General features: G+C 39.5%; 1 protein-coding gene across 1 annotated transcript; it reads right to left on the bottom strand.

The window, feature by feature from the left end:
* Window positions 1-49,288: 49,288 nt before the first annotated feature.
* MMP20 (matrix metallopeptidase 20) lies at window positions 49,289-97,528 on the bottom strand. Its single transcript, XM_010379059.2, has 10 exons — window positions 97,396-97,528; window positions 89,055-89,302; window positions 84,057-84,205; window positions 81,891-82,016; window positions 80,924-81,085; window positions 78,531-78,672; window positions 66,855-66,991; window positions 65,666-65,822; window positions 51,456-51,559; window positions 49,289-49,871 (listed from the first exon to the last, which is right to left on the bottom strand). Exons 1-10 carry the CDS (start codon window positions 97,519-97,521, stop codon window positions 49,771-49,773), a joined length of 1,452 nt encoding a protein of 483 aa, XP_010377361.1. The 5' UTR covers window positions 97,522-97,528; the 3' UTR covers window positions 49,289-49,770.
* Window positions 97,529-144,179: the final 46,651 nt, after the last annotated feature.

Below are 144,179 nucleotides of genomic sequence, written 5' to 3' on the forward strand. Positions count from 1 at the left end.
TATAGCTTCTGAGCCTCGAATGTGGAAATAGGTGACTCATTTGAGTGTTTTCTTTCTTTTTAGAGTCTACAGAACTTTGAAAGTATGTGTTATTTTTCATTAACTAAAACGAGGAAGTATTACATCCTTATTGGCAGGAAGCACACAATGTATTTGTCTTTCAAAGGATTTTTTTTCTGTCTGCCGCATAAATTGAATCCATGAGAAACCTCATTTGTTTGCCAAAGGGAAATGACTGCTCACATAGGTCTTTTCAATTTAAAAATGTAGGGAAGCATCATTCAGGACATTATTGTACCATATATTTTTAAAGGATTTTTTAAAAATGGAAAGGCATGGAAAAGTGCACAAAACATATAAATAATGAAATATAATTAAGCAAATACTGTAACAGTCACCAAAGTCAAGAAATAGAACATCACCAACATCCTGTCGGTCTCTATACAGGTGAAAGATGGCAGGAGGCAGATGGAAATGCTGCTGTGTAGGTGGATTAATGGCCACCATAGAACTGTGTTGTGTCCCCTCAGTTTCCAGGTCCCTTGGCAGAGCAGTGATAATTCCCTTCTTTGGGTCTCCTTTTAATCAGTTTATGTCTTTTCTTAGTGGTGAACACTGCCTCTAATTCTTCTTGAATTAAACATGAAAAAATACCAAGCCAACAAAAATCTACAAGCATGGGCTTAACTGTTCATCTGGCTTACTTATTCTGCTTCTCATTTTATAGTAACAGATTCTTCCAAAGCTAGACCTTCAACTTGGAAATCATTGTATCCAATTTTTTTCTTCCAATCACTCTGACTCTGGCTGCTACCCAGCTACAGGTAGGGATGCATTGGTCCTTAGTAGACAAAATGGTTATTCTACGTATAGCAGTAAGAATCCATTACCTACAGATTTAGCCCAATGACTCTATTCTTACCAAAGATGAAACTGAGGCCAAGATGACAATTTAACTTATATACTTCTCTCAGCTCACACAGATAGTAGCTCAGTGCTTTTTCTATCCCACTGCACTGCCTATTCATGTTGTAATAGGTCTGTCTCCTTTATTACATTATACATTACTTGGGAGAGCACCATGGCTTTTGACTCTAATACATCATGGGAAACACTCCAAATATGCTGGAGCTAAAAAATTTAATTAATCACATGTCACTTAAATTACACGGTAATTGAGCACTGTGAGCCAGCAAAGGTAAAATTTTCAGATCAGTTAATTAAATTTGTTCTCTTTACAGAGACGTCTTGATTCTGTATGGTCACAGTTTAACTAGAGTAATTGGTACCCTTAGTCAGAGTTTGACATATGATAAGGTGCATCATAAATATTTGTAGAATAATGAATATTTATGAACTCTACTTGAATCAGCTAAAAATGAAATTATATCAGGTTTTTGGTAATATTTGCATTGAATTAAAATCAAAAGGCATTTCCTCAAGTGAGTGAGCACATAAGCCACAAATTGGATGAAAATAAATGCAAAGACACATCCATGGCCAGGTGCAGTGGCTCACGCCTGTAATTCTAGCACTTTGGAAAGCTGAGGCCAGTGGACTGCCTGAGCTCAGAAGTTTGAGACAGCCTGGGAAACATGGCAAAACCCTGTTTCTAATAAAAATACAAAAATTAGCCAAGCATGGCGATGCATGCCTGTAGTCCTAGCTACTCAGGAGGCTGAGGCACGAGAACTGCTTGAACCTCAGAGGCAGAGGTTGCAGTGAGCTGAGATCACTCCACTACACTCCAGCCTGGGTGACAGAGTGAGACTCTCAAAAAAAAAAAAAAAAAAAAAAAAGAAAAAGAAAACAGAAAAAAGGCATATCCAATAAAGGACTGTTATCCAAAATGTACAAGTAACTTTTAAAATTCAACAATAAGAACACAAACAATCCGATTTCAAAAATGGGCCAAAAACCTTAACAGGCATCTTACCAGAAAAGATATACAGATAGTGGATAAGCATATGAAAAGATTCTTCACATCATATGTTACTGGGGAAATGCAAATCAAGACAGTAATGAGATACCACTACACACCTATTAGAAAGGCCAAAATCCAGAACACTGACAGTGGCAAATGCAGGATGTTTTAGTGGAAATGAAAAATGGTACAGCCACCTTGGAAGACAGTTTGATGGTTTCTTTCAGAATGAAACATACTCTTACCATATGATGCAGCAATGGTGCTCCTTGGTGTTTATCTTAAGGAGATAAAAATTTATGTTTACACAAAAAAATACATATGGATGTTTATAGCAGCTTTATCCATAATTGCCCAAACTTGGAAGCAATCAAGATGTCGCTCAGTAGGTGAATGAATACATGTACTGCGGGACATCCAGGCAATGAAATATTATTCAGTGCTAAAAAGAAATGAGCTGTGAAACCATGAATAGACGTGAAAGAATCTTAAATACATATTATTAACTGAAAGAAGCAATCTGCGGGGCTACTTAGTGTATGATTCCAACTATGTAACATTCTGGAAAAGGCAAAAATAGGTAAAAATATCAGTAGTTGTGTGGGCTGGATGTGGGATTGGGGGATAAATGGGCAAAGCACAGAGAATTTCTGGGGCAGTGCATCTACTCTCTGTAATACTATAATGGTGGATTCATGTCATTTTACATTTGTCCAAACACATAGAATGTACAACACCAACAGTGACCACAAATGCAATGAACTTTGGGTGATTATGATGTGTCGGTGTAGGTTCTTCAATTGTAACAAATGTAGGCCGGGCATGGTGGCCCACGCCTGTAATCCCAGCACTTTGGGAGGCCGAGGCAGGCAGATCACCTGAGGTCAGGAGTTTGAGGCCAGCCTGGCCAACATGGTGAAACCCTGTCTCTACTAAAAGTACAAAAATTAGCCCGGTGTCGTGGCGGGCACCTGTAATCCCAGCTGCTCAGGAGGCTGAGGCAGGAGAATCACCTGAATCCAGGAGGCGGAGGTTGCAGTGAGCCGAGATCACGCCACTGCACTCCAGTCTGGGCAACAGAGTGAGACTCTGTCTCAAACAAAACAAACAAAACAAAACAAAACAAAAAACAAAACACACACACACACGCACACACAGAAACAAATGTCCCCCTCTGGTGGGGGATGTTGATAATGGGGGAGGCTATGCAGGTGTGGGGGCAGGAGGTGCACGGGACATCTCCGTACTTCCCTTTCAATTTTGCTGTGAACTTAAAACTGCTTTAAAAAAATAAAGTCTTAAAAAAGGTATTTTCTAGATTTTGTATTTTACACTTCTGTTTACTTTTAGCAATTCAAAGAGCATTAGAAATTACAAACACTTTAAATGAATTTTAGTAACTCCCTTTAATATTCACTCTTGAATAAGGAGAAAAAAATCTCTTGTTCATCTAAATTGTAATTAGTGAAAAAAGACCCAGTGGAATCAAGTCCCACGTCCAGCCTTTAGAAGCTCGTGCTCTAGGGTGGCAATATCGGGAGGTAAATACTCTTAAAACCAAGTGACACTTGCTTATAGTGTGCCAAGTTACCAAAGAGAAGGGAACAGTTAATCCTTCTTGTGGGAATTGAGGAGTAATCCATACAAGAGGTAGCATTTTAGCTGGATTTTGGAGGGTAACTAGGAGTTCCTTGGAAAAAGGCATTCCAGGAAGAAGACATGGGAAGAGCATGGATATAGTAGAGTGAGCAGTAACGTGGCTGTGGTCAGGGCTGGTGAGTGGCTGGAAAAGCAAGTCGGGGTCAAGTTGTTGAGAGCGAGCCTCGTGTGCCAGGGAGTTTGGACTTTATTCCAAGGGCATCAAGGAATGTTTTAAAGGAAGAAAGCAGCATAATAAGCTTTGTAATGCTGTAAGAAAATGATACTAGTGATTGTAAAGACAGATTAGACAGATTGTGGAAGATGAGATGATGCTCTGTAGAGGGATATTGGAGAGGCAGATAGACCAAGCAAAAAGTTATTACAATAATCCAGGTGAGAGAGGGGGAAGATGAGTCCCTAAAGTAAGATTGTGACCATAGTGATGAGAAAGAGGAAGGAAATCCAAGACGTACGTAGAAAGTAAGATTGATAAAAACAAAACCAAACCAAAACTTGGGAGATGATTGGTTGCAGGAATGAGAAGAAAATCAAGGATGATCTGAGCCTAATAGACTTGGTGAGTGGTCATGCTGTTAATATGGAAACATGGCTTACAGGAAAAGAAACTAGGAGTTGATTTTGTGAGGGAAACAGATGTGGTTGTGGGAAAGCACAGACATCATGGACATCCTGGACACTGGGTTCAAGGCTTCAGCTGGAAATCGGGTCTGGAGCTAATGAGAGTGATCTGGTCCACAGGTTATGAGTGACTTATTTTTAAGGAAGGAAACTATGTTTTCTTAACCGGTAAAATATACATCATATAAAATTTACCACTTTCACCATTTTTAAGTGTCCAATTCCGTGTCATTAAGTACATTTACAACGTTATATAACTATCACCAGTATCCATTTAGAGAGCTATTTTGCCATTCCAAAGAGAAACTCTGTGTCCATTAACGAATAGCTCTCTTCTCCCCCCCCCCCCAACTCCAGACTCTAGTAATCTCTACTCTGCTCTCTGACTCTAGCAATCTGACTATTCCAGGTACATCCAGTGGAATAGTCATACAATCCATTCCAGTGGCTATGCCACTGTAGAATACAATGTACTATACACTCCCACCAGCAATGTACTAGGATTTCAATTTCTCTGTATACTCTGTATTCAAAATAACATTTTTTATTTTTTAATTTTATTTTTAATTCTTAAAATTATCACGGCCATCTAAGTAGGTGTGAAGTGGTATCCCATGGTTGTTTTCATTTGTATTTCCCTAGCGACTAATGGATAACGCTGCACATCTTTTCACATGGTTGCTGTCCATTTGTATATCTTTGGAGATTGTTGTCCATTTGTATATCTTTGGAGATTGTTGTCCATTTGTATATCTTTGGAGAAAGGTCTATTCAAGTCATTTCTTATAGTTTTAACTGGGTTATTTGTCTTTGAGTTGCAGGAGTTCCTTATATATTCTGGATATCAAACCTTTATCAGATATGTGATTTGCAAACATTTTGCAAATTTCTGTGGGTTGTCTTTCACTTTCTTGATAATGTCTTTTGATGCACAAAGGTTTCTAATTTTGATGAAGTCCAGTTTATCTATTTTTTTCCTTGGTTGCTCATGCGTTTGGTGTCACATCTAAGAATCAATTGCCAAATCCAACGTCACGAAGATTTATTTCTACATTTTCTCCTAAGAGTTTTACGGTTTTAGCTATTATATTTAGGTCATTGTTCCAGATGCTTTGATTCTGATAGATTTCCTTTTCATACCTTTGATTTCCCCGTGCTGTAGTGTGATTTTCTGCTTTGGTGATCTGAGCAGACTGACTTAACTTGTAATTATGTTAAAGGAGAGTCATTCAGCCCTGGTTACATTCCTTCTGTGTTACCGTGACCAAATATTTAACCTTTCTGAAATTCAGCTTCCTTATCCGAAAAAAGGAAACAGTACTTTTCCTTAGGGTTGTGGTGAGGATTAAATAAGAGGATTAAATGTTTAAAAGACTTAGTAGTGTTTTTGAAGCATAGTAAAAGCTCAGCAAATGCCAGCTAGTATTGATGTCATTGTTATTACTATGCTGAAAGTTTGTATGTAATATAATATAATTTTTCCCCATCTATGAACGTAGCATGGAGAGCAGACATGTATAAAGGAAAAATACAAGGTTTAAATGATTCTGTTTCAATAATTTTTATTGATACCAATGTTTTCTGAGACACAACGAAGTAACTATCTTAAATATTTCAATGTGATTTGTTATAATAATCAACCAAAGTAATCTCCTTACTATAGAAGCTATTAACTTTTTAAACAACACAAGCACATCGTCTTTATATCAATAAAATCTTTGGGTGTACAATATGAACAACAGAACAAATTCATGGGAAAAATAGTCACAAAAATTGAAATAGGGTAAATCAGATAGGAAAAGTAATAGGATTTTAATTTCAAATGGAAACATTTTATATTCAAAAGCAGGATTTATGCAGAGAAAGGGAAGGTGGTGGAGCACCTTAGTGGATGCACCTGATGTTATGGGTGGCCCTCCCTCTGTTTGAGTGAGGGGCAACTAAACAAGGTGACATCTAAGCCTTTTGCAAGGCAAGTGTGAATTGCTGCAGCAACATTGCCTCTCAGTGCAGTTGCCGTTGCCCTGGTGCTCATGCGTCAGTGGATGGAAAGTTGTAGAACTACAGGAAGAAGGAGCATAAAGAGGAAAGGAAAGTGAGAGGAAAGTGAAGGAGAGGTTGGTCTGAGAGACTACAGCTTTCCTCAGATGCTGTGCTCTCAGAAACTTGCTCTCTCCACACCAAAGGGAGAAAGCAAAATCAGAACCACTTATTCTTCCTTTCTGTCTATTCCTTCCTTTCCCCCCAAACTCTAGCCTGTAAAGAATTTAGATGTTATTTAACTAAGTACCTCTCCCCTGCTTGCAAGAGGAAGGGCAGGGAAACTTTCAAATGGGGCTAGATATTTTTTTCCATCAGTGCCAGTTTTTACAAGTTACACTTCAGAAAGAAAGTGAAGTAATAATCCTTGTCCCAGCCTGACCTCTGAAGTAGGATGTAACTGTATGCTTGACCTCCTCCATACGGACTCACAGAAGTAGCTTTGTATAATAGATTTTACTGGTGAGTAGGGAGTAGGGATAGGCAAGTTTCAGCCCAGGATCATACTGTAGATAACTTAAAAAGTAATATTAAGCTTCCCTGTTCTTAAAAAAAAAACCTTTCACCAAATAGATCTTCTGCTCCTGCCCTGGCTTTTCCTATTCTATTTTCCTTCAGTCCTTCCAATGAACTTTCGTTCATTTTTTAAAATTAGGAGCCCTTTACTAATCTCTAGGCTGTCTCCTTATAATGCAAGCATTCAAGGCCTTCCTTTCCATTGTCAAGCAGTTAGTTAGGTTTGTTGTTGCTGTTGTTTAAACAAAGACAGTTATTTCTCTAGAGAAACTGTGCCTACTGGTGAAACAAGAACTTAGCTGCTCAGCTGCGTCAGATAACATGAACTCCCCTTAGAGTTTGTATAGAGGTAATCGTAGTTATGACTATATTTTATTTTGTGATTTAAAACATAGAAGCAAATAATTTACTTCATATCATGCCTAGAACGGTAATGGCAAAAATTCTCTGAGTAATTAGTTGGACTATCTGAGAGTATTTTTGTCTTTCAATGAGTTACTCTCTAAATATTTGACCTTCCCTGTCCTCTCTTTTCTCATGTTTAGAATAATATTGAAAATTAATTAGACTAATGCTTAGAGCCAAAACATTTATTGGGACTTTTTATTGTATTGTTTATATCCATAGCTTTATGCAGTTTACAAAACTAAAATCAGCAATCATTCTTGAAGAAAGCTAAGCGCCTAGAGCTTGGACTGACTCAGGAGGAGGAGGGATAGAGATACCCACCACATCGAATCAGTTTGCCACTAATTAATCTGTCCAAAGGGCAGCCCCTGGGGTCTGGCTGGACCACACCACCACACTGTCTGATTCTTTTGAGGCCAGATTTGTGGTTCAGCAAGGGTGGTGTCTTCACTCATTTTTCTCATGTGGTTTTGGCTGACGGAATTTGCAAGTTTAAGACTGGTTTCAAGTTGGGCACAGTGGCTCAGGCCTATAATCCCAGCACTTTGGGAGGCTGAGGTGGGAGGATCACTTGAGCCCAGAAGTTCAAGACCAGCCTGGGCAACATAGGGAGACCCCCGTCTCTACACAAATAAAAAAAAAAAAATTAAGCCAGGGACACTGGATGAAGATGGCAGGTAGGAGGCAGGACTAGCTTTCAGCTCCCACTCTGATAGACAGAGCATGTGGAGACTCACATCGTGAATTTTTGCTCCAAGAACTATGGCAGGAACATAGCAGGAGAGCTGAGAGAATCCACAGACCCTTTGAAGGAACTAGATCACCTCTGTAGGCTCCCTGACACGCCAAAAAAACTGTGGGTCGGCTTGCTTTCTCAACAAGGAGGCTCATGATCTGGGGCAAGTTCTCAGCCCTGGTCACTGGCTGCCTGGTGGAAATACTCAGTGCTGTTGAGGGGACATGGTGGGAGTGAAACTGGTCTTTAGGACTGAAGGCTGAGTGGCAGTGGGGTGAAGCCTGTGACTGCTGGCTTTCCCCTGCTTCCCTGGCGACCTGTATGACTAAGCAGAGGTAGCCATAATGCCCCTGAGAATATAAATACATTGAACTGGGAACCACATTCCCATCCTTGACAGTAGCTGCAGCAAGTCCCACCCAAGGAGAGTCTGAGCTCAGACATACCTAATGCTGCCCCCACCTGGTGGTCTTTCTGTACCTGCCCTGGTAGCTGAACACAAAGGCCATAATCTCTTGGGAGCTCTATGGCCCTGCCCACCTCCTGAGAAACGTGAATACTTAACTAGGTGTCCCTAGGGCATGTTTGCATCCTCCCTATGGGACTGCAGCTGATGCACTCTTGAATGCGCCATTTCCTGGCTGAAGGCCAACCAACACAAAACCAGCCCACTAAGCAAAAAACACAACCAAGGACCCTCAGAGTTCACTTCACTCCCCTGCTACTTCCACCAGAGCAGGTGCTGGTATCCATGGCTAAAAGACCTGAAGATGGATCACATCACAGGACTCTCTGCAGACACTCCCCAGTACCAGCCCAGAGCCCAGTAACTACACTGGGTGACTGGACCCAGGAGAGCAATAACAATCACTGAGGTCTGGCTCTCAGGAAGCTCCATTCCTAGGGGAAGGGGGAGAATACCACATCAAGGGAGCACCCCGTGGGACAAAAGAATCTGAACAATAGCCCTTGATTCCCAGATCTTCCCTCTGACATAGTCTACCCAAATGAGAAAGAACCAGAAAAACACTTCTGGTAATATGACAAAACATGGTCCTTTAACATTTCCAAAAGATCATACCAGCTCACCAAAAATGGATCTAAACCAAGGTGAAATCTCTGAATTGCCAGAAAAATAATTCAGAAGGTCAATTATTAAGCTAATCAAGGAGGCACCAGAGAAAGGTAAAGTCTAAATTAAAGAAATCAAAAACATGATACAGGATGTGAAAGGAAAATTCCTCAGTGAAATAGCATAAATAAAAAACAGTCAAAACTGGAAATCAAGGACACACTTAGAAAAATGCATAGAATCAAACAAGCAGAAGAAAGAACTTTAGACCTTGAAGACAAGGCTTTTGAATTAACCCAATCCATCAAAGACAAAGAAAAATAAGAAAAGAATGAACAAAGCCTCCAAGAAGTATGGGACTATGTTAAACATCCAAACCTAAGAATTACTGCTGTTCCCAAGGAAGAAGAGAAATCTAAAAGTGTGGAAAATATATTTGAAGGAATAATTAAGGAAGACTTCCCTGGCCTTGCTAGAGATCCAGACACCAAATACAAGAAGCTCAAAGAACACCTGGGAAGTTCATCACAAAAAGATCATTGCCTAGGCATATAGTCATCAGGTTATCTAAAGTCAAGATAAAGGAAAGAATCTTAAGAGCTGTGAGGAAAAAGCATCAGGTAACCTATAAAGGAAAATCTATCAATTAACAGCACATTTCTCAGCAGGAACTTTATAAACTAGAAGGGATTGGGGTCCTATTTTTAGTCTCCTTAGACAAAACAATTATCAGCCAAGAATTTTGTATCCAGTGAAACTAAGCTTCATAAATGAAAGATACAGTCTTTTCCAGACAAACAGATACTGAGAGAATCCGCCACTGCCAAGCCAGCACTACAAGAACTGCTAAAAGGAGCTCTAAATCCTGAAACAAATCCTGGAAACACACCAAAATAGAACCTCCTTAAAGGATAAATCTAGCAGGACCTATATAGCAATATCACAATGAAAAAAAAAATCAAGATATTCAGGCAACAAATAGCACAATGAATAGAGCAGTACCTCATATCTCAATACCAACATTGACTCTAAATGGCCTAAATGTTCCACTTAAAAGACACAGAAAGCATAAGAATTCACCAACCAAGTTTCTGCTGTTTTCAGAGACTCACCTAACACATAAGGACTCACATAAAGTTAAAGTAAAGGGGTGGAAAAAGATATTCCATGGAAATGGACACCAAAGGCAAGCAGGAGTAATTATTCTTACATCAGACAGAGCAAACTTTAAAGTGACAGCAGTTAAAAAAGACAAAGAGGGACATTATATAATGACAAAAAGACTAGTCCAACAGGAGAATATCACAGTTCTAGATATATATGCACCTAACACTGGAGCTCCCAAATTTATGCAACAATTACTAGTAGACCTAAGAAATGAGATACATGGCAATGCAATAATAGTGGGGACTTTAATACTCCACTGACAGCACTAGACAGGTCATCAAGACAGAAAGACAATAAAGAAACAATAAACTTAAAGTATACCCTACAACAAACAAACTTAACAGATATTTATGGAACATTCTAGCCAACAACTGCAGAATATACATTCTATTCAGCAACATGGAACATTCTCCAAGATAGACCATCTGATAGGTCACAAAACAAGTCTCAGTAAATTTAAGAAAATTGAAATTATATCAAGTACTCTCTCAGACCACAGTGGAATAAAATTGGAAATCAACTCCAAAAGGAGCCCTCAAAACCATGCAAATACCTGGACATTAAATAACCTACCCCTGAATGATCGTTGGGTCAGCAATGAAATCATGATGGAAATTAAAATATTTTTTGAACTGAATGATACTCCTCAGAAGGAAGTCTAACATTATGTCATATCCTAGTCATTCCTTGAAGTTTATTATCCCTACTCTCTTCAATTTCCAAGCTCCCCAAGACTCACTCTCCCTCATCAGCTCTTAGGATCTATATAGGTTATCTATGCCTCAGCGAGATCGTTAGCCTCCATTAACACTCCCACTTACATTTTAATCCTATGTCTATAACTGAGGTTGGTCATCTCCTTTTCAAGAGATTTCAAGCATCAGGAAATACATAAGAGACATTTTGGAGAAAGAGAGCTCTTCCTGACTGTTCCTATCTCCCTACTTTTTTCATTTAGTTACCCTCTACTTTGCCAATGCCTAGTCTGTCTCTCGGCCTTTATTACATGATGAGGGTCTTGTTACTAATTTTTTATTGACTATAATTGTTCTTCTCAAACCTCTCTACTCAGGCGCCCTTGGCTATCCTAAGGGTGTGGCATGAAGTATCTCTCCATAGGTGGGGAAAGTTCTTTGATATCTTATGTTTCATTTTTAATAATTCATGCCAATTTTACATTTTAATTAATAATATCTTTAATTAAAAAGTCTTCCATTACTAAATCTTTAAGCAAAAACACAATAAAAGAGTTAGCAAACAGATACTTCAGGAACTTTGTTTTGAGGCACTGGTCTAATGCTTTATGAGTATTTAATCTTTGCAATCCTAGGAGGTAGCTATTGTTGTTAATCTCAGTTTTACAGATGAGGAAACCAAGGCACAGAGAGGTTTAGCAACTTGTTCAAGGTCTCATGAGCTCCTAAATATTGGAGCTGGGATTTAAAACTCGACAAAATCTGATGCCTGAGTCTAGAAATCTAGACTTTATCACTTCTATGCTCTTAAACACTTTCGGTTAAGGGTCTGAACCACTTTTCTGTGACCCTGCCTACCCACCCTTCTTCTACCTCCCATTCACCCTTGAAGGTATAAGTGACCTAAATTTGTGAAGCTGAAACCTAATAATAAAGACACAATTATTTTAATGTGGCATTAAAGGAGTTTTAGGACCTGATAACCATTTACCTCTCCAGCCTCATTTTCTGTCACTTCTTCCCACTTAATGCTTTAATTACACCAAGCTACATCTGATTTCTTGAACTTGCCACACTGTGCCTTTCCTACTCTCCTTCCTGAGTTCCCTACCCACTGCACCCTAACCAGAAAAATTAACTGTCTGGAGAATCTCATTTGTCTTTTACAACGTGTTAGATGTTGCTCCCTCTTGAATCACTCCCATGTCCCAAGGAAATATTATTCATGTTTCAATGTTTGCATGTCTCTTACTATAGCACAATTTGCACCCTAGTACATCTGTCTAGACTCTGAAATCCTTGAGGCAGGAGCTGTCTCGTATCATCTCTGCCCCATGGGTGTTACATACAGTATTTGTTTCCGGGGTTGATGTAGACAATGGCTGAGAGAAGGTCGCGTTCTCTTTTTTTCTTTTGTTTTTTTCTTTTTTTGAGACAGGGTCTTTCTCTGTTCCAGGCTGGAGTACAGTGGTGTGATCATAACTCACTGCAGTCTCGACCTCCCAGGCCTAAGCAATCCTTTTACGTCAACCTCTTGAATAGCTGGGACTATAGTGCACGCCACCACTCCCAGCTAATTTTTGTATTTTTAGTTGAGACGGGGTTTCACCATGTTGCCCAGCTGATATGCAACTCCTGAGTTCAAGTGACTGCCCCACCTTGGCCTCCGAAAGTGTTGGGATTACAGGCATGAGCCACTGTGCCTGGACAGTCTTGTTCTTTTTCTGCAATGTGAGTTATAAGGACTATACAAACTTGGAACACATACTGGCCATCTTGTTAGCACCTGGAGAAAATCTGTGTGCAAATAAAAGCAAGCAGAGGTCATTAGATTTCCAATAGTAGAATTTGAATCCCTTTTATCAATCAGACCTAATGGAAGTTACACTACGTGGATTTCCCAATTATGCAAGTCAATAAAATTTCCCACAGTTTTAGTTCGTTATTGATTGAGATAGTTTGGGCTGGTTTTCTGACACTTTCAACCAAATAAGTTCTGTGTGATACAGGAGGTTATGATTATATCTATTTAAAGTTACATAGTTAACACATGTAGAGCTTGGGTGTGAATCCAAGCCTGCTTCTCTGTTAAGCTCACATTCCTTTCAATATTCCATGTTACTTCTCATTCAGTAATTCAAACATTTTTCATTCATTCTACAAACATATAGTTAGTATATGTCTCATGCCAGGTGCCAGGAGTATAGAGACACGTGACAGAATGACAGATTTTCTTGTCTTTTTTTTTTTTTTTTTTTTTTTTTTTTTTTTGAGATGCAGTTTTGCTCTTGTTGCCCAGGCTGGAGTGCAGTGGCATGATCTTGGCTCGCTGCAACCTTTACCTCCGGGGTCCAAGTGATTCTCCTGTATCAGCTTCCCTAGTAGCTGAGATTACAGGCGCATGCCACCATGCCCAGCTAATTTTTGCATTGTTAGTAGAGACAGGGTTTCACCGTGTTGGCCACGCTGGTCTTGATCTCCTGACCTCAGGTGATCCACCCACCTTGGCCTCCCAAAGTGCTGGGTTTACAGACATGAGCCATCGCGCCCTGCAGAGATTTCTAACACTAGGTTTTTGCATCATTGTGATAATCATGGCTATTAATAACGAATATACAACAAAATGATTTTGCCAACCAAATTGCTACCTTTCTGATTCTCGCTGTATCCTGAGCCCATTATAGTTATGAAAGACTCCCTCACTCTTGGTGTGGTAACTGTGAGGGGGCATGCCCTCAGAGTCAAAGGACAGAGGATTCTCCAAGCCCACTGCTACTGCCCTACGTACAGCTCTTAGTATTCCTCATTTGGGTGTTTGCATGAGTTTTCTCTTTTTCTTTTCTTATTTCTTCGCTATATCTTTGTCTTCCTTCCTCATTAAGTCCGGAATATTGAAGGAAGGAGGAGGAAGGGGAGGGGGGGAAGTGCGGGCCGTTTCGTCTTCTTTCTTTCTTTCTTTCTTTCTATTCTTCTTTCTTCTTTCTTTCTTTTTTCTTTTTTCTTTTCTTTCTTTTGTCTTTCTTTCTTTCTTTCTTTAGTTCTTTCTTTCTTTTTTTTTCTTCTTTCTTTCTCTTTTTTCTTTCTTTCTTCCTCTCTTCGTTTCATCTATTTCTCTCTTCTCTCTCTTCTCTCTCTCTCTCTTCTTTCTCTTCTTTCTTCTTCTTTCTTTCTTTTTATGCTTTCTTCTCTTTCTTTTTAAGACAGCATCTTACTCTGTCACCAGGATGGAGTGCAGTGCTGCGAGCATGGCTTACTGCAGCCTCAAACTCCTGGGCTCAAGGGATCCTCCCAAGTAGTTGGAAGTACAGGCACATGCCACAAAATTAGCTTTTTTTATTTTTATTTTTTGTTCTGTAGAAACAGTCTTGCTATGTTGCGCAGACTGGTCTTGAACTCTTGACCTCAAATGACCCTCCCACCTTGGCCTCCCAAAATATTGGGATTAAAGGCATTGGCCATTGTGTTCAGCTGCATGCATTTTTTATTCTTTTGTTTACTTACCAAATATCTGTAAAGCTTATGCTATGTGGTCTGGCCCTGTGGTAGGAATGGGGAACTCATGAAGAATAAGACCTGGAATTTACTCTCAAGAAGCTTATGTATGTTGAAACAGACATACAAAACTGGAAGGCAATGTGGTCTGCACAATGATAAAGGTATTTGCTGAGGTAAAGAAATATAGAGAGGATTTAAACATTTAGCAGGGTCTCTGTGACTGATGCACCAAGGGCAATGAAGGCCGACCCATGCCTGTAATCCCTGTCAGTCCTAGTAAGCATGAATTGCTGATTTAATTAACTTGTAACCAAGTGATTGGTTGGTGCCATTGAAGGATGGTACCATATTGAGGGTTTAGATTCAATCCTTAGTGCTGCCAAGTCAGACCTCCAGCAGCAGCAGGTCAACTGTAGCAGGGCTCATGAGATGCTGCCAAGCCTATTACCATGGCCATGCAGTTTGTGGGCTCAGTATTGTTCCTTGGGTAGACAAGGACACAGGCCGGCTGACCCCCACTGGATGCCTCATCCTATCCACACAGGTGTTCAGTGCTTCCTCCTCAGGAGATGTTCTGTTTTGGGCATCGATCTGAGACAAAAAGATCCACACATTTTATGCTTAAAATTCCATAAATTCATTCAGGCGCTACTTTCCCAAACATCTTTGTCTCTGATTTTATAATCTTGGTATCTTGTTTCATCCAGAATGTGACAAACCAGCTCAGCAACTTGTGACTACCGGTTAATCTACATGCACTCTTACCTACGATCACTTCACTTCCTCTGCCATGCTGGGTTGGAGACTGCTTATCATCCTCATCATCAACACCAAATGTACTCAGCACTCTGCTTACTGGAAGCAGTACTCTTTCCCACCACCTTTCACAGTCCCCCTGTGTGAGGCAAAAGCGCAGCAGTAGTCTATTTTCAGTCAGCCAGGTGTGAACTTTTTCTTCCTATTTAGTGAAGTTAGTGAATGAGGGACAGCAGAATATGCCACCCCAAAACATGCCACTTTGGCATAAGGATCATATTGAGCTGAAGGCAATTGAGTAGAAGCAGATACAAGAAAAGCCCTCTGCCTTTTCCCTATTTGCCTAAAAGTGTGACATAAACTTTTAAGCTAGCTCTTATCTTCCATTAGTTAGTTCCCCTGTGCATTTCCCTTCACGTAATTTGCAGCTGTAGAAACTCAAAGTCCTTTTCCTTTGTTTTGTCACTTTTCTACAAATTTGTTGTTCTTCTGTTAAGATGCTATCTAAATCCAAGTTCTTACTACTGTTTTGAGCTACTCATCACTGAATACTGCTTTGTGTAAACACGTGTGAATCAACTATTTGTCTTTTTCCTGTGAATTTGTCTTTGTTGGTCTAATTTTTAGAGCCTCAGCCAGTGAACCTAGGAGGGTAGAGGGAATAATATTTTTTCTACACTACATTAGTCATGGGGAACTCCCACAGGGCTGAAAGTATGGGCTGGGGAAGAGGTATTGGCACGAAAGACATAGGCGACATGAGAATTTTGGCTACTTGGTCATATGAAGAGTCTCCTACCTTTCCTGAAACTCAATAGTTGTTTTTTTTTGTTGTTGATGATTTTTTCTTTTTTCTTTTTTTTTTGAGACAGAGTCTTGTTCTGTCTCCCAGGCTGGAGTACAGTGGTGCAATCTTGGCTCACTGCAAGCTCCGCCCCCTGGGTTCACACCATTCTCCTGCCTCAGTCTCCCAAGTAGCTGGGACTACAGGCGCCTGCCAACACACCCAGCTAATTTTTTGTATTTTTAGTAGAGATGGGGTTTCACCGTGTTAGCCAGGATGGTCTTGATCTCCTGACCTCGTGATCCGCCTGCCTCGGCCTCCCAAAGTGCTGGGATTTTTGTTGATAATTTGCATTTGATTATTTTTGGTCTTTTTCCTCTTAATGTAAATCATGATTAAATTATATAGCATGCCACTACATTTTTTTTTGGTGGCATTTAATAATAGATTCAATACTTTTGCCATCAGGATTTTCTTTTGCCTACTTTCTTGTTTTGAAGAAGTTGTATCCATTTGTAGTGAAGGAAATAATTCTCTAGTGTTTTACGTATTCCTGGGAAGGAAGTCTGACACCACGTTACATACTAGTCATTCCAGTCTGAGAATTTCCTAAGGTGTTTGTACCATTAGAAGCATTCCACTTGGTAAATACAAAACTCCACCAGTTCTTTTTTTTCAGGGCCTGCTTCATTGACTGAACTTCCCCCACCTGCATGTGTAGCCTCATCACAGATTGCCTAAAATGATGTCACATTGCCGTACATTATTAACAGAGTTGTTTTGTATAAGGGACATTTTTTTTTTCCTCAGGGTCCTGCATTTGAAGTATGCTTATGAGCCAGACAGAGAATTGGGGAAGCAGAATTGAAGTTCCTGGTTGGTTATAAATAATGTGGGTGGGTAGCATGATGCTGGAAGTGTTAGTGCAGCACCCACGATGCACTTGACCACATTTATAAGTCCCTTGAGGCAGTGACCGATCCTGACCCCGGCTTGTGTTCACAGAACTGGTTTGTTGTCTGACATGCAGGAGGCAATGTAGGGTGGCAGAAACAACATGGACTTTGAAATAAGGAACCTCTGGATTGAAATCTCAAAATTTAGATATGGGAGGGTATTTAACTTCCTTGAGCCTAATTTCTTGCCTGAAAAATGTGGTTAATATAGAAGATCTGAAACTTTCTTGTTTCTGGCCTCCCAGGTCTTAATGATTTTTTTTCATAGTACCCTTAGGCCAGAAGAAATGACCAACAATCCTGTTTATTAACAGTCCTGTTTATTTAGTTAGGTCTAAATTAACTGATTAAGTATGTTCCAACAACTTGGTAGCTATTAAAAAAAAATAGCCATAAATTGAAAGAAAAAATAAAATTTAATTTTATTCTTAAAAAGTCACAATTCCTTATGGATGGAATTTGCATGCCTTTTGGGTACCATACAATTTCTTGGTTTTTGGAATAAGGTCAATTGACTTTCATTCAGTGTTTGCTTTATTTATTTATTTATTTATTTATTTGTTTTTTTGAGATGGAGTCTTGCACTGTCACCTGGGTTGGAGTGCAGTGGCGCGATCTTGGCTCACTGCAACCTCTGCCTTCCGAGTTCAAGCGATTCTCCTGCCTCAGCCTCCTCAGTAGCTGGGATTACAGGTGTTCGCCACCATGACCAGCTAATTTTTAGTAGAGACGGGGTTTCATTGTGTTGGCCAGGCTGGTCTCGAACTTCTGATCTTGTGATCTGCTCACCTCGGCCTCCCAAAGTGCTGGGATTACAGGCGTGAGCCGCTGCGCCCAGCCATACAGTGTTTGCTTTTTATTACAGCAACAGCAGAAAACCCAGCTTTGCAAAATTCAGTGATATCTAATGGAATATAGTGTGACCTACTATTGAAATTGTGAACCATTTTGAGCAGTGTCACTGTATTTCCATTGAAAATTTGAAGTATTCTGTGAGTTCTTATTTGCAGCTCAGTTTGTCTCAACATGCAGTTTGAGAACTGTGCATAGAATTGAGAAGATGTAAGTGCAGGGATGTTAGCAGAGTGAATGTTATAGTGATTAGGCAGTGCCTGATATATCGTAGATGCCCAATGAAGTGGCTAGGGACATGTGCTTGTTGAAAGAAGGAGAAGGGGAGGGGAGGAGAAATGGAGGGAGCGAGGGATAGAGGACTCAAAAAAATATGGCTCGTAACTTGATCCAGCAAAGATTCCTATGAAAAATAAAATCTTCTCAATGTTCCGAGACCAAGTCTTCTATGTATACCTCTTGCTGTTGCACGGACGTGTGCTATGTGGTGGTACTGTCTCTTTGACACACATACACACGTGCGCGTGTGTGCATGCAATAGGCAGGTAGTGCATTGGAAAGAACCTGGGAATCCTACCTCAGAAGATCTGAGATGGTGGTTTCAGTTTTGCTGGTTGAGTAACCGGGGGAAATTATATGGCCTCCCTGAGCCTCAAGTGAGCACAGAACAAGTTGGGAACACCTTCAACTTGTACAGTAGTTCATGGCAAACCAAGTGTCCAAGTGTCAGCCTTCGGGTCAGGGTGGTGATAAGGGAGAAGTGGTGACTGCAGTCAGCTGGAGAGCTATGGCCATGCTGAGCGGGGCAATTGCTACTCAGCTCTAATTGATCGTGACGGAATTGTCTGATTTTTCAAGAGATGTCAGAAAATGTTAACGCTGCATGAGAACCCTGACTTGTAAGTATCAACCAATTAAAACGAATACATTTTTAAAAGAACACTACTCTGTGGTCAAACACACGCAAAAAAGAGAAAGAAAAAGAAAAAAAACCCAAAAGATACCTTTAGATTAACTTTCACCCAGGGACCACTCCTTTTCAATCCTGGAACCAGTCCAATCCCTTTACTTCTGGTTGGCAGAGGCAACAGCAAACCTAGCATATACAGCCCATGGATTGGACCATCTTTGACAGCCCCCTTTTTTTTGGATTATAGTTTAAGTTCTAGGGTACATGTGCACATCGTGCAGGTTTGTTACATATGTATCCATGTGCCATGTTGGTGTGCTGCACCCATTAACTCATCATTTACATTAGGTATATCTCCTAATGCTATCCCTTCCCCCTGCCCCCAGTCCACAATAGGCCCCGGTGTGTGATGTTCCCCTTCCCGTGTCCAAGTCATCTCATTGTTCAGTTCCCACCTATGAGTGAGAACATGTGGTGTTTTGTTTTCTGTTCTTGCGATAGTTTGCTGAGAATGATGGTTTCCAGCTGCATCCATGTCCCTACAAAGGACACGAACTAATCCTTTTTTATGGCTGCATAGTATTCCATGGTGTATATGTGCCACATTTTCTTAATCCAGTCTGTCATTGATGGACATTTGGATTGGTTACAAATCTTAGCTATTGTGAATAGTGCTGCAATAAACATACATGTGCGTGTGTCTTTATAGCAACATGATTTATAATCCTTTCGGTATATACCCAGTAGTGGGATGGCTGGGTCAAATGGTATTTCTAGTTCTAGATCCTTGAGGAATTGCCACACTGTTTTCCACAAAGGTTGAACTAGTTTACAGTCCCATCAACAGTGTAAAAGTGTTCCTATTTCTCCACATCCTCTCCAGCATCTGTTGTTTCCTGACTTTTTTTTTTTTTTTTTTTTTTTTTTTTTTGAGACGGAGTCTCGCTCTGTCGCCCAGGCTGGAGTACAGTGGCCGGATCTCAGCTCACTGCAAGCTCTGCCTCCCGGGTTTACGCCATTCTCCTGCCTCAGCCTCCCGAGTAGCTGGGACTACAGGCGCCCGCCACCTCGCCCGGCTAATTTTTTGTATTTTTTAGTAGAGACGGGGTTTCACCGTGTTAGCCAGGATGGTCTCGATCTCCTGACCTCGTGATCTGCCCGTCTCGGCCTCCCAAAGTGCTGGGATTACAGGCTTGAGCCACCGCGCCCGGCCTGTTTCCTGACTTTTTAATGATTGCCATTCTAACTGGTGTGAGACGGTGCCTCATTGTGGTTTTGATTTGCATTTCTCTGATGGCAAGTGATGATGAGCATTTTTTCATGTGTCTGTTGGCTGCATAAATGTCTTCTTTTGAGAAATGTCTGTTCATATCCTTTGTCCAATTTTTGATGGGGTTCTTTGTTTTTTTCTTGTAAATTTGTTTGAGTTCTTGGTAAGTTCTGGATATTAGCCCTTTGTCAGATGAGTAGATTGCAAAAATTTTCTCTCATTCTGTAGGTTGCCTGTTCACTCTGATGGTAGTTTCCTTTGCTGTGCAGAAGCTCTTTAGTTTAATTAGATCCTATTTGTCAATTTTGGCTTTTGTTGCCATTGCTTTTTGTGTTTTAGGCATGAAGTCCTTGCCCATGCCTATATCCTGAATGGTATTGCCTAGGTTTTCTTCCAGGGTTTTTATGATTTTAGGTCTAACATTTAAATCTCTAATCCATCTTGAATTAATTTTTCTGTAAGGAGTAAGGAAGGGATCCAGTTTCAGCTTTCTACTTATGGCTAGCCAATTTTCTCAGCACAATTTATTAAATAGGGAATCCTTTCCCCATTTCTTGTTTTTGTCAGGTTGTCAAAGATCAGATGGTTGTAGATGCGTGGTATTATTTCTGAAGGCTCTGTTCTGTTCCATTGGTCTATATCTCTGTTTTGGTACCAGTACCATGCTGTTTGGGTTACTGCAGCCTTGTAATATAGTTTGAAGTCAGGTAGTGTGATGCCTCCAGCTTGGTTCTTTTGACTTAGGATTGTTTTGGCAATGCGGGCTCTTTTTTGGTTCCATATGAACTTTAAAGTGGTTTTCCCCAATTCTGTGAAGAAAGTCATTGGTAGCTTAATGGGGATGCCTTTGAATCTATAAATTACCTTGGGCAGTATGGCCATTTTCATGATATTGAATCTTCCTATCCATGAGCATGGAATATTCTTCCATTTGTTTGTGTCCTCTCTTATTTCACTGAGCAGTGGTTTGTAGTTCTCCTTGAAGAGGTCCTTTACATCCCTTGTAAGTTGGATTCCTAGGTATTTTATTCTCTTTGAAGCAATTGTGAATGGGAGTTCATTCATGATTTGGCTCTCTGTTTGTCTATTATTGGTGTATAAGAATGCTTGTGATTTTTGCACGTTGATTTTGTATCCTGAGACTTTGCTGAAGTTGCTTATCAGCTTAAGGAGATTTTGGCCTGAGACAATGGAGTTTTCTAAATATACAATCATGTCATCTGCAAACAGGGACAATTTGATTTCTTCTTTTCCTAATTGAATACCCTTTATTTCTTTCTCCTGCCTGATTGCCTTGGCCAGAACTTCCAACACTCTGTTGAATAGGAGTGGTAAGAGAGGGCATCCCTGGTTTGTGCCAGTTTTCAAAGGGAATGCTTCCAGTTTTTGCCCATTCAATAAGATATTGGCTGTGGGTTTGTCATAAATAGCTCTTATTATTTTGAGATACGTTCCATCAATACCAAATTTATTGAGTGTTTTTAGCATGAAGGGTTGTTGAATTTTGTCAAAGGCCTTTTCTGCATCTATTGAGATCATCATGTGGTTTTTGTCTTTGGTTCTGTTTATATGCTGAATTACATTTATTGATTTGCATATGTTGAACCAGCCTTGCATCCCAGGGATGAAGCCCACTTGATCATGGTGGATAAGCTTTTTGATGTGCTGCTGAATCCGGTTTGCCGGTATTTTATTGAGGATTTTTGCATCGATGTTCATCAGGGATATTGGTCTAAAATTCTCTTTTTTTCTTGTGTCTCTGCCAGACTTTGGTATCAGGATGATGTTGGCCTCATAAGATGAGTTAGGGAGGATTCCCTCTTTTTCTATTGATTGGAGTAGTTTCAGAAGGAATGGTACCAGTTCCTCCTTGTACCTCTGGTAGAATTCGGCTGTGAATCTGTCTGGCCCTGGACTTTTTTTGGTTGGTAGGCTGTTAATTATTGCCTCAATTTCAGAGCCTGCTATTGGTGTATTCAGAGATTCAACTTCTTCCTGGTTTAGTCTTGGGAGACTGTTTGTGTCCAGGAATTTATCCATTTCTTCTAGGTTTTCTAGTTTATTTGCATAGAGGTGTTTATAGTATTCTCTGATGGTAGTTTCATTCTTTGCTTTGAGAGCAGCCTGGGCAACACAGGGAGACCCTATCTCTACTAAAAATACAAAAAATAGAGCAAGACCCTGTCTCAAACTATATATATATAAACTGAAAAAGAATGCAGAAAGCAAAATTTTCAGTTACTGAACATTTTATAGATAAGCATGCTAGGAAAACAAATAGAAAATAACATAAATATTCAGGTACAAAAGGGAAGATTATATTAATGCTGAAGAAAGGAAAAAATGTATGCTCCCTAGCAATCATCATAGTAATAAATAATGTTACAATTTTTATTTTTGAGCCTGTACTTCATCATAATTGATCTTTACATATTTATGTTAAACAATGTGTTAATCTCTTTAGACTCATGGTTAAGTGAAGAACACACTTTTTATTAATTTTAATTTTGAAAAGTTTCTTCACGTGGAATAAGTAATATACAAGTAATTAAGAAAAGCTAAGATTAAATTTGTCAAAGTCATAGTAAATTACACTCTGCCTCAGTTCCAGAAATCACAATGCTATCATGCAATTTTCATATATCTCTATAATTGAAAAAATTTAAATACAAATAAAAACTCTATGTGTCACAGACGATGACAAAATTGGTGGAAGATCTGTTTTCCCATCTTCATAATCCCATCTTCTATTGTTAAATTTTAATCAACTGTTTAAATGCAGGCATGTGTAGTGCACAGGAATTGGCCGAACAAATTGTGCCAGAGTGAGCAGAAGCCATTATGAACACACATTCAAAGGGTGTGTGTGCAGCTCACTTCTCATTTGTCTGAGGCTAACTGAATAGCTAGAAGTCCTCCAAACTAACTTCCATGTAGGACACAATATCTATTAAGTGATAAATATGAGGTAGTTTGAAGTATGCATATATATTAGTAAAACCCAACAGTCACTTCAGAATTTGTTTAGAACACAGACCTATACGAGATTAGTGGGGAAGGAAGATTTTGTCAATGATGTTTAGAATTTCTGGCACATGGTGATTATAAAATGCAGACTGAGTTTTAGTTGGTCTGAAATGATGCAGCAAGTCATCTAAGAACACAGAGCTCATCAGCAGGAGACCTGGACTAGAACCCAGATTTCTTATTACCTGGCACCAAGTAACAAGATGGATAGCACCAACACATGGGGCAGGTCCTTAGGGATTTAGAAGCAACATAAAAATATAAATTATTCTAATATTATACCAATTATTAAATGATTGCTTTTGATGAACTAGACACTGTGCTAAGATCTTTATCTAGATTATCTCAATTCTCATAACGTTAATTCTATAATTATTATTCCCATTTTGCAGCTGGGAAAACTGAGGCTTAGAGAAGTAAATGATTTGTTCCAAATCACATAGCTCTTACTGGCCTGATTACAGAACCCATAGCTGGGGACATATTAATAAGGTGTGTGTCACCGGAAAGGTAAAGGAGGACAAAGAACAGAACCACATAAGTGCCTAACGTTGTCAGCTCCTGCTGTAGCCATTGCCACCTTCTCCCAGTCTCCGCCCATCTAGCAATTCGCCTTTTTATTTTCGGATTCTGGGAACATATGCTGGGTCTGAGTTCTAGTCTCTATTTGAGAAGCTGTGGGATCATAGACTTGTTATTTAACTTTCGCTGCCCGATGAATGACGCAAGAAGGTGAGACAGATGTCATCAAGGGCCCTTCTGGGAGTGAAGCATGAATCCCTTATAAGAGCGTGTTGACCATAGCAGCTCCAATGGAGTCTAGAGTGCATGTAGGCAGCTCTCTCAAGCTGCAAAATCCTGCTTGTGTCTGGAGTTTTCACAGATAGCCAGGGAGACTTTGAAGCTGCTTTGTTTCAGGCATGTGGTGCTTGGCCACAATGCATTGACAGCTATCTACATCCCCTACACTGATGCTTTCTTCTCACTTCTCGATTGATACTCTTCTCACTCATGGCTATAACAGTTGGGCTAGAAATCCTGCCCTTCCTTCATAGTATTACCCAGGAAAGAGGATAAAACAAGAGCCTTAGCCCCGTGTTTGCCTCCTGGGAGACAGGGAGACTAGAGTGTTAACTGTTCTCCTTCTACCTACAAACTCCTGGGAGGGGAAAGCACAGGTACTTTTATCAAGAAGCTAAGAAACTAGAACTGGAAACTTTGAAGCTGTTAAAAAATAATAATTTCAGAGATCCAGGCTACCACTGAAGCTGGAAGACTAGAGTGAACAGTTTTCTCTTGAGAATATAATTTATGGCATTTTGGGATTATGAAAGTCATGATCCAGGAAATAGGAAATGGAGGCAAAGGAAGAAAATTGATTGATGTAATAAAGCAATAGGCCTTTTCTCTTCTTCTTAGTCGTCCCAAGGAGTATTATAGGGTCACTGAATGTGGAGAATTAGGGAAAGGGAAAAGAGACACAAGAGGAGAGAAAAGAGGCCACAGCAACTGTGAGAGACTAGGGCCCTCGAAGAGAAACAGGAGCAAACAATATTGAGATGAGAACGGCCAGGCAAGGTTACAAGAGTGAGGTCTGATACTCATTTGTAAATTATTTCCTCTCCTCTGCTCTGATCTCCCTCTTAAACCTGCTGCCCTCATCAACATTGTGAAGAGGTGAGATGGAGTTGAGGAGGAGCTGTGTCCACATGGAAGAACTCCATACTCAGGAATGGTAACAAGCACAGACAATCATGACAATGCTCAGGGGTGGAGCTTGGAGAGGAGATGATGTACACAATGTAGAGAATGCAGGCACCCCCCTAACAGAAGGATTCTCAGAAGAATTTGGGTGCTGGTGTTGTTTTGGCAGGAAGGGGATAACTAGAGAACCAGTCAGGATGGGGGATTTCATCATTATATTTGGACGTTAGAGAAATGTGTGGCCTCAAAGGTGGAAATTGGGAGACACTTGAGCTAAAATGTAATGCTTTTTAAGCTGGCTCAGATAAGTGTCCACCAAAAAGAAAGGCCAGGCCCTGTCTTGGATCTCAAAGAGGCAGATTGAGTTTCCCAGGGTTTTCTTCCCTCAAGGGAGCTCCAAGTGTTTTAAGAGGGGAAAACCGATGATCTGTGCACAGAAACACTCCACTTGTGGGTTGTGGAAGGTAGTTAGACAGCCAGAGGCTCAGGGCATCCTTCCAGGAGTTTACCTTAGGTCTGCAAGGCGAGGCTTATCAAAGAGACTGCCGGCATTTTAAGAGGAATTCCCATCAGAGTGGTGACAAGCACCAGCAGAATGAGGAAGAAAGGAAAAAAACCCCTCAGAAACAACAAACAGCAAAAGGAGTTCCAAGGAGCGGTAACTGAGTAGTGTTCTCCCCTGGGAAAGGTGAAATATCTGGAAAAATGACTCCTTCATTTAAGGCCCTGGGGTCTGTATTGTTCTGGGGAGAGCTCCGGAAAAATTAGACAACTCACTGCTAAGAACAACATCTCTGTATGAGGCTGGAAATGCAGAGGGCAGAGTGAGCCAAATGCTTAGAGCTCTTGACCTTGCTTGCATATTCTCTACCTCCCAGCCTGGTCTGGGCCAACCTTTCCCTCCTTTCAAATTGCTTATCTTTCTTCCCTTGCTAACTCCATCTGGAAGCCTCCTCTCCTCATCAGCCCTGTGCAGTGCTGATGGTTGACTTATGCACAAGATGAAATACTGCTCTTTCTTTAGTGAGCTATGATGGGTATTTTTCACATGTGGTTATAATTGCATTGAAATCTGTCTCAGGGGAGGGTTAATGGCTAAGAGCATTGGACATGGTTTCAAATCCTGGCTCACCTCTTTTTAGCAAATGACAGGGGCAGGTTCACTTAATCTGAAAATGGAGAAAACAGTAATACCCACCTCACTTAACTGTCGTGAAGATTAAATGATACAACACATGTAAGGCACTTAGTGGTTGGCATATAATAAAAGCTCAATAACAATGATCATTCAAAACAACTCAATAAAAACTCTCACACAGTGGTGGTGGGAGTATACATGAGAACAACTGCTTTTGAAAACAATTTGGTGGTATATATTAAAGCTGAATGTATGCATAGATTATGGCCAAACAATTCCACTTCCATATACTCTAAGGCCTTTACTTTTCCAAATGCATGCATATTAGTTATCTAATAATAAATCACTCCAAAACATCATAGCCAAAACAACATTTATTATCTCAGATTCTGTGGGTCAGGAGTTCATGTGTGGCTGAGCTGGGTCTTCTGTCTCAGGGTATTTCACAAGGCTGCAATCAAGGTGTCAGCCAGGGTTGTGATCACCTCAAGGCCTGCTTGGGGAAAAATCCACTTCCAAGCTTACCAATGAAGTTGTTGGCAGGATTCAGCTCTTCATGAGTTGTTGGAATGATGACCTCAGGTCCGCACAGAAGTCTGTCCTCAATTCCTTGCCACTGAGCCTCTCCATAGGACAGTTCAAAACAAGGCAGTGGCTTCATCAGAGAAAGCAAGCAAGAAGAGTGAGAGTGAGAATGAGCAAGAGAGAGAGAGAGAGAGAGAGAGATCCCCAGCAAGACCAAGGTCATGGCCTTTAATAATCTAATCTTGGAGACTAACACTGCATCATGTTTGCTATAGTCTGTTTGTTATGAGTCACTACATCCACTTCACACACAAGGGTGGGGATTACATAGGACAAGAATAGCCGAAGGCAGGATCCATTGAGAGCTGTTTTAGAAGCTCTCTACCACATGGAGTTTCACGAATAGATACTCATAAGAATATTCGTAGTTGCACTATTTGCAACTTTAAAGCAGGGAAATGACCCAATGTCCATTAGCAATAGAATGGACAAATCAATTGTAATATATTCATACAATTAAATTCTAAACAACAGTGAGAATGAACAAATTATGCCTACATGCAGCAATATGAATAAGACTTTCAGACATAATGATGAGCAAAAGGAATCAAACAAAAAAGAATGTATATTGTACATGCTTGTTTCATTTCAAGGGTTTTATTCTTATTCAGAAATAAGTATAACATAGATAATGAGTTTGGGAAAACTGCTAATGTTCCCAATCTAACAAAGTAAAATCTTACAAAGCAGTTGCCTTATCTGATTCCCTCCATTTTGTGTTATAACTGGAAGTTACTGGAAACCTTACTGAACTTCTTTTTCCCCTTGGATCTTATTTCTGAGAGACAGAGACACTCTTCAAAACTTCCCCTCTTTCTGGGTAAAGAAGCAGTCCTTTCCAATAAGACTTCCTTTTCAGAACTTTGGTGATACTTTATAATCATTGTCTTTCCTATTACAAAATAGTAATAGTAGACATTACCAAAATATGGATTTAGTAACTCACATTGATCTAGACCACAGTGTACCTTTAAAGAACAGAAAATCTAAATAAAAAATATGAAATATATTGAAAATTTAGTTGTGAGGCCCTTTGGGGTACAGAAAGTGATACCTCAAAATATGGTGCTTTGGCATGTTGAGTGCTTAGAATTAAAGAAAATTGAAGGAGCTTAGAAATAAACCTCAGAAAAAGGTCTTTCTCTGACCTTCCCCTTCCTCCCTGTCTCTCTAATCCTTTTTCTTCATGAAGAAATAAGGGACTCTGTGGAATTTTCTTTTCTGACTAAGAAAGCTTCTTTCAAGAAGAATTGCAATTGTCTTAAAACACCCTTCCTAAGAATCACATGGAATAACCAGAAAAGATTAACCACTAGAGAAGAGGAGATACTGGGAGTCATCTCCACACCTAGACAGACTTTCCTTCTATTCTTCTGAGGGCAACTCCGGGAGATTACCTGGGAAGCTTTAACTGGATAATAAGACTACCTTTGTTCACAGTGAAGTTCTGCCCCTTGCCTTCTCACCACCTCCCTCCAAGCTCAAAGGAACTTTGTTATTTACTCCTTGCTGTATGAAGAAGGCTATATAAGCATCTGGACCTCACTGGATCATTGGGCAATCATTTTCCTTGATTCTCCCATGCTTATGCACATTAAATATATTTGTTATGACTTTTTCTCCTATTAATCTGCCTTTTGTCAGTTCATTTACAGCAAACCTTCAGAAGGCAAAGGTGAAGCTTTCTCTCTTTGCCCTACAGGCCCTTGAGAGATCTTGAAATATATTCTTCATTACATTAAAGCAGTTCTGTGCTGTGAGATAGAACAGCAACTAGTCTCTGTCAATGTATTCAAAAATTATTAGGAGACTGTTATGTTATAGGAAATATTTTCAGTGGCAGAGATAATTTTTCCTTTTCTACAACAAGCTGAAATTGTACTAAGTCACTTAATATTTATTTGTGTAGTCATTTTTGAACTACTACCATGTAACAGGTTTTATGCACATTAGTAATCATTATTTTATTGTATCAGCTGTTGTTATGTAATAAATCACTCCAAACACAGTGGCTTAAAAGAATCATTTTATCGAACTTTTGGGTATCTGTGGTTGGTTGGGATATTTGGGATGTTTGAGGCAGCTAAAATGGCTTAAATGGCAGGTTTGTCTCTGTATAACCTATTCTCTGGAAGACTAGTTGATATTTCTTCACATGGTGGTCTCAGGGTTTCTAACAGCAAGACGACTCAAGCTGCAGTATGCACACATTTTTCAATCCTCTGCTTGTATTACATTTGATAATGCCCTATTCAAGCCCAAATTGAAGTTTAGATTTAAGGAATAAAACAATAAATTCCACTTCATTATAGAAGGAGTGGCAGATTCACATTTAAGTGGGCACATGTACAGGACTGGTAAGAATTACTGTGGCCATTTCTGCAAACAGTTTACCATATTTAGCATCCCCATTTTTCATTCAGGAAAACAGCCTCAAGGAGCAATTTGAGCAAGTTTATAAATTCAGACAGGATTTGAACATAGATGAGTGATCTTCAACTTCATATTCTTCCCATATATCACCCTGCTTCTAGGTGGAGTGAACTTCACAAACCACTTTTCAGAGATTGCCAACTCTGAGAAAAAGGAAAGATGTGACTTTATGACAACCATTTTGCCTGTTGTAGGAAGGCAGTCAATACAAATGCACTCTTTTGTGTCATTATATCAGTGCTCTGGGCAGAGTCAGTGCTCTGGGAAGTCTCCCTGTCAGCCTATTTTCCAGTACAGGGACTAGCTTAGACCTAGGCCATGAAGATTTCATGACAAGAGTTCAGAAAATGTACTGTACTTTTTGCCTTCAGGTACCACTTGATAGACTTTTCTCATATTGGGCTCTGCAGTAGCCATGTAATAAAGAAAGGGTGGGAAATTCCATGTTGGAAATCCTCTTCCTGGGGCTCATCCCTGAAGGCTGCATGACTGCTACCTAGGATGGTAAGGGTATCAGGCAGGTTTACGTGATGTCTGTGACCATGGCAGGATATACAGAGGACAGAGACCATAATAGTGTCATGGAGGGGAATATTCCTAACAAGATTTAGTTTACCAAGTTAATATTGCAGGTATTACTTGAATTGTATTCCCTGCTATATGCAACTATTAAATTATATTTTTTCTTAGGGATGATCCTCTTTATATTTTATTGATAAATATTTAGTGACAATACTTCAGCTATTTCACAGAGTTGTATTTGCTTTCTGACTAGTTGGTTCAAAATGCTATCTCTAGGGTGGGCATGGTGGCTCATGCCTATAATCCTAGCACTTTGGGAGGCCGACACAGGAGGATTGCTTGAGCCCAGGAGTAAGAGACCAGCCTGGGAAACATGTGAGACTCTTGTTTCTACAAAAAAAATATTTAAAAACTAGCCAGGTGTGGGGGCATGTGCCTGTGGTCATAGCTACTCAGGAGACTGTGGTGGGAGCATCACTTGAGCCAAGGAGGCAGAGGTTGCAGTGAGCTATGATTGCACCACTGCACTGCAACCTGAGCAACAGAATGAGACTTGTCTCAAACAAAAACAAAAACAAAAACAAAAATGCCGCCTCTAGTTTTCTGCTTATTTATAATAATGCATATGCATGTTTCTGATATGTTTATGATTGCAGAATGAATAGACTAATCAAAGCTAAAGCACAAATGCATAGATTGGCATTGATGAGAACTGATTCTACTTATGTGACATTCTGGAAAAGACAAAATATAAGAACAGAAAACAGATCAGTAGTTACCACGGACTAGAGAAAGGTGAGGGAATTGACTACAAAGGGACACAAAGGAACTTTTCTGGGTGATGAAAACGTTCTACGTCTTGATAGTGGTGTTGGTTACCTGACCAAAACTCTTTTTTTTTTTTTTTTGAGACAGAGTCTTGCTCTGTCCCCCACGCTGGAGTGCAGTGGTGTGATCTCGACTCACTGCACGCTCCGCCTCCTGGGTCCACGCCATTCTCCTGCCTCAGCCTCCCGAGTAGCTTGGACTACACCTGACCAAAACTCTTAATGGTACACTTAAAATGGGTGAGTTATACCATATGTACCTCAATAAGCTCAACTTAGGAAAACAATAAAAATGATGATGCCCCAACCGTCTTATTTAAATAATCTACATTTTAAAAGATTCTAATTTAGGATAAATTTTAAAAATTTTCAATGAATTTTACTGTTTAGAAATGTATCATTAAGGAAAACGATTCCAAACTTAGAAAACTTAGAGATAGTTGTGTCCTTTCAAATTTATATAAAAGCATTGTCTAACAAGCTGACTTGAGGGACATCTGATGCTTTAGAATGATGTTACTGATAACAGCAGGAGGCAGACATATTCCTAGGCAGATAGGGGCGGGTCCTATCTGACCCTCGAGCCAAAAACAGCCTGAAGCCTGAAAACCTGGCTGTGGGTTCCAGATAGAGTCCATGACCTAAGTGAGAAATATTCCTGTGTACCTGCTCTTTTCTGATTGGTTCTTACTGAAAACTTCCTTTTAATCAATCAAATGTTGCCTTTTCCAAGGGCACATACAGCCCACACCTCCCCTATTCTGAGCCTATAAAAACCCCAGACTCAGCCACATGGAGGGACTGTACAACTTTGGGTAGGGGCTACTCACTTTGGGTCCCCTCTCCACAGAGAACTGTTCTGCCACTCGATAAAACTCTTCTCTGCCTTGCTCACCCTCTGGTTGTCTGCATAACCTCATTCTTCTTGGATGTGGGACAAGAACCTGGGACCTGCTGAATGATGGGTGCAAAAAGACTGTAACATGTTCCTGGTGGGCTCACTGAGCTGTGGGTATTGGCATGCTCCCATTCTCTGGACCATGGGAGAGAAGAGCTGCAATGCTTCTGGAGCCCAGACTTCAGGACTCCCCAAGCTAGAGCTGTAACACCCCCTTTGGGTTCCATGGTTGTGATGTCTCTGAGTTTTTCAGGCACCACTATGTTCTTCTCATCCAGATGCTGGTGCCCAAGGTGGAGGCCACTTGCAATATTCCTGGTCCAGCAGCAGCCTTGTACAGAGCCGGGGCCTGGAGTTGTCCCCCACTGCTGTAGCAGCTGGTGATCCTGGCTCACCCTTGGCGGATGTGAGATCCAGGTCAGCAGCATGAGCACAGCACTGCCTGCTGGGTTGAGTACATGGGGCAAGTCCAGGGACGAGCCCTGAGTGGAGCGAAGTTGGGGCAGGAATGCTGCTGGTCGCAGAAATCCAACTGGAAAGCGGCACCTAAAAATGCTGTCATTTCTTTTGTTAAAATTACTGTTTACCATTCATTAGGACTAGATTCTAGGAATTAACATCTAACATTACAGAGTTGAAAATAATTTTTGTTTGTTAGAGATGAAATTGATTTCTGTGTGACTGTGTAGGGGAGGAAAAATGCTTCCTTCTACCCTTCTGTGTTCTGTGGCTGGTCTAAGAATTAAATGGACACAAAACACATTCGCAGGAGAAAAATAATTTTAATTTATGGACATATGCATGGGAATCCCACTAAAAATGAGACTCAAGGAAGTGGCCAGATAACTGAGACATATGTCAGCCTAAGCTATAGGAAAAAATAGGGCTTTGGAACTTCTGGGGAGTGGTGGAGGCAAATGATGGGAAGGTGAGGGGAGGAAATGTAGGGTGAACATAGTTTACCTTCTTATGTGGATAAGAGTCTCTCAGGCAATAAAAATTGTCTTGGAGTTGTTCTCTTTCTGGTATAGGTACCTTTACTAATAGAAATTTTCTTTGTAAATATAAATTTTCTTTACAGAAGGCGAAGTTTATACATTATTTTAAGCAGGTGAGGGGGAAGTGAAGAGCTTTTTCGGCATTGGCTGGTTCTTAATTTACTTTAGCTTGAAATAAGCAATATGCCAAGTGTCATATTTTGCAGGTAGCATGTTTTGGACCCCTTCAGTAGAAAAGACAATCCAGAGGTTATGATTTTATAGCTCTTTACGACATTAGCCAGTTTTGCTCTGTCGGGAGGAAAACTTTCCTCTAACCCTCTTAGGTTCAGATGGTCTAGGCCTTTGGATTAACTAAGAATAGATTAATAGAAGAAACATTTTTGTGCCTACAGAAGCACCCAGTAATGAGTAACTTGTTTGGTAGCCAGAGGTAAAGGTTTGTATTCCAATTTAGCAAAAATGGAGGGGAGGTTTATGGCATCAATAGGAAGGTATGAAAGGCTCTATTTGGCTTTTTGATGCTAATAGGCAGCTAAATTCATACTTCCTGGTGCTGAGGGCCAGTATTTTCCAAAAGAGGAAACTCCCTGGGTGAGGGGGTGTGGGTAGTGTCAGTGGCAGGTGTATTTTTGGGAGTACCTGCATAAGTGTAGATAGTGTTTTATTTTTATTTTTTGGTGATTGTAGATTAAGATGTTCTCAGTTTAAAATAATTTTTATACCACTTTGGTGAGCTGTTAATCTACCCAGTATCTAATTTAGCAACCTTATTTTAGCATCTTTTCTTTTACTAATGCTATATACCAGTCTTGCATATACTTCTTTAAACTCCCTTTACCATCCCAATGGTTCCCTCATTAATAAGTTTAAATATTTGAAATCTGCTCACTATGTGTTCTCATAAATATATTTTTTAACATTAAAAGATTTATACTTTGGCAATTTTCTCTACTTTTTTATTCCTAGTACACAGTACTTCTCTTACATATGCATGTATTAGCCTTTTGTTAGTTTATAAGATCATCATTATGGGAAAAGTATTCTGAGTTCTGAAGAGCCCATGAAGAAAGTTTTGAAACACACCCGATTTTAACTTGGGGACTGTCTGTACTATATTTTATTAATAGTCTGTGGTTTGGTGTTCTCTGGTACTTGAATTCCTAAGGTTTACTGCCTTGAAGTTCTTGGCACACCATAGGCAGATTAGCCACATGGTCATGTTTTGGAGTTTGGGTTGTGTTGTAAGTTTGGGTTCTGTTAGAAGAATAATTAAATCTTAGGCAGAAATTGGCTGACTTCCTAGATAGGCAATGTTAAGTCTCATGACGCTAGGCTACTAGGCAGGGTTTCTTGGCATGACAGTTATTACATTGAAGTACTTGACAGTTTTCATTGTAAAGAACATTCTTATTTGTAAAGTAGTTCCCTCATATTTGTGGTTTCACTTTCTGCAGTTTCAGTTACTCACGATCAACCGCAGTAGGTTATTTTTATGAACATAAGATATTTTGAAAGACAGTGACAGAGAGGGAGAGAGACTACATTCAAATAACTTTTATTACAGTAAATTGCTATAATTGTTCTATTTTAATATTAATTATTGTTAATCACTTACTGTGTCTAATTTATAAATTAAACTTTATCCTAGGTATGTATATATTGGAAAAAAATAGTATATATAGGATTTGATACTATCTCCCCACTGCAAGAACCTACTGGGGGTCTTGAAATGTATCCCTTTTGAATAAAGGGGGACTGCTGTACCTCATTAATTTCTCATATGGTAAATTTAACCTAGTGTTCTTTCATTCTCTCCTCAGTGGAATTTTGACACTTGGTTGTGATATTTTATGAAAAAGCCCTTATTGAAATAATTTTTGGTGCAGTTAAGAAATTGACAGCCAATTTTATTTTTTCCTCCTTCCTTCTTTTCCTTCTCTGTGGTATTTGAAATATTTCACAAAACTAGTGTATAGAATATCAACACACTTTACAGACGACAACTTTTAGTCACAGCATCCTCAGTTTGGAGACTTGCTGAATAATGTTGTTCATATGATGACAAGTTTGAAATGAAGGCACATTATTTTGAATGGCTGTGCCCTATGGCCCAGGGTTACCGAAAATGTGGTCCATGGGCCAAGGCCTGCCTGCAAACTGTTTACTACCTGTCTGTAATGAGATTTCTACAGAACTTGAAAGCATTTGTAAACTTTTGTAACCAATTTCTCAGAGTAAGTTTATGTCTGTTGAATAAACCTATGATGTTTTCCTAAGAGAAGGGTGTGGTTTGTCACTTGCTGTTTCTTTTCCTCCTTCTTGCTGTCTTCCACTCCTCTTTCTCTTTCTCCTGTTATTGTTACTGCCCCTGCTGCTCACCTTCTCTTTCCTGATTTTATTCTTTGTCTTCTTATTCTTCTTTTTGTCTTCCTTTTCCCCCTCGTCCTGTTCCTTCTGATTCTTCTCCCTTGTCCTCCTCCTCCTCTAGATATGAAAGTGCACTATATTCACCTAAGGTACTTAAGTAATTGTTCCTTTCAGTTACCTTGATGAGAACTTATTAATTTAAAATATTATTTTAAATACCACCTTTATCTTACAGGTCCATTGAAAAAATGCATTTTGTAACCTACATTTTTTTTAATGGAATAAATTCCAGTTCTTCAGCTTGATTTTCAGGATCTTTCCAATGTAAGCCCAATATAACAGTCCTCAATATAACAGTCCTAACTCCTCATAATTCCCTTAAAATTATGATGATTTCCCCTTTATTGTGCATTTATTCCATTTATCTTCCAAGAATGGATTCTCCACTGACTTCTTGTTTGATTCACCCACCTAATGAGTATTTAGCATCAATTAAATGCTGGGCAATGAGTTCCTGTCACTCAGGAGTTTAGCACCTAGAGCATAGTCAAATACTTACCTCTTCTCTGGAGGCGTCTCCATGAGGTGTGTTTAGAAAAAGCACGGCCAGGTGCGGTGACTCATGCCTGTAGTCCCAGCACTTTGGGAAGCTGAGGCAGGCAGATCATTTGAAGTCAGGAGTTTGAGACAAGTCTGACCAATATGGTGAAACCCCGTCTCTACTAAAAATACAAAAAAATTAGCCGGGCGTGGTGGCACATGCCTGTAGTCCCAGCTACTCAGGAGGCTGAGGCAGGAGAATTGCTTGAACCCAGGAGACAGAGGTTGCAGTGAGCTGAGATTGCGCCATTACACTCCAGCCTGGGAGACAGAATGAGACTCCGTCTCAAAAAACAAAAACAAAAACAGAAACAACAACAACAAAAAACAACAAAGAGAGTCACAGGGATTGGGGACTGGGATATAAATCCCAGCTAGTCACGACCCCTAATTCCTTGGGTCTCCTTTGTGCACTCATCTGTAAAGTGGGGATGATGCTGATCTTTCCTTAATAAAGGATTTTTTAAAAAAGATTATATTAAATAACAAGGTGAAAGAACCTGGCATAATGTAGAATTTATTCAATGCTATTTTCTTCTTGTCACCTATGAAAAAAATGTTACCTTCCATTTACTTTAATTCTGACACCAAAGGCTATCTATCCTTTTTCTGTTCTACACCATGCACATTCTAAACTAGTTCCATTTCCTGGTTCTATCTTCCTGTTCCAACTCCCCTTTTTATTTCTGCAATGCCCACTCTTCCTTTTCCATCTGCCCAAACTGTGTACTTCCTTCAGGATGAGATTCAAAACCCCACTCCTCCAAAATCACTCATGGGCCCCTTGACTTATTTGGAATTTTCTTATAGAACTACTTTAGCTCTTGGCTATGTTATCTCTGGTGTTGACCATTTTATTAATTTCATCTTGTCTTCCCAATGAAAATAAGTATTCTCTGATGGTAAGGAATTTGTCTTTTTTCCCTTTCTTTTTTGCTTTCTTTTCTTTTCTTTTTTTTTTTAAATAACAACCTCCTATCCAATTATATGGTATTTGTATTTTTCTGTTCCCTAGAGTGTAGAGCATAGGAAAGATAGTTAAAAATACAGCAGGACCTTGACACTGGTGAGGGATATGGGTAAGCCATGCTATAAAGTGGATGCCCACTGGCCACGGGGATTTACTGCTCACGTACTTCTCCCATCCATACCATCCTCATGATGCAAGTGCACCAAATTTGTGATTTAGCAAAATGGCAAATTCATGTCCTTGTACATCTTGTGCTTGTAAAAAGCTGAAACCTCAACTGTCAAAACCCTGAATGCCAAGAGTTTCTTATGTTTTTGATAAAACTATGCTTATACCCAAAAGTACTTGATGAAAACTTTTTATTTAGCCCATTATTTTGGAATTGTAGTGCCTCAGTACTCATCTCCAATTACTATCAGATGTGGGTTTGAAGGGTGGTTCCGCAGTGAATACAGACAGGGGAATATCTTCTAGTTCTTGTCTGGAGGCTCTGGATCCACCTGCACTTTCCCAGACCTGAAAGGGCAGCAGCTACCAGATGCCAAGCACTGCCTTTAGGTGCTCAGATGAACTTCTGAGCCATATTGCCTGTCCTTAAAAGCCGTGACCCAGGAAGGGTCCCTTCTCTCAGATGTCCCTTCTCTCAGTAGATTCACCCAGTAACCAGTTTTATGAAGAACAGTGTTTTTCAAAATGGGAAGAGAAAGCAGTGCTTTGACTTAGAGGACTCTCTTCTGTTTAATTTTAACTTTCAATATGTTGTTCTTAATTGTAGAAATTACTTCAAAAGGAAATTAAAGAATTGAAACCTCAAGTCCCAGAATAATATTAGGAACTAATATTAGAGCTTACTTTCAAATAATGGCTAACTCTAGTGGAATGCTTATAAGGTACCTGTGTTGGTTTTTCATTGCCCTGACACATACATGAAAGTATGTATCTTCCAGAGAGTATCTGATTCTACAGGGTGTGCACCTATGACTTTCTCTGATGACTGGGCTATTTTATAGCTCTCTAAATAGAAACTAAGTTGTAGAAAACTGATAACAATGCAGATTTTTCTTGTCCACAGTAGTGCAAATGATTCTTTTTTTAATTTTTGTTTTTATTTTTTTTTTTTGAGACGGAGTCTCAGTCTATCTGGAGTGCAGTAGCACGATCTTGGCTCACTGCAAGCTCCACCTCCTGGGTTCACGCCATTCTCCCGCCTCAGCCTCCTGAGTAGCTGGGACTACAGACACCCGCCACCATGCCAGGATATTTTTTTTTTTTGTACATTTAGTAGAGACGAGGTTTCACCGTGTTAGCCAGGATGGTCTCGATCTCCTGATCTCGTGATCCACCCACCTTGGCCTCCCAAAGTGCTAGATTATACTGCGCCCAGCCGCAAATGATTCTTATTCCCAGAAATGCAAAGGCATATTGCATTTAGAGATAAAATTTTATTATGTTTTATAAAACGTTATAGAGATAAAACTTGAAAATGTTTACTGACCTGTGGGATATCAACCAGTTTTGTATTTATTAGCAAAATCATTTTAGCATTCCTAACTGCATGTATACATTCTCTAAATTCTTCTACTAGTCTCCTCATTAATTAATCAACAAATTATTTGACACAGGTTCATTTTACATTTGTTTGAGAGTCTTGATTTTACTTTGTAAAAAATTATAGTTTACTTAGGACACATTACTCCAAAATATAGCACCTTGGCATATTAGATATTTTAAGCTGAAGAAATTTGAGAAGCAGAAAGTTCACTCCACTTTACCCTGTCTTTCTCCCCTGAAGCAGACCATAAAACCTAGGAAGAATTTTCTGATCTTTCCTTGAAGAAAGAGACTGGGTGCCCTCCCAATACGTGGAGGAAAGGAATGTCCTTATCTTTGAAGATAAAATGACACAGAGAAGAATCTGTACAAACAAGATGAAACTGCTTTTGCAAAATTATGACAATAAGAGAAATCTAACATAGTTGACTCCATCTTGTTTCTGACCTCCAGGATACCCTTGGTCATTCCTGGGCATAGGCCAACTTAGCTTTGGGAGAAGATTTTTTTTTTTTTTGTAATGGAGTTTCACTCTTGTCACCCAGGCTGGAATGCAATGGCACGGTCTTGGCTCACAGCAACCTCTGTCTCCCGTGTTCAGGCAATTCTCCTGCCTCAGCCTCCTGGGTAGATGGGATTACAGGTGCCCGCATCACGCCAGGCTAATTTTTTTTTTTTTTTTTGAGACGGAGTCTTGCTCTGTCACCTAGGCTGGAGTGCAGTGGTGCAATCTTGGCTCACTGCAAGCTCTGCCTCCCGGTTCATGCTATTCTCCTGCCTCAGCCTCCCAAGTAGCTAGGACTGCAGGCACCCACCACCATGCCCAGCTAATTTTTGCATTTTTAGTAAAGACAGGGTTTCACCTTGTTGGCCAAGCTGGTCTTGAACTCCTGACCTCAGGTAATCTGCCTGCCTTGGCCTCCCAAAGTGCTAGGATTACAGGCACGAGCCACTGCACCCAACCTGTTTATAATATAACTTGCAAGCAAGGATGAGAATAATCCCTCACTAAAACAAATCCCCTCCTTGTTTAGGGACCAAAGACCATCTTTGTAAGACTAATGAAAGGCCACAAGAATAGGATTATGGGGTGGGGGGCTGAACTCTGATACGACGTAGGCATCTTTCTATAATCCTTTACTGCCCAGGAGTCACGTGGCCAGAGGTCACAAGATCTGTGACTTCCTCAGTTGCTCCTATAGATAACATCACGGTTGTAAAACCTAAGAATTTTTTTTTGAGACATCTTCCAGACAGACCCAACATGGACTCATGACTCAACTGAACCTGTGGCCCCACTCAGATGTGGACTCAGTGCTTGAGGACTGTTTTCCACACCCCTATGATTTCATCCCCCGCCAATCAACAGCACCCATTCCCTAGCCCTCTGCCCACCAAACTCCATAGCAACTCTAAACTCTGAACCTTTGGGGCTACTGATTTGAGTAAAATTATAATTCTGTTTCCTACATGGCAGGGCCAGCCTAGTGTCAATTAAACTCTTTCTTTACTGCATTGCCATGGTCTCCATGTATCAGTTTTGTCTGTGCAGCAGGCAGGAAGAACTCATCAGGAGATTACAAAGATTTGCTGTTTTCCCCATTTTATTACTATTAGATCATACATTTTGTCCAATCATATTTCTCTATGACAGTTCACTTGTCATCAAACCTAACATAAAAATATGCAGATTTTACCATTTTTTTTTCTGGTCTTCATTTTTTTAATGAAAACTTCTGTGTCATGTGAAACTTGTGTTAAATAAATTGTATATTTTTCACTTGAAAATCTGTCTTTTGTTAAGGGGTCTCAGCTGTGAACCTAGGATGAGTACAGAAAAGATGGTTTTCCTACCTTATACTGTGTTGCTGGAGAAGTTTACCAATGGTTGCTTAACCTGGGCACATCTTTTCTTGGTTTCCAGAGTAAATTCCAAGTAATAGTAGAACTTTGGCTTTGCTTACTCACTCTCTGTTTATCTATTTTTATCCCTCCCTCTCTAGTAATTTTGTGTTTAGTTCTCGTTTCTGGTTTGCCCATAGTCAACAACTTATTCTCAATTGGTTGTTGTAATGATTGGGAATTTGGTTTTATAATGTAACCATTTGGTGATCTCTCTACATGATGGAGAAGATCTTTTTTGTTGGGTAAAAAACAACAGAGAATTTGGTAAGTTTTTGTTTGTTTTTCTGTATGTTTATCTATTTGTGAACTCAAATCAATTCAGAATGTGGTGCCCGCCGGAAAGAAGACTAGATTTTTGATATCAAGACTAGTTAGTGTTTGTATTTCTGTGTTTATTCTTGACTCATGGCAGAATTGAAAGACTGAAGCCATAAGCTCTCTACATATCAATGTGTCTATATGTATTAGTATTTGTCATTGGGAAAGATACTGCCCTTTAATTGTAAGAGTTGGAAAAGTTTTTCAGCTTTTGGAAAGTATTAATACTAGAAAGTATTTATAACTTAGATTATAATGTCTCTTAAAGAAGCTCTCATCTTATTTTTATAGAGATAATTACGCCCTTACATAATTCTAATATTTCCCCAATTCACAGAAAATAAGAAAATTGAATTTTTAATATGTTAAATGTACTTGATTTTTAAAAAAATTCTTTTTACAAAGACTGTTAGCTCAAAAAAATGGTAAGACTTTAAGTTTACATAATAATGTGAAATCTTTGGCAGATATGACTGATTTAGTAATTTTTTTTAAATAGCTGAAGTTTTTATTTGATTTATCAATATTAGGTACAATATATGCATTAGTCCATTTTCACACTGCTATAAAGAAATACCTGAGACTGGGTAATTTATAAGGAATGAGGTTTAATTGACTCACGCTTCCTCATGGTTGGGGAGGCCTCGGGAAACTTACAATCATGGTGGAAGGTCAAGGAGATTCAGGTACCTCTTCACAAGACAGCAGGAAAAAATGAGAAAGAGCAAAAGAAGAAGGAAGTGCCAAACACTTACAAAACCGTCAGATCTCCTGATAACTCACTCACTGTCATGAGAACAGCATGGAGGAAATCACCCCCATGATTCAATCACCTCCCACCAGATTCCTCCCTCAACACCTGGGGAACATAATTCAAGATAGATTGGAGTGGGGACTCAAAGCCTAACCATATCATTCTGCCCCTGGACCCTCCCAAATTTCATGTCTTTTCACATTTCAAAACTAATCATGCCTTCCTGACAGTCCCCTAAAATCTTAATTCATTCCAGCATTCACCCAAAAGTCCAAGTCTAAAGTCTCATCTGAGACAAGGCAAGTCCCTTCTATCTATGAGCCTGTAAAGTCAAAAGCAAATGATTTACTTCCAAGATACAGGTATCGGATAGCATGCTCCCAATCCAAATGGGAGAAATTAGCCAAAACAAAGGGGCTACAGGCCGCATGCAAGTCCAAAATCCAGCAGGGTAGCCATTAAATCTTAAAACTCCAAAATGATCTCCTTTGACTCCATGTCTCATATCTAGGGCATGCTGATGCACAGGCTGGGCTCCCAAGACCTTGGACAGTTCTGCCCCTGTGGCTTTGCAGGGAACAGCCTCTGAAGCTGCTTTCATGGGCTGGCATTGAGTGCCTGGAGCTTTTCCAGGTGCATGGTGCAAGCTGTTGGATCTACCTTTCTGGGGTCTGGAGGACAGTGGCCCTGTTCTCACAGCTCCACTAGGCAGTGCCCCATTGAGGACTCTGTGTTGGGGCTCCAACCTCACATTTTCCTCCCACATTGCCATAACAGAGGTTCTCCATGAGGGCTCCACCCCTGCAGAAAACTTCTCTCTGGACATCCAGACATTTCCATACATCCTCTGAAATCTAGGTGAAGGTTCTCAAACCTCAATTCTTGACTTCTGTGCACCTGCAGGCCCAACACCACATGGAAGCCACCAAGGCTTGGGGCTTGCACCCTCTGAAGCAACAACCTGAGCTGTACCTTGGCTCCTCCAGCCATGGCTGGAGCTGAAATGGCTGGGATGCAGGGCACCAAGTCTGGAGGCTGCACAAAGCAGCAGTGAGGGCCCTGGGCCTGGCTTATGAAACCATTTTCGCCTCCTAGGTCTCCAGGCCTGTGATGGGAGGGGCTGCTGTGATGATCTCTGACATGCCCTGGAGACATTTTTCCCATTATCTTGACTGTTAACTTTCAGCTCCTTGTTACTTATGCAAATTTCTGCAGCCAGCTTGTATTTCTTCCCAGAAAATGGGTTTTTCTTTTCTACTGCATGATGAGGCTGCAAATTTTCCAAACTTTTGTGCTCTGCTCCCCCTTTAAATATAAGTTCTAGTTTCAGATAATCTCTCTCAAGTTCAAAGTTCACTGATCTCTAGGGTGGGGACAAAATGCTACCAGTCTTTTTGCTAAAGCATCCCAAGAGTAACCTTTACTCCAACTCCTGATAAGTTCCTCATCTCCATCTGAGACCATCTCAGCCTGGACTTCATTGTCCATATCACTATCAGCATTTTGGTCAAAACCATTCAGCAAGTCTCTAGGAAGTTCTAAACTTTCACACTTCTCCCTTTCTTCTTCTGAGCCCTCCAAACTGTTCCATTCTCTGCTTGTTACCCAGTTCCAAAGTCACTTGCAAATTTTCGGATATCTTTATAGCAGTACCACACTCTACCAGTAACAATTTGCTGTATTAGTCCATTTTTACTCTGCTATAAAGAAATACCAGAGACTGGGTAACTTACAAAGGAAAGAAGTTTAATTGACTGACAGATCCTCATGGCTGGGGAGGCTTCAGGAAACTTACAATTATGGTGGGAGGTGAAGGGGAAGCAGGCACCTCTTTGCAAGGTGGCAGGAAAAAGAGAGAAAGAGCAAAAGAAGGAGGAACTGCCAAACACTTATAAAACCATCAGATCTCATGAGAACTCACTCACTATCATGAGAACAGCATGGAGGTAACCACCCCCATGATTCAATCACCTCCCACCAGGTCCCTCCCTCACCACATGGGGATTACACTTTGAGATGAGATTTGGATGGGAACACAAAGCCACCCAGAAAAGAAAATGGATTTTCTTTCTCATTAAGATGCCATTTTTATACCTTCTTAGTGAGGCCTTTCCTGGCTGATCTACTTAAAATTACAAGCTACCTCCCCAGCTCATGATTCCCAAATGTCTGGGCACTTCCCTACAGTTATTATTTTTTCTATAAACCTTATTTTCTAACATGCTGTATAATTTGATCACTTATTATGTCTACTGCTTATTGTCTGTCTTCTCCTTGTACATTGGAAGTTGTACAAAGGCAAGGGATTTTGTTTTGTTTCCTAATATAACCCAGGGGGTCAAATAGGGATTCAATAAATATTTTTGAATAAATTAATGCAGAATTGATGTTGGATGTCAGCAGAGATGGGATGCCTTTAACAAGGTGTGTAGTCAGCCTCACCAGCTCCTGAGAGATCCCTTCCTTTACTCCTCCCCAGGCTAAAGACTGGGTAACTTATAAAGGAAAGAAGTTTAATTGACCCACAGTTCCTCATGGCTGGGGAGGCCAGTATAGATGTAGTAGCAACCCCCATAAATACTCAAAGCCTAAGACTGAATTTCTGAGGGGTCCCTGAGAGGAGGATTTACTGATAAGGGTGAATGAGAATGACAGGGGTTGAGTCCAGACCTCATTACCAAGAATGCTGCCCAGAGGTGCTTCAATCCCATCCCAACCTCTACACTCATCAAGTAGGGAACAAAAAGGACACAGGCCTTCACACCTCTCCTAGCTGGGGAAACTGATGATCCCATGAAAATGTGAGCTCACAGGGGAAATTAGTGAGACATTTGAGGAGAACAAGCTGTGCAAAAGAAAATTCACTTACTGAAAACCTATATCTGAACACACAGCATTTACAAAAATTTGATCATGTAGTAAGTCAAAAGACAAATTTAGGTAAGTCTCAACAAATGTAAAAAACTTGTATCATTCAGACCACATTCTCAAACTACAATGCAATTAAATTAGAAGTTAATTAAAAATTAATTTAAAAAACTGCCTTATTTGAAAACTTTATTAAGGGACCTTGCTACTCACTTTCTCTGTGAGATGTGGTGAGATGATAAACAGAGTTGCTTTTACTGTAAGAATAAAACAGATGTTTTTGAATCTCAAAAACACTTTTATCCTTCTTAGTAAGTTCCTAGGCTACTTATTAAAGTATAAATAAGTTCTTAGTCTACTTATTACTGTATTAATAAGTAATACTTATTAGCATAGGATCTTGTTAGTTCCTGAAGAACAGTCCTTAAGATTTTCAATAACTTTCATTCAGAACAATCTTTAAGATTTTATATTTTCTTTTCTGATTTCTTCTTTGATTTTAGAAACAAGAAATAGAAAAATGAAGACCAAAAAACAAAAACTTCAAAAAAAGTGTGCAACTTTTGTTGAAAACTAAACTATGTTCTTGAGGTGGGAAAGAATGCACTTACTAACACTGGACGATAATTCAAAAAAACTTGAGATCATTTTTCATCTGCCTTCTTATATTTTAATAATTTATGTTGCCCTAAATTCCACGTAGTATGTGGAGGAAATCAAAAGGAATGTAGATAGCAATTTAAGGCTTAACTCCTAAATTTCTATCTTAGGTCTTAAACTCTTTCTTGAACCCAAGCTTTTTATATCTATCTACCTACTTAAGCTTTTTATATATGGACATTTCCCCTTGGATGTCTAATAGGCATCTCAAACTCCGTGAATTCAAAATTGCACTCTTGATCTCCAGCCCCCATAAACCTGCTCTTCCTTTGGTCTTTCTCATTTTACCACTACTCTTTCACTTGTTTAGGCCAAAAACGCTGGAGTCATTGTGGATCCTTCTCTTTTTATTACATTCTGCATACACTTTGGATACAAATAGTGTTGGCTTTACCTGGAAAATATTCCTCAATCTGACAATCTTAGCATTTTCACTGCTACTTCTTTGGTCAGTGCCACCATCATTTCTACCCTGGAAAATGGCACTGTCTAGTGTCCCTGAATCCACTCATGTGCTTTTATAATCTGTTTGCTACTCAGCAGTCAGATCATGTTATGAACCTGCTGAAAACTCTTCTTATCACAGGGACCCAAAAGTTTTCTATAGCTTGGTTAGCTGCTTCTCTGTTCCCATCTGTTTCTACTTTCCTTCTCCCTCACTGTCTCCAGCCACACTGGCCTTCCTGGTGTGCCTCAAACAGGTGCAAATCCTTCCTACCTACCTCAAGGTCTTGCGCTTATTGCTTCGTCTACCTGAAACCTCTAGAGACTTCAACAGTTTCCTCCCTCCCTTCAGTCATTCTGCATGAATACCCTGGACCCAATATGTCCTTTTCCCAAATAAATTTTTATAAAATGGCACTTCAACATTCTTTATTACTTGCCCTGCTTTACTTATTTTTTCAAAACACTTTCAACTATCTTTCATTATAGATCTCTATTCATTTGAATATTGTGTGTCTTTAATAGAATGTAAGCTCCTTGAGGGCAGAAGTTTATGCAAGAAAGCAGTTGAGCATAGGTTGGTGCCAGCACAAAGTAGGTGCTTAGTAAGTATTTTCCAGTGAATTGAGAGTGAATATTAAGGGTAGAGATGGTGGGGTAGCTAGATCCTTCAAAAAGGCTGAATTGATTGTTTGTAAAGATGAGCTAATTTTAGAGATTAAGCGTTTCAAAAGAAACCACTGATGAAATTACTCACAGAAATTGCTGATTCATATATGGAAATACTTTTAAAATCTGGCAAAGTGACATGCTACAATCATCGAACAGTCTGCAATTCAAGTGGAATGTGCTGTAATGGGACTTTTGACATCCATCCTCTATAGAGGCAGCTGTAAATACATTTAAAACCAAACTAAAAAACTCACATTGTTTATCACTGCATTACAGGCCTGGGACTTTCCAAGAATAAACAAATTGCTAACTATTTATACAGATATTCTTTTTTTCCACTGCAAATGATCTGAGATGGACTTAAGTGTTACATTTCTTAACTGATGTTTTGCAATGTTTTTCTCATTAACTCCCTCTCACGCTTTTCTCTTCTCATCTCTCCTCAAACTCTTGTCAGAACAACATGCTGCATTGTGCAACAAAAGTTTACTTTCATCTCCAAACATGTGGAAGGATACATTAGATTAAAGGAAAGAATGTTAAGACTAATGGAGAAGTCATTAAAATGGAGAGATGTTGCATTAAAAACAAAAAGAGTCCTCTTTTGGATCCCGAAGGCATTCACCAATTTCCCATTGTAATTTATTTACCAGCAAGCTTCACAATTCTGCTTCTGGTTCAATTCCAAGGGTCTGGGTGTTGGGAGCAAAGCCGAAATTATGACATTTTGAGTATAACAGGATGCCTTTTAAACTGGTTGTGTTGACAAGTCACTTAGGGATTGGAATGAGACCAAAGACAGGAGGCTTGGCAGATGACAGATGATCAGAAGATGCTGTTTCTACATTTTACCCAGACCTACTGGGGAGAAATGCTGACGATCTTTTGGCCTGGACTCTTCTCAGCTCCATTATGGTAGTCTAAAACACCAACCTATTGGCCAGCAGTATGCATTTCCTCTCAAATGGCACTTCATTGGGTAATTTTAGCTATGAATATTCACAAAAAGCCTTCAATATCATTGTCTGTAGAAGAAAACTAACAGGAATAAAGAAAAACATCTGGATAACATATAAATCAAAGCTCCCTGAAGACCCTGTGACCATTTAAAAATATTACACGCAGAATTCTGAAAGAAAAACTGTAGTTTGTTTGCCATTTGCTTTGTGAAATGGACATCTAAGATGTTTCCCAATAAACATTTGAAAAGAAACAGAAGACCCAAAAGACAAACTTAGGTCTTTCATTTCGGACTAGGCTAAGTGGAAGAGGACTTGGTTTATACCAGAGAAAATTTAATATGGAGCTGTTAGGAAAGCTCCCCACCGAGGTGAATCCATTCATCCTTAGTAGCCTGTCTAGTGCTTTCAAAGGTCTCTGCCCACAAAGAGTCATCACTGAGGTTAATAGGATAATGCACAGAATTCATCAGGAAGTGAACTCTGTTTTGCTACCTCGTGATCCTCAAGGCAGTACTTCAACCACACTTTGTCCAAAACTGTTATTCAATGAGTCATGTTTGCACTCAGTTACTCGGAAGCCAAATGAGTAGTATACGTTATAAATTATTTCTGCTCAAAGCTCTTGTATCATATGATGATAAGTGCTCTATGTTATGACACAATCACCCCTTCTTGTGCTTTAGAGAGACTGTATCTTTCCAAAATACATAATAATTTTATATCTGAGAGCCAAGAGTTTTCTTTTTGAGACAGGGTCTTGCTCTGTCACCCAGGCAGGTGCGGTGGCACAATCTCAGCTCACTGCAACCTCTGACCCCTGGGCTCAAGTGGTCTTCCCACTTCAGGCTCCCAAGTAGCTGGGACTACTGGCATGTGCCACTGTGCCAAGATAATTGTCTGTGTTTTTAGTAGAGACGGGGTCTCACCATCTTGCTCAGGCTGGTCTCAAACTCCTGAGCTCAAGTGATCCATCCACCTTAGCCTCCCAAAGTATTAGGACTACAGGTGTGAGCCACTATGCCTGGCCTAAGAGCCAAGAGTTCTTTAACTCAACAAAAAATAATGATTTATAAGAATTATTTTTTGGAGACGGGGGATAAACATAGTATTTTTTAATTATTTGATTTAATTTGACATTTGGAAGATAAAAATTTCAGGTCATTGATTATTAATTCTTGTGATATTATAGCTCATCAGATTTTTAGCTATCTCACGAGATATATACACATTCTCCAAAATATCACAAAACAAAATGAACTCTAATGACTTCAAAAACAACAATTATAGAGCCCCTGTAGAGTGCCAGGGACTACTTTGCATATTTTGACTCATATATTTAAGCCTCTAAATATCCTTAGGAGATAAAAACTGCCATTATTCCATTTTTAGAAGGGAAGACATTGAGACAGAGAATGAGGATGAGGGAATTTGGTCAACATCACATAGTTGAAAATGGAAGATCTGGAGTCTGAATCCATGAGCCAGACCTGAGAGCATATGCTTTATTGCTTTCAGTGAATTCGTTGACTAGCGAAGTGTCTTCTATATGCACAGTCCTGGGCTAGTGCTGGACATGAGGAGGACATCTGGCTGGTTCGTGCAGCACTGAATGTCCTCAGGCTGGTGCTTCATTGTCATGTGGTCCCTGACACAGTTGCTAGATGCATGACCTCCATGGATCACCACACTACTTTGATCTTGTTTTTGTTTTTTTTTTAATGTAGCAGCTTTATTGAGATATAGTTAACATAACATATAATTCACTCATGTAAAGTGTACAGTTTAATGGCTTTGAATATATTCACAGAGTTGTACAACCATCATCATCGTCAGTTTTAGAAGATTTTCATTATTCCGAAAAAAAGAACCTCATACCCATTCGTAGTCACTCCTTATAAGCCCCTCTCCCAATTACTGACAAGCACTGGTCTGCTTTTTGTCTCCATAGATTTTTTTTATTATGAACATTTCATACAAATAGAATCATACAATATGTGAACTTTTCTGTCTGGCTTCTTTCATTTAGCATGATGTTTTCAAGCTTCATCCATGTTATAGTACGTGTTAGGACTTCATTTCTGTTTATTGTCAAATAACATTCTATTGTCTGAATTTGCCACATTTTATGTATTCATTCATTACTCAATGGACATTTTTCTACTCTTTGGCTATTATAAATGATGATGCTATGAACATTTATGTGCAAGTTTTTTGTGTAGACATGTTTTAATTTCTCATAGGTATACACTTAGGAGTGAAATTGCTGTTGTGTCATAGGGTAAGTCTATGTTAAACATTTTAAGAAATTGCCAGCCTGTTTTCCTCCTTGCTTATTGACAGTAAGAAGTCCTTCTTAGCAGTTTTTGCAAAAGTGACTTTTCTCCTCTATAGAAGCACCTAGACATTAGAAGGCAAGGATGCCAGACCTTGTCTTCAACAAATATTCAATATCTGGTGGACTGTAAGTGGCCACTTTCAGTAACAGAAACCAAATGGAAAATGTAGAATAATCTTGAGTAACTACCCCAACCCTTCTTAATATTAGGTCTTTTAAGTGACTGTATGAAACAAATTTAATAAATGATGGTAACAATAGTAGCATCTGTTAAACACTGTAGATGTATCAGGAGGTCTATGAAGTATTAGAAGTATTTTATCATTCAATTTTAGAACCACTAAAATATTTTAGAATCTTTACATTCTAGAGAGTAAGATTAAAGCAAAATTATAAGAATGACAGAGCCATAGTTTTAACTATACTGTTCACTAGGTAGCGGAAAAAGGTTTAACTTGAAGTAAGAAAAACTAAAACAAAAAGATGAACTTCCCTGAATGGAAGACTATTCAAAAGACACTCACTTAGCTGGGTCACTGAGGCTGTTTTCAGCAAGCAGGAAGTAGAATGAGTTACTGTTATCTTTTTCTGGGTCTGTGTACTTATGATGCTATCTTATGGTTTAATTTTTCTATAGGTACACAGGATGTGTGGGTGGCCAAATAAAGTATTACAGAAGCTAGTAAATATTAACAGAAAAAAGAAAAGAGGAACTGTTCTATTAAAACATTTTATTAGCTTTTGTTAAAAATTTTTCCAGTTGCAAAGTGCCCATCTCTTGCCTACTACGAAAATTTGTTTGAATAGGTTTATCCACCTAAGCCTACATCAGAGACCAGTGAGTAGACACAAAGTTAAACACACAAGAAACAACTCTTATGCAATATTTTGTTGTGATGTCTTTTAAGTAAAAATTGGGAAATTTATTATAACAAATGATGGCCAAATGATAGCCACAAAAGCCATTGCTTGCAAATAATTATAATTCATATGGTAATGACATTTCCTGTGAAAAGAATTACAATATATGTCATGGGATCCACCACTAGTCTTCCTTCTGGAAATAAAAATCAAACTGATTAATTTGCTTCAGTATATTAGGTAGGAAAAAAATAATGGTGTCTAACTGCAGAGGGCGTTGTGTTGATTTGGATTTTGTATAGAGGTGTCCATATAGAAACTTTTTAATGTGGATTCTGATTATACAACTATGAAAAAATTTGGAGGTATTATTATTCTCAATGAATTCTAATTTGATTTGAAGGCCATGGGAAGAATCCCTATCCTACATTCTGCTTTAGTCCTTAAGATCCAGTTAGAAACTGCTTGCAGTCGTCCTCATTGCTTGGGAAGACTAGGCTTTTCTATTTAGCAACCAATCCAGGAACTAGATTTCACCACACTAACCACATCTTCCTTCTCTGTGTCATACTTGTATGTTTTTGGTCCTGAAAAGAAGTAAATGTAGCCTAAAAGAGACAAAGTTGAAATTGTGATTACTGAAGATGACCAGCACATATATAAATGGAAGGATTTGTCATTGTCACTTTCTTAAGGTGTCACCAAAGAGGAATTGTGAATTTGTCAGATGGCAGTTAGCTTGTCTTCTGTCTTCATGCCCTAGAACCTGACTCCTCAACTTCTCAGTCATTTCTGAGCTTTCTCCTTGTTCCAGCTAGGGTAAGCCCTTCTCGTTGGGGTCATCCAATGTGTTATGCTCAGTTATGTGCTGTGCTTCTGCTCTGGCTGTTCTCCTCCAGGAAGCCCCTCCCCTTCTCTTTGCCTAGTTAAGCCTCTGGCCAATCTTCAAAACCCATCTGAAGTCTCACTATAAAATTTCCAATGACTGCTGCCGATTCTGATCTTTTAATTCTCAGATCAGCTCTTGCAATTATTGTGAGGTCTACTACATGACTCAATACTAAATTATAGATGGTCTGTTTTCCAGTCATTTCATCTGTGTTGGGTGAACCATTCTGTGAGAGCAGAGGCCATGTCTGGAATCGTCTTTGCACTTCTGAACAGTGTCCAGCCCTGTGCTGTTTTTTCAGGAAGAGTGTGCTGACTGATTCAGAAGATTCAATTAAATTTATTTGACAAAGTTCTATTCAACTTTCCTAGCTATGTGTTAAATTGCAGGAATTGGATGATGGAGTGGGAAAAAGCACTGAGAAGCTTGAGAATATATATATATTTTTTGAAACAGGGTATCACTCTGTTGCCCAGGCTAGAGTTCAGCGGTACAATCACAGTTCACTGCAGCCTCAACCTCCTGAGCTCAAGTAATCCTCCCATCTCAGCATCCTGAGTAGCTGGGACTACAGGTGTGTGCCATTATTCCCAGCTAACTTTTTCGTAGAGACAGAGTTTTGCCATATTGCTCAGGCTGGTCTTGAATTCCTGGGCTGAATCGATCCTGCCACCTCACCCTCCCAAAGTGCTGGGATTACAGGTGTGAGCCACTGCCCCCGGCCAGGACTATGTGTACTTTAAAGATAGAAAAGGTAATCTTGACCCAGGTAGACTTTATGATCTAGCTGACGAATCGATTGAAGCTATACTTTAAAAACTTTCCGTTAGGTGGTCAACATGGTGAAACCCCATCTACTAAAAATACAAAAATTAGCTGGAAGTGATGATGTGCACCTGTAGTCCCAGCTACTTGGGAGGTTGAGGCAGAAGAATCGCTTTAACCTGGGAGGCAGAGGTTGCAGTGAGCAGAGACTGCGCCAATGCACTCCAGCCTGGCCACAGAGCGAGACTCTGTCTCAAAACACACACACACACACACACACACACACACACACACACACACACACACACACACACACACACACACACTTTCCATTAGGAAAAAGAGAACTACAATACCAGAACTTTTATAGTTACTCTTTCTAGTGGATAATCTGTTTAGATAAATTTATGAAAGGACCTAAGACCAAATATAAGAATCAATGACTCCCACTTGGAAATCCACTTTCTGTTGTGTTAAAGCAGAGCCCAGACTTCTTATGATAGTTTTCATGAAGAAAGCTTTCAGTGGAAACACTCACCATTTAATTCTACAGCAGCATCGATTTGGCCATTTACTCCTGAAAATTCTTCTTCAATATTCTTTGGATAGTCTTTTTCCATTTTCCTTTTCCGTTCATCGTAGCTAGAAAAAGTATTATTTCATAAATAATATTACTAAGAGGTTTTTACTGGTTGTAAATGACACTATACTGATCAGGCATATGCACACTTATAACTTATTTAGGTTTCTCTCTCTGTCAAATACGCATACACATGCACTTATGTTGTTGTTTATTTATTTTTTCTTTGTTGTGTTTTTGTTTCTTTTGAGATGCGGTCTCACTCTGTTGCCCAGACTGAAGCGCAGTGGTGCCATCATGGCTCACCACTGCCTTGACTTTCCAAGCTCAAGTGATCCTCCTGTCTCAGCCTCCTGAGTAACTGGGAATACAGGCATGTACCACCACACCCTGGATAATTTTTATTTTTTATAGAGACAAGGTCTTGCTATGCTGCCCAGGCGGGTCTCAAACTCCTGGTCTCAAGCAATCCTCCCACGTCAGCCTCCCAAAGTGCTGGGATTACAGGAATAAACCACTGGTCCTGGCCCTTGTTGTTGTTTAAATTGGGCTCTTAAAATACCTAAAAGAGATTATAGACCTTTATCACTATGCTCACATGTCCCTGAGATTCTGGTACCACAAGTTTGGAAGTCACTTGCTTAAAGCAGTCTCCAAAAAATTTCCACATACATTGTTTAGAATTCTTCATTCTACATATTATAGCAACATGTTCTGTTAACTCAAAAAAACCTTGCCATTTGAAAGGAACTCTCTATATTTTTTATTGCCTTATTTATTGTTGTAATTAGTTCTCTATCAATTCCTTGGTTCATCAAACAATTGAAAGCCTTTCATAGGGGCTTTTATTCATGAACTTATGCTATGTATCCATGCAGAAAGGGTTGAACAAATAATGCACATTGAACAAATAAACAAATGTGTGAACAATAAGTAAATAAGAACCAAGTAAATATGTAATAATTGAACTTCTGCCTTTTAAACCAATTTACTTGAATTTCATTGCTTTTGTTTCGTGGAAAGCTTATATGACTGACTGAATAGTAGACCTGATTTCTTTTTCTGGATCAGCAACCAGCATTCAATGATAACTCTGAAGATTGATTAATACATCTCTTTGTGATCTAAATTACTCATTGTTAAAAAAAGACTGTGACCGTGTGAGTCAGCATGACTTGTATGAGAATCAGACTTCATTTAAAGTTTGAGAAAGTCCCTTCCTCATTAGCACAGAGTTCCAAATGGGGACACTCCCAGGTGGACACCCCACTCCTTTCCCACCAAAAGGTCAGACAATTTCTCCCAGTGCCTGGGCTACTGAGAAATTTCCTGTGGCAGCAGATCCCACCCACCGTCTCTTGAAATGTGCCTTTTGTGTGGCTATGACTACACAGGCCAGGGACAACTCTCTAGTGATGTTGAGCCGGAGGCAAACATTGAAAAAGACATACTCAGGCTGAAACTAAGTGCAAGTCTGAGCTGCTCTACAGAATGTCTGGAGCTAGGGGTGGAAGCTAACTGTCCCAGCATATTATCCATATTAACTATAACAATTAATATTTCATGTGGACCTTATGTGTAGACATTATGCAGTGGCCTGCATAACAAACACAAGGTTACCTACTTTTCATTTCACTAAGTGAGAACATTACCATTTAACCTTGATTACCTTGATTACCACCTGTTTTCATAATCCTTTCACAAAGAAAAAGAAACGTTAACACCAAAAAGGCAGAAAGGACATAAACTCAGAATAAAAGATGGTTTTCACCAATAATCTGTTTTTATGGTGACATAGACTGCAGCTCCTTGATTTATAATATTGTGCAGTTCTTATTTAGCTGTGAACTGGTGAGAACTTTGTGATGATCTAGCCCTTTGTTTCTGGACAGATATTTAAGGCTTCCTGTTATAGTCCAAAGAGCTCAACATGTACAGTCTGATGGTACTGGGTTTGAATTTCTGACTCTGTTACCTGCTGACTCCGTGATCAGGAGAACGTACTTTGAGCTCTGAACCCTGGTTTTTCTCATCTGGAAAACAGTGGTCATGAGGGTAAGAGACAATTTACACACACACACACGCACACACACCACACACACACACACGTGGCACGTGTAGCACCAAGAGCAGGCCCAAGCCAGCCGACTTTATTGTTTATTTTGGCCCCAAGAACAATGAACTCTGACTTGTCAATATAAGGTTGAGTGAACTTTGTGGTTTGATCTGGGATCCTAAGTCATTAAGGAGTTTAATCTTTAAACTTACTTTACAAGGTAATATTTGCGGTGGTAGGCAAGGTTGAGAAGGGGTGAAAAAGGAGGGCTAAAAAATGTGGGAGGCAGTCTGGAGAAGCAAGTCAGAGAGGGGATTAAGATGAAGTAGGTCTGCTGGTGTGGTGAGGATTTTGCTGAGAGAGTAACAGAAAGGAGATTACATGATAGGATGAAGATCATGGGCATTTTGACTAACAACAAATAAATGATGAAGAGAATTGAAGAATGAACATATGTGATGGTTGGGAAGGCCCACTGAATTTGGATTCAGAGGACACGAAATGCAGCTTCAGATGGACCACTGTAGCTGCATGATCTTGAGTGAATCATGTAACCTCTCAGAGACACAATGTTCAATGGAAATAAAAGAAATACCTACTTCTCAAGATTGTTGCAAAGGTAGATGGGACAATGAGAGAATATGAGAAAATGCTCAGCATGATTCCTGGCACATAGTGAGCCAGTCATCAAGAAATAGTAACTGAATTTCAATATTAAGGAAATAAATACAATTTTTATTGAGAATCAACTATATCTTGAGTATCTGCTAAAATCGTTGCATATATCCTCTCATCACTGAGGTCTTATTTGTGAAACCTAAATACCAAACTAGAAATAGTGATCTGAATTATGTTTATTTCCTTTGTGGGCATTTGTTACATCATTTAATATTGATTCAAAGTATTTACATTTAATATATATTAAATAAATCATTGCCTACAACAGATATGTGATGTAGTTTTTCAAATATGTTGTCTTACTCTCCACATTTGTATTCTAAGGACTCAGAGTCTGTTTTGATAAAGTGCCTGCATTTTTGTTTAACCTCATCTGTATGCTTAGAACTTAGATTTGTTAGGTATTTTTGGTGTTTTGATTGTGCTGATTTCAGTCATATGTCAAGGGGTCAGGAGGGACAGTGAAATAGAAATCTGAAATTCCATTTTGAAGTTAATGATTTCAGCCAGACATACATGACTTTCATGAATGAAGTGGCCTTTGTGATCTATACTAGAGAAGGGCAGGTAGGAGAGTGATCTGGAACGAAGAGAAGGCAGGAGAGGAGGAAGCTGCCATGTACAATCCCAGATGAGAGTCAGGAAACAGGACCCCATGAGGAAAATGATTGTGAGGAGATTCTGGGACAAATAATTTGTAACAACATAGAAAAATATGTATCCTACAATATTAAGTAGAAGAATGTCAGGACACAAGATTGCATACGTAGTTACTTAGAAATGGGGAAAACTGCCAGGAAAAAAATAGAAGAAAATCATTAAATGAGGATCAAAAGATGTTGCAGGTGTTGGCCATTGAAGAATTTCTTTCCCTTTCATATATTCTGTGTTTTCTGTAACAAACATCACGTGCTGCCCTTGTACTCCATCTTCCTGGGCAGGCTTATATCCTCACATGGCCTCAATCACCACCTGATTACATGATGAATTTCAAGCTTATCTTTCCAGCCTGAGTGTTCTAGAGTTCAAGATCTGTATGTCCAAATCTCTTTTTGATATTTTTCTTCTCATTTCTCACCAGCATGTCAAACTCCATATGTACAAAATGAAACTGCTTCTTGTTCCCCTAAATCTGCTTCATTTCTTAAGTTTACTGTCTTGATAAATGCCAAAATTGAAAACCCATTTGTTAAGGAAATTACCCCCAACTAGTCAGTCACCCAGACCTATGTTTTCTACCATTTGAAGAACAATCAAATCTACCCCAACTCCCAAACTCATCATCTTTGGCAGAATTCTTGCAATAGTTCTCACTTTTATTTAAACAATTCAGTGGTTTTTTTAGTGCACAGTCATTTGCCATATATTGACATTTCAGGAAATGACAGACCATGTACATGATAGGGGTCCCATAAGATTATAACACTGTATTTTTACTATACCATTTCTATGTTTAGATACACAAATACTTACCATTGTATTACAATTGCCTACAGTATTCAGTACAGTATCATGCTGAATAGGTCTGTAGGAGCTATAGGAGCAATAGAGTATACCATATGGCCTAAGTGGGTAGTAAGCAATACCATCTAGGTTTGTGTAAGTACAGTCTATGATGTTCGCTGATTGACCAAATCACCTAATGACACATTCCTCAGATCACAGCCCCACTGTTAAGCAAGTGATGTATGACTATAGTCACAGAATTGTGCTACCATCAACACAATCAATTTTAGAATGTTGCCATCACCCTGCCCCTACAAAAACCTTATACCTTTTCACTATAAGTCCCCATATCCCACACCCCCATCCCTCTATCTCAACCACACCTAGACAATCACTATCTACTTTCTGTCTGTTTAAACTTGCCTATTATGGACATTTTATATAATATGCAGATTTTCATGACTGACGTCTTTCATTTAGTATAATGCTCTCAAGATTCATCCATGTTGTACCGTTTACCAGCACTTCATTCATTTTTGTGGGCAAATAATACTCCATTGTATGAATTTATCACATTTCATAGATCTGTTCAACACTTGATGGAGATTTGGGTTGTTTCCAGCATTTCTCTATTATGAATAATGCTGCTATGAACATTTGTATACAGCTATTATGTGGACTTACGTTTTTGCTTCTCTTGGGTATATCCTCAAGAGAAAGTGGAATTCTGGGTCAAATGATAATTCTAATTTCTACTTTTTGAGGAGAAGGAGACTGCTTTCCAAAGTGACTATACTAATTTGCATTTCTGCTACCAATATATGAGGGTTCTGATTTCTCCATATTCTCACCAACACTTATTATTATCTGACTTTTTGACAATGCATTCTAGTAGGTGTGAAGAAGTATTTCACTGTGGGTTTCATTTGCATTTTTCTCATGACTATTGATGTTGAGCATCTTTTCATGTGCTTACTGGCCATTTGTATATCTTTGTTGGAGAAATGTCTATTTAGATCTTTTGCCCATATTTTAACTGAGTTATTTTTGTTATTAATTGAATAGTCCTTTATATATTCTAGACACAAGTTCTTTATCAGATACATGACTTACAAACGTTTCTTTCCATTCCCTGGTTTGTCTTTTTACTTTGTTGATAGTGTGCTGTGAAGTAGAGAAGTTTTTAATTTTGAGTAAGCCCAACTTGTCCATTTTTTCTTTTTGCTTATGCTTTTGGTGTTGTATCTGAGCATTCATTGCTAAATCCAAGCTCATGGAGATTTATCTTTATATTTTCCTTTAAGAGTTATGTCATATTAGCTCTTATATTTAAGGAATTTGATCAATTTTGAGTTAATTTTTGTATATGTTGTGAGGTAGGGGTCTAAGTCCATTCTTTTGCATGTGGCTATCTACTCCTTCCAGGACCATTTGTTGAAGATACCATTTTTCTCCATTGAATGACTTTATATATTTGTCAAAAATCAGCTGCCCATAGATACATGGATTTATTTCTGAACTCTAAATTTTATTCCACTAACATATACGGCTATCCTTATGCTAATATCACAGCCTTAGTTACTGTTTCTTTGCAGTAATTTTTGAAATTGGGAAGTACGAATCCTCCAACTTTGTTCTTTTTAAAGATATTTTGTCTATTCTAGGCCCGTGAGTTTTGAGTTTCAAGAAAAACTTATCAATTTCTACAAAGAAACTAGTGGTATTCTGATAGAGATTGTGTTGATTGATACAGATCAATTTGGGGACTACTATCATCTTAAAAATATCCTGATTCATGAACATGAGGTATCACTCCCTTTAGATCTTGCTTAATTTCTTTCAACAATGTTTTGTAGTTTTCAGACTACAAAACAAAATTTTCCATTTCTTTTGTTAAATTTATTTCTAAGTATTTGACTCTTTTTGATGCTATTCCAGGCAGAATTGCTTTCTTAATTTCATTTTCAAATTGTTTGTTGAGGTGTATAAAAACGCAATTGATTAAAACATTGAACTCATTCCTTTCAGCCTTTCTGAACTCATTTATTATTTCTAAAAGTTTTTTTAGAGTATTCTCTAGGGTTTTTCTATTTAAAAGATAATACCATATGCAAAAAGAAATAGTTTTACTTTCTTTCCTATCCGGATAATTTTTATTTCATTTATTCTTGTTTAATTCTCTTGTTTAGGTCCTCCAGTACAATGTGAATGGAGAGATGAGAGCAGAAGTTTTTGTCTTGTTTTTGATTTTAGGAGAAATGCATCCAGTCTTTCACCACTGACTATGCCATCAGCTATGGGTTTTCATAGATGCTCTTTACTGATTTGAGAAGGGATTTTTTTATTCCTAGGTTTTTGAATATTTTTTATTATGAAATAATGTTGAATTTTGCCAAATGCTTTTACTGCATCTATTGAGATGATTATATGATTTTTGTTTTTATTCTATTGATATGGTACATTACATTAATTGATTTTTGGATATTAAACCAATCTGGAATTCCTGTGACAAATCCCACTTGGTCTTGGTGTATAATTCTTTTTATATATTGCTGGATTTAGTTTGTTAGTGTTTTTGGAGGATTTTTGTAGCCATATTTATAATAGATATTGGTCTGAAGCTTTATTTTCTTGTGATGTTTCTGTCTGGTTTTGGTATAAGGATAATGCTGACTTCAGTGAGTTAGGTAGTGTTTTCTTCTTTTCTATGTTTTGGAAAAGTCTGTGAAAAACTGGTACTAATTCTGTTCTCTTCTAAGGTTTGGAGGAGTTTGTAAAAAAATGATATTAATTCTTCTTTAAATGTATTGGTAGAATTTACCAGTGAATGCTTCTGGGCCTGGGCTTTTCTCTGTGGATAGTTTTGATTACTACTTTAATCTCTTTTCTTATTGTAGGTATATTCAGACTGTGTATTTCTTTTTGACTCGGTTTCACTAGATTGTATCTTCTTAGGAATTTGTCCATTTCATTTAAGTTACCTAATTTATTGGTATACAATCGTTCACAGTATTCCTTTATGACCCTTTTTATTTCTGTAAGGTGGGTAGTAATGTCTCCTCTTTTATTTCTGATTTTAGTAATTTAAATTTTTTCTTTTGGCCGGGCGCGGTGGCTCACGCCTGTAATCCCAGCACTGTGGGAGGCTGAGGCGTGCGGATCACAAGGTCAGGAGATTGAGACGATTCTGGCTAACACAGTGAAACCCCGTCTCTACTAAAAAATACAAAAAAAATTAGCCAGGCAAGGGGGTGGGTGCCTGTAGTCTCAGCTACTCGGGAGGCTTAGACAGGAGAATGGTGTGAACCCAGGAGGTGCAGCTTGCAGTGAGTGAGCCGAGATCGCCCCACTGCACTCCAGCCCCAGGGGGAAGAGCAAGACTCTGCCTCAAAAAAATAATTTTTTTTTCTTTTTTATTTGGTCAATCTAGTAGAAAGTTTGTCACTTTTGTTTATTTTCTCAAAGAACCAACCTTTAATTTTGTTGGTTTTCTCAAATTGTTTATTTATCATCTATTTTATTTATTTGCATTATAATGTTTATATTTCCTTCTTTCTTCTTGCTTTAGGTTTAATATGTTCTTGATTTTCCATTGCCTCAAAGTGGAAGGTGAAGTTATTGATTTGAGATTTTTCTCCTTTTTAAATATAGGCATTTATAGCTATAAATTTTTCTCTGAGTTCTGCTTTCACTGCATCCCATAAGTTCTGGTATGTTGTATTTTAATTTTCATTTATTTCTAAGTACTTTCTAATTTCCCTTGTGATTTCTTCTTTGACTTATTGGTTGTTTAATAGTGTGTTGTTTAATTTCCACATATTTGTCAGTTTTCTAGTTTTCTTTCTAGTACTGATTTCTGGCTTTATTCTATTGTGATCAGACGAGATACTTGTATGACTTAAGTTGTTTTAAATTTGTTGAGACTTGTGTGGTGGCCTAACATATAGTCTATTCTGGGGAATGTTCCATGTTCACTTGAAAAGAATGTGTATTCTGCTCTTTTTGGGTATAGCATTCTATAGATACATGTTAGGTTTAGTTGGTTTATAGCATTGTTCAAGTCTTTTATTCTTTGTTGATCTCTCTAGTTGTCCTATCCATTATTGAAAGTGGGGTATTGAAATCTTTATTATTGTTTCATTATTGAGTTATCCCTTCATTTCTGTCAATTACTGCTTCATACATTTTTAGGGCCCTGTGTTAGATGCACATATGTTTATAATTATGTCTTCATGGTATATTGATTTTTTGTCATTATAAAATGTCCTTCTTTATTGCTAGTAGCATTTTTTATTTCAAAGTCTGTTTTGCCTGATAATAGTATAGTCATTCAAGCTTTCTTATAGTTGCTATTTGCATGACATATTTTTTCCATTCTTTTACTTTCAATCTATTTGTATCTTTGAACCTAAAATATATCTCCTGTAGACAGCATATAGTTGGCTCTTGTTTTTTACAATCCAATCTGGCAGTCTTTGCCATTTGATTAGATTGTTTAATCTATTCACATTTAAAGTCATTGATAAAGTTGGATTTATGCTTGCCATTTTACTTTTTGTTTTCTATATAACTCATGTCTTTTTGGTTCCTCTATTCATCCTCACTGTTTTCTTTTGCATTAGTAAAAATTTTCTAATGTAACATTTTAATTTCTTTTATAATTGTTTAACTATATTTTCGTAAGTGATTTCCTTAGTGATTGATGTAGGGCTTGCCATATACATCTTAACTTACAAAAATCTTAAGACTTATACTAAATTAATTCCAGTGAGATATAGAATCATTACTCCTATATAACTCTATTTCTCTCCCCTTCCTTCTGTGTTATTATTGTTATATGTATTATATCGATATACATCTGAAGCCCCAAATTAATTGTTATAATTATTATTTTATATAATTTAATGTCTTCTAAAGAAGCTGAGAAAAGAGAGGATGTATATATTTGCAACTTTTGTTACATTAATTGTCTTATTTGCCATTTTTGGTTCTGTTCTTTCGTTCCTGTGAAATTTAGTTACCATCTAGTGTCATTTTTTTTTAAGTCAAATACAGTTTTGCTCCCACCTACTTCCTTCATGTTATTGATAAATATATTTCTTTCTACATGTTATAGCCTTAATAATACAATTATGCAATAATATGCATATTGTTTAATATAATTGATTTTCCATTTTTAAATTAAGAGAATAAAGAAGAAGAAATGTGCATTTATGCTGTCTTTTACATAATTACACTTACTGATGCTCTCTGGATATTTGTGGGGGCTTGAATTGCTATCTAGGCTCACTTGCTTTCAGCCTAAAGAACTTTCTTTAGTATCTCTGGTTAGGCAATCTGCAAGTAACAAATTCTCTCAGTTTTTGTTTCTCTGGGAATGCCTTCATTTCTCCTTCATTTTTGAAAGATAACTCTGGTGGATGTAAGATTCTTGGTTGAGTTTTTTCTTTGAGAACTTTGAGTATGCTTTCCACTGCCTTTTGGCCTAACTAGTTTTTCTGGTTTCAAGTCTCATTTCCCTCTAAATCAGTCACATTGCTGGCAGAGTGTTATTTTTATAACATGAATCTTACTGAGTTTCTCCCTTGTCAAAGATATTTAACATGTCCCTCTTCTCTGCAGAATAAACACTGATCTCCCTAGAAAGGCATTGACCCTACCTGATCTGTCCCCTGGTTTCCTTGGGCCACCGTTTTGATTTTAGTCTATATTCTAGTCATACTGAACTGCTCGAGGTTTTCCCCATGCTCACATGCTATTTTGTGCATCAGTGCCTTTGCTTTAACCGCTTTCTCTGCCTGGAAGCCACCCACCTGCACCTCAGCCTCTGTCTGGGAAACTCCTACACAACTCTCAAAATGGAGCTCAGCCATCACTTCCTCTAAGAATTATTTCCTGATAATTTTGCTAAGTTGGCCATATCCTCTTTGTTTTGACCCGCTGATCTCCTTGAAGTCTTGAATCAGGGCACTTTTGGCACTGGGATTTCTGTTAGTTATTTATCTATATATTTACCCTCAACTGTAAGACCTGTTCACCCAACATGAACTGAATGCTTATTATGTGACAGGCATTTCATATTTTTATCTTTCAATGCCGTAATTCTAGGAAATGTATAGTATTTCTATCCCTATTTTGCAGATGATGAAACTAAGACAGAAAGGTGGTCCAAATTGCCAGATGATTGTTGGTAGAGTTAAGGTGAACACTAGGACTCTTTTACTTCTGCCCATTCTTAACCGGCAAACTCTACACCTTCTCTTGAATGTCACTAGTACACAGGCTGACACATTATACATCTAATAAATGTAGGTTGAATGTGGTAATTTAGTCATAAATTTTTTAAAATTTAAAACATGAAGAAACAAGATTTTTGAACCCTATTTCATCTTCTTTTTGTTACTTATTATTTATTTATTTATGGTGTCTATAAAATCCTCAAATAAAACATCTATTTCTAGTATTTCTGAGGCATTCAGGAAGGAGAGAATGTGGAAGACATATTCTACTTTGCAGCAATGATGTCCTGAGTCTGACTGTATAGAAAGAGTGATTCAGGGTAGAGGGGCAATATGATTGAAAAGGGGTAGGACCCGCAGATTTGCAAGTCACTTTGCATAACATTCAGAAATCATTGACTATCTTGAATTATGGAGGTGGTGACACCCCCTTCCCCCAGAAATCCCTTGATGTAGCCACTGCTCTGCTACTGGTAGGCAAGGGGGAACATCTAAAAGAAGAAATTAGCCATAGGAAGTGGAAATAATGTAAAAAATGAAAAACTGATGGAACCATTAGGGCCTGCTAGAAAGAGAAAAGGAAGGAATAAAAGTAAGGGGAAATGGCTCTAGCTGGCAAAGTTTAATCAATATGTCATTTGCTGATGTAGCATGTAATGGCATCAACATAGTAGAGCCTCCTATTTGGATTTGGCATTGTGGTCCTCTGTGTGCTGCTCCCCTGTAAGTAACTACCACACAGAGACATGGGTTCTCCCTTTTAGAGTCTAATCCAACCTGGCCCCAAGCCAACCTTCAATCCTCTGTGGAGGAAGTTCCTCGGTCATTTCCTCGTGGCATTTCATTCACTAAAACTGGGTCCAAACTCGGAGAGTTCTTGGAGAATTTCCAGAGACTTTTCTTCCCTTGGCACATTCCTCTGTCACAGAGTGAACTAGCATGAGGGGCAAGGAAGAACCTGATAAATGTCTAAGATGAATAAGACCTAACACACTTTCAGTGGATGTCAATGTAGTGAAATTCTTATTCCATAACTTGAGGCTTGGGACCTTCCATATTTTTGGGTGTGGCCATGTGCTTACCTACAAAACTTCATTTGTCTCCTTTGTCCTTTCTTTGCAGTTGCATCCTTCTACAGTAGGGACGTAATGACTAAAGCTCCCCTGGCAACCACGAGTCATGAGGCAACCATGAGAATGGAAGTATGTGTTAAGAATAGCAGAGCAAAATGTTTAAGGGAACTTGGGTCCCTGGTGATCACGAGTCAGCCATACCAAACTGTCAGACTTTTTACATATATGAGAAAAACAAACCCTCCTGTGTTTAAGCCACAATTATTTTGGGGTTTCTGATACTAATGGCTAAATTAAATTTCAAACCAATAGAGGACTTCACATGACAATAAGATGTCACACATATGAGGCCCTGTAAAGCACACTGTGCATAATTCAGGGGTGTTTATGAATAGGGCCAGTATGATAGCTTTCTCTACACTTTTGAGCTATAGGTCAGGGTTGTCTTACTCCTTGGTGCATACACCAGTGTGTGTGTTGGAGTGTGTAAAGTAGAAGACTCCCATTGCTGATGGGAGTGTCTATGTTTTGCCAAAAGCACCAATTTCAGTCCAATGTTTGGGGCCTTCAGTATTTAAAAAGGATATTCCCTTTGATGAGATTTTTGACTGAATTGCTGCTCAGAGAAATATTGAGGTTTAAGCAATTTGCTAAGCATCACAAGTTGTTAAGAAATTATTTGTTCATTACCATATAAGTTCCTACTGCTGCTGAAGAATAACTCTTTTTGAGCACCTACTTTGTGCAGACACTGCTAGGTGTCTGTGTCTGCATGCATTGTATCACTTAACACTCTCCCTAACCTGGGAAGGTTAGAAGTGCCTACCATGGTTTCCTTTCTTAACCAGAAAAATGAGCTTGTTAACATTTTGGTTAATGCTGTAGACCAACTTTTTGGTGAATCTATTTATCTAGATTATGAAAGACTTTTCCTTAGTAGATACTCACAGAGGGCCAGTTGGAAAGGTACAGTATGATTTTCTCTGGGGGCAATGAGCATCACTAAAATCAGAGAGCCTTGACCTCCCCATCCTAAAACTTACAGAGAATTTTGAACCTCTGCCCATATCTCTTAACTTAGCTGTTAAGCTTCAATCCAGCCTGACTGAAGGTATATGCTTTACTGTAGGTGCTGGTGGGTGGTAAATTAGACCAAAGATCAGGTGATAAATGGGCAAGAGAGACAATGGGAGAGTGGTTAATTCACCCATTGAGAATCACACTGTGAATACCCTTTAAAACGTTAACTGAATAATCCTAACATAAACGCCCTCATACTCCAACACACATGCTTACACATGCTTCTCTTGATTTTATTCTCTGAAAATTCACCAGGGGAATTGGATTTCTCAATACCTATCTTCCTGTATATCTCCTCTGTGACTACAGCCACCTTATCTTAAAGAAAGACTTTAGAGAATAATATTCTGTCCTGCAGATATTAGGGCCTCAATAAGTGAATTCTTGTCATCATGTTTTAAAAAGGAAGGTCTGAGAGAAAAATAGCTGGCCTAGTGGTTTAAACACTGGTCTGGAAGTGACAGCTCATGACACCACATGACACTGAACAATGCTTCCATGGCTCTCAGTGGCCCAGAAGAGTCAGCAGAGTCCATATTTGTTTGCAATTCTTTCTTTATACAAGAAATTTGCTTTCTTATGAAATATATGTATGCCTCACTTATATTATTTTCTCAACTCCAAATTGGGGAAGAAAATATGAATCAGAATAAGATGACAAATATCTGTTTTAAAATTTCTTTTATGTCACAAAAATGGTTATTTCAAATATGTGATAGGAAATAAAATGAAAGTTCTGGGAGCAAAGTTGGGTGCTCTCCTGTTTTCTTCAAGACCCTTTCATAAGCCTAAGGTGTCTAGCATTATCACCTGCTTAGAATCTGCTTTTGCTTTTCTCTTCGGATGTTCAGGTAAACAGACACAAAGAGAAAACTGGGAACAGAGGGAAGGTGTGCAGAGGCAGGGGTGATCTTTGAAGGAGCTCCACTCGTTCCTCAACATGAGTCAACTAAGGATAGAAGCTCAGTAGCTAAGATAAGGTGTGACCCCATGTGCAGTGATTGCATGACAGATGACACCTGATTCAGATTTGCTCATACAAAGCCCCTGAGGACAGGAATTGAAATTATATGGTTTCCTTTGGATAAGAAGGATCCTCATATTCTAGGCTGGATAAAAGGACTAAGAAATAAGGCCTTTTCCTTCCAGCAGAACTATACTTCAAAGAGACCCACGGTCAGGACCATCTTCATTTTGCCCCAAATCATGGAGTATTGTGGAATGCATTTTATGCTCACATAATAGCAAAGTCAGGCATTCTCAGAGGGTAGTTAGGGATTCGGTGATGCTGCATCTACTCTTTTAGGCCACTAGGTGTCCAGTTAATGAGTGCATTGAAAGATCAGGATGTGTCATGTCCTAGAGATCAAACAATGGGATTGTTGAATGAAGGTGTCACTCATTATTTGGATGATTCCATATCTTGAAGACAGTCAACCATCTGTAATTGGCACCCCAGTGGCTGAAAAGAGTCAACGGGCCTATTGCAAACTTGCCTTGCACTCTCTCATGGAAGGGTTTTGTGTTTTTTTGTTGTTGTTGTTTTAATCCTTCTCATTGAATACATATAGACAGTCAAAAGGAAAAAAGGCATACCTGTAGTATTCATCTCCCACAAAGAAAAGGGTCTTCTGTGGCTCCCTGAGGTAGACAGCAGCATCTATTTGCTGCACGTGCCTTGGAAATCCAAAGTCATAAATAGTTCGAGGAGGACCTTGCATTTGGAATCCTCTTGTTATCCAGTAGTGGGGACCTGAAAACAGAAATTAAAGTTTATGAAAACTCTGCATCACACATTGATGCACTTCTCTCATAAAGATTTCTATGAAGGCTCATAAATGGCGTTAGTTTATGGGATACTTGCCATGGCTATAACCCAACAGGAGATATAAGCTTCTAACTATTCAGTTCAGTAAAAGACTTCAAACTTCCCTGGAGGCAAAATTCCCTAGTTATGCCTTAAGAAAGCAATAACATTGATACAATTGTGTTTTACATTTAACATGTTATGTCTTTCAAGATATCCTTCATTTATAATCTCATTTCACCTTCAGAGATCTACCAGAGAGAATGGGCAAGTGACATGCAAATGCCATGATTTTTACTTAAATTGGCACTTGCTTGCTAACCTTATCTCTCCGTATCAAGAACATATAAGCTGAAACTGCTAGTTATCACCTACTGGATAGCTTCCATTGACTAGCCATTGTCACACCATATCTTCAAGGTTTGTATTGCCATAATCACTTTGCAGAGGAAGAATTGGAGCTCAGAGCCATTAGATAACATTGCAAAGTCACTCAAATAGTAAAGGGCTAGAGCCAGAGATTGGTATGTGTGTCCACCTCCTGAAGTCAAAGGTGTCCTCGTCTCCTGGCTGCTTCTGACCACAGCATAGAAGGAAGGGTATTGTTTACCTCCCACTGAGTTCCACGTTGGCTTTTGTTTATTAAAGTGTCCCAGTAGAGTATACACTGTCATTCTGAGCAGAGGTCCTGTGTGGCAGGGACCAGGTTTTTAGCTCCCTGGGCGCTATCACCTAACACAGTGCCTTACTAGCCTAACAGGCGTGGTTCCGAGAAGCTTAATGGCCACTGCCATCACTTTCATTGTTACAAAATGTCGGGTATAACAAAAGTAGGTGGCATTTCATACCCAACCTGAGGACAAAGAGCAACTGAAATGTGCTCCATGATGACTGGAAAATGCTGGCAGGGCTAGATATGCCAAATGGAGGGGGCACTGTAGCCCTGCCATTTCTTTCATTGAGAGATCTGGAGGGTACCTTTGAAGAAGTAAGCAGTGCCCCTCTCAGCCACTTCGTAAGCTGCATCCACATTGGACATGAGCTGGGGGAAGGAGCTGGTAATAGTGCTGGGCCGAATTCCTGTCCGCAAGTGAACCTGCCGTCTCCAGAAAATCCTATGGGACATATCAAAAAAAAAAAAAAAAAATCAAGATCAGTGATTGATTTACACATAAAATTACACTTGGACTGAAATGTACTCAGAGGCCACTTGCTAAATGCCCTTTGCCCTCACCTTGCCTTGTTTTTTTTCTTTTTCTTTTCTTGTTTTTTGGGATGGAGTCTCTCTGTGTGGCCCAGGCTGGAGTGCAGTGGTATGATCTTGGCTCACTGCAACCTCGGCTCACTGCAACATCCACCTCTCCAGTTCAAGCGATTCTCCTGCCTTAGCTTCCCGAATAACTGGGGCTACAGCTGTGTGCCACCATGCCTCGCTAATTTTTGTACTTTTAGTAGAGATGGGGTTTCACTTCACCATGTTGGCCAGGCTGGTCTCGAACTCCTGACCTCAAGTGACCCACCTGCCTCGGCCTCCCAAAGTGCTGGGATTACAGACATGAATGACCGTGTTCAGCCCACTCTTGCCTTGTTTATAAGGAAAAACACAACTTTTTGGACCTTGGTAAACAGTTTCTACTCACTTTTCATTGCCTTAGCATTTCTGTGATCCCCTCTCCTTCATTTATTTAAGGATGTTCAAAATAATGAAAGAATATAGTGAAGTAATAGTATCAATTATTTACACATTTAAGCTATGCATCCCCCCCATTCCAAATATCACCTGATACAAATTTCTCTTTCCTTTTCTGATCTTTTAAAAGTTAAAATCTTACAAAGGTAACTATGATCCAGAAGGTGGACATTATGGATAGTATGTACATGAACCAGAAGTCTGTGGTCGAGTCATGCTGATTAGACCCTGTAAAAATAGCAAAAACATTAATAATCATAAATTACGGTGTTGCCTACATAATTGTCTTCTGGAAGTGTTTGCATCCACGAACCTGTTATCTAGTTAACAGAAAATCTAGTACACACATATTAATTTAAGGTTTAGCAATTCATCTATCCATTTACCCAATATTATAGTCATAAAATTGTGGCAGTATACCTGTGAGGGTACTAGATTGAAACTGACAATGTAAATGTGCTCTATTTTATAGTTTGAAGATGAAAATCATTTTGATAAAACATGAATAACTTACTTGGCTTCTTAGGAACCCAGAATTAATGCATAGGATTATTTGGGGACTGGGAAACTGTAATAAAATTTTGACATTGAACTTTCTTAGTGGCTAGTTTAGGAATTCTCCAAATTTTATGCTGAGTTTTCCTATTCAGTTAATCTAACAGATATTTATGGAGCACCTATCATCAGGCACTGTGGTGGACATCAAGAATGAAACACTGAAGAAGATGTTGGCCCTGCCCTCAATATGTTTACACTCTAGTAGTAGAGACTGATTAGTAATGATCAGAGTGATTGGTGCTACAAAGAGTTAAGTTCAGGATACCCTGAGAACACACAAGAAGGATATATCCCATTGCATTTAGGGGCTTAATAAAGGTATCCCCGATGAGGCAACTTAAGCTGATGATAAAATCAAAAAAGGGATATATTGAGAAAAGATAAGTATTTCCTCATGTTTCATAAGAGGCATCATGGTGCAGAAGGAAAAGCACATTGTGTTTCAGAAGATGTGGACTAGAGTTTTAACTCCACTGCTGACCAGCCTCTCCAAGCCTCAGTTTAATCATCTTAAATGGGAAAAATAATTTCCTGGCCAATATCATGAGATCATTGTAAGGATCAAATGAAATAATGAATATGAAAGTGTATTATAAACTGTAAGGTGCCATATGGATAGATACCATTTGTTTGAAAAGGTATTATTTGTTCAGGCCTTAATTACCCACTAATTGGGGACCCACTATAGTCAATACACAAGCCCCAAACATCACAGCCTTATCTAAAACGCATGTATTAACTGATGAAAAACTGAGATCCAGAAAGGCTGCTGGGCCCAAAGGTCACTGGGTGGTGAGGGCAGACAGGGCCTGGCTCAGGCTTCAGCTGCCTTGATGTTGGTCACATACCCAATCTCACCCCCTTGCTCAAGCTCAGTCTTGTGATCTCTGGTTTTTCTTTGTTTGTACTTTGACCCTTTGTCCAATCAGACGTGGGCTTTTCTGAAGTCCAGAGGGACTGCTTCCCTTTTCTCTTTTCTCTCACCACCTCGTAATGAACACAGTTTTGGGTATCTGGAATTCAGCAACTACTTCTTGGATTCATTGAGAACCTGGGATGAAACCTGAATAGCAAGTGTGTTCCAATTAATGCAATTCAATACACAGCTCTGAAATGTTGTCTCTTATAAGTTGCTGTGCTAAGACACAAAGTGTGCATTTCAGAATATTATAATGATGAGGCCATGTGGCAAAGTGGGGAGGTAGAGGAGCAGATATGTCTTCCCAAAACTAGGCTCTGTCTGAATGATGTCTCTGATGAGATGTAGTGGACTTCCAGCTGCTTTCTCTTTGATCACTCTAAAGCCAGATGCATTTTCTTTCATTTCTCACTTAAAAATCAACAAGCAACTCTAGGCAAAGCTAAGTCCCACTTTTTATTTGAAGTTATGGGACAGTGATGTCCTGAATGACTCAACATGAGAGGTAGTAAAGCGTAGTAGTTAAGAGCTCAGGCAAAGGGAAACTGTACTCTTGAACCTTTTCACAAGTGGTAGACTCTTAAATTCCTTACTAAAGAAACTTTGATGTAGGATATTGTGAGGACTAAATTGAAGTAATCACTCTAAATCAAGTGTGATTTTGCACCCCGGGGTACATTAGGCAATATCTGGTGACAATTTTGGTTGTCACAGCTGGGGATGGGCAGTGCTGTTGGAGTCTAATCGGTGCAACCAGGGATGCCACTAAACATCCTAATGCAAAGGACAGCTCAACACAACAAAGACTTATCTGGTTTGAAATACCAGTATTTAGTATTAGTGTCAGTACCAGTACCAGTATATAGTGTCAATGTTAAGAAACCCTGCTTTAAACACCACTATGATGTAGTATAATGTATATAGTGTGCACATAGGATAGAAATAAATGCTATCCATCACTTATATAAATTATCACAAATTCGTTTCTTTTCTTTTTTTGAGATGGAGTCTCACTCTTGTTGCCTGGGCTGGAGTACAATGACGTGATCTAAGGCCATGGCAACCTCTGCCTCGTGGGTTCAAGCAATTCTCCTGCCTCAGCCTCCCGAGTAGCTGGGATTACAGAAATGTGCCACCACGCCTGGCTAATTTTGTATTTTTAGTAGAGATGGGGTTTCTCCATGTTGGTCAGGCTGGTCTCGAACTGCCTACTTCAGGTGATCCCTCTGCCTTGGCCTCCCAAAGTGCTGGGATTACAGGTGTGAGCCACTGTGCCTGGACAAATTATCACAAATTTCAAAAATAATCTGTAGTCATGAAAAACTTCAGTAAACTAATGAAAAAAATGATGTGGCAATAAAACAGTAACATACTCAGAGAATTTGCATCCTTAGAGCTATAGATTGTAGTAATAAGTGAAGTAAAACTCACAAAAACAATTATAGCAAGTAACTTCCTTATACATCTGTGAATGGATTTAAAATATAAACCAAAAAATCTATAAACCTCTTGGAAAAGAACAACTGCAGGATGTATTGGAATGAAAATAAATAGATTATATCACTAGTCCATAATTTGATCTTTGATAAGGAAGGCAAAACAATGTAGTTTATTGATATTTTAGATCTGCTTATTAGACATTTAGCTGCATTATTTATCTTCATGTACCCAGATCTAATGCTGTGCTGGCACATAGTCAAGATTCAATACATATTTGTTGGCTAAATGAATGAGTGCCAGAGAGATGACTGGAACTTACTTGGTCAACGAGTTTCATATTCTTTGAAATTTTCATTTGCTTTTACCAAAGAACAGTAACTAACTCATCGAATTTGAGATTCCGTCTCTGGTAACTTTCACCTGGCCTCTTACAGCTCTTTGCTAGTTCCTTGAACTCCTCCTCCAGCATCATGTGTTATTCATCTTTTTATCCTTGGGCTTAGCATGGTGCCTGGTGCATCCAGGGACTTGATGCATGTTGCCAAGCCTTAAAGGTCTTCTTTTGTTATACCCAGCCATCATTCTCCACCTACCTAAGCTAATCCCATTAGTCTTTCATTTTCAGGAGATGCCTTTACCCTTTATTTGCTGGACAATCAAGGCAACTTAGCACAAGCTGAATGAGTGGCCCACTTTTCATCCTCTTTAGTCTCACACTCTCCTAGATTCTGATCTCTGTCATCCTCTTTCCTGCTTGTGGGAAGGGGTGTCTTTCCTCTATCTTTTTTTTTTTTGAGATGGAGTCTTGCTTTGGCCCCTAGGCTGGAACGCAGTGATGCAGTCTCAGCTCACTGCAACCTCTGCCTCCTGGGTTCAAACGATTCTCCTGCCTCAGCCTCCGGAGTAGTAGGGACTACAGGCACGTGTCACCACACCTGCCTAGCTAATTTTTATATTTTTTTCAGTACAGACGGGGTTTCACCATGTTGGCCAGGCTGGTCTCGAATTCCTGACCTCAAGTGATCTGCCTGCCTCAGCTTCCCAAAGTGCTGGGATTACAGGCATGAGCCACCACGCCGGCCTCTATCTTTTTGATGCTCTGTTTAATTACTGCTCACTCCCCTGAGATCAGGCAACGTGATGCGGTGAACAAAACAAGGAATGCTTGAAGCCTTGTTTTATAACTGGCTGTATGACCTCGTGTGAGTCATTCAATTTTTTTGAGACTCAATTTCCTACTGTCAGATAAGAGTGAGAATAATATCTGCACAAACACTTCAAAGGATCATCTGAGATAAAGCATATGAAAGTGTTTTAGAAACTCAGGACTACCCTTATTTGTAGATACTTTAAAAAGACATGTTTTTACTCTACAAATTTATTAATAGATGGTATGCAGAATATAAACTTAGAGTTTATCAATATAGCCAAGTTTCCTTCTTAGTTTTTTTCACTGGAAACTTTGAAGTACAAATTGTCGTGTCATTGGCTGAGAAGCCATTCATTCTGTGGGACACATTAACCAGGGTTGCTTAGTTCAGGATGCGTCAGAATCCAAGAAATCAATCATGCATCATCCACCTCATTGAACCCGAGAAAAATATAGCTCATACAACTAAAAACGCATGTGTAGCCAGTGGTGTAGATTAATGATAGTCAAAGCTGTGCATAGTGTCCTTAAATTAAGAGTGTTTGTACCCATCTGAAGAGCCTGTGAAAATCCATATTCATAAACCATAACCTGTGAACATGTAAAGGGCCCCTCCTCTTTCTGAATCAGGTGGTTCAGAAGAAATGACAATGAGTCAGGGATCTTAGTTCACCTCTGCTTCTTTATCTGAATTCTTCATAGACCACAGAGAACTGCTCTAAGTAAATGCCATTTGTTGGCTTTCAGGGAAGCAACCTTCCAGCCAGAAAAGACACATCCCCAGGGAGAATGAGAAGGAGGAAGACTTCCTCCTGTTCCATGGTGGGCTTACCTCAAGCCCATGGCATCCTGGGAATTCGCAATTTCAAATCTACTCTCCAGAAATAGTGGTTACTGTTATTGTTTCCCTTCCTGTAGCATCTTGTATTTCTTTTTCTCCACTGTCTTCAAACATGAACAGTTCCCTCTTTGAAATCCTCTCTTGGCCCTGCTATTACGGCTAACTATTATGTTAACTTCTTTTGTTGTTAACAAGCTTCTCAAGTGAATGCTCTATCTCAACTCTTTTGTTTCCCCTCATTTGCTCTTATTTATTTATTTATTTATTTTGAGACAGGGTCTCGCTCTGTCACCCAGGCTGGAGTGCAATGATGCAATCTCGGCTCACTGCAACCTCCGCCTCCAGGGTTCAAGTGATTCTCCCACCTCAGCCTCCTGAGAAGTTGGGATTACAAGGCACCAGCCACCACACCTGGCTAATTTTTTTTTTTTTTTTTTTTTTTTGTATTTTTAGTAGAGATGGGATTTCACCATGTTGCCCAGGCTGGTCTTGAACTCCTGACCTCAAGTGATCCACTTGACTCTTTCCCAAAGTGCTGGGATTATAGGTGTGAGCCACCACACCTGACCCCATTTGCTCTTTAATCCTTTTCCATGATCTGCTTTCTTCCTCACTGTTCTGCTGTGACTACATTCTAAATTATCCTGGCCACTCAGTCCCTTTTCTTCAGTCCTCAGTCTGGTGACCTTGGCAACATTTTCCACTGTTGATCACTTAAAAAAAAAATACACCTTTTTTTCCTGAGATTTATCTGGGATTCCACTACAGGGATTTTGTCTCTGATATCAAACAGAACTAAGTTATAATTCCAGCTGAGGACAATGACAGTGTGGATTAAATGAGTGAATGTCTGTAAAATGCTTAGCACAACACATAGCACATTGCAAATTACCACGAAGTGTTGGCTATTATTATTGTTATTATTTTTGGAGTGCTGAATCTCTCTGGTTGTTATTGAATCTTTTTCTCCCATTTCCTAGGCTCATTCTGTAGACCTTTTTTCTTTCTCCTCATTCTCTCTTCAGAGCTGTTTTTCATCTCCACATCTTTAACTGTCTCCTTTATGTGGGAGATTCAAAACCCACGAAGCCTCCAACTATGACCTCTTCCCTGAGCACTAGCTTATTTCTATGAAACTCCGTGAAAATTGTCATTGCTTTAAATCCGATACATCTCACCCTGAGTTTTACATCGTGTTCCCAACAAATCCTCTGAATTTTTCTGAGAGAACAATGCTGTATATTATACTCTCAGTCATGAGGCTTCTACCTGCTTTAACTCTTCCTTTTTTCTGTTGTTCTTCTCACCAAATTAGTGTCCTAATCCTGCTGGTGAGTTCTTAGAATGCCTTTTATTAATATATCCATTGTTTTCTCCAATTCCTACTTGCATAACCCTTAAAAATGTTTTTCTTTGCCTTCTAATTTAAGATACATAACATCTTTTGAAATTTGACAATTAGTTACAGATTAAAAAATATATATAGAATCCTATTTTGAAAAAAAAAAACAAACAAACATGAAGAAACATATTAGACATTCTTGGGAAACCTAGATAGTCTATGAACATCCTCCTCTTTGTGGCTGGTTACCCCACCTGCAAGCAGGGGGTGTGAAAGCAAAGGAACAGCTTGAAAGTGCTCTTCCTACTAACTCAAATGCGTAACAGTCAATGGGCATACGTTCATTCAGGTTAAATTTCAGTGTTTTTCTTGCTAGTTCCATTTCATAGGCAGAAAGCTTTCTATATTAGTGCTAGGATAGACTCTGGACTGGAGTCAGAAGACCTGGGTCTCATGGGAGGGTCTGCTAGGGCTAAAAGACCTGTGCCTATTTTCCTTATCTCTACACTGAAGGACTTGGACATGATCGACCTTTATGCTTACTCTATTTGTAAAATCTATTGTACCTCTAAGATTTATAGATGATTGTGTGTGATATTCTTGATTTTACCCTTAAAATTATATTGGGCAAAACCCAACATAATATGATAGGTGCAAATATAATTTTGGTATGGTTACAATTCCAGTCATTTCTCTCTTATTTTCCCTAAGTGACTGAGGAAATCTGATATAGCCTTAATAATTTTGTCACCTATTATAAAAAGTAAGTGTATGTTCATTAAGTCTATCTATCTATCTATCTATCTATCTATCTATCTATCTATCTATCTACCCTTCAACTTATTATAGCTAACGCTTATTTCCCTTCACACAGAACGTATGAATGTACGTTTACACGCTATGGAGAATATCTGACAATCTCACGGTTACTTTAAAAGGTACTGCATTCCATCTTGCTTTGGAAACAAACCATGTGGTTATTATGCTCATAGCTTGAAATGTCCCATCAACAGACTATTGTTGGTGACGGGGAATTCCAGGCTGTTGAGTGGGAGAGAACAGACTGGGAGCTCTTTCATAATCAGTGGCTCCCTGGTTGCCATTATAACTGTGGCTTGAAAGAATTCTTTGTTCTTTGTCCAGGCTTAGCAAGCACTCTGGGACTTTTAGTGGCAGCTGGTAGGGGATCAGAGCTAAAAAGTCATGGGATTCCAGCTCTGGACAGCATCTTAGGAGGTAGTACAGCAAGGTAGTCAGGAGCATGGGCTCTGAAGTTTGCTAGTTTGGGTTTGAATTCCAGCTCCACCCTTTACTAGCTGTGTACTCTTGAACAAGTTGCTTATCCTTTCTATCACTTGTAAAAGGAATGATATTTCAGGCTTCACAGGGGAATTGTAAGAATGTGATAACGTAGTGCTTTGCATAGTAAGCACTGAACATTTTGCATAGTAAGTACTGAACACTTTGCATAGTAAGTACTGAACACTTTGCATAGTAAGTACTGAACACTTTTAAGTCACTATTAGTAACAGAAAACTCCCTCAATTTATAGAAAAGGAAGAGAAGCTCCAGGTGCCACAGTGAGTTAGTGGTCCAGCGCTGGAAGGGACCACTCCTGACTCCCCATCCTGCTTATAGCTTGTGCTAGTTCTTTGGAATCATCTGCCCTACCGCAATAGCTCATTGAATCTGAAATGGAAGAAGATGAGAAGGTGGTGACTAAGCAGATACATACGTGGTAGCAGACCATCTCTCCTTCTGTAGCCCCTCTGCTGATTTTTCATTTCTAGACGTCTCTTGTACCACTGCCTCACTTACTAGTCTGTTACTACCCTCAGTATTTATGATCAAGACTATGTCAAAAGATGTATCGACTTCAAGTCATCATTAGTAATTGCTAAATGCTCACAGTTTGATAAACAGAATGCTTTTTTTTTTTTTTTTTTACTTTTTTAAGAAAACAATGATCATTGAATGAAATGGTATCATATCTTTGACTTCACTGTTTCCTTTGCCCCTACTACAACCTCTGATATTTACCAGAAGAATAAGCTACACTTTGCATGATGGCTAGCAACTCACTGCTTTATCACTGAATGAGTGCTACGTGCTATTTCAGTGTCTGGGAGAGTGGAGCCTGAATGATATCCTTTAGATGAAGCCAAGGTTACTAAGATCTGTGCTCCAAGCTCCTCCTTCCCTGCCTGGTCTACCACTTCTGGGTTGTTGCCTACCAATTCCATTTGATGTACTTTTTGGTAATACTCAAGAAAAATAACATCAATGGTCAGTGTCTTAAAAATAAATAATCATCAGAAAATTAATAACACAAAAGAATCAATTGGGTTCTCTAAATACATGAAGCTGTTTATAAGCCTCCCTGCCATTGTAAATATTTTTTGATTCCCACTCTTAAGAATAGTAACTGTCATTTATTGGCACTGTGTGTCTGGCATATTACTTGCTGGGGATCACCTCATCAGTAAGCGGTAGGGCCAGAACTTAATCCCACTGACTCTGCTGTGAAAGCCTGGGTTCCTGGGCCTGGCTCTAATTTGCGTTTGAAAAGCGAATGTCTGTCCATTGTCAAAGATTTACTTCAAGCTGTTTCTAATTTTTAAAAGTTAGAAATAATCCAGTATGGGACTGATTAAATAAGTAATGATATAGCTAAGGATGAGAATTAAAATTTATTGACAGGAAAAAATAAAATTTTGTGAGTGAAAAAACTTTATAAATCAACACCACTAGTAAAATTCTATTTTTGTGGAAATCATTGCACCCCACTCCCATATGTACAATATCTAGCTCTCTATCCAGAGAAAACGTCTGGAGGGACACACAACAATATGGTTAACAATGGAAATGCTCTGCATTATGTGCCCTCCAAATTCCTATGTTGAAGCCTTAACCCCCCAGTGGGATGGTATTTGGAGATGGGGCCTTCAGGAGGTAGTTAGGGTTAGTGCTGGAAGAGGACATTCCTGACTCATGAGGTCATGAGGGTAGGGGCCCCATGATGGGACTGGTGCACTTATAAGAAGAGAAACTGGAAAGGTTGCTCCCTCTTTCGCTGTACACGAAGAGGTCATGCAAGCTCACAGCAAGATGGCGGCTGCCTACAAGCCAGGAAAAGAGGCCTCGGAGTGAAACTTACCTTGCAGATAACCTTGATCTTGAACTTCTTACCCTCCAAAACTGTGAGGAATAAATTTCTCTTGTCTAAGCTACCTGGTCTATGGTATTAGAAAGCAGTTCAAAGAGAGCAAGTAAGTTTCCCAAGGTGACAGTTAAATGGCTAAGCTAGGACACCAGCCTGAATTGATCTGATGTCCACTTTATCCCTACTGAGTGAATATTTATAGCAAATGCTCAATAAATATTTGGTGAATGAGGGTTGGCTAGCTGGACGGATGGACAGATAGGAGATTGGATAAAAGGATGGATGGGTATCAGTCCCGCAGACTGATACACTCCAGGTGGTGGGATTCTGGGTAAATTTTGCTTTTTTAAAACTACTTTGTTACTTTCTCTCTGTGCGGAAGGAGCAAAAAGTATTCTTATAATAGTAGCTCAGCAATATATCCCCAAAAGCATGCAAGATAAGGAATATCACATTTCTCAAACGTCACTTCCTTGGGAAACTCTCTCTAGATCTTCCCAGGTACTTGCTTCTTGTTTTGTTTCATGGGCCTAACTTTTAGAGCTCATGTCTCACTATCTTGCAGGGCTTTTGGAGTCATATATCTGAGGGGTATGTAAAGGTGGGGGGCAAGTATCAATCCATCTTTATACCCCTAAAGACTACACTGCTTGAAAACCACAATGGGCTCCATAAACACTTTTGCAATAGTGAAGAAGTAGAAGGAATAACGCCACACATGAATGCTCCTGAGATGCCTCTGCCTATTCTGGTGTGATTAAATTCTGTCTCCAGCAAAGGGAGGAATAGGGTGAATGTTGCTATGTTTCTCTTTGCCTCCATGGGAAGAAGTAATTAGAGTAACCAGCATCATGGAGAAAACAGCCATACTCCCCAAGAAGCCAGAGTTGGGGGAGAATAGGGATCTGCCTTCTCTGTGCTACCTGACGGGTGAAAGGCCCAGAGGCATTGAAAAGGAGGAGTTTCAGAAGAACGCTGGCCTTGGAATTATCCACCCACCTATCTATCCATCTGATCATCCATCCCATCCATCCATCCTTTTATCCAATCTCCTATCTGTCCATCCATCCAGCTAGCCAACCCTCATTCACCAAGTATTTATTGAGCATTTGCTATGCACCCTCACTAGGGATAAAGTGTTAAACAAAATGGACATCAGATCAATTCAGGCTGGTATCCTAGCTCAGCCATTTAACTCATCCTAGCTCAGCCATTCTCAGTCACCTTGGGAAACTTACTTGCTCTCTTTGATCTGCTTTCTTTATGTGCACATTAGGGGTTCTAATCTCTACAGTGAAAAGGGTTAGAATAAATATTGTCCATTTATGGAAATCACTTAGCACAGTAGCAAGACCACAGTAGGTGCACCACAAACAGTAGTTTTGGCAGTTATCTATCTCCCCCAAAGACCCCTGCCTACCACCCTCCTGCTGCATAGGACAGCGTTTCTGCATGATCTTCATACACAGCAGCAACAAGGACCTGTGGGACGACGTTTGTCTGGGAGTGGAGATGAGGCCCAAGAGAGTCGGTGGCGTATCTGAGGCTTACCGGCCCTTGAAGAGCAGGAGCTCCTTCCCCAGCATTGTCACTGCATCAAAGGATGAGCTGGAGTCACAGAGGTCGGGGGTGGACGGCTTGTGAGGGGGGGCATGGGGCACCATGGGCTTCCCCAGGAAAGGTTTCCGAGGTCCTAGGATTCAAAATGACTTGGTCAAAATGGTAACGGGAATTTGGAGTTCACACACTTCTGTTCTAGATAGAGCCCCAAGGGAGGTTGTACACTTTCACCCTGGACATGTGATCATGACCATGGCTGTTGAGGGCAGGTAGACCGGGGTTTGAGTCCTGGCTCTCCTGGTTGCTGAGCTGTGTGATTTGCCGCACATTATTTAACTTTTTAAGCCTCAGCTTCCTCACTTGTTAAAAGGGAGGGATGAAAATAGTACTCACCTCAGAAGGCTGTTGTGAGAATTAAATAATTCCTGTAAAGTGGGTAGCAGAGTACTTGGCACATAATAAGTCTTCTAAAGATCATTATTTTATTATAGAACTTCTTTGATATCTACAAGTGTTCCAGATTAGAAATGTAATTTAAAAATTGGCATGGATCATTTCTTTGTAATTAAGTTCTCTTTTTCTCAATAAGAAAATTTTCTTGTGTGTTTTCCTATTATTTTCATAGACTCCTTGGCATCCTGCCCTGTGCTTTTGTCTTTTATTAGGCATCTAGGAAGAACTGAGTGAATTCTTGTGGAATTGAAGTACACTGGCAGTGTTTGTTACTTAAAGGGATCTTCTGGTGGATTGTCTTGGAAAACATGGACCCAAATCTTGCGAGAGCTGTCAGTGAGTCTCCTCTCCTGCTCTGCATCTCTGAGGACCTTGCCCCAGCTCCAGAAGAATGAGTCTGCACAGCTTGGACTGTCGCCTCTGGCGGGTCCCTGCTCTTTGATGAGGCCTCGTCATAACCACAGGTGAGAGTCAGGGAAGGAATGAGGCACAGGGAAGGGAAAGGTTCAGGCCTCTGATAAGGGTCAGATGAAGTTTGAGATCAGGGATGGAGTAGGGGTTAGCAGCAAGATGAAGATCAGAGGCGGGGTAAGGCTTTGGAGAAGATCGAAGCTGGAAATTGGAGAGGGTCAGCAGCGGCAAGCGATCGGCTGGGTGATATGAATGCTCCCTTGTAACATAAACCCATGTTTTCACATTTCATTCACCTGTGTCATAATAGCTGTGCCAAAATATGTGCTTTGTCTCCTGGCCGAGTGACAGTGGCCATCCGAAGGCAGTGACTTTCCAGAGCACAAGGACCTCTAAAGGCAAGTGTTTGAGCTCGGCCCTGCTCGGTGGCCCACAGAAATTGCTTCCCATTGGAGCGCTGCCACCAAGGCTCTGGAGCTGAGTTTGTGACATTCATGGTGCTTTTCCTGTCCCTCAAGGGTCAGGCAGATCTGGTGCTTTCCCACTCCTGGAAATGGATAGAGCTGGCTGAAGGCTTCTTGGGATGAAATTTGCCTTTTGTGCCTCAGGTGAAATCTGACCGATTTTGAATGGTGTGCCCATTTCTGGGCTTCCCACCCTCCAGATCCCCTGGGGCCAGATTCCTAGCGCCCCAGGAAGGTGCTGGGGGATCTGGGTCTCTAGGCACTGAGAAGATGGGGAGAGGCTCTGATAAGCAGAAGCCTAATAACCAGGTCTCCAGGGCTCAAGGGAAAAGCAGTTTCCTAGATCTTTTTGCCTTTTATCCATTAAAGAAAAATTGTCAATGTCTAAGGATGTTTCAAGATTCCTTCTGACGGATTAATTGGTTTGTTTTTCCCTTAAGGAAAATTGGATACAGAGTTTCTAATAATCCCTCATTACCTTTTAGAAGAATGCTAATACTTGAGGTAGCTTATCTTAGGATACTTACTGCCTTTGAACCTCAGCTTTCTCAGCTATCAAACGAGGAAAACACTTCACACCCCACAGGTTAGTTGTGAGGCTGGTGTAAGACTACACACATGAACCTGTTTTGTAAACTGCAGATCGGCTACATGGGCTGGGCGTGGAGTTATTTTAATCATGATTGCTATTTTTAGGGAGATAAGGTCACTTATCTGCAAATGGGTAAGCACCACATATATGAACTATAAACTATATCCATCCTCTCCCAATGTGTAAATTCTAACCTGCACTCAAAGGAAAAACACAAACAGACAAATGACTATATTTTTTAAGGCTATCCAGGACTAATATGCTCTAAAGGAAAGGCATAAAATTTAATCACACATCACACACATATTTATAACTGGCAAATGAGCTCTTCACAAGAAGTCATAGTTGGGGCTATGGTTTCTAGATTGATCTTTACCAATGCAGATAAAATGCACTTTCTTTAAGTTGGAAACTGAATGCCTGCCAATTTCAGGGTTAGTGGTCAAAGAAGGTAATAATCTTACCATATAATGCCTGGATCCCTTTCACATCATCTTTGGGGAGGTGGAATCCATAGGGATTCTGGTACTTATAAGTTGGGTACATCAGTGCTGATGGGTCTGTGGAATGGGCCAGGCCCAGGGCATGACCAAATTCATGAGCAGCAACGGTAAACAAATTAAAACCTAGACAATATGAGAGAAAAAAACCAGTATCACCACAGGTTTTTGTTTTCTCCATCTTCCATCTTTATAGGATAATTTATGTCCACATCACAGTTAACTCATCTCCTTTTCCTAACTGGATTATTCAAAGGTTGGTAGGTTATTCTGGCACTTAGCTTTGGTGACTTTAATTTTCCCCCTCTTGGCTAGAAGGGGGTTGGAGGTGGGGGAGGATGGAAATGCACATCAATCCATTTTGCTCATCATCAGTGATGTTTGGTAGACTGATAAAGGAGAGCCTTGGAGCAAATAGTGGCAATGATATTTGGGAATAATTCATAAATTTAGACCACGAATGCCTTAATAGTTCCCTGCTATTACAGCCTACACCTTTTGATCCACATGTTTCACACTGAAGATTTCCAGATGACCTGTATGCTATTCTGGAACCTTTATTCCCATCCCCATCACACTTCTCAGGACAGTACTGATTCTCTCGGGTCATTTCTGAATGTAGCCTATTTCCAAGAACAAGTAAGAAGTCATAAATACTAGGTTGTTGAAGGAAACGAGAGCAGTGCGTTGAGAAGGGGATGACCAATTCTTCAGATGATATGCTATGAAACAGATCGGACAAGTCTACAACACAATTTGGGGTGGAGTTTTTTCCCTTATGTGATCCCTTTTGGATTTTTGGCTTACTTGTTTTTCCTAGCCAGCCTCCCTAGTTAAAGGGTGGCTTGGGGCGTTGAACCTCAAGGTTTCATGATGGAGCCCAGAAGAAGGTACAATATTTTCCAGGTTATGGTGAATTGTGCATATATACCATTCTTTCCCATAGTCCACTTCTCAGCATTGTCGAAATGTGTATCTCCTCCCAGGCCTTCTCCAGGAGCAAATGCATGGGCTAGAGTCCCCCGAGGCCCATCGAATGGATAGGAATCCCCATGATCTAAACAAGTGGGGAGAAAGGCCAAAAGGATTGAGTCCTTCTAGCAATTTTGAGGGCATATCATATTACAGAAAACATTTTGAATAGCATTGACACTTAAATTTACTTTTCAGTATTTATTTGTTATAATAGGAAGTTCACTTGTCAATGAGTAACTGCCCATTGAAAAATAAAAGAGGCTAATTCATACTGCAAAGATAGTAAGCATTAAAAATAATTTTAAAAAACACCTTTTTTGTGTTATTGTTGCTATCACAACATCTGTTAACTGACACATAGGATACTGTGGACTTTGCACATGCCATGGATTACAAAAGGAAAACTAACCGGGGGGCATTGGATGGAAAAACCTACTCCACTGATTGGAATGTGAACCTGTTGGCAGAATGACCTTTCAAATTTGATTCAGCTGAGATAGTGATAGTGAATTGAACAAGTGTGTGCTTTTTGTTTCTATAGCACAATACAGTTTAAGAAAGTGTCAAAAATTTATCTGTAATTTTGACATACTTTCATGTGGAAAACTTATGAAAGTCATAAAGGTATCTATAGAATCCTAACTTTTGAAGCTTTTTTATGTTTTTGTTTAATTATCTATTTTAATTAACAATTCATTACAAATTTAATAGAAGAGGAGGAGGAAGAACAAAATGAGGGTTATAGTTTACCACTTTAAAAAACCTTAGTAAGGATACCCAGTTTTAGTTTGTTTGTTTGTTTGTTTGTTTGTTTGTTTTTGAGCTGACAGAACAAAGTTCTGGTATGCCATTTCTCAGGTTTCAGTGACATGCAGTCTACTCAGGTGCATGCACGGAGGACTTCATGCAATGGCATCACAACTAAGTAGACTAGCACAGTCCCTGTGTTAGCTTGTGTATTAGGGGACAGACTGCAAGCTTGAAAGATCAAGAGAGAGCCAGACATTCATTCCATTGGCCTTCAAAGCTACCCCAAGTCACGCTGCACTCCCTGCCACTTCACCAGGGGTGGCCTTTGTCCTTTGGGAGGAATAGGACCTGCCCTGGGCCAGGTCACACCCAGGACCATTTCTAAAGGCTCTATTCTCAGAACTTGCTTGATCTTCTCTCTCCTAGCTCCTAAGCATGTTTTCCCCCCAGTGACATCAGATTCAAATTAAGATCTGGTCTTGAAATGACAAGGACACTTAGAAATGTTATCTGAGGAGGGGAATAGGTGGTAGCTCTCACTTACCCTGACTATTACGAAGCTGAGAAGGAAAAGAAATGTCATGAGCCATTTGGCCCTCCCTTTATCTATTTCCTAGACTTGCTTCTCTGAAAAGGGATCAGAGTGAGCCATTTGGCCCTCCTTTTATCTATTTCCTAGACTGACTTCTCTGAAAAGGGATCAGAGTGAGCCATTTGGCCCTCCCTTTATCTATTTCCTAGACTTGCTTCTCTGAAAAGGGATCAGAGCTCTCACCAATCCCTGTGCAAACTTATGCCTCTACTTCTTACCAGGGTGAGCAATAGAATGGAGAAGAAGTGGGAAAGTTGGAGGCAGACCTCTCACACATCTCCCAAAAGATGGTCTGCAAGTGTGGGCAAGGCAGGAATGACACTTTCCTAACCATTGCTGCAGGGGGAAAGCTGTATCAAGGTCACTGTGGAAGGTATTTCCTTCAGTGAGGATTCATGGTGGGATATTCTTGGCTAATACGGAAGGGGGTATATAAGTGATAAACACCAACATGGGAATGGATGAGGTCATGTGGCTAATGGGAAAGCAAAATCTGCAAGAATTTGTCCCCTAGTGGGGCAAAGTCATAATGAAAGTTTGTTACAGTGAATTTACTCTACAGCTGTATCTGATGATGACAAGACATGTTAAGAACTCCTATTTTCTTGATTCTATTTTCCGGCCAGATGAAGATCATGGCTTTGTCATGGTCTTGGCCTTGGCCCATCACAGCACTGTGTGAAGGAGAACTGCGTGATCACTCGAATTAAAGATGTAGAAGGAACAGTATTGGGACAACTCTCCTTTGAATTAGTAGATGGAATCCAAGTACCACAATACCTCCATTTTCAAAAGATATCATAATATCCGCTTCTCCTGAGTTTATTCTGACAAAGTTCAGAGGGATGGCGCTACTCCAGGCCTGCAAGGCCATCTGCACTGCTTTTTCCACCTCGGCAGAACTCATGGAGGTTGTGTATTTAGATATTCTGTGAAAACGGAAGAAACATGTTTTCTTTTCAGTAACTGCTCCAAAGAAGGCAAGAATTACATGTTGAATTCAAAAAATGTTAAATATAAATCTACAATTTAGATTTTTTCTCTGAAGTGATAATTCTTATTTTGCTTTATTATATGTTAAATTGCTTCATGTGAAACAACAAGACAAATGAAAGGGAGAGATGAGAGAAGTTGGGATAATCCGGTACTGAAACCGTTTAACTTTCTTGTTATTATACTACCTCCGACTTAAAAGAATAAAATTTGTGGCCAGGCACAGTGGCTCACGTCTGTAATCCCAGCACTTTGGAAGGCTGAGGCGGGAGGATCACTTGAGGTCAAGAGTTCGAGATCAGTCTGGCCAAGATGGTGAAACCCCGTCTCTACTAAAAATACAAAACTTAGTTGGGCGTGGTGGTGCAAACCTATAGTTCCAGCTACTCGGGAGGCTGAGGCAGGAGAATCATTTGAACCCGGGAAGCGGAGGTTGCAGTGAGCCGAGATTGGGTGATTGCACTCCAGCCTGGGTGACAGAGTGAGACTTTGCTCAAAAATAAATAAATAAATAAATAAAACTTGTGAAATGTCACAGGTAGTAAGTAGTCAATTTTTCTTAAAGTCGTTTTCATTGAGAGAGGACCTCTTTTTCCCCAAAGGGACTGGATGTTTTCAATATAAAAAATAGAAATGTGGAGTTTTGAAGTTTTGCTAATTCTTATTCAGAGCTTATCAGGATTTCCCCAGGGCTGTTGGGGAAGATTTTTTTCCTCAGAATAATGCATTCTTTTTTTTTTTTCTTCTTCTTTTCTCTCTCTCTCTCTTTTTTTTTTTTTTTTTTTTTTTTTTTTTTTGTTTGTTTGAGACGGAGTTTTGCTCTTGTCATCCAGGCTGGAGTGCAATGGCATGATCTCTGCTCACTGCAACCACTGCCTCCCAGGTTCAATTGATTCTCCTGCCTCAGCCTCCTGAGTAGCTGGGATTATAGGCGCCCACCACCACGCTGGGTTAATTTTTGTATTTTTGGTAGAGACAGGGTTTCACCATGTTGGCCAGGCTGGTTTCGAACTCCTGACCTCAAGTGATCCACCCTCCTCGGCCTCCCAAAGTGCTCAGATTACAGGTGTGAGCCACTGCCCCCCAGCCCAAAATAATGTATTCTTAAAGAGGAAGGGCTAGCTTTAAAAATGGAGGCTCACTGGAACTGAAAAAAGGGGTGAGACTTTCAGCAATTACTGGTATGACAATGACACCTGAAGGCAGAAAAATGTAGTGCTTTTTGGACTGTGGATGGAGTCAGAGTTGGTGATTGTTAGAACTTTCTGCTCTGAAGCCCAGGGTCTGGGGATTTCTGGCAACATACAAAGGAAAGGCAGGAAGGGCGACTTCTACCTGAGACCTTGGGCTGGGCTGGAATATGATGAAAGTGAGAAGCTGTGTCTGTGAGAGCCAACCCCATAAGGAGGGACCCGCCCTGCTTTCTCTCTCTCTATAGCTCCTAGTCTAGTGCCTTGCACATAGCAAATGCCTAGCAATTGCTTGATAAATAAATGAATGAATTAAATAATTAAAGCTAGCTGTTTTAGGGCCCACTCAGTGGCTCTCGAAGTTTAGGACCTATGATAATTACCTAGGAAGCTTGTTAAAGATACAGGTATGGTCCAGAAATCTGCGTTTTGAAAGGTATCCTAGGTTATTATAATGCAGATGGTGCAATTTCAATGAGAAACCAACAGCAATAATGCTGGGGTCCCAAGTGAAAGGACTGTGCCCACAGAAAGGATAGCAACTAGCTCAATTCAGGACTTGAGAGGGAAGGAACAAGGAGCTCTTCAACCCCAGGAACTGGGGCCAAAAGAAGAGAGCTATAGAATTGAAGGGGGAGACCAGAAAGACCCTCAAAGGGACTATTTAATGCTTTCAAAATATGCCAAGCCCACTGTGTAATATGAGTCTGCAATTTATCACAACTAGGTAGACTTATTACTTTGACATGCCCTCGCATTTTTGATAAGTCAGCCGTATCTTTGAGCTGACAGTGTGTGTTGGCCTGGAGAAGACAGGGAAGGAGAGAGGGATAGCACCAGAGAAGAAGAGAACATGGAAGAATCCCCAACTCAGGGTCTGGAGCTTGATAAAGCAATAATAATACTAGCTAATATTCTTTGAAGTCACACTATGTGCTGTTGCTGCATACACTTTTTAAGTGGCATTTATCTAATCCTCACTATGACCTGTAAGAGGAAGATCATCTTCATCATCTACATGTTATGATTAATGAGGGTTAAACCCAGTTCTGTCTGACTCGAAAGCTTATGCATATAAGCACTATGCTGTATTTTTTTTTTCCTTTTTGTAACCCTTTGGGTTATATTGTAAGAAGTTATTCTGAAAGTCAGTAGCTACATGGGCAGAGTACTGTGATAGCCTCTAGTGTCCTGTTTCATGGGGAGGGGACGGTGCAGTTGTTGGGGAGCAAGAGTGGATGGGCAATGTGTGTGTTGAGGGGGTTTTAAGATTGCCCACCTTATCGCAAGAATATTATACTTCCGTAAGTATCACATTATCTTGACCCATGCTTCTCGTCTTTGTTGTACATAGTTATGGACTAAAATTCCAGAACACAGTTTAAGAAAACTATGAAAAGACTCTGTCGATGCATATACATTTTTCTTGTCTTATTCTTACTATCTCAGAATCACTTTTGTGTTCAACTCCCTATGAGGTTTTTCTTCCCCAATTGCTTTGATGTTTTTGTTCAGCCTGCCACCTTATGGATTTATTGGCTGATAGCAGGTAACAAATGGCCTAGGGGATTCATGACTGTTCCCTGGGTTCTGGCCCCTCATTTAATCAAATGGACTCACTGGTGTGCCGGAACAGTTTAACAAGTGGCTCTACAAGGAGGAAAAAAAACCCCTTGATTTGTATGACTTGCTGATTTCTGTGTTGTAAATATTCTCACTATGGCTAATTCAAGCTACCAATTTACCATCACTGAATGCCAGGTTGTGAAGAGATGAGAATGAATGAACCACCCAGATTATACAGATGTACATAGCCTCATGAGCAGAGAAAATAATAAAATGTAGTGAAATAAGAGGCAATATGTTTTTATTACCTTTGTTTTAAATATACTTTATTTAATTTACTAAATAATTATAAATATTAAATAATATAAATATAATATATTTTATTTATTATTAGAAAACAATATATTTTAATAATATTAAACAGGTGTATTTTATTTATTACTATAAAATAATATATTTTAATAATGAATATAAATATTAAATAATATAATTATTTAATATAATTTAATATAGTATAATTTAATTTAATATAATTTAATGTGATTTATTTAATTGTAAATTTACATAATTTAACAATGGCTGTCTTAGCAACCAGCTCACAAAATTCTTGGGAGCTTAACAAGTGGCTACAACGTTCCTGACATTTTAAGGATTGGCTTCAGTGAGCTATTAGGAGGCAGCTCTAGCACACCACTGCTTGGACTATTGCGCAAGTCCAGCATTTCCCCATCTCCAGTTATCATCTAGACGTGCTCATCCTAAAAGCGAAATCTGATCCCGGTCCTGGCCTAGCTCTCCACTGCCCTGGAGATAAAGTCCAAACTCCTTAACATCACGCTCTAGTTGCCCTTAAGGCTGCCCCTCCAGCTCATTTCCTGCCATTGCCCTTCCTGGACCCTCTGCCGCAGCTGCATGCCCTAGGCACTGGTGGTGGGAATGCTGCCCATCAACATGCCAGTCTGTCCACTCTCTGCTGCTATATGCTTGGTCTGGTTTTCTTCTTAGAAAACTCCTTACATGTGCAAGGCCTGGGGCAGGACCACAAAGAGTGGAGGCCACTCTTCTTTTCCGACCTGCACCCATCTGGCATGCGTGAGGCCCACGCAGGCAGGCACCATCCACCCCTACCTCAGGCTGAGGGGCAGGTACCATGCATAATTTGCCCTAGGTTGTATCAACCTGGGGAGGAAGTCTGCACTGGCCCCAGAATCAGGTCTGGCTCTGGGAGAGGGAATTCCAGCCTCTGTACCCTGAGCACTGCAGGGAGGGACAGAGGTTCTGGTTGGGTGTGTTCTCTTGGTTTATACAGGATGAGGCCAGAGGATTAGGAGGGGGAAGAAAGAGGGCAGGGAGGGAGTGAGGGGAGCTTGGGGCTAAGAGTGGAACTGCTTCTACTTTGCCTTCGAATCAGGCTCAGATGTCACTGCCTGGTCCCTGGGTCACTTGCTAGCTCTCTCCATGTGAACTGTGGTCCCACAGTTCACTGCCTAGAGCTATGATTTTGCACTTTTCACACGGAGCTACAGCTGTCTGTTTGCATGTCTGTCTCTCCTTAAAGGACTGTGAGTTCCCTAAGGTCAAGAAAGTTGACCTGTTCACCTTTATGTCCCTCAAATGGAATGCATTTTTTGAATCATCAATAAAAGATTTTTGGAGTCAATGAAATAAATTACTTTATTAGTAAGTTATTTTTTTCTTTCTTATTAAGCAGGTTGTTTTAAGAAAACTAGTTTTTACTGCCAGGTCATTAATCCTAGACTAGATTAAAGATATTTGTGTTGTTTCTAACTGATGAAATTGTTTGGAATGCCTAAAATAGCCAGTCATTATGATAATCCTAAGACCATATTTTCTGGTGAATTGCCCATTGTCATTGCCGGACAGATGGACCTAAACAGTTCTTATTCTTTCTTGCGGTTGTGAGGCGTCAGGATTTTTATGCAGATGAGAAGGAAGATTTTTTTCAAGAAAAGGGAAAAAGAGAGAGGGGGTGTTTTTCTCTGAATTTGGAAAGACTTGATCTCATTACCTGTACGTCAAAATATTTTTTTTCCATTTGGGTTCACCAGGGAAGAGGCGATAATTGGCCACATCAGGAACTCCACAGCGCGGCTTCTTGATCACGTCCATTGTGGTCGGGTCTAACTTCCCGGTGACTTGGAGGCCAAAGAACGCTTGTAGCTCCTTAATCTTCCTTACCATGGAATTGCCTCCTCTTGCAACCATCTCACCAATCTGGTGTCCTTCTTTATTTGTGTAATATTTGTCAAGATACGCCTGAAATGGAGAGGCAGGCTGACGTGTCTACAGCGTAGTCTGGGAAATACTCATGCTCAGGTAAGGCAGGGGACAGCATTCCTGATGTATTAAAAGCAGTGTGTAGAGTATTTTCCCATTTATGAAAAAGGCAGACATATTTGTATACATATAGCTTAGCTATACTCCAAATTATTAACGATGATCGGTTTTGGGTAATGGGGATTATAGATTATTTAATTATTTCCTTTTGTCCACCTGCATTTTATAGTTTTTCTACAATGAATATAATAAATATGCATTTTTGCTTTAATTTTTTTAAAAGAAAAAAATTCAGGGAAGGAATCTGATGTGAACATTATTTCCGTGGATCACTTATTTGTCACTGAAGTTCTTTACCCAATTTGCAAATCAAAGGCTATCTGGTTTCTTTGGTAAACAGTTATTGGTATCATCTTTCCATTGTACATAATGCAAGATCAGTATGCTTTTAACTCTTGGAGGCATTGTATTCCAGCCCTTCATACTTTACAAAGGCAGAGGGTCCACCTGTTTTTCAGCTGAGGATTTTAATGAGTTCAGATGTGTTCAGTATGTGGGCTGGAATTTGTTTCCATGAGACAACTTTCCTAGGTGAGGCTCTTTGTCCCTTGAAGCAAATAAAATAAGCCATAAATTATAAGGCTTTCATTTGCACAAAAAGACATAAAGTCCTCAGTATATATTGTTCAAAACACTTTTCTGTGACTCAGGGCTGGGATTAGGGTAAAACGAGTGACACAGGGACATGCAAATACAGGGTTGAGGCCTGCCTTTGGCCTAGGAATTTCACCTACTCAGCTGATTTTAGGAAAATAACCAAAGAACTGCTAAAGATTCAGTCATCCTTTCATATCCATGGGGGAATTGGTCCCAGGACCTCTCTCAGATACCTAATCCACAGATGCTCAAGTCCCTGATATAAAATGGCATAATATTCACATACTACTTAAGTACAGCCTCCTGTATGCTTTAAATCATCTCTAAATTACTTATAATACCTACTATAATATAAATGCTATGTAAATAGTTGTTATACTGTATTGTCTAGGGAAAAGCTACAAAAAAAGTATGTTTTGAACATGTCTTCCCTGAAACAGATGCAACCATCGATTTTTTTCTTGAATATTTTCAATCCACAATTGGTTGATTGCATGTGTACAGATTCCATGGATACAGAGCACTGATTGTATTTAATTATCTACAATTTTATATTTATATAGTATATATTTATTTATTAGATATAAGTTACATACTATTCACCTGTATATTAGCCATATATTACCACATATAAACTATGCAAATTGTTTACTTATATATCATGCACACATATTTTTAACATATATATAAAGATAATAAATAATTGGAAGTAACCTTAATGTCTTATGTCAGGGGATTTAGTATATATATTATCCTATATTCATATGAGGCAATACTAGGCCTCTAGTAAGATCAGTTTTGAAAAATAAATATTAAATGTTATGAAAGAATTTTTTTTTGTAATGGCAATATACTGAGAAAAGAAGAGAAGAAATCTTTATAAGGTTATAATGATAATTTTCTGAATAAACCATACATATACACACATGCACACACATACAATAATAAAAGGAAGTCTGCCTGAATATTAATGTTGATTATGTCTGGGTAATGAAATTATGGATGACTTAATTTATTCTTTATTCCTTCCTATATTCCAAATTTTTTTACAATGAGCATGAACCGTTACTGTTGGGGAAAAAATAAAAAGGAGTAAGTCTCACTCATATGTTTGGAGAGGGTACTCTATTTTTTCACTGCAGGATCAGCCGATCCTTCACTCCCTGTCCTGCTTGTGAGAGAAGATCACTTTCCCCGTTGTTGTCCCTTATAAAAACCTTAGGTGAGATGAGAAGCCAAGAGGAGGAAAAGGGAGAGGAAACATGGGGTGCCCAGGCTCTGAAATCTAGCCTTGGTGTTCTGAAACAAAGCTGTGACTATTTGGTTCCATTCCACCTCTAGTTAGACCACCTTATGTAAGCATTTATGTTTCTCATCTTTTTTTTTGGCATGATGAGGTGGATTGGATGAATTGTTCCTGTCTGTGCATGTTGATGCTGTGATAATGCTATGCTTGTGGTAATGTCTGAATTATACTCCTCAGGGTTAAGCTCCATGTATAAGACCAGGTCCTCTGTGTCTCTGAGATCATTGATTTCAAATATTTTGTTCTCCTGCTAGGTTATGTGTTACACTCTATGTTCTAGTTTTTGTCTCACAAAATAGGTTATATAAGGGAAGATGCGCATGGTAAATTAAGTGGAAAACATGTTTGCTGTGTTTACCACTGCTATTACAATATGAGCCATGTTTATAAACATAAGTGATATCTAGTCATACCATCCCAGTCATATCATCAGGGCTGAGATGAAGCCAGTGGTGGGTTACCAAAAACTCTGTAATCAAGATAATAATTTAATGCAGAATTTAAAAAAATAAAATCAATGCCAAAAAATCCATGATAAACAAAGTTTCAAAATTTTAAAAACAGGATGCATTTCCTGCCTTGGTTGCCTAACACTAATCCTGGCCCTGAATCATAGAAAAGTGTTACGAAAGATACAGTCTAAGGGACTAACAGTGGTTAAACCTTAATAATGGAGTTAAGATGATATATTTTTAAAAACAGGGTTTTTACTTTTTTTTTTTTACTACGAACCTGCGTAATTTTTATAACCAACAGTTTGTTTCTTTAAAATATGCACAAGATGTTATTCTGAGAGCACAAAAGGTTTATGGCTGGTCACACAGGCAGGATTGAAACAGTTCCTTTTAATGAAGTAAAAATAAAATTAGAAACTATTCCTTCTTAAAAACAAAAATTCATCACTGCAGTGATATAAACAAAATCTCTCCGTAGTTGGTGCTTCCATAAGATGTGATTCTTGTACTGGTAAAACACCTGTCTCATTGCACTGTAAACCATCACTTTCTACCAATTTCTTATCACTCTCACCTGCTTGGCTGCAACCTCCTTCCAATCAGGCACTGTTTTGCCTTCACAGATACAAACCCTGTGTTTGACTCAGTTCTAGGATCAGAGTAGATGCTCAGTTAATGTTTGAGCTCTTTTTCTTTAGGCAAAATATGAAAGTATGTTTCCTTGAAGAATTATCAGATATCCTGAAGTACTGAGAGTTCAGAACTCTGGGCACTTTCTTGCTAAAGTTACTGACAAGGTTTTGGCATACTTTTCACAGTCACAATATTCTATCAGGCACTTAGGTGTGTGCTTAGAATTGCTTTCTTGTGATACCCTAACACTTGCATACTGTTGGCTCAGCACTTAATGTTGGCACTGGGACAAAGAATCCAGAATTTACCAGAATTGTCCCTCCAAGCTTCCCCACTGCGTCATTGTTAAAATTATAGAATATTGAGATCAATTATCAGGTGATCCTCTCTCCACTTCTCTTCCAGTATCTGACAGATAAAAGTACAGGAGGCCGGGGGTTCCATTCCTGCAGGCTAGCAGCTTAGGACTCCCTCCCAAGCCCTCATTCAGTGCATTTTCTTAGTGTCTTTCCTGAAACTTGAGTTTAAACTCAATTTAAGTACGCTCCAGGACAAGGTGAAACTTAAGGTGCATTTCGTCAACATTTTTCTTTTTTGGCGAAGTCACTGTCAGGTTCCAGGGTCAGGTCTGGGGCCACCACTACACCAAATGCACTGAACACACTGACATGCTCAGTGTCAGGTTCCAGCCCATGCTGAGGTCTGAGGGGAATGGGTGGGTGGCAGATAGCTGAAAGAATCATCAGGGAGGAGGTGCAGGCATAGGCAGATGAATATGGTTTTATTCAGCAGCTCTCTCTTCAGCAGCTTTCTCACACTGTCCACCCTGTTTCAGCTGCTAGAGCTGGCTGCTCCCACACACAGCTGCGCGGCTGGCCCGCCCTTCAGGGTCAGCAGCTTAACTCTCTCTCTCTCTGGGCACAAGCCGGTTCCTGGCTCCCCTCCACCCACCTGCAAGATGGATAGCTTTGGCTGGCTCTCTATTTCTCTGGGTGAGAGGACTCCTGTTCAGTGTCAACAGGGCAATTATACCTTTTACAGACAACAGTGGCTTAGAGCTAAGTGATGGCCTTCCCATGTTATGGCTACACGGCTGTGATAACAAGTGGAGATATACGCCTGCACCCTAAACTCATCGAGTCACACAGGATGTTTACCTCGGCCTATGCCTGCTTGGCTGCAGCACAGCCATGTTCCTTACAGTCACACAAATAGACGTGTGAGAACTTTTAAAGCTGTCTGAAAAATCCTAGGTTCTAGTCCAGGCTGTGTCACTAACATGCTTGGGCAATTCTAATTTCTTGTGGTTTCAGCTTTCTCATCTATAGAGTGGTTTCTGCCCTACTGGCTACACGGGTGTGAGGATCCGATGAGGTCCTCAATGTGAATGCTTTTAAATGTGTCAGAATACTTTAAAATGACCTTTTACTCATTAAGTCCATATCTGGAAACCTATCCTGAAAAAATAATTGTTTAAATTAGCTTGATGTACAAAGATGCTTATGGAAGCTTTATTCATATGGAAGTAATCTATTTGTCAAATAAAGGAAATGGTCAAATAAATTATAACTTATATTCTGGACTATTTCTGAGTGTTTAAAGTGATGTTATGAAAAACAGTATAAAATCAAAATTTTCTTATTACATAATGGAAAAGTAAAAACCACATTTTGAAGACAATAACAATTTTAAAAAGTCTTTATCATAGAAAATAAAATAGTAGTAAAAACACCTGAATTAACAGTGTGTATTTTCATTTTCTTTAGTTATGAGTTCATAATAATGGGGTAATTTAAATTTTTGTTATTTTTAAACATAATTTAAAAAATATGTTTTAAATGTCATATTGATACTATTTTTTTTTAAACAAACAAACCTAGAATAAAATCCTGGATTATGAGAATAGGTAAGCATTTTGTCATCTCATCATTTGCAAAGGACTTATGCAAATTAGCAAATCAGAATTTAAAGGACACAAGTGACATTAAATAAATCAAGAAGCTGTTTGTCTTCTCAAGTGTAGTAGATTTTTTGGCGGGAGGGAGAGGTGTATGGTGTTTGGCAACATGGCCTCTTTGGTGTTTCCGGGAACCATTTGTTCTTTCTTAGCGAGTGACCTAACAGATCACTTAGCAAGAAGAGAGCATCTCTAAGCATTCTCTCTGCTTAGCGTGACCCAGGCCACCAGGCACCAGAGGACCCGCTGGTCTCGCCTGTCCTTGGGACCCTCTTCCCTGACCTCTCGGCTCTAGTCACATGGGCCTGATGATCGCATTTCAAGCAGCTGCTGTTTCCTCTGCCTGGATTGCCCCATCTCCAGGTCTCCATGTGGCTGGTTCTTTCATGCAGCTCAGGTTCATCTGAAAGGTCATTTCCTCTGAGCAGCCTTCCTGGACTACTTCATTTAAAAATACTCCCTCCCCAGACCACTTCCCCAGTCAGTAACTCTCTGTCATCCTGATTAACTGCTTTCCAATCTCAACCGATCACTTTGTGAAATAATCTTGTGCACTCATTGGCTGACTTGTTTATCTTCTTGGAGCACCTTCCCACCAGCTCCCTCGTCCTCCTGGAAGCAGCATAAGAACAGGGGCTTCATTTGTTTGATTCCCTCATGTTTCTCCAGCACATACCGCACTGGAAGCATTCAATACATGAACTTTTGCTGCCTATTTTACTGCTTTTGTTTGTGATTTTATGAGGCTGATGAGGTTGTTATATAACGTTTCTATAAATTATAAGGTAGGATGTTATTAAATAATTCTTTCTTGTCACTGTGATCCTCATTAGAGGTTCGGCCAGATCATTCCAGACTCCTACGGAGTGATGAGTGTCCCTGCCCAGAGCTGAGGGTCAGGGCCATTGCAGGCCGAAGGTGCTGTGTGCCAGGTGAGGAGATATGGACAAGTTTCCCTGCTCCTTGGTCTAAGATCTTTCTGAGAGTATGTCATAAGGGAGACAGAGAAGGGCTGATTTATTTTGGAGAGGAAGAAGTAAGGAATCACTAAATGTCCCCAACATTCCCAGGCCATGCCATTGTTTCTAAAGATGCCCAGCTGACTCCTGACCAGCTAGAACAGCAAGAATGGCTCCACCCAAGAGTGTCTAGCCCAGGGATCCCCAGCTCCAGGGCTGCACGCAGGAACCAGTCTGTGGCCTGTTAGGAACCCGGCCCCACAGCAGGAGGTGAGTGGCGGGCCAGCATTACCGCCTGAGCTCTGCCTCCTATCAGATCAGCACAGGCATTAGATTCGCATAGGAGCAGGAACCCTATTGTGAAATGTGCATGTGAGGGATCTAGGTTGCACGCTCCTTTTGAGAATCTTAAGCCTGATGATCTGAGGTGGAACAGTTTCATCCCCAAACCATCACCCCCCAGCCTCCTGCTTCCCATGTCCATGTAAAACTGCCTTCCATGAAACTGGTCCCTGGCTGATCTAGCCTTATGCCTTCATAGACTAGTCAGGGGTGGCTATTTTTTTCTGCAAAGGACAATAATTAATATTCTTTGCTTCTACGCTAACCTCTGCCATTGTGGCACAAAAGCAATCGTAGACAATCTGTAAACTAAGGGGCAGGGCCAACTGTAGTTTCCCTGAACTGTGGATTAGAAGGAGGGTCTCCCAACACCTCAGATCCATTCTGGCCTCAGCATGGCTCTCCTTCCGGAGGTCACAAAACCTCTTTAGTTTCAGAATCACAGTGGCATGAGGCAGGGTAGGGAAAATTACATTTGGGAAGAAGGCACCTAAAACTAGGTGGCACGGACAAAATACAGTTGAATAAAGATCCCAGTATCCTGAGTTACTTTGAAATTAGTTCATCTGAAAGTGAACTAAAGTCAAAGGAAGTTCAATTCAACATGGCTGTGCTGGGCATCAGCTGTGCTGTTCATCTGTGGAGCTGATATTTAAGTGTTTAATGACTGGTACGGCTGGGGAACTGACCAGTTAATAAGGATGAGTGGCAGAAACAATTGGTAGGGACATGCCATTGCACATGGGTGCAAATCAGCTGTATGATGCAGACAGCCAAACGGTACACAGGTGTAGCCTGGCAGGCAAGAAAGCAGCCCTGAGGCAGAGCAGGTGATCACAGGTGTGCTATAATGCTGGCAGACTCTTGAATAGGCCTGTGTGCAAAAACATTTCCTCTACATATCTTTCACTAATGTTGGAAATTCCATCCTTAGACATCCATTTCTTTAGGTTAAGGATGCCACCCTTCTTTTAAAAACAAAAAACGCTTGGAAGCATATATATAATATATATATATATTGAATCATTTTGAATCAAGTAGCCTTTGCAAAAAATTCTTAATATGAATCATTTCTATCAGACCCTTTCCAGCAGTCATATAGGAGAGATGTTAAAAGAGGAAAATACACAAAGTTTAAGTACATAAACTTTGTACTTTGTACTTACTACATAAACTTTGTTATGTACTTTGTACAGAAACTTTTACTTCGTTGGGGAATATGCTTTAGGGAGAAAAGGCCCTCAAATGAGAAGTGGGTTGGCACGCAGGAAGAACTTAGTCCACTTTAAATTTTGATCAGGGTTACCTTGAATATAAGAGCCTTTTAAAAAGTGTAAACACAGGAAATCTCTTCGCTGTGACTGCTAAAGCTTAGCACTAAATTCACAACCTGCCTCTAGCGTGCGGATTATGCCTCGGTTTTTATTTTTCTGCTTCTGTTTTCCATCCTACATCATTCCTGGGAAGTACTTGTTTGGTCCTTTTATATTGTATGGTTTTCACAAGCCACCTGGAATTTTTTATGAGGCAAGATAGCTAGGTAGATATATATTCATGTATTTATTCAGTCATGCAACATGGTACACCTAATACGCACAAGACACCAATCTAGATGGACAGAAGATAGCATCGATCATACTTCAATGGACTCACATAACATGATTTTAAAAGAACAATAGAATTTTTTTCTTATTTTCTCACTATGCCCTTTTAGGTTTTCTAGGGCAAAGGAACGAGAAGGAATTGGGCAAAAATTCACAAACCTGTGCGAGGCGGTAGTTGTTCCTCCAGGTCCTGGGGGAGGCTGCAACTAGGGAGGGGGCTGCAGTGGAAAACTTCAAAGCCATGATGAGGAGGACAGCAAGGCCAGATGCAGGGAGCACCTTCATCCCCTCACAGTAGCTTGGTAATTATATCAGTCTGGGGGATGGCAGACAGTGCACGTTTGCACTTCGACCTTGAGCTCCTTTTATAGAGTCAAACAGGTCTGGACTCTCTGAGCAAGGATGATTCATGTCTCAAACAGTAATTATACAGCTCATTTCTCTCCCTGATGATGGGGTAACACAACTGTACACAGGAATCAGGGAAAGCTTCATTTTTTTTGTTGTTGTTGTTATTTGCCAAGTGGCAAAAGAAGAACAGTCACTTTTAATGAAGTTTGTCAGCTAGTTACACAAATTGAAGTAAACTTGATTGATTTGAACCCAACTCAGCTGAAACATTTGATTAGTCTTAATTTGGGGGAATTTTTCTATTCTGATTACAGAAAAGATAGATGATTACAGTATAATTGAATTTGTCCTCCAAGTAATCCCAAACTCCCCATGCATTCAACCCAATCGCCTCTATCTTCTGCATTCACTTCAAAATTTTTCAGTAGCAACTGCTGTTCATAATGATGGCTCTGAGACACATAAGATCCTGAATCATCAAGGCAAGATAACATTATACTGTGCTGATGTAGGGTGGAAAGCAAACCGATAACTGTTAGAAAGCCTTTGAATAAATTAAGACAAGAGTTATGTCTTAGTTAACCAAAACATTAACTAGAACTCCCCAATCTATGCACACTCTGGTTAATTGGAGTCATATTTTTTTTTCTGGTCTGATTAAGATGGATTTTGATCCAGAGATGATATGGTGAAATGGTGTCATATGGTGGGAAAAGCACTTAGAGTCAGACAAAGCAAAATTAAATTTTTAAAAAGATATTTCCTAGCTGTGTGATGTTAGGCATGTCATTTAATCTCTGCGAATATCAGCTTTTTAAAAATCTACAAAAGACTGACAATACTACTACTATGTATAAACTTTTCAATGTTATGGAGTAACACATATAGCATGACATCTGCTAGCACCACTTGGCATCCCTTAGATGTGAATTCAAATCCTAATTTTGATTTTATACTAGATTCAAAGTTATTCCTATAGTGAATATAGTGAATTCCTACAGTCTTTCTCACTCTGTTGCATTTTGATATACTTTCTTGCATGGAAGAGAAAGTGATGGAGTTATAGCCAATGTATGGTATCTAGTGTACAACCTCAGGTACTCAACAGGAGTTTGTCACACATTGATATGGTTTGGCTCTGTGTCCCTAACCAAATCTCATCTCGAAATGTAGTCCCCATGTGAGGAGGGAGGTGATTGGATAATGAGGGTGGTTCCCCCATGCTGTTCTCATGATAAGTGAGTTCTCACAACATATGATGGTTTTATAGGTGAAAGTTCCTTCTTTGCTCTTCTGTCTCCTGCTGCCTTGTCAAGAAGGTGCCTACTTCCCCTTTGCCTTCCGCCACAATTGTAAGCTTCCTGAGACCTCCCCAGCCATGTGGAACTGTGAGTCAACTAAGCCTCTTGCCTTGATAAATTACCCAGTCTCAGGTATTTCTTTATAGCAGTGTGAGAATGGACTAATACACACATGCAAACAGAATTTCTGACATGTACTGTGAGATACACAAAACATGTGTTTCAGAAGAAGAAAAAAGAAAACCACAGATTAGATTAATCCAACTAACTAAATTGTAAGCTCTTTGAAGATTGTATTCTAAAAAATGTCACTTAATCAAGTTTGTTAAAAAAAGAATGAATCAATGTACAAACATATACTAATTGTCGCTTTTTGGTTTCAGGAAAGGAATAGGATATTGCAATAAGTTTTCAAAATTTGCGTTTATATGGTCTCCTGTCTTCTAGAGCCCTATCTTCAGCAGCTGCCAAAATTGAAGAACAAAGAGAATCCTTGAAAATTCCCTTCAACTGGTCATCCTCTTCCCTTTTTTTCTCCTTTAAACACTGTTCCAATTCATTATGAGGGCCCCAATGCAAAAACAGACATGGAAGTGAACATTGGAGTGAAAGGAATGATAGTAAGAAATTCTGGGGCCAATAGAAAATATTCTCACCTCTAGGACTCTATAGAGTAATCTAAGTTCCATTTTTGGAAGCACATGGAAGTTTAATAACTGCCTATAGGGTGTGATCTAGATACTTCTAGAAGGTTCCAGTATCCACTTTTCTAACACATAAATGCAATCAATCCCAATATTCCTAAGTGCAACATTTTAATTATCAAGTGCAAAACTTTTAAAGAGGAATAGAAATTTATGTTCTTATAAGTCATTTATATATTAATGTGACTAAATTTCACCTCAGAGTCAGCCCTAGGCAATATCTTTGACTTTTCCAGAGAGAGGATAATAAAGTAAATGTCTGGTAGTTCCTCACTATGATTTTCCTTTCCTGAGTTTTCTTTCTTCACAGAGGAGCAAAGGTCTGCTTTTTTTCTATCATTCTTGTATCTAAATTAAAATCCAAATCACTGAAGTCTAAAAAATCATATCAAAGCAAGTCAATGACTAAAAGAAAATGAAATGAGAGATCCTATCAGAGAAATATGAAAGGGAAAATACCACTGATTAAATAACAGTTAGGGGAAAAATAAATCATTACACCGTTAAATGTATATGTTGACATACTATATGTTGTTATGTGCTTATTGTCTCTCACCAGTAGAATGTAAGTCCCATAAGGTAAGAACTCTATATATTCTGTTCACAGCAGCATCTCTAGTGCAGAGAACAGTACCTAGCATAAAATAAACAGTTGTTGAACAGACAAATGTATGAATGAGTGATTAATTGAATGATTAAAGATAGAAAGAAGAAAAACAAGAATGTCCTTAGAGGGATAAATTTTAAATCAACCCATATAATGAATCAAATAAAGGTGTATAGCATCACTCTAAGAAACTAGAACCTTTATTAAACTCACATTCTATGCCAGACATGTAGCCAAGTACCTTATGTACATTTTTCACACAACTTTATGATGCGCTGTTTTTCAAGTGAAGAAATGGGCTCATGGAGGATAAATGATTCGTTAATTTCACATAGATATTAAGGTGGTGGCTCCAAGATTTTCACCCAGTTCTGTTAGACATCGAAGCCTGTGTTCTTTACAGGAAGTATACGTTGGTGCCTTTGTGGAGCAGTGCCTTGGGAACATGGTATTTCAAGTTGGCTGTCAGGGAGATCCCTAGGCTTATTTTAGTTGCCCAGCAGCTCTCTGGCACTTCCGTGTGTCTGGTCTGAGCAGAAGTTGGGCCAGCTAGACTGTGCAAACTCCCTGGCTGGTGATGATGTTTCTTATTGCAAATGACTCCTTTGTTACTCTGGTTTCTGTTTTTCCATCTTTAGTGAATTTAACTTTCATAAATGATTAAATTTCTGGATTTCCAAAGAATTCAGTTACAACCTGGTAAATTTTTCAGAATAAGAGATGCTTCTCATTGAGGCAGGATTCTGAGTGATCAGTCACCAGTTACGTTTTATTCTATATCCAGCCTTACCATGGCCCTCCTTTCAAATGACTCCAGTAAATATATGCCACTTTGAATGGCTGACTCTAAAAAATGTTTATCTATATAACTTGTATATCACATCATATTCTATTTTGTAATTTTTTTAAGTTTAGAAATTTATTATTAGAATACAGAATAACATGAACCATATTCTGAATTTCTAGAGCACACATATTCTAGAATCAGATGGAATAAAAATAGAGGAAAGAAACAAGTGTATTTAAAACCAAAGACTACCCCTAGAATCTCATATAAAAAATGAGTGAATGATCTTACCTTATTTGTGAGAATGAGAAGCTCAGAGAGGACCTTGGCAAGCTTATATCCAGAAGCCAACTGGTTTATTTTCACCAAGAACAGAAAAAGAAAGAGAAAAGGGAAGAAAAGGGAAGAAAAGAAAAAAAAATACATTTACTTTGTACTGTAGGTAATTTTGGTTAGAGAGGAAGAAGCAAACAGCCTTCTGATTTGGCAATCATTAGCATTAAAATGAGCTATTAAAGGTGGTGAGGTTGCCTTCAGCAGTCTTTGAGTACAGGGTAGAGCATCATGCTTTTAGAAAAGATTGGGTTCAGTGGGGTTCTGCCTGTCTGCTCAGGCTTGGGGTATGTGCACAGAACTTAGATTAGATTGCTCTGCCAAATTTTATTCATATATATATACACACACAAACATATATAATTTATAAATACTTATTGATATAATTTTTATATATACAATAAGTAAAATATCTTCATATTTTCAATAAATATTTATTAAATATCAATTATTTGTTAGGCACCAGGAATACAGAGATATGAGACACTGTTTTAACACTCTGGGAGTTCAAAACTTACTGCTGCAATAAAATTGAACTTGGAGTAAAATCTTAGATAAAGATCGACTGAATCTTAGTGACAAAAAACATGTCTTTACATTACAAATTGGTAGAATCCTTCTAAAGAGCTATAAATGATTTAGCAATGTGTAAAATATTAAAAGGACAATCTTAACCAAAAAGGCAAATAAAAATTACACAACATTTGATTCTATATCTGCTAAAGAGAAGTATATAGGGGGAAAAAAAAAAGGGGGGAAACCTGGGGTAGAGAAAACAGTAGTGTGAGGGTGTTAGGGCCTTACACCTATAATTCTTACACAATTTCCTTTAATGCTACCATGCATTTTTTCAAAACAGTAAGTGAAATTGTGAAAGACTGTGTCAATGTACCCTTTATATTTGTATTTGAGTAAACAGAAGACATATATAATGAACCCAGTGGCATATTTAACTCATTCATTTGTTCGGTTGTGAGTCTTCTTTCTATTTACTCAGTCTAGAACTCTTGTATTTATTCTATATGCTGGCACTAGGCTTAGTCCTGGAGGTACAAAAGGCAAATAATACCTGTCCTTAACCAGAGTCTTAGAATCTCCAGGGAGAGGCTCAGATATAAACTCAAAATATCTTACAGTGTAATTAGTAACAAAAGAAAGATACTTAAAGGTCCAAATGAGGGCAGAAGAGGGAAAGCCATCTCTGCCTGAGCAGTTGAGAATGAGAGTAAAATGGAATAAAGTAGGGGCCAGGGTGGACTTTCCATGGGGATGAGGCTTTAGTTGAGGGCTGATTGCCAATGGAGTTAGAACTCACCTGCAAGAAGGGTGAGGTGAGAAGGAAGGAGAGTGACAGGTAGTGGGGAGGGGGAAATTCCAAGCAGAGGAGGCAATGAGGAGATGTTAAAGAAGAGGTTAAAGAAAAGCATCTGTTCTTAAGAAACTGAAGATATTTCTACGTAGAAGGCAGTTTGGGGGCAGCCAACAGGAGGTGGGCGGAAAAGAAAGGCAGAGACCGGTCTGTTGGAGGACGCCTCTCACCCACAGTTCCAGGTACTGACACAGAAAAACAGAGGCCAGGAGTCATTTGCTGGGTGAACCTTGGTCAAAGGGAAAGCCAGAGAGCAATTTCCAGCCCAAGCTGCAGATCCAAAGGGCAGGACTGACATGAGGCTCCAGGGTGCAGAGCTGGAATATGGTTGGCAAAACAGAGAAGGCAGTAGATGGGCAGAATGGCATGGAACAAATCCGGAGCAGCCACAGTGCAGGAAAGGCTTGGAGGGCTTGTGGGGTTTCATTTAAAGGGCCTGGAGAGGAGTGTGCTGGGTAACGTCACAGGCGTCTTGTGTGCCAGGCTAAGGCATCTAGACATTAATGGTTTGTGATGGGAAACCACTGGAGAGTTTCTTCCCCAGCAATGACATGATGAGGTTTGCATTTACAGAAAGATTGCTCTGAAAAGAGCATGCGGGATGGATCGGAGGGGAGTGAGGATGGAGGCTGCCGGGGGCACCAAGGGGAGGGTAATAGGAGGTCCAGTCAGAGGGCTTACTGTTACGTTTATCTTAGATCATGAACTGTGAGAGACGAGCTGTCAGTATAAATAGCATTTTGTTTATTCTTGTAAAATCTCTGGCCTGTATTGCAATGATCACCAATGTGAGCTTTTGAGATTGGATAGTAAATGTGTTTACAGCTGCCTGTGTAGAGGGTGGAATGTCAAAAGTCCCATTAGAGCACATTCCACTTGCCCATTTTAGTGAGTCAATTTGCTAAATTATAGACTTATTTCAGCATACAAATCAGCAATTCTGGAAACTGATAGTTTGCCTGGCAGCTTCTTTTGAACATCTCCAGTTTTTCCTAGAGTGTTGTCTACAGGTAAAATCAATTTAACTATCTTGAAAGATCTACCATATCCTCAGTGCTATCATCTGAATGTTTGTGTCCTCCCCCAAATTCATATGTTGAAATTCTCGCTACCAAGGTGATAGCACTAGTAGGTGGGGCCTCTGGGGTGTGATTAGGCTATGAGGTTGCAGCCCTCATGATTGGAGTAAGTGTCCTTATTAAAGAGGCTCCAGGGAGCTGCCTTGCCCCCTCCAGCAAGCAAGGACACAGCAGAAAGGCACCATCTATGTATCAGGGAAAGCTCCCTTGATCTTGGGCGTTGCAGGCTCCAGAACTGTGAGAAATAAATTTTTGTTGTTTATAGGCCACCTACTTTATGGTATTTTGTTATAGTGACCCAAATAAACTAAGACAAACCTGCAGCATATTGTGGTGCCAGGTAGTAGAATGATGAAGCAATGTTTAAAGGACACTATCCAGTTATTTGGAGCCCCCTCTGGCCTAATCTAAGATACTTTGAGCATCAAAATCTGTAATGATAGTAATGGGTTGTGGTCCATTGAATGAAATAACTCATGAGTCTGTACTGATATAAACAAGCAATAATGGGGAGAAGAGAAAGCGCTTCCTTATGGTAAAAAGGTAACTAATAAATACATGTAGAAAGAGTGAAGGCTTTAGAAAATACGCATTTGGTCAGCAGGGAAGTGCAAACCAAAACCACAATGAGATATCATCTTACCCCAGTAAAAATGGCTGTTATCAGAAAGACAAAAAATAACAGATGCTCGTGAGGATGCAGAGAAATAGACAAGCCAATACACTGTTGGTGGGAATGTAATTTGGTATGGCCACTATGGAAAACAGTATGAATGTTTCTCAAAAAACTAAAAACAGATCTGCCATATGATCCAGCAATCCCACTGCTGGGTAAATATCCAAAAGAAAGGAAACTCATATGTTAAAGGGGTGTCTTCATGTCCATGTGTATTGTGACTATTCACAATAGGTAAGATATGGAATCAACCAACATGTCCATCAATAGTTGAATGGATGAAGAAATGTGGCATGTATACACTATGGAATACTATTCGAGTATAGAAAAGAATGAAATACTGTCATTTGCCACAACGTGGATGGCACTGGAGGTCATTACCTTAAGTGAAATGAACCAGGCACAGAAAGACAAATATTACCTGTTCTCACTCCATAAGTCGGAGCTAAAAAAAGTTAATCTCACAGAGGCAGAGATATATGCTCTGGAGGACATTATGCTAAGTGATATAAAGCAGTCACAGAACAAATACTGCATGATTCCACTTATTAATACATGAAATACTTAAAATAGTTAAACTCGGCCAGGAATGGTGGCTCACGCCTGTAATCCCAGCACTGTGGGAGGCCGAGGCGGGAGGGTCACTTGAGGTCAGGAGTTTGAGACTGGCCTCGCCAACATGATGAAACCCTGTCTCTACTAAAAATGCAAAAAAATTAGCCGGGCGTGGTGGCGCGCACCTATAGTTCCAGCTACTTGGGGGACTGAGGCAGGAGAATTGCTGAAAGCCGGGAGGCGGAGCTTGCAGTGAGCCGAGATCATGCCACTGCACTCCAGCCTGAGCGACAGAGCGAGACTCCATCTCAAATAATAATAATAATAATAAACTAATAAATAAATAAAATGGTTAAACTCGTAGAAACAGAACAGAATGGTGGTTGCCAAGGGTTGGGTTGGGGTGGGGGAGAATAGAGAGTTGCCGTTTAATGAGAATATGAAGATCACATATGTGCTGATGAAACCTTAATTTTTATTGTCAGCTCAGATTTTTGTTTTAATATATATTCAAGGGTTTCCTGCAATCTCCACTTGAATCTCTCCCCACAGGGACTATGAAGTGGCCACCTACTGTACTGTCTGCTTAGAGTAGCCACGCTGGTCCAATGGGAAGCTATCCTTTCAAACATGTAATTTGAATGAAACTTCTTATTGGCTCTGTCTCTCTGAAAGAGAGGGAAATGCTCCAGGTAAGAAAGGCCCCTGACCTGTGCTGGGCCAATCATAGTTCCTCATTTTCCTGGCCACCTTGCATTGGTCCAAGAATGGGCCAATCAGTGACCCAACTGGATTCATTAGCCTGGTTTCCCAGTATTACTGAATTTGGGATTAGAGATTGGGCTCTTTCTGGGGATGGAGAAGCAAAGTGCTTGAATCATTTGTGGTCATGTTCCCTGCTCAGTGGAAATGCCAGGTGGCAGTAGAAGAGAATGAAGCAGAGATGAGAGAAAGAAAGAGAAAGGGAGACTGAAAGAGTTTCATCCTCAGTGAAGCTCAGTAAGCATTCATTTTCTGCAGTTATGTGAGCCTCCCAGTAAAGTTCCCCTTGACCTGAACTAATTCTAGTGGGATTTCTGTCACTTGCATTTCACCTTCAAATTGAGGTCAGTCCAGAATAAAACTTGCCATCTTTTGCAACATGCCTTTTCTGCCCGTTCCCCCACCATCTTCCCCGCTTATTTCTCCTCTTACGTTCTCCAGTTTAGCAATGCCACTAGCCTTAGCTGATGTGTACTGGTAGAACTGTCATGGTTGCTCATGGGCTTTTGCTGTGTCAGTACCAATGCCATGCTGGTTGAAAAATACTTTGACTATTACCCCTGCCAACGTCTATCCAGAAACCAGGAATTTATTCTTGATTCCAGCTTCCCTCTACCTCTATGTATTTTCCCTCAACTTTTGAAATATGAAATACTTTACGTATTTGATGTTTACTACTTTATTTTTAAATTTTGCATTTTGAAATGCTTTCAGGCTTACAAAAAAGTTGCAAAAATTGGCCGGGCGCAGTGGCTCACGCTTGTAATCCCAGCACTTTGGGAGGCCGAGGCGGGCAGATCACCAGGTCAAGAGATGGAGACCACCCTAGCCAACATAGTGAAACTCCATCTCTACTAAAAATGCAAAAATTAGCCGGGCGTGGTGGCACGCCTGCAGTTCCACTACTCGGGAGGCTGAGGCAGGAGAATTGTTTGAACCTGAGAGGCGGAGGTTGCAGTGGGTCAAGATCACACCACTGCACTCTAGACTGGCGACAGAGCAAGGCTACGTCTCAAAAAAAAAAAAAAGCTACAAAAATAATACAAAGAATTCACCTATACTCTTCACCCAGATTCTTCAAATGTTAACATTTTACATAATCTCAGTCTCATTGTCAAAATCAGGAAACCAGTTTTGACACAATACTATTATCTAAAGCAATGGTTCTCAAAGTGTGGTCCAGGAACCCCTGGGGGTTCTCAAAAACCTTTCAGGGAAACTACCAGGTCAAAACTTTGCTTATAATAATGCTACATATGATTTTCCTTCTTCACTTTCATTTCCTCATGGGTTTTCCTGAGGCTATATGACATGTGAACGGATTGAGTGCACAGGCAGAGAAACAAATTTCCTTCCAGAAAGCCAGACATTCAATGGGTTTTGAGAAGTGTAAAACAGTGCCACTCTTCACAACAATTGTTCTTTTTGGAAAATATAGTTATTTTTTACAAAATATGTTACATTAATAAGTAATATATTATTATTTTCAAATGAACTGTTAAATATTAATTGTCAATTTTAATTTACAATATGCTTAATGTGACAACTATAGCCAGCCATAAACAAGAGCTTTTGGGGTTCTTAATATATTTTAGAAAGGCAAAAGGATCGCAGGACCAAAATGGTGAGAACTGCTGATCTAATTCGTGGACCCAATTGTCTTTCTTCTTCTTTTCTTTTTTTTTTTTTTGAGACGGAGTCTCGCTCTGTCGCCGTGGCAGGATCTCAGCTCACTGCAAGCTCCGCCTCCCGGGTTTACGCCATTCTCCTGCCTCAGCCTCCGAAGTAGCTGGGACTACAGGTGACCGCCACCTCGCCCAGCTAGTTTTTTGTATTTTTTAGTAGAGACGGGGTTTCACCGTGTTAGCCAGGATGGTCTCGATCTCCTGACCTCGTGATCCGCCCGTCTCGGCCTCCCAAAGTGCTGGGACCCAATTGTCTTTCTAATTTTTTTTTTTCTTATCTGGGATCCAATCCAGGATTTTACATTGGATTTAGTCATCATGCCCCTTTATTTTCCTTTAGTTTGAAACATTTCCTCTTTCTTTATCATTCTTTATTTATCTGTCTTGATACTTGATATCTACTCTTGATATCTTGATACTTTCAAAAAGTACTGACAAATCCAAAAAGTAAATAAAAAGATTGGCCAGGCCAGGCGCGGTGGCACACGCCTGTAATCCCAGCACTTTGGGAAGCTGAGGCAAGTGGATCACCTGAGGTCAGGCCCAGCCTGGCCAACATGGCGAAACCCGGTCTCTACTAAAAATACAAAAATTAGCTGGGCGTGGTGGTATGCACCTGTAATCCCAGCCACTCGGAAAGCTGAGGCAGGAGAATCGCTTGAACCCGGGAGGCAGAGGTTGCAGTGAGCCAAGATCACATCACTGCACTCCAGCCTGGGCAACAGAGCAAGACTCCATCTCAAAAAAATAAAAAAGTATTGGCCAGTTATTTTAAAGGAGGGCTCGAGCTGGAATTTTTTTATGCCTCCTCATGGTTAGATTCAGATCATACATTTTTTATAAGAATACCACAGAACCTGTTCTGTGTCCCCTTGGTACATCACATCAGGAGACAAATGATATCAATTTCTTTCATTACTGGTGATGTTAAATTATAACTTGTTCCCCGTGATGTCGGTCAGATTTTTTCACCTGTTGTTTTCACCTTGTGAGAAGACACTATGAGACTTACAGAGCTATTCTGTATGTCATTCATGATACTCCTGTCCACTGATATTAGCATCTGCTGTTGATTCTTGCCTGAAACAATTTTTACAGAGGTGATTTTCTATTTCCTTTGTTCCTTCTGTATTGTTTTGTTGGAATTCAGTGGTAAGGAAGTGCTTTTTCTTCTCCCTCACCGGTTTACTTATTCATTCCATTATAACAGTTATAGAATCAAGGATTCTCATTTTATTCTCTAGATTATAATCTGTTGGCATGATTATTTTGTTTATGAAGTGTAAAACAATGACACTCTTCACAACCAATTTTTTTGAAAAGACAGTTATTTTTTACAAAAATATGTGACATGAACAAATAATGTATTATTATTTTAAAATGGACTATTAAATATTATTTTTCAATTTTAATTTATAATATGCTTAATGTGATAACTATAGCCAGATAAACTTGACCAATGACTGTCCAAACTTGGCTGATGGAGGCCCCTGTTTCCATTTAACATGCCTCCAACATTTTGTCAGGCACTTTATTGTGTTCTAGCATCACAAGATATTTTGGGCTCGTCTTGTACTTACCCTGGCCCATCCCTGAAATCAGCCATTTCTCCAAGGAGCTCTATTTCCTCTTATTGGAGAACACTATCTAGAAATCAAAATCTGGCTGGCTGTGCCAAATGGTACTGTGCTGTCTTTACTTATTTTTAGTAATTAATTTTTGTTATTACAAAATTTGTACAAGGTGTCTGTTAATAATTTATAAGAAAACAGATTTTTAAAAGTAAGGAAATTAAAAATCACCTGTAACATTACCACCTAATAATAACCGTGTTATTTGAAAATAACTGTTATTTTAAAATATTTTTAATATGATTTTAAATATATATGATATTTTATATATATGATAAGGAGTAACAACTCAATTTCTAAATGGTTTACTAAGTCCTGCGGAGTCTAGTTTTGTAATGTCTTTGGAGTCTGTTTACTTCTTTCCTCTTTCACTGCCTCTCTTCAAGACCTCATTATTTCTTCCTTGGATTCCTAAAATAGCCTCCTTACAGTCTCCCAGCATCAGTCTTGTACTGTTCTGATGCAAACTTTATCCTGTTACCAAAGTAACATTTAAAAAAATAAAATATAATCATGTCACCCTGTACTTGGCCTTTAAGAACATGCCCATCATCCTTTGCCTGACATTGTTCTCATCTTGCAGTCACCCAGCCTCTTTTCCCACTCTCCCTGCTTGCAGCCTCTGCTACGGCTGTAATGAACTCCTTGTCACCCCTGAATTGTGCCATGAACTCTAATCCTGCCCTGCCTTTTCAGTGTTACCCTGTCTACCAGGGACACCCTCCTCCACATCCTGCCTAACCTACCTGTCCCTTGAGACTCAGCTTAGATATCATCTCTTTATCTGTCATCTAATACTTCTCATGCTATTGGGGAAATTGTCTTTCTTTCTATTATGCTTTGAGCACCTTAAGAAAGGAAATTTGGCATCAAGTAAATATGTCTGTTGAATAAATTATAAACAATTTAAAAAGTGAACAAAATATATTTGTTCAAGCAATTAATAAAATGACTTGATTAAAAAATGGAAAAAAAATTCCCCTCCCCTCCCTTCCCCTTCTCTCCCTCCCTTCCCTGCTTCCTTTCTCTTTTCCCATTACCCTCACAGTCCCTGGAACATTGCTTAGGAGGTTTTTGCCAGCAAAAGTTGAATGAATGGCTGAATGAAAGTTTACAAATATCCCAGTTATTCACTTAACGAAGAGCCACATGCCCGGAACCAATGCTGTTGTAGTAAACATTGACCCAGCCCTGTCCTGGTCACTAGCTGATCTGACAGACAGTCACACAAAAGTGCAATTACAAAACAGGGGTCAAGGGCAGAGATAGGATGTCATTGTTATGGGATTACTGGGACGTGAGAGAAGACTCCCTAACCATGAGAGGATGGGCAGCCCAAAAGCAGGCAAAGAAAAGTGGCACGGCAGGAAGCAGGTCAGATGAGGTGGCCTGGTTTGTGCAAGAACATGACAAACCAGTGTTCCTGAAGCCTAAAGGGAAGGTGAGACAAGGCAGAGGAGGCTGGCGGGGCCAGGTCACGGAGTTTCCTGTGCCACACTGAGAGTTTGGACTTGATGTGGAGGCGAGAGATAAGCATTGAGCGATTTTGACCTTTCTTTTGTTTTTCACTTTAACTTCTTGATTTTTTCCTGTTTGTATTGACTTCCCTCTATTGCCTCCAGTGTCAAGAATAGAATCGTGGCTCTCCCTGAAAATGTGTATTCCTGAGAAACTGGAGTCCACAGGGAACAGAAAGAAGCTATTGGTGTATTTGCTTCTCCTCCTGCCTCTAGGGCTGAGTTTATAGTGCCCTGCTGGACTTCCCCTGGGGACGTGTGGGTTGCTTTTGGGTTCAGAGCTTATTTTCACTTTTTAAATGATCTATCAGCAACTTTATTTTTCTCTACTCAAGTGAAAAGTTTCTACATTTTACTCTCATGTTTCATATTAGTTATTGCTATTTTAAAAGAAAATTTCTGACTCTTAAATATGATTATTCTATTATTAAAGTGAGAAGGCTGGGCATGGTGGCTCACGCCTGTAATCCCAGCACTTTGGGAGGCCAAGGTGGTGGATCACCTGAGGTCAAGAGTTTGAGACCAACCTGACCAACATGATGAAACTCCGTCTCTACTAAATAAAAAAATTAGCTGGGCATGGTGGCACATGCCTGTAATCTCAGCTACTTGGGAGGCCGAGGCAGAAGAATTGCTTGAACCCAGGAGGCGGAGGTTGCAGTGAGCCAAGATCAGGCCATGGCACTCAAGCCTGGGCAACAAGAGCGAAACTCTGTCTCAAAAGTAAATAAATAAATAAATAAATAAATAAATAAATAAATAAATAAAGTGAGAAAAACAATTATTCAAAGGCACTTATTTACTGTAATAAACAATTATATTTATTATAAAATTGGCCTCTTCAAGAGCTATTGCAATAACAATGACAACTTGGACTTTAGCTAAAGTTATGTTTATTTACTCAATGAATTCTTTTTTCTTTCTTTCTTCTTGGAGATTGAGCTTAAGAGAAATTGAATTCTAGTTAATGCTTTCATTTTTCATTTTGTCATTGCTGTTGGCTTTGTTTTCCCTCAGAACTGATTGTCACATATCTATATATTATAGTCTTTGTCTGTAATTTCTTTTCACAGTTTTTTTTTATTTCTTTTTTTATTGTTTATTTATTTATTTTTGAGATGGAGTTTTGCTCTTATTGCCTAGGTTGGAGTGCAATGGCACGATCTTGGCTCACTGCAACCTCCACCTCCTGGGTTCAAGTGATTCTCCTGCCTCAGCCTCCCGAGTAGTTGAGATTACAAGCACCTGCCACCACGCCTGGCTAATTTTTATATTTTAGTGGAGATAGGGTTTCACCATGTTAGTCAGGCTGGTCTCAAACTCCTGACCTCAGGTGATCCACCCGCCCCAGCCTTCCAAAGTGCTGGGATTATAGGCGTGAGCCACTGCTCCCATCCTCTTTTATTTCTTAAAATAGGTGTTCCTGGTTTTTTTGAGCATTGAATTTTTAAAAAAGCATTCTTGTATGTGTAATTTAAAATTCAGTGTCCCCCTCTGTCACCCCTAAATTTTATTAAAAAGGAATAAGTAAAAAGTGAAACGAGAAAGAAAGGCACCATGAGTGATTTCTATTTAATGTGGTTTCATATATTAGTTAAAATATATTAATTAGGAAGCAAACTCAGCTGTGCTTTCAGATTATTAAGCAATATTAATTTTTTCCTTCCAGACAGTCCTTCAGATGTTAATCACTGATTTATGATCATGGAATGAAGCTTATTTGTCTGCAAATAACCAGTTCACTTTAGTGTCTTTTGGTAGGAAGAGCAGAGGTTAGAGTCATCTATAGGCAAATAAGGATGGTCACTTTGTGGGGTTTCCAAGTCCCAAGGTCAAGCTGGCAGTGCTGGGCATGACATAATTGCCGGTGGAGCTAAAATGATCTGACGCATTTGCATTTGTTGCACCCCCAAGACCATCATCACCAAATCTAGTCAAATCATTCTGTACTTCTACAGACCATCCTGAAAAAGTGGCAGATTCTCTCTTTATAATTTCTTTCTTTCTCCTCGGTGTTCATCTTACCCCGATTTCATCTGAGTGAAGTGGTGGCAGCAGTGGTGAGCTACATCTCCTGAGGGCTGACTTTTACTAGGATATTTAGTATCTTCTGACCCTTTTGATCCCTTGAATGGTGAGGCCATACTTTGGCTTATACTGCAAAATAATCCGACAGCCAGGCTGGTGACCCTTATGGAGTTACACTCCAACTTCTGGGCTCAGAGTCTTGTTCTTTCTCTTATTTGGCATTACCAGCTATTGTAGTATTTTTGGCTACTTAAGGCTAGCTTGATACAGTGTCATATTTTGATATGAAAGATAACAGGATATGATAGTACCACAAAGGATAATGCTTAAGATTTGCAATGGATGTATTTTTCCTTGTCTCCAATAAGAATTTTTCATTAGGTAGCGTTTTCACATAACTCCATTTTGATATTTATCTCTTTTATTTGGGCTATTTATGATATGTCTGTCCCTCAAACTAGATTATGAGTTTTCCAAAGGGAGAAAGCATATTTCACTCACCTTTGATTCACCATTCCATAAGATCTAATATGAATTATAGAGAGCAGTTTAGCAAATACTTGTTGTATCAATGGAATTACAGCAGTAAAAGCACAAATATTGACCTGGAACCAGAATCATGTTCTGAATGCAGAAGTATGTACTTTCTTTCTCTTTCTTGAGAACGCAGGATCTTTTTAAAAATGCAAATTTGCAGTTTGAAGCTGTTTAGGTAAAAAAAAAAAAAAAAAAAAATACAAGAAGCAGCAGCAAAAGAGACCAAGTAGGCACTTTTGGATACTATAATTACATATAAGGCTTGTTTTTATTATAGTTCTTCAGGCTTAAGCATGCTTTTGATTCCATGAAATGTCATAGAACCACAGGACTGAGAAGGTCTCAAAAGACCTCTTAGTCTCTGTCTCTAAAGAGACATGAGTTTAAACTTCTGCAAGCATTTGCTTACCCTATAGTTTTCTTATAAAACATCCAATAAAGAAAGGGCACATAGAGGTCCAAACCATTTTAAAATAAATACTACTTTTTTGTGCCTTTTCACTCATGGTTTAACCATCAGATATGCCTTTTTTTTTTTTTTTTCAGTTCTTTCTTTTCTTGCCAATTCTGGGAGATTTCTTTCTCTGATCTCTTTCTTTTTTTCTGAAAAAATTTTTATTGTGTATATTTGAGGTTTACAACATGGTATTACGGGATACATATAGATAGTAAAATACTATAGTAAAGTAGATTAACATATATATCATTTAACAGTTACTTTCTTATGTGACAAGCACAGCTGAAATCTACTTATTTAACCAAAATCCTGAATACAATACAATTTCATTTTATTTCTTATTTATTATAATTATAATAATAATTACTATTTTTTGAGATGGAGTCTTGCTCTTGTCGCCCAGGCTGGAGTGCAATGGTGCCATCTTGGCTCATTGCAACCTCCGCCTCCCGGGTTCAAGCGATTCTCGGGCCTCAGCCTCCCGAGTAGCTGGGATTACAGGTGCCCGCCACCATGCCCAGCTAATTTTTTGTATTTTTAGTTGAGACGGGGTTTTAGCATGTTGGCCAGACTGTCTCAAACACCTGACCTCAGGTGATCCCCCTGCCTCGGCCTCCCAAAGTGCTGGGATTACAGGCATGAGCACTGCATGGGCCACAATTTTATTAACTGTAGTTCTCATATTGTACCTTAGATCTCTAGACCTGTTTATCCTACATATCTGCTATTTTTTATCCTTTTCCTTTATCCTTTATACCTACATCTCCCAATTTCCTACTCTCATAGGAACTACTCTCATAGGAACTACTGTTTCATTCTCTGTCTCTGTATATTTGAGATTTCTTTTTTCTTAATTCCACATATAAGTGAGATCATGCAATATTTTTCTTTCTGTGTCTGGCTTATTTCACTTAGCATAACGTCCTCCTGTCTTCCTGGTCCATCCATGTTGTGGCAAGTGGCAGGATCTCTGTTTTAAAGCCTAAATAATATTCTACTGTATACACACACACACACACACACACACACACACACACCCCTCACCAGATTTTTTTTATCCACTCATCCATCTATGGACATTTAGGTTGTTTCCATGTCTTAGTTATTGTTAATAGTGCATCAGTGAACCTGGGAGTGCAGATATTGTTATGAAGTGGTGATTTTGTCTCCTTTGGGGATATACCCAAAAGAGGAATTTCTGGGTCTTATGGTACTCTGTTTTTAATTATTTTTGGAACCTCCATACTGTTTTCCATAATGGCTGTGCCAATCTCCATTTCTAACAACTTTGTACAATGGTTCTCTTCACTGCATGCCCTTGTCAACATTTGTTATTTCTTGACTTTTTGATAATAGTCATCCAAACAGATGTGAGGTGATAGCTCATTGTGGTTTTAATGTATATTTCCCTGATAGTTAGTGAGGTTGAGAACATTTTCATATACCTGTTGGCCATTTTTATGTCTTTTTTTTTTTTTTTGGAGAAATATCTGTTCAGGTCCTTTGCCCATTTTAAAAATCAGATTATTTGCTTTTCTGCTATTAAGTTGTAAGAGTTCTTTATACATTTTGGATATTAAGCCATCCTCAGATATTTGGTTTGCAATTTTTTTTCCCAGATCACAGGTTGCCTTTTCATTTTGTTGTTTTCTTTGCTGTGTATACACTTTTTAGTTTGATGTTTATTTATTTTGTTTTTGTAGTAAAAGCTTTTGGTGTGTCATCCAAAAAATCATTACCAAGACCAATGTTGAGAAGGTTTTCTTCTATGTTCTCTTCTAGGAATTTTGTAATTTCAGGTATTACATTTTAGGTCTCATATCCATTTGGAGTTGCTTTTTGTATACGGTGTAAGTTAAGGGTCTAATTTTATTCTTTTGCATGTGTAAATACAGTTTTCCTATTGAAGAAACTATCTGTTCCTCATTCTGTCTTCTTGGTGTCCTCATCAAAACTTAGTTAACCATATCTATTTAGACTTATTTCTGGGCTCTCTATCCTGCTCCATTGGCCTATGTTTCTGCTTCTATGCCAGCACTATACTTTTTCCCTTCCCCCCATATATTTTTTTTTTTTGTTGTTGTTGTTGAGACAGGGTCTCACTCTGTCGCCCAGGCTGGAGTGCAGTGGCACGAACATGACTCACTGCAGCCTCTACCTCCCAGGCTTAAGTGATCCTCCCACCTCAGCCTCCCGAGTAGCTGGGACCACAGGGACATGCCACCCTGCCTGGTTAATTTTTGTATTTCTTGTAGAGACGAGGTTTTGCTGTGTTGCCCAGGCCAGTCTCAAACTCCTGAGCTCAAGCAATCCTCCTGCCTCAGCCTCTCAAAGTACTGAGATTACAGTTGTGACCTCTCACACCCAGCACTTCTTTGCTTACTATTGCTTTGCAATATAATTTCAAACCAGGAAGTGTGATACTTCCAACTTTGCTTTTCTTTCGTAGTACTGCTTTGGCTATTTGGATTTTTGTGTGTGTGGTTCTGTACAAATTTTAGGATTGTTTTTTCTATTTCTATGAAAAAAGCCATTGAAATTTTGGTAGGGGTTGCGTTAAATCTGGATATTGCGTTGGGTAGTACGGACATTAACAATCTGGTTTCTTTTCTGCTTGCATAAATCTTTTGGCTTTTCTTCTTCTCTTTTCAAAGAGAACTTTAAACTCCTCACCTTTCTACTATGCAGAACAATTTAACAGACAACACTTGTTTCTTGAGCATGCACCAGCAGCATATGGGGTGAGTCTTACCCTTGACAAGTAGTTATTAATCAAGACATCTATTCCAGGACAAACATGGTGCTTTCCCTAACAGGGATTTGGGTGAATGAGGTTTTTCTTCATCTCATTACATTTTCACGTATTCTTCTAAATAAATAATTCCCTTCCTTTGTTCTTTCAACATAGTGCTTAATTTCCAGAAATACACCGTTGTTTCCTCTCTTTTTCGTTCTCTGCTCAGGTCAACACCCATCATCTAGTTTTAGACCCACGGCTGATTACATGGTTCCAAAATAAGTCAGACTGCTCCAGATTGTAGCATTTATAGGTTGTTGAAAGTGCTGGTGACTCAGTTCCTGGAGTTTGCCAAACACCACCACTGGCAACACAAGCTATATTTTGCCATCATCTTCATTATTATTGTCATCATCATCCTCATTACCTTTTGCTTTCCGTTGGATTTCTACGTTTCCCACTCTACTTATTTTGTTCTACTAGTGGGCTGTTCTTTTTTTGGTGCTCTTTAAAAGAATGCTAAGGGTTAAAATAGTGTATGTGAGAGTTGCCTGATGGATTCACTTTGGCCTATTCAAGGCATATTGATCATATGAAGGCTGATCATGTGGTTGTGGACTTCTTGTCCTGTTGTCTTGAGAAAGATTTTTGAAAAATGTGATGGCAGAAGCACCATGCAGCATGCTACGGGAGCCGTGCTACGGTCTGAATGTGCCCTCCTCAAATTCATGAGTTGAAACTTCATTGCCAATGTGATAATATTAAGAGGTGGGGGTCTAAGTTATGAGGGCAGAGCCTTGGTGAATGGGATTAGCAAGTTTAAAAGAGGTGTGAGGGAACTGGTCACAGTTTCTGCCATATGAGGATGCAATAAGAAGTGCCATCTTGGAGGTAGAGAGCAGTTCTCACCAGACACTAAATCTGCTGATGCCTTCATCTTGGACTTCCCACCCTCCAGAACTGTGAGAAAATAGATTTGATATGGCCACTTTCTCCTTCCAACTCATCCATCAAAGGAGCAGGTAACACTGCGTTATGGCTGCAGAGCTTTCTCCCTACAAAGGAAACACCAGGAATGACGAAGCAATCATTTCCCCCAACAGGCCTTTGCTTCTTTTTTTTATTTTTTCAATTGTTTCCTTTTCAACTTTTATTTTAGGTTCAGGGGGTACATGTGCAGGTTGTTATATGGGTAAATTGCATGTTGCAGGGATTTGGTGTACAGATAATTTTGTCACCCAGGTAATCAACATAGTACCCAATAAGTAGTTTTTAAATCCTCACCCTTCTTCTACCTTCTACCCTCAAGAAGGCCCTGGTGTCAATTGTTCCATTGTTTGTGTCCATGTGTACTACATGTTTACCTTCCACTTATAAGTGAGAATATGCAGTATTTGCTTTTCTGTTCCTGCTTTAATTCGCTTAAGATAATGGCCTCCAGCTGCATCCATGGTGCTGCACAGGAAATGATCTCATTCTTTTTTTATGGCTGTGCAGTATTCTGTTGTGTATATGTACCTCACTTTCTTAGTCTAGTTTACCATTGATGGACATCTAGGTTGATTCCATGTCTTTGCTATTGTGAATAGTGCTGCAATGGATGTACATGTGCATGTGTCGTTATGGTAAAACAATTGATATTCCTGTGGGTATATACCAGTAACGGGATTGCAAGATCAAATGGTAGTTCTGTTTCAAGTTCTTTGAGAAATCTCCAAACTGCTTTCCTGTGGCTGAACTAATTTACACTTCCACCAGCAGTGTATAAGCTTTTCCTTTTCTCCATGGCCCTGATCAGCATCTGTCATGTTTTGACTTTTTAATAATAGCCATTCTGACTGGTGTGAGGTGGTATCTCATTGTTGTTTTGATTTGCATTTCTCTAATAATTACTGATGTTAAACATTTTTTCATATACTTGTTGGCAGCATGTATGTATTTTGAGATGTGTCTTTTGCCCATTTTTAATGGACTTATTTGTTTTTTGCTTGTTAATTCTGGATATTAGACCTTTAGTTCCTTGTAGATTCTGGATATTAGACCTTTGTCAGATATGTAGTGTGCGAATATTTTTTCCCATTTTGTAGGTTGCTTGTTTACTCTGTGATAGTTTCTACTGCTGTGCAGAAACTCTTTAGTTTAACTAGGTCACACTTGTCAATTTGTGTTTTTGTTGCAATTGTTTTTGGAGTCATTTCATCATAAAATCTCTGCCAGGACCAATGGCCAGAATGGTATTTCTCAGGTTTTCTTTTAGGATTTTAATAGTTTTAGGTTATACATTTACGCCTTTGATCCATCTTGAGTTGATTTTTGTATATAGTAAGAGGAAGTCATCCAGTTTCAATCTTCTGCATATGACTAGCCAGTTATCCCAGCACTATTTATTGAATAGGGAGTCCTTTCCCCTTTGCTTGTTATTCCTGGCTTTGTCAAAGATCAGATGATTGTAGGTGTGCGGGTTTATTTCTAGGTTCTCTAACCTGTTCCACTGGTCTAGGTGTCTTTTTTTTTTTTTTTTTTTTTTTTTTTTTTACAAGTACCATGCTATTTTAGTTACTGTAGCCTTGTAGCATAGTTTGAAGTCATGTAGTGTGATGTCTCTAGCTTTGTTCTTTTTGCTTATGATTTCTCTAGCTATTTGGGACCTTTTTAGGTTCAAAATTATTTTTAGAATAGTTTTTTCTAATTCTGTGAAGAAGAATGTCTTTGGTAGTTTGATAGGAATAGCATTGAATCTGTAAATTGCTTTGGGTAGTATGACCATTTTAACAATATTGATTCTTCTTATCCATGAGCATGGAATGTTTTTCCATTGGTTTGTGTCATCTCTGCTTTCTTTCAGCAGTGTTTTAAAATTCTTCTTGTAGAGATCTTTCACCTCCCTGGTTAGCTGTATTCCTAGGTTTTTTATTCTTTTTGTGGCTATTGTGAATGGGATTGCATTCTTGATTTGGCTTTCAGCTTGGATGTTATTGGTGTATAGAAATGCCACTGATTTTAGTACATTGGTCTTTTATCCTGAAACTGTGCCTAAGTTACTTATCGGATTTAGGAGACGTGGGCAGAGATTAGGGGATTCTCTAGGTAAAGGATCATATCATTAGTAAAGAGAGACAGGCTGACTTCCTGTCTCTCTATTTGGATGCCTTTTATTTCTTCCCCTTGACTAATTGCTCTGGCTAGGACTTTTAGACCTCAAGTTTTGGTCAATCAATTCAGTGACTGGGGCATTAACCCTGTAGTTAACCAACAGTGGGCTGTCTATTCCCCTCATGGGAGGAGATTGGCAGGCCTTCACAAGGCCCTTGCCTCAGTCCAACCTCTGATCCTCTGGCTTTGAAACTGGGACTATCGAGAGGCAATGTGAATTTTCACCTCTACAAGGTTCTGAAATAAGTTGGAAATGTACATTAATTAAACCAATGTTAAGTACCTTCTACATCCAAAGCTAAGAAAATCTATTACTTATTCTATTTCCCATCCTAAATTACCTGTTGTACTCCCAATTATGGCTTACCTGAAAATGGTTTCCCAAGAGAAGAAACCCTCCAGTGGATATTCCACCTTTGGTTTAGCCTTGGTGTGACTTATTATTACCATTCTGAACAGTGTCAACGATTGAAAACACTCTTCACTATGGAGAGGACACCTCTTACTGCTTTTCTCTTCGTTTAGTCACTGTTGTCAGAAGTTCTACAGTGAGATCAAGTGATATCATAAAAATGCTCCAAAATGAAGTGCATGGAGACCCTGTAGTAATAAATGGCCTGGCAAAATAGAGATATTCCACATTTGGGTATAAGCCTCCTCCCATCATCAAATTCCCAGAGAGAAATTAAGGCCTGAAGATTAAATCCCCTTGCAAGCTAAAGTTAAAAGACATGAATGTCTCAGGGACTCAAATCCCCTCAGTAATTGAAATTCTCCTACTCTTGTGAGTTAAAAATCTAAAGAAATCAAAGTGCCCTCATCAGTTTTTTTTTCTGCTCAGTCTCATTGAGAGGGTGCGGTGGACTCCTGTGGCACCTATAGCTTGGGAATCCTCTTTCTGGGAGGAGTATGGGTTTTTCAGGGACTCCAGAATTGTTCTGAAGCAACAGCTTTGGTGTTTCATCTTAATATGGTGCACACATTTGTCAGTACCTGCCATATTCACCAAATTTTAAAAAAAATCAATTTTCGGCTCTAGAGCAGTTATCCTAGGGACAGTTATTTCCCTAGAACCCAGTATTTTATGTTACCAAATACTCTAAGGTTCCCGAGTGAAAAGTAGAAAAAGAAAGCCTTCTTTGTTTTAATGTCTCTAAGACACAAGAAGGTCAATGTCAAGCTTCTAGAATCTTCTTAACAATGTATGTTGTGAGCCAAAGCTGATTAGCGAGAAATCTCCAAGAGAAACTAATATGACCTTGTGTATCTTCCATACCTTAAAGGAATATCCACCTCTATATCCATTCTCCTTTCCAACAGAGTATCATTTGAGGCCAGGTGTGGTAGCTCACACCTGTAATCCCAGCACTTTGGGAGGCCGAGAAGGTGGATCATGAAGTCAAGAAATCGAGACCATCATGGCCAATATGGTGAAACCTCGTCTCTACTAAAAAAACAAAAATTACCTGGACAGGGGTCACACGCGGGTCACACACAGGTCATTCACGGGTCTGTAATGATTCAGTCATAGGTCACACACCAGTCACACATCAGTCACATGCCCCCCACACACATCAGCTATATGTCAGCATGTGCCTGCCATGTGTCAGAAACGTGTCAGCCAGGTGTCAGTCACGTGCTGCACACGTGTCAGCCACCTGTCAGTCATGTGTCACACATGTCATCTACTTGTCACATGCCACATGGGTCAGTCATGTTCCAGTCACGTGTCAACCATGTCGGTCATGTCAGTAACATGTCACACACGTATCATTCACCTGTCACACAGGTGTCATACACCTGTCAGTCACATGCCACATGTGTCAGTCACATGTCACATGTGTCTGTCATGTGCCAGTCACCTGTCAGTCATGTGTCAGTCACGTGTCACACACATGTAATTCACGTATAGCACATGTCATACACCTGTCAGTCACGTGCCACACACGTCACAGACTTGTCAGTCATGTGTCACACAGTCACAGATGTGTCAGTCATGTGTCACGCACCTGTCAGGTTGTTTAGGTTAAAGAAAACTGCATCCTGGGGAAGGTTTCTTCCTCATAAGAAATTAACCAAATGGGGTACCACTGAATGAGGATGATTCTTGAGTCCATATACAAGACTTACTAATTCAACCTTGACCTTGTTGCAGTTTTCCCCTTGGGAATGTAGAATGGAAGTTGAAACAGCCAATCTAGGACATCTTATGTTGGCTAGACACGAATAATATAAAGCTAGTATGGATATATGAAGCTAGTGTGATATAAATGATGATAAATGATATAAAGCTAGCATGGATATATATGAATCTCCCTAGTGCTCTGTAGTGCACATGAGTTTACCTTCCTTTCAGCTTAAAAAAACAAATGTTGTGCTATAACTAATGTCTCAAAGTCTTATAGGAAGACACACTGTGTTTCCCTACAACTGGCCCCTTGCCTCAGATGTTCTTGTTGACTCAGGCTTCCCAACATATTCCAAGGCATCTGCAGAGGTCCTGCTGCCCACACAGGTATGTTACATGTAGTTAAAGTTTGAACTGCTTTTGCCTGTACTGCGAAGTTGCCTGTGCCTACTATGGGTCTGTAAGTTTGCTGAGGACAGAGAAATCAGTTTGCTTGCCAGCCTCTGGGTGAACTTCCTCCAGTTGCGGTTTTCTTGCCCCCAACAAATATTCTTCCTGGAGATTTTGCTGAGACCTGAGGGCTCCAGTGTCTTTGCTGAGGCCCAGTGGCTTTCAACTGACATTTCTCTGAAACCTCCCATGGGTCAAGTTCTGCCTCTGGAATTAGCCTCCTTAAACTATCCACAAAAGTCACAATGCTCTACAGCTTAGATTTAAAAGTCTTTTGTTTAGGTTTTAGCAGTTAAAAGCCAACCACCCAGGTACAAAAACCTCTATGCAGAGACCAAGTTCCCAAAAGGAAGGAACTTCTCCTTCCAAATTCACCAATTAGCGAGAAAATGGGCAGATCAGAAGTATTAAAGGTATAGGAACTCCTCCCTGTAGAAGGAAATAGCAGGGGTGGTGAAGAAATGACCCATTTAGCAGATGCTGCTGCTACCAAAGAAGTAATTTAAAAATCTGAATAATGTCTAGAATCTCATGAGAAGCATCTGACAAACACAGACTTCTGAGCCTGATAGTAGAGAAGGAAAATCCTAAATTCTACTGTAGCTTCATATTCCTTTCCAGTGGGTGCTGTAACAACCTCTCACAAGTCTGGTTGGTTAAAATAACTGAAATTTATTCTCTTACAATTCTGAAGACCATAAACCTGACATCAGTTTTGCTGAGTTAAAATCAAGGTTTTGGCAGGAATATACTCCCTCTAGAGGCTCTAGAGGATACACATTTCTTGCCTCTTCTACGTTTTGGTGGCTGCTGGCATTCCTTGGCTTGTGGCCACATTGTTGTAATCTCTGCCTTGGTGTACACATTGACTTTTCCTCTTCTGTATGTGTCAAACATTTCTCTGCCTCTTTCTTATGTGGACCTCTATGATTGGATTTTATGTCTATGTCCATGTTTGTAATCCAGGATTATCTCTTCATCTCGAGATCCTTAATTCAATTGCATCTACAAAGACTCTTCATTGAAATACAGTAACATATACAGGTTCTGAGTATTAGGATGTGGATGTTGAAGAATCATTTTTCAGCCCACCACAAGTTTCGTGGGGATTTGGAGAAATAAGGACAGCAGCATCTCCCAATATTTTCTTGTATTATAGGTTGGTGCAAAAGTAATTGCAGGTTTTGCCATTGAAAGTAATTAATATCCTAGACAGTTGAACTGCCTTCTTTTCTTTCCTTTATCCCCCATCTCCCACTACCTTATGTTTGTTCATTATGGTTAAATTCACAAATTAATCCAAGACTATGTGATATTGAAAAGAAGGTTATCAGTACAGAAGCAGAGAAGCATGAACATTACTCAGAGATCCTGACTTTGGAATGGAAACAATAAATAACAATGAGACTTTGAGTTGACTGCTTTTTAAATGTTAGGGCAAAGGATAAGCATGTTTTTTAGTTGGACAAGGTATTTTCTGTTGCATTATGCTATATAGAAGCATTTTTTTAGAAGTGTAGAAGAAGGGTGAACATTGGTGTAGGATGGATTAAGCATGGACCTCAGTGGACATTTTTATCCTTTGTGATTGCCTAGCCTCTGAGCCCTTATCATACATTTGGGGGATTCCCTACCTTTTGAGACAGAGCCAGTTTCCAATATTAAAACCGAAAATGTCAAACATTTACTTGTAACTAGGGCATGGTCAGTTTCTCCAGACCATGAATTAGCATTTAGTGACAGGAAGACTCAGGTACCACACAGATCCATTCTGGTGAGTCTGGAGGTTGTGATTGCAGCTACTTCCAGCCTCCAATGGTAGATTGGAAGAAATTCTAGTGACACCACACAACACCCAGTGTTGGTGGCATTACAGTGCAAGCTATGCCCAGTGATGGCGACAGTAACGCTTTTGAGAGATGAACCCGGCTGGGCTTCTGGGTAGGGTGGAGACTTGGAGCAGTGTCTAGCTAAAGGTTTGTAAATGCACCAATCAGCACTCTGTGTCTAGCTAATTGGGTGGGGACTTGGAGAACTTTTGTGTCTAGCTAAAGGATTGTAAATGCACCAATCAGTGCTCTGTGTCTAGCTAAAGGTTCGTAAATGCACCAGTCAGCACTCTGTAAAAATGGACCAATCAGCACTCTGTAAAACGGACCAATCAACTCTCTGTAAAATGGACCAATCAGCAGGATGTGGGTGGGGCCAAATAAGGGAATAAATGCAGGCCACCCCAAGCCAGCAGCCGCATCCTCTTCAGGTACTTTTCTATGCTGTGGAGGCCTTGTTCTTTTGCTCTTTGCAATAAACCTTGCTGGTGCTCAGCTTTTGGGTCTACACTACCTTTATGAGCTGTAACACTCACCATGAAGGTCTGCAGCTTCACTCCTGAAGCCAGTGAGACCACAAACCCACCCGGAGGAACGAACAACTCCAGACACGCCACCTTTAAGAGCTGTAACACTCATCCTGAAGGTCTGCAGCTTCACTCCTGAAGTCAGCAAGACAACAAACCAACCGGGAGAAACTAACAACTCTGGAGGCGCTGCTTTTATGAACTGTAACACTCACCACGAAGGTCTGCAGCTCCACTCCTGAAGTCAGCGAGACCACGAACCCACCAGAAGGAAAAAACTCTGGACATGTCCGAACATCAGAAGGAACAAACTCCAGACACACCATCTTTAAGAACTGTAACACTCACCACAAGGGTCCGCAGCTTCATTCTTTAAGTCAAGGAGACCAAGAGCCCACCAATTCCAGACACACTCTTACGGATTGTTCTTTTTTTTTTTTTTTTTTTACTATAATGAGTAATATGTAATTAATAAATCCAGTAGAAACAAAGATGCTCTACAAATTATTTCTCTTTAAAGTCACTGTGAAACAAAAGCATTAATGAATTAAGTTCTAAGAAGTATTCAGGGTGCTCTGGTTTCTTGGCTGTTGTAGTCTCCAAGTCTGTTCTTTCATGTTGCAAATATTCTATAAGTTACCCAAAATGTTTTACATACATTCCCTTTCTGCTTTATGAGGCAGAGTTTGCTTCTCATCATTGCACCTAAGTACCCTGACTAATACAAATAAATTAGTTAATTTTATTAATATGTAAATAATAAAGTGAAAGACAATTGCCCAGAAAATAGAACTAGGGGTTCTATATTGGAGATCAAACAAGGAGAACAAACATCCTACGAAGGAAGTGATCCAGAAAGATAGAACTGAGAAAACATAAAGGAAGAAATTATCAAATAAATAATATAGGACAATTTCTCGTTACTGAATGCTGAAAGTTTCTAGGGTGAAAGGGGTCACCAATTACCCAGATCAACAAATGCAAAAAGGCCCACATCAAGTTATAGAGAAAAAAAGGTCACAATCAAAGGATAGCAAATAAAATTGCTAAAATATAGGATTCTGGAAGATAGTAAAGAAATACCTTCAAAATTCTAAAATTCTAAGGGGATTTGACTTCAACTTAGGTTTCCACACCCCGTCAATCAATCAATCAATTAATCAATCAAGATACATGAGAAGTCCAAAAACTAATTTTACATGTATCCTTTCTCAGGAAGTTGTTGCAGAATGTGTTTTAGCAGTCGATAGGGTAAAATGAAAAATAGACATTACTTCAAGGAATCAGGGGATCCAATACAGGAGAGAAGTGGAGGGGAAGTTTCAGTATAAACAGCTAAGCATCAGGGCAAGAAAGCTACCAGTTCTTATTAGAGCTGGATGGACAGTTTCATCCTCAAAGAGAAAAATAATATAACTAAATTAAATGGTTGGCTAGCATTTGAGTTAAATAATTATTGATAAGTACACACCAAAAGAGCTGCAGCATTTGAAAAAACTTCGTATGGGCACAGAAAACCAATCAATGATAAATAAAGCAATCACTAACTATGCTTGTAATCAGTAGCAATGATAAATAAAGCAATCACTAATCATGCCTGTAAGTAGCATTAGAAAAAACTTGTAATAGGCATAGAAAACCAAGGAATGATAAATAAAGCAGTCACTAACTAGGCCTGTAAGTAGCTGGGATTCTGCTACTCATGAGGCTGAGGCAGGAGAATCGCTTGAATCCGGGAGGCGGAGGTTGTGGTGAGCTGAGATCACGCCATTGCACTCCAGCCTGGGCAACAAGAGCGAAACTCCATCTCAAAAAAAAAAAAAAAAAAAAGGAAGAAAGAAAAGAAAACGAAGTATCAGAAAATTGTGTGTAAATGGGAATGTAATCATAATAGACAATTTGACTTGGAAATAAACAATGTTTACATAATAAAAATATAAACACTGTTGATTTATTAAGAAAAACCGTGATGTAAGAGGGAGTATAGGGAAGAAAGGAGGTGGAGGATTGGGAATGTAATAGAGCTAAATATTAACAGAAGTCACTAGATAATGTATAAGACACATTAATCAAGAAATAAATGCACAAGCACATTATTTAGAGAAACGAAGCTGAATACCAGAAGACATAATTCAGTATGTTTGCAGTAGTTGCCTCTCAGTTGTCAGACTGAGGCATAGTAAAAGACAGCTTTAAGTATTTTATTAGTATTTGATTTAATTACTAAGGAAAATTGTAAATTGATTTGCATCACATGCACTGTTAACTTGAAGCCAACTGTAAAATGAAGCCAACGGTATGTATTGGTCAGAAAGAGAGAAAACTATATTTATTTGTCCCATTGTACAAGCCTACTCCAGCTTCAATTCCCTCCATCCCCTCTCTTTTCCCTTCCATTAAAACAGAAGCTTCCCTTGCCCTGGGTAAAGGGAGATCTCAGTTCAAAGACAAAAAGTGATTAAAGTCATGTATTATTTGCTTTGGAGCTTCCAAGTCTGCAGGTCTTGATAATTTAGAGATTATTAATAAATAATTTTACCTCACTTGAGTATCACATTACTCATTAATTTTGTAACCTAATCCCAAATTATACTGTAAATTATTGAAACAAAAAGTGATACATTTTATCCTTATAATACTAGTTATATATTATCGAAGGCTCGCCCCTTGCTAGATATGTTCTAGGTATTTTCTATATTTCGTCTAATTTATTCCTTATAGAAACTCTATCAAGTAGGTCCATCATTAATCCATAGTTAGTGGAAACTGATACTCCATATTGTCCTTGGATTGTGACTGGAAATATTCTCTGTTCTTTTTTGCTGATATCCAGTAATTTGAGATCACACACTTAGATATACTTGAGTGTATACACCTTACAAGTCTAATGCTTATGATTGCCATTTTCTGTTCATGAAACCTTTTTCTGCAACATTCAGTGGTGCAGCTGCAGATCAGGGAGCCAGGGTGTAGGCACAGTGTCTTTCTGTAAGTTCCTGCTGGGCTCAAGCTCTAACTCATTTCGATTATGCTGCAATTCCTGGCATGAATGCTGTATTTCTTTGTCCCTTCTGTACTCATGGCTGCAGGGTACTTTTTACAATGTGGCACTTGAGACAGCAACTGCTCATCAAATGGAGTTGTCTCAATCTGTTTGCCTTCTTGATGTATGAGGCCCTTATTAAATGTAATCCTTAGTTCTAAGCAATAGTATTCTGGCAAGGTTTGGCTTTCTCCCACTCCCAGATAACTATACAGATTACAAAGTGCTTTCGCATGTATTGTTTTATTGTATCAGTGTAATTGTTTGTAACAATTCTCTGGGCTACATTTATTCAGTATTTATTACATGCCAAGTAGTCTAAATTATATAAACCCCCAATCATTCAAGGTGGACATTGTTATACCCATTCTATTGATGGGAAAACAGGCTCAGAGAAGTGAAATGGCTTGCAAAGACAACCAGATGGTAAAGGACAGAACTTGGACTAGAACTTGGACTTCTAAAGCAAGTTCTCAGTTTCTTTCAAACACTGTAGATCCCTTTAGGTTTCCAACCACTGAAGTAAATTCCACTCCTTTAGCCAGTTGCCTGGTGGAATACTGTTGTTCAGCAGGAGTGTCACCCATCTTTGTGTGTGTGTGTGTGTGTGTGCGTGTGTGCAACATCTATCTCCTTTAGGCCCTTGAAATGGACCTAGGTCTCTTATTTAGCTGGCCAACCACGAAATCTAATGCCTTAGAAGCACAATTATTTTTCTTATGAGACCTAAACTTTGTACGTCTTGGAAAGACCTGTATATATATGTCATTGGAAAGTAAATTCCCAACACTGCTGTCTCTTAACCTGTGCAATGATTCTGCTGACAGCTGCTGAGTGAGTATAACTAAAGGGTATATAGATGCCAAACCTTACATTAACAAAGAATCAAGATGAATACATGTGCAGACAGCCTTTTTTAAATTTCTTGGACCCTGTCTTTGCCTAGTATATCTGAAGCATCTGGATCCTTACTTGAAAGGTGTGTTTTAAAATGAAAACATGGTTATTATGTCTAATTTTCTGTCTCTCTCACCTCTAGGTTTTCTAGTCAAAGTAGATTTCAGGCACTTCTTCTGTTAAGATTGTAATTCTCCATTCTTTTTTTCTTTCATATATTTTTTTCTGCAAGTAGAACCTATCATACTATCTTATAGTTGGTTTTTTCTTTAAAATAAAAATTTCTAAGACAGGCACATAAATATTAGAAGCAGTTATCTTGGTAGGAGTGCAGGGATTATGCATAGGTATTATTCTTTTCTCTCTGTACTTTTTTTGTATTTTGTAATTACAAAAAAGTTATATAAAAATGTACTTCAGTAATCTCTCTAAGGCCATACTTTATTATTTATTTATTTATTTTTTGAGACGGAGTCTCGCTCTGTCGCCCAGGCTGGAGTGCAGTGGCGCGATCTCGGTTCACTGCAAGCTCCACCTCCCGCGTTCATGCCATTCTCCTGCCTCAGCCTCCCAAGTAGCTGGGACTACAGGCGCCCACCACCACGCCTGGCTAATTTTTGTATTTTTAGTAAAGACGGGGTTTCACTGTGTTAGCCAGGATGGTCTTGATCTCCTGACCTTGTGATCCACCCACCTCGGCCTCCCAAAGTGCTGGGATTACAGGCATGAGCCACCGTGCCCGACCACTTTATTTTTTTCTTTCTTTCTTTTTGAACAAGGTCTTTTTCTGTCTCTCAGGCTGGAGTGCAATGGCGTTCAAACCTCACTGCAGCCTCAATCTCCCAGGCTAAATCAATCCTCCCACCTCAGCCTCCCTAGCAGTTGGGAGTACTGGAATGTGCTACCACACCTGGCTAATTTTTTGAAAAAAAATTACCTTTAGCAGAAACAAGGTCTTGCTATGTTGCCCTGGCTGGTCCCCAACTCCTGGGCTCAATCGATTCTCCTGCCTTGTACTCCCAAAGTGCTGGGATGACAGATGTGAGCCGCGGTGCTTGGCCTGAGGCATGCTTTTTAAAATGGTGATGAATCTCTCCACAAAACACAGACATGTGAGGAAATAACAAAAATCAGATAAATTTTAAGGAAAAGCAAGGTATGCTCAGAGATAGTTATCTTTTCAAATCTGATTGGAACTATACCTGTAACTACTCTGCCAATAAGAGTTATTTTCTTAGGGTAGTTTGGAGGAAATTTTTGAGAAGCACTGGGTGAATGGGAAGTGCTCAAGAGATAATCTGATAGGAATGTTCTGAAGAGGATTTCTATACTGAGAAGAGAGGGAATGACGAGCTTTGAGCTCCCTTTCGGGTCTAAGGTTTTCTAAAGGCCTTTATGGAAGGCAAGGCCTTTATAAAAAAGTGGGGAGGAATCTTAGATTTCTAGTTTGGAGGTGGTTCTACTTCAAGAGAGGTTGTTTGTGTTAACTAGCATTTATTTATATAGCAACTTTCTCTTCTTCTGTACAAGATCAGATCATAAATTGAATGATGCTTTTCAAGGGCAAAATCCTCCTTCTCCAACTGCTACAGGAAATTCACCATGTTTCACCGCTTGTTCAAGACATAGATCAGCTCTCTAGTTGATGATTCTGGAGTTCACACTTTATGGTTAAATTTCATATTTTTAGCTCAATTTTTGTTTGTTTGTTTTCTGGCCATGACCCATCTACTTATATTCCCAGAGCACAGAAAAGCACAAGTGCTTGTGTCAGTGGATTCCCCTGGTCTGCTACTGGTTCCACGATCCCCTGGAGGGACTCACAGAACTCAGTGTATAGAATGTATAGTCCTACTCACAGCAATTATTTATTGCAGTGAAAGGATTCAGAGAAAAATTGGCAAAGAGAACAGGTGCATGTCCAGGGTAAGTTAGGTGCAAATTTCGAGGGGTCCTTTCCTAATGTTGTCACAGAGGACACTTAAATTTCCTAGTAATGAGTTGTGACAACAAGTGTGAAATGTTGCCCATCAGGAAAGCCCGTTAGAGATTCAGTGCCCAGGTTTTTCACTGGGGTCTGGGGGCATGCCCTCTTTACCTGCCTCTGCCTGCCGTGTACACAAATTCCAGACTCCCAGAAATAAAGCAAGTGTTCAGCGTAAACCATATTTACACAGTTTAGGTACATGAGCCATTCTTGCTAGTGAATTGTGGGAATCTTCTGAAATCTAAGTTTCCAGATGTCAGCCCAAAGGCCAATCCTGTAAGCAAGGCTTTCTAAGCATAGCAGTTTTCAAGTCTGCTATGTTAACTCTTTTCTGAACTGTGATCTTGTACATGTTTTCTGTAAAAGGGATCTAGTCTTGCCAGAAGAGGAAGGGCCTGTGAGTCTTCTTTTGTAGATTTTGGAGAGATCCTAACCACTGAACAAACCTCCCTTCCTTTTAATAATGGAAAGGATAGGAAGAATTATAGAGGGAGAATCAGTAGGAGAATTTTTTTTTAATCCTTCAAATGAGACCAAATAAGTAGAGGCTTGTCTGCATGGGCATAACAACTTGGTCCAAGTAAATAGCCATAAAAGAGATCCCTTACCACAACCCAGTGTCTGCCTTAAGTATGTGTTGGAGCAAGAAAAAATATATATACAAGAGCCCCAGTAAGCACTTAGAGGCATCCAGCTGGCTTACCGACAGGGGCTAAATGCTAACTTCAGGTTTAATACACAGTCATCACATTAAACAATATTTACTTGCCAGGATCCTATTGTGTCTGGCTGTTGCAGCTCCTTGATGTTTTTCTACTCTCCTTGCCTGGATGTCCTATCCAGCATATCATCTGTCAGCCCTTTTAATTGCCTTTTTGATGGCCCTAGGTTCCCTGTGTGTCTCCTAAGGTGCCATCACTGCAGAATCAACAGAGTTGGCAGTCTCCTTCCTTGCTTACTTACTAGTGTCTCTCGGTAAAATATGACTCTCATGGTTATCCAGTAAAGGAATGGCGGTGGGAGGAAGAAGAGTTAATGGGGCATCATCTCTGAAAAGTTGAGTGGATTGGACTAGACAAAGAATGGCAAATATGTGGCCAATCCCCTCACTCCAGCCTCCTGGGCCTACAGTGCACAGAGAGCATGGTGTTATCTCTTGTTGTGTCCAACACAGTATTTATTCTGGACAGCCATTGTCAATTCCTCAAAATTGTCATAAAAATTGAAGCCTACTGACTCCTGGCTTAGATTGCTTTTAAAGTCCTTTTAATTTATAAGTTAAGTGATTACTTTATTCTTGTGAAATGCATATAAGTAAAAACAGGCTAAGCAATGTGGCTCAGTACCGTGGACTGTGGAATACATAATATTTTTAGTAATTACTGTGGAATATCTGATATTTTTAGGGGAAATATGGACAAACATTTAACAATTGTAAACTTATGTGAATAAGGAGAATTAGTGAACACATCAAACTTATTTGTGAAAAGGAAATGCAGTTTAGATTTATTAATATATTTATTTAAAGGAGAAGGAGCCAAATTAAAGGCTATTTAGTAAATAATAGTACAGGTATGGCAAAAATCACATAAGTAGATTTAAATCCTTGCTTCAAAATGTCCTGACCATGTGAATTTGAGACAGGTACTTAATCTCTGTGGGCTTCAGCCCTTTCACCAGTTGAAGGAAGCAAGTACTCTTTGCTTCCAGTGTTGTTGTAAGGATGAGAACTAATGATATGAAAGGGGACAAGGGAAGTGCTGGGAAGGGAAGGGCATAGTCCCTAGTGAGGGCTCCACCCTCAGCCTGTGCCCACTGACCTAGGAGAGGACAGACACTTCTGCCTTCCTGCTCAAATGTTGCATTTCCCAGGACCACCTGGGCCTGCCACGCCCACATCCTGTGCTTATAAAAACCCCGAGGCCCTAGCAGGCAGACACACAAACGGCTGGAGGTTGAGAGAAACACATTGGTGGAAGAAGACACGAGTGGCTGGAGGTTGAGAGGACATTGAGGGGAGCATGCTGGGCGAAGAGCCCACGACAGATGCTGGCAGGCCAGCAGGCCATCGACAGGTGGAACAAGGTGGCAGTTGGAGGAGAGCCCAGGCCGCCGAGCAGCCCAACTCCACGGGAAAACCATCTCTCTTCTGGCTCCCCCATCTGCCGAGAGCTACTTCCACTCAATGAAACCTTGCACTCATTCTCCAAGCCCACGCGTGATCTGATTCTTCTGGTACACCAAGGCAAGAACCCTGGGATACAGAAAGTCCTCTGTCCTTGCAATAAGGCAGAGGTCTAATTGAGCTACCACAAGCCGCCTACAAAGGGCTAAAGTAAAAGAGCACCCTGTAACACACGCCCACTGGGGCTTCAGCTGTAAACATTCGCCCCAAGACACTGCCGTGGGGTTGGAGTCCCACAGCCTGCCCATCTGCATGCTCCCCCTAGAGGTTTGAGCAGCCGGGCGCTGAAGAAGCGAGCCACTCCTCCATTGCACGCCCTGTGAGGGGGACATGGGAACTTTTCCTGTTTTAGTAATATATGTCAAGTTTCTAGCATTGTGGCCAACATATAGCAGACACTCAGTAATAATCAGAATTAACTAAATGCTTACTATGTGACAAGGTTGTTCTAGAGCTTTATCTATATCATTCTAATCCTCCAAAAAACCTTTATGAGATAGGTCCTATTATTGGCACCTTTTTTGCCAGGGAAGAAACTAAGGCATGGAGAGGTTAAGGTGATATAATTTCCCAAGTCACAAGTTATTAAGTGGTAGAAGGGAGATTGAACCAGGTGGTCTGGCTCTAGAACCTCCAGTTAACTATATTCTAACATCTACCATTTTAAGTATAATCTGCCATCATGTACTAAACGTTACCATTTAGGGACCTTTCGCCAGAACCTTTTAGGTGGTCCCAGACACATGCTAACAGGGGCACCCAGGGACACTCAGCCTGGCTGGGAGTGGATGGGATATATGGGAGACTAATGAAGGGACATGCTGGTGACTGTTAATGATAGAGCAAGAGGCTCGGATTGTTTTTGATGGGTAACAAGAACCAACCATAAGTGTTGATATGCTGATGAAAGTCAGTTTTTTTTTAATGTACTGGACATAAAAAGTAACATGATCAAGGCCTGCTAGTCTAGAGGTGAAGCAGCTGGCTAACAAGTCACTGCAGTAGAGAGGAACAGATGGTAACAGTCGAGTCTACATGAAGCACAGCAGAGACACAAGGGGGAGAGAGTCAATTCTTCTGAGAGGAAGGGGCAGGGAAGGCTTCGTAAGGAGATGACATAAGCTGGTTTTACAAGGTCCTTGGAAGGTTTTGAGCAGAATGTCATGGCCAGAAACATGCATTTCATTAAATAGCCTATTTCCCATCCATCAACTCAGGAAAAGGAGGGCCTGACTCTGAGTGGTTGCAGTGAGAATGGGGAAGAGGAACAGAGGCAGGCTTGCGGTGAGATTATCAGGAGATGATGATTACATATGGGGCCCAAGGGGAGTACTGATCTGAAGTCCAGGGACTGGGGTACCCCTCTCAGGGACAGTGTATGGGAGGAGAGACTGCATTTACTTCCCTCTGAAGCATCAAAGAGACCTAAAGGTGTAGCTAAAAGACCACAGGAAAGAGATGAAGAGATGATGGGTTTTGGGGAACAGCTTTCTCTCCAGAAGGACTCTATTAAAAGGCACGTTGTTGTTAAGGAAAGAAAGGGGTCACTCTTGACTTTTACCCATCATCTCAGGCTAGTTTATTGTCACTGATGGCCCCAAGAATGTAGGAGATGAGATGTGATTTCCAGAGGTGGGGGTGGGAAGCCACCTGAAGCTTCAGCCCTGCGTCAGCAGGACATACACTGTCTCTGGTTCACTTGCATCTTGGTTTGCTTTCTTGAGAAGAGGGAAGGTGTCTTTCCAGCTACTGGACAAGCAACTTTTGAGAGTCCTGGGTATTCATTTAACTTTCATTCAGCCAATGTTTACTGAGCACTTACTACATGGAAAGCATAATTCTTAAGGTTGAGTGTGCTGTAGGAAACTAAAACTCTCTTGAGACTTACATTACAGAGGCAGGGAGCTAGTAATGAAACACATAAAGGAGTGGGCTGTACAAATGTCTGGAGGGAGAGGGTCCAGGAATATAGGACAGTGAGAGCAAAGACTCTTGCAGCAGGAACTAACTAGGTCAGATGAATGAGTTACTTTGTGGAAAATGTCTCAAGTTGCTCTTCTAGACAATCACCCCTTCTCCTACCCCCTTGAATTTCAGGAAGTGGTCCCTGTATTTCTTAGTTACTAAGTGAACAAATTATCTTTGAGCGACCAGGGTGTGGTTCTGGACTGCTTTGTAATTTAAAAGTTAGCCTTGGTGGGGCCTCTGGGATTTTATGGTCTTTGAACTCAAATACTCTGGGAGGCAATTGCCATCTAGTGGCAAAGCAAGAAAACACACCTGGTAGCTTGGGAAGGAAAAGAAGTTTCTTTAAGATAATCAAGCCTGTAGCTTGTCTTTCAACCTTTGGGTATGAAATGACTTTGAAAATTTGCTGATTTTCTACTTTCTCAAAAATTCAAAGTTGAACAATTGGCCCCAAATTACTTACATTTCCGACAGAAAATGTCATTTCTTTGACATGTACTACACATTGTACACATTTTCACATTTAATCTCCACGGCAACTCTGCAGGCTGAACAGTTTCATTATCCTCATCTTGAATATAAATATATCTAAGACTTAAATTACTTTTCCAGTGTCCTAGAGCTTTTAGATGACAGAGTTGGGATTTAAGCCTAGTCTTTCTGAGGGCAAACTTGTGTTACACTGTCTACCTACCTGTAGGTAGCTTTGAACGCATGCTAAAGGAACTAGTTCTTATTATAGACATCAGCAAGTGTTCGCTAAAACCAAAACCACGTCAACTACATACTGTTATGAAGAAAATGCTCAGATCTAGGATTTATAGAGGGAAATTACCGACATAAAGTTCAGCTTAGCACAAGGAACTTTCTAGCAATTAGATCTGCCTACAGTGGAACAGGATTCCTTAGCAAGCAGACATGCATGGGTTGCTGTGGGGGACTGGCAGAACATAGATGTGTTTTGTTTCGCCCAAGCCGTGTCTTGCATACATTTGTATTTAAATGCTTTGCCTGGATGTTCTTTCTAGTTGTCCACCATCTCAATCTTTTTCTAAATAATACACCTGGCCCTCACATGTTTACTTTACCTTCCTGGTCTGGTAGGCATTTAGGTTGTTGGCCACTGAGTGATTGACAGGTGTTTAGGAGGCTATCCTATCATGTATCTGATGGGTTACCAACATTATAAAACTATCCTATCAATTTTTTTAATAGGAGGGTTAATAACAAATAACTTAGTCTACCGTTACCATAAACTTTTTTTGCACAAAATATGTAAAAATGTAAGGAAGAAAAGAAGGTAACAACAATAACTGGCATTTATTGAGTAATGCCTACTCTCAGTGACCATAAACTCTGATTTTCTGAGTTTTGAGCCTGTTAATGCTTGTTGTTTCTGTGCAATTATTAATATAGTCCTCTTTCATGTTAAAAATATTCTTTAGTCTGGGTTCCCCCAGTCTGTTTCTGAGGGTCAGCCTTTGCTATTAGTATCTTGTCCTTTACTTTGGAAATTTCTGTATAAAGAAATTGTATAAGCATATATATGTGCATATGTACTGGCATATACTACCTTTCTAAGAAAAAAGTAAATAGGAGTACATTATATGCATTGTTCTTGACCTTACTTTTTTTTTAAACCTAGTTTGTCTTAGAAATTTTTTTTCAATACACAAACCAAATGTTAAATTTAGCATGAATGTATGGCTGCTTTTTTAAAACTTTTAATTTAAAAATGATTATAGATTCATATGAAGTTGCAAAGATAATACAGAGGTGACTCATGTATTCTTCACCCAGTTTTCCCCAATGATTACATCTTACATAATCATAGTACAATATCTAAACTAGGCAATTGGTACAATATGTGTATATTCTCTGTCATTGTATCACGTGTGTAGATTCATGGAAACACCATTGCAATCAATAGCCACAACTAGTCTATCACCATGAAGATCTCCTTTGTGCTGCTCTTTTATAGTTACGCCTGTCACCTGGCCTCCCACTATCCTTAAACCCTGGCACTGGCTAATCTGTCTTCTGTATCTATAATTTTGTCATGTAAAGAATATATAAATGGAATCATAAGTCTGTGACTTAAAATTTTTTTTAATTAAAAAATATATTTAAGGGGTACAAGTGCAGGTTTCTTACATGCCTATATTGTGTAGCAGTGAAGTCTGGGCTTTTAATGTACCTATCACCCAAATAGTGAACATTGTACCCAACAGGTAATTTTCCATCCCTCATGCCCCTCCCACTCTCCTACTTCTTGTCGTCTCCAATGTCAATTCTTACAGTCTGTGTGTCCCTGTGTACCCATTGTTTAGCTCCTACTTATAAGTGAGAACATACTAGTATTTGACTTTCTGTTTCTGAGTTATTTTACTTAGGATAATGTCATCCCGTTCCATCTATGTTTTTGCAAAAGACATGATTTTAATCTTTTCCATGGATGAGAAGCATTTCATGGTACGTAGATACCATATTTCTTTTATCCAATTCTCTGTTGTTATCCATTTCTCTGTTGACACTTAAGTTGATTCCATATCTTTGCTATTGTGACTAGTGCTGTGATAAACATACATGTGCAGGTATCTTTTTTTTTCAACTTTTATTTTAGGTTCGGGGGTACAGGTACAGCTTTGTTATATGGGTAAATTGCATGTCTCTGAAGTTTGGTGAACAGATCATTTTGTCTTCTAAATAGTGAGCATAGTACTCAATAGGTGGTTTTGTGGCACTCACTCTTCTCTTAACCTCTCCCCTCAAGTAGGCCACAATGCATGTTGTTCCTATTTTTGTGTCCATGTGTACTCAGTGGTTAGCTCCCATTTATAAGTTAGAACATATGTTATTTGATTTTCTGTTCCTGCATTTATTCACTTAATATAATGGCCTCCAGCTGCATTCATGTTTCTGCAAAGGACATCATTTTGGTTTTTTAATGGCCACATAGTATTCATATATATATCACATTTTATTTATCCATTCCATCATTGATGAGCATCTAGTTGATTCCATATCTTTGTTATTGTGAATATTACTGTGATGAACATACATGTCTTTTTGGTTGAATGAGTTATATTCCTTTGGGTATATATGCACTAATGGGATTGCTAGGTAAAATGGTAGTTCTGTTTTAAGTTCCTTGATAAATCTTTAAACTTTCCACAGCTTTTCACAGTGGCTGAACTAATTTACATTCCATCAGCAGTGTATCAGCATTCCCTATTCTAGACGACCTCACTAATATCTGTTATTTTTTTTACTTTTTAATAATAGCCATTCTGACTGATGTGAGCTAGTATCCATTGTGGTTTTGATTTGCATTTCTGTAATGCTTAGTGATGCTGAGCATTGTTTCATGTGCTTGTGGGCTGAGATTATGTCTTCTCTTGAAAGGTGTCAGTTGATATCCTTTGACCACTTTTTAGTGGGGTTGTTGGTATTTTGCTTGTTGATTTCAGTTTCTTGTAGATTCTGCATATTAGTCTGTTGTCAGATGCATACTTTATGAATATTTTCTCCCATTCTGTAGGTTGTTTGTTTATTGTTGATACTTTCTTTTTCTATGCAGAAACTCTTTAGTTTAATTAGCTCCCACTTGTCCTTGTCAGTTTCTGTTTGTTTGTTTTTGTTTCTTTTTCTTTTTTTCTTTATTTTTTTACAATTGCATTTGAGGACTTTGTCATAAAATATTTGCTAATGCTGATGTCCAGAGTGGTATTTCCTAGGTTTTCTTCTGATTTTTTTTATAGTTTTATGTATTTCATTTAGGTTTTTAATCTTTTCTGAGTTGACATTTGTATATAGTGAAATGAAGGGGCACAGTTTCAATTTTCTGCGTATGGCTAGCCAGTTATCCCAACACTGATTGAATGGAGAGTCCTTTCGTCATTGCTTGTTATTATTGACTTTGTCAAAGATCAGATGGCTGTAGGTGTATGGTTTTATTTCTGGGTTCTCTAATCTCTTCCATTGGTCTGTTTCTATTTTTGCAACATTACATGCTGTTTTTGTTACGATAGCCTTGTAGTACAGTTTGAAGTCCGGTAGTATGATGCCTCCAGCTTTGCTATTTTGGTTTAGGATTGCTTTCGTTATTTGGGCTCTTTTTTGGTTTCATATAAATTTTGCAATAGTTTTTTCTAATTCTGCAAAAAAATGACATTGCTAGTTTGATAGGAATAGCACTGAATCTGTAAATTGCTTTGGATAGTATGGCCATTTTAACAATATTGATTCTTCCTATCCATGAGCATGGAATATTTTTCCATATGTTTGTGTCACCTGTGATTTTTGTCAGCAATGTTTTGTAATTGCTTTTGTATAGTTTGTTTACCTCTCTGGTTAGCTGTGTTCTTAGTTATTTTATTCTCTTTGTGGATATCATGAATGGGATTGCATTCTTGATTTGGTTGCCAGCTTGGACGTTATTGGTGTGTAGAAATGCTGTTGATTTTTGTACATTGATTTGTATGCTGAAACTTTGCTGAAGTTGTTTATTAGTTCTAGGAGCCTTTACAGAGAGACTATGGAGTTTTCTAGACATAGAATCATATTGTCTGTGAAGAGAGATAGTTTAACTTTCTCTCTTTCTATTTATGTATCTTTTATTTCTTTCTCTTGCCTGATTGCGCTGGCTATGTTGTATAGGAGTGGTGAGAGTGGGCATGCTTGTCTTGTTCTGGTTCTCGAGGGGAACGCTTTCGACTTTTGCATGTTTAATATGATGTTGGCTGCGGGTTTGTCATAGATGACTCTTATTATTTTGAGGTATGTTCCTTCAATGCCTAGTCTGTTGAGGGTTTTTACATGAAAGATGATGAATTTTGGTTTTGTATGTTGAACCAATCTTCCATCACAGGAATAAAGCCTGCTTTATTGTGGTGAATTAGCTTTCAGTTTATTAGTATTTTGTATTAGTCTACTAGTATTTTGTTGAAGATTTTTGCATCTATGTTCATCAGGGATTTTGATCTGAAGTTTTCTTTTTCATTGTGTCTCTGCCAGGTTTTGGTATCAGAATGATATTGGCCTCAGAATGAGTTAGGGAGGAGTCCCTCCTCAATTTTTTGAAATATTTTTAGTAGTATTGGTACCAGCTCTTCTTTGTACATCTGGTAGAATTTGGCTATGAATTCACGTGGTCTAGGACTTTTTCTGGTTTGTAGGTTTTTTATTACTAATTCAATTTCAGAATTTTTTATTGGTCTATTCAGGTTTTCAACTTTTTTTCTGGTTTGGTCTTGGCAGGTTGTATGTTTCTAGGAATTTATCCATTTCTTCTAAGTTTTCTAGTGTGTATGCATAGAGGTGTTCATAATAGTCCCTGAGGGCTTTTTGTATTTCTGTGGGGTCAGTACTCCAGCTCTGATTTTGGTTATTTCTTTTCTTCTGCAAGCTTTAGGGTTGCGTTTCTTTTCTTTTTCTAGTTTCTTTAGGTGTGATATTAGGTTTTTCATTTGATAGCTTTCTAACTTCTTGATGTAGGCATTTAGTGCTATAAACTTTCCTCTTAATACTTCTTGGCTGTGTCCCAGAGATTCCAATATGTTGTATCTTTGTTCTCAGTAGTTTAAAAAATTTATTGATTTCTGCCTTAGTTTCATTTTGTTTATCCAAAAGTCATTCAGGAGCAGGTTGTTTAATTTCCCTGTGATTGTATGGCTTTGAGTGATCTTCTTAGTATTGATTTCTATTTTTATTGCACTGAGGTCTAAGAACATGGTTAGTATGATTTTGGTTGTTTTGAATTTGTTTTGAGAATTGCTTTATGGCCGAGCATGTTGTCAATCTTAGAGTATGCAACATGTGCAGATGAGAAGAATGTATATTCTGTTGTTGTTAGTTGGAGTGTTCTATATCTTAGAGTATGTGCCATGTGTAGATGAGAAGAATGTATATTCTGTTGTTGGGTGGAATGTTCTATAGCTGCCTGTTAGGTCTGTTTGGTCAAGTGTCAAGTTTAGGTCCCAAATATCTTTGTTAGTTTTCTGCCTTGACAATCTGTCTAACACTGTCAGTGGGGTGTTGAAGTCTCCGGCTGTTATTGTGTGGTTATCTAAGTCTCTTCATAGTCTTTAAGAACTTGTTTTATGAATCTGGGTGTCCCAGTGTTGGGTGCATATATATTTGGGACAGCTAAGTCTCCTTGTTGAATTAAATCCTTTATCATTTCATAATGCCCTTCTTTGTCCTTTCTGATCATTGTTGGTTTAAAGTCTGTTTTGTCTGAAATAAGTATGGCAACACTTGCTCTTTTTTGTTTTCTATTTTCTTGATAGATCATTTTCCACCCTTTCACTCTGAGCCTCTGGGCGCCAATGCAGATAAGATGGGTCTCTTGACAGCAAACACTTGGGTCTTGTTTCTTTATCTAACTTGCCACTCTGTGCCTTTTAAGTAAAATGTTTGCACCTTTACCTTCACACATATCGATACTGTGAATATGTTGGCACTATTAATTGACCTTTACATTCAAGGTCAATATCGATATGTAAGGATTTTAATCCTGTCACTGTGTTGCTAGCTGGTTGTTCTGTAGACATGATTGAATAGTTGCTTTATAGTGTGAGTGGGCAATGTACCTAAGTGTGTTTTTGTGGTGTTAGGCTTTAGTCTTTCATTTCCACGTATAGCACCCTCCTCAGGATTTTTCGTAAGACAAGTCTGGTGGTAAAGAATTCTCTTGGCATTTGTCTGTCTGAAAAGGACTTTATTTCTCCTTCACTTATGAAGCTTTGTTTGGCTGGATAGGAAATTCTTGGTTGGAATTTCTTTTCTTTTCTTTTTTTAAGACATAATCTTGCTCTGTTGTTCAGGCTGAAGTGCAGTGGTGTGATCTCAGCTCACTATAGCCTCAACATGCTGGGCTCAAGTGATCCTCCCACCTCAGCATCCTGAGTAGCTGGGACTACAGGTACATGCCACCACACCTGGCTAATTTTCTATTTTTTGTAGAGATGTGGGTCTCACCTAGTTGCCCAGGCTAGTCGAAAATTTCTGGGCTCAAGTGATCCTCCTGCCTTGGCCTCTTAATGTGCTGGAATTACAGGCATAAGCTACAACACCCAGCCTAGAATTTTTTTTCCTTAAGGATGCTAATACAGGGCCCTAATCTAATTTGGCTTGTAAGGTCTCTGCTGAAAGGCCTGCTCTTAGTGTGACCGTGTTCCCTTTGTACCTGACTTGCCCTTTCTTTGTAGCTGTCCTTAAGATTTTTTCTTTCATGTTAACCTTGGGGAACCTGAGGAATATGTGTCTTGGGAATGGTTGTTCATCCTCTAGTGTATCTTGCAGGGGTTCCATGAATTTTCTGAATTTGCATGTTGACCTCTCTAGCAAGATTGGGGAAATTTTTGTGGACAACATCCTCAAATATGTTTTCCAAGCTGCTTCCTGTCTTTCCAACTCTTTCAGGAATGCCAGTGAGTTGTAGGTTTGGTCTTTTTACATAATCCCATATTTCTCAGAGGTTTTGTTCATGTTTAAATTAAAAAAAATTTTTTTGTCTGCCTGTGTTGGTTTGAAGGAGCAGTCTTTGAGCTCTGAGACTCTTTCCTCAGCTTTGTCTATTCTGTTATTAATGCTTCTGATTTCACTATGAAATTCCTGTAGTGAAATTTTCATTTCTAGAAGTTTAGTCTGATGCTTTGTTAACATTGACATGTCATCTTTCAACTCTTGGATTGTTTTACTTGTTTTCTTGATTGGGTTTCAATCTTCTCCTGTATCTTTTTGAGTTTCTTTGTCATCCAGATTCTGAATTTTATGTCTGTCATTTTAGCCACTTCAATCTGGTAAGAACTATTGCTGGGGCGCTAGTATGATTGTCTAAGGGTAAGAAGACATCCTGACTTTTAGAGTTGCAAAATTCTTGTGTCAGTTCTTTTTCATCTGTGTGGGCTGAGGTTCCTTTAATCTTTGAAATTGTTATGCTTTGAATGGGCCTTTTTGCTTTTATATTTTTTGATGCCCTGAAAAGTTTGACTGTGGTATAAGTTGGATGTAGTTGATTGGCTTCATTTCTGGATGCTATCAGGGGGCCAGGGCTCAGCTCAGCACTCCTGGGCTTCATGCTCTAACTATGGGGTGCTGGGACCAGGTCTGCAGCTTTGTTTTCTGGCCCCTCAAGGTCAAGCACCTACTACTCTTGAGGGGCCAAGGTGTTCCCAATTTGCTGGAAGCAACACTCAAACATGGGCTGCCAGAAAAGCACTCTAGCAGGATGGCAGGGGACAATGGAAGAGTGCACTGCAGTGGGGGCATCGCAGGTGAGTGAGCACCAACGGGGTGGTGGGGCAGCCATGGGTGAGTGCACATCAACAGGGTGGTGTGGGGCTGACGGTACATGCCCAGCAGTGTGGAAGTTGTGCAAGTATCTTTTTGATATGATGTTTTCCTTCCCTTTGGGTATATATACCCAGTAGTGGTATTGTTGAATTGAATGGCAGTTCTATTTTTAGTTCTTCGAGAAACCTCCATACTGTTTTCCATAAATGTTGTATTAATTTACATTCTCACAGTGTATAAGTGTTCTCTTTTCTCCACATCTGTATTAGTCTGTTTTCACACTGCTGATAAAGATATACCCAAGACTGGGCAATTTACAAAAGGAAGAGGTTTAATTGGACTTACAGTTCCACGTGGCTGGGGAAGCTTCACAATTATGATGGAAGAGATGGAGGAGTCAGTCTTTACTGATTTGAATGCCCATTATTTCTTTCTCTTGTCTAATTGCTCTGGCTAGGACTTCCATTACTATGTAGAATAGAAGTGGTGATAGTGGGCATCCTTGTTGATATGGTTTGGCTGTGTCCCCATCCAAATCACATCTTGAATTGTAGCTCCCATCATTCCCACAAGTTGTGGGAGGGACCCAGTGGGAGATAATTGAATTATGGGGGCAGTTTCCCCCATACTGTTCTCATGGCAGTGAATAAGTCTCACAGGATCTGATTGTTTTATGAGAGGTTTCCACTTTCTCTTGGCTCTCATTCTCTCTTGCCTGCTGTCATGTAAGACATACTTTCTACCATGATTGTGAGGCCTCCCAAGCCACATGGAACTGTAAGTCCATTGACCCTCATTTTCTTTGTAAATTACCCAGTCTTGGCTATGTCTTTATCAGCAGCATGAAAATGGACTAATACAGTATATTTGTACCAGTAGAGAGGAGTGCTGTTGTAAAGATACCTGAAAATGAGGAAGTGACTTTGGAACTGGGTAACAAGCAGAAGTTGGAACAGTTTGGAGGGCTCAGGAGAAGGCAGGAAAATGTGGGAAAGTTTGGAACTTCCTAGAGGCTTGTTGAGTGGCTTTGACTAAAACATTGATAATGGTATAGCCAATGAAATCCAGGCTGAGGTGGTCTCACATGGAGATGAGGAACTTGTTGGAAACTAGAGTAAATGTGACTCTTGCTATGTTTTAGCAAAGAGAGTGGTAGCATTTTGCCCCTGACCTAGAGATTTGTAGAACTTTGAACCTGAGAGAGATGATTTAGGGTATCTGGTGGAAGAAATTTCTAAGCAGTAAAGCATTCAAGAGGTGACTCGGGTGCTGTTAAAAGCATTCAGTTTTAAAAGGGAAACAGAGCATGAAAGTTCAGAAACTTTGCAGCCTGACAATGAAATAGGAAAGAAAAACCCATTT

This window comes from Rhinopithecus roxellana, chromosome 15 (assembly GCF_007565055.1).
Source record: "Rhinopithecus roxellana isolate Shanxi Qingling chromosome 15, ASM756505v1, whole genome shotgun sequence".
NCBI lineage: Eukaryota > Metazoa > Chordata > Mammalia > Primates > Cercopithecidae > Rhinopithecus > Rhinopithecus roxellana.

What these genes read in the sequence shown, in the direction of transcription:
- MMP20 (XM_010379059.2), bottom strand. Translation starts at nt 97,521, where the DNA reads ATGAAGGTGCTCCCTGCATCTGGCCTTGCTGTCCTCCTCATCATGGCT. An exon ending in GTGGACTATGGGAAAGAATG is followed by an intron (nt 81,086 to 81,890) that starts GTATATATGCAC and finishes CATATTGTCTAG; the next exon opens with GTTTTAATTTGTTTACCGTT. An exon ending in AGGGATCCAGGCATTATATG is followed by an intron (nt 78,673 to 80,923) that starts GTAAGATTATTA and finishes TTTGAATCCTAG; the next exon opens with GACCTCGGAAACCTTTCCTG.